A 144,179-nucleotide genomic window follows, 5' to 3' on the forward strand; every position below is an offset into this window, starting at 1 on the left:
GTTTGTTTGAAAATCAAAGTTAAACAGAGGAGAGAGACCTTTCATCTGCTGATTGATTCCCCAAATAGCTACAACGGCCAGGGTTGGGCCAGGCCAATGTCACGAGTTTTTCACTTGAGCTTCTGAATCCTTCACTTGAGTGCAGGAGCCCAGGCACTTGGGAAATCTTTTACTGATTTCCCTGGCACATTGTTAGATGGGAGCTGGATCAGTGGTGGAGCGTCTGAGTCTTGACCAAGCACTCAGTTGAGATGCCAATGCTATAGGCAGAAGCTTTAGCCAATACACCACAGTGCCAGCCCTGGCAAACTGCTTTTAAAGGAAGCAATGTCTGCAAGTATTTTTACCTTCCCCTTGTCTCAATTACCAGTCTTAAGTACACAGAGCAATTGCTGCTTGATGCTGACTTCTGGCAACACCTCAAGTGAGCAGACCCACTATGCCACTGACAGCTTTGGGGATTCAACCTTTCCATTTTCACAATTTCTTTAGTAGGTAACTCTTCCAATCACTATGTTCTTTTTAAAATTGGATATTGATGAAGGAGGCAAATCTAGAAGGTGGATTTCCCATTTTAAACACTGAATCCTATTGCCAAACTCAAAAGATAGTTGTTATGCAAAGCTATTTTTACCAGATATCCTCTTCCGGGATGTCTGTTAAAGATCCAACTGGAATATATTTTCTATACGAAAACATCTGAAGTCATCTTTTCACCTGAGGAAAAGTTAAGTAATTCTCAAAGTGCCTGGATACCATCCATGATTTCTTTATTCTGACGTCTGAGGTCTTTCTGTCCTATCAAGATAGGAAGCTTACAGTCTATGAGGCAGACTTGCCAGGTGAGCACAAAGGAACGATTCAGCTTTCTCATGGGAAAGGTCACTTAAAAGTTCTCCTGGGTGGCCTTGTAATATTCCACAAATACATAAAATGCACTTGTATTTTTAATCACAAAATGTGCTGGAATACTTTTCTGTATCTCCTTGAAGTCTTCTGAATGTAAGCTACAAACCTGGCATGACATGAATTGAACAAATGGTGGCATGTCTGTCACACGGCCAGAGCTGAGCTGTAGGGGTTCCCTCCACTGGCTACTTCTGCAGCTCAGGGGCAGGTTTCCCTGCGGTTCTCTTGTCTCTTCATGGTCACCAGATGGCTGCTGCAAATCTCAAGCTCACATCTTCACACAGGAAAATCTAAAGACAAGAGGAATGAAGGACTTCGTTTCACCTGCTTCATTTGTAACAGGAGGGTGTGCCTCTCAGGATTCCCAGCTCTCATCTCATCGTGTTTCCCTGAGCCAGAACCGCATCACATGCAACCCCTAAATGAATCACTAGTAAAGAATAAGTCAACCAAAACTTGTTAAACTGGTGATAACTTATCACCAGGGATGAGCCTACATTTCCTGAGCCTATTACTATCTAACTCTTAGAATAATTGAGGTTCTATCGGCGCAGAAAAGTAGAGGGAAGGTTGTAGAGCAGACTGCAAGACCAGGTCTTCTCCTCACTTATTGATGTTCACCTATTCTTTAAGAGTATATTCCAGGGCCTAGAGGCATGGCCTAGCGGCTAAAGTCCTCGCCTTAAACATGCCTGGATCCCATATGGGTGCTGGTTCTAATCCCGGCTGCTCCATTTCCCATCCAGCTCCCTGCTTGTGGCCTGGGAAAGCAGTTGAGGATGGCCCAAACCTTTGGGACCCTGCACCCACGTGGGAGACCCAGAAGAGGTTCCTGGTTCCCGGCTTCGGATCGGCACAGCACCGACCATTGTGGTCACTTGTGGAGTGAATCATCGGACGGAAGATCTTCCTCTCTGTCTCTTCTCCTTTCTGTATATCTGACTTTGTAATAAAAATAAATAAATAAATCTTTTTTAAAAAGAGTATATTCCAAAATTTGGATTGAGTATGTATTCATTAAGAAAGCACTGACCAGGCCCAGCATGGTAGCCTAGTGGCCAAAGTCCTCGCCTTGATGTACCGGGATCCCATATGGGCACTAGTTCATATGCCAGCTGCTCCACTTCCCATCTAGCTCCCTGCTTATTGCCTGGGAGAACAGTAAAGCACTGCCTAAAGCCTTGGGACCCTGCACCCACAAGGGAGACCCGGAAAAAGCTCCTGGTTTCAGATCGGCTCAGCTCTGGCAACTGCAGCCACTTGGGGAGTGAACCAGCAAACAGAACATCTTTCTCTCTGTCTCTCCTTCTCTCTATAAATCTGCCTTTCCAATAAAAATAAGTAAATCTTGGGGAAAGAAAGCAAGCACTGGCCTTCAAACTGTTTTGAATATAATGAATACATTCCAGTCTTCAACTCAAAGATCTTATATGTAGAATGAAAAGAAAAGCATGTACACGAAATGAGACAAAAAAAAATAAACAGAGTCAGGGAACAAGAAAATGTAAAATGTGGACTGTATGACACTTTTAAGATTCCAGGATCCAAGCTGAATTAACTTTGATGTTCTGGTCCCACACTGGGGGTTTAGTTAGTGATACAAAGTGTTACTGAGGTGTTTGTCTTTGGGTCATATTTTAAATGAAAACATATAGATGTAAGACCATTATTCTGTGTTTGCAAATGAACTATGCACTTATCCAAGCACACAGGATAATCTTGAATATGAAATGTTAGCAGCAGATGTAGCCCCTGGGTTCCTCGCTGCTGTTCCTGCTACCTGCTCTCATGCCAGCTGTCCACAGCTTGGACTCCACACTGACAAAGTCTTGTTGGGTGATGAATCTTTCTGCTCTGGTATCCAAAGAATCTATAATACCACTTGCAGGGAAATTCAAAGAAAGCAGAGGAAGGTTAAATATGCGTGCATGACTTGTCATTTACTGAGTTCATTGACTAAATACTGTTTGTTTGCTTGCTTATTTGTTTGTTTTACCAAGTACTGTGCTGGTGCTGGAGAATAAGTTATAGGTTCTACTGAAGTAACTCTTGCAGCTGAGTGGGGATCGTGTAACAAAATCACACATGAATAGTCCACAAGTTAGCCATTCCAAATGTTTTTGCTCCCTGAAATATTACCAAATGTGTAAACACATTCTCTTTTTTTTTTTATTAATTACATTGCATTATGTGACAGTTTCATAGGCTCTGGGATTCCCCCAACCCCTCCGCATGCACTTCCCCCATGGTGGATTCTCCCACCTTGTTGCAGTATTACAATTCAAATTCTATCAAGATTCTTTCTTTGCAAACATATACCAAACATAGAGTCCAGCAGCTTATTGTCCAGATAAATTGAACAGTTTCTTGGTGAGACCATCTCTGGTCTGAAGGTAGAGCTGGCAGAATATCATCCCAATCAATTAAGAGTCCCAACATAACATCAACAACAATTTATAACATTATGGAATTTGACATGGTTTTGACTTGGTGAGGATATTGATGCCCAGTTGTTTAGTCAAACAGCAGTTGCATGTTAAAAAAAAATGCAAGTTCTTAGCCACATTCTGTGATTAGCTCATTAATATTTCAATTTTAGTTTATATACAGAACCGGCTGCTATATCCCTTAAAATGGCTATAGGGTACCGTTCAGCTGTCTCGTGTCTATTTTCATTTTGGTATTTAGCCATTTATAGGTAAACACATTTTCTTAAACAATTGTAATACTTTCTGTAAACTATAACTTATAAGCATTATTAGATGCTAGATAATTGAGCACAGGTTATTGCTAAAAATCAGATTTCAAAAACTAATCAGTCTTGGATCTAAAATGCAATCCATTGGCAATTAAAATTTTCTAATGGTATTTCTTGATCTCTGGACTTAAATATATCCTGTTTGTGTATATCTTTTATGAAAAAATTAATCCTGAGGTCAGAGTTTCGATGTAATAGGTTAAGCCTCTATTTGCAACTCTGGCATGCCATATGGACACCAGTTCATGTCTTGGCTGCTCCATTTCTAATTCAGCTTTCTGATTATGGCCTAGTAAAGTAATAGAGTTCAGCTCAAGAACCTTGGACCCCTACATCCACATGGAAGACCCAGAAGAAGTCCCTGGCCACCAAAAGATTCCCTCTCTCCCTTTTTCTCTGTAATTCTTTCAAGTAAATAGCTTTCAAGTAAAAATGAAATAAATCTCTTTAAAATAATCCTTCATTAATGTTTAATAGTCCTTCTTTTCAGGAAAGGTTAACACATTACCTGGAGGCAATTTGCTGTAGGGAATTCAGAAGGAATGTATTTGAAGCTTATAATTTCAAGATAGTTTTGTTATTGATTGACACAACAATAGGAGTGAAATATGATTGAGTCCAATAAACACTAATTTGAGAGGGCATTTAGGGGAGAGATTTTAGAAAGGCTTGGTAATGATTAATTTCATGGATGAACTTGGTGAGGATATTGATGCCCAGTTGTTTAGTCAAACAGCAGTTGCATGTTGCTGTGAAAGAATTTATAAAAATGATTAACATTTACCTTCAGTAATTTCAAGGAAAGAGTATTAGCCTTCGTACTATGTGCATGCCTCACTCACTCAGTTGAAAGACTTTAGAGGCTGGACTGAAGTTTCAGGTTTGCTAGTGGACTGGGCCCAGGAACTCATTCATGTGCTTGAGTCCCAGGTGGGTGGATAAGGTCTCAGGCTAGCACACTGCCATGGCATGCCAATGGACCAACACAGGGGGCCTGTGCATTTGCTTGGGTCCCAGGAGGGTGGACAGGGCTCCAGGCCACCACGCTACCCCATTGGAAGACTGGGCTTAGGAACCCATGTGCTTGTGTGCATGGGGACTATGGCTTGCTCAGGGAAGGGGGTATGGAGGAGGGAGGACTGCTTGGGGAGTATATTATAAGTGCAGAATGACTTCCTTGGGGAATTCCGCTGACCTGGCCACTGCTCTTGCAGGTAAGCAAGAGTGCTGAGACCGAGCAGTTTGGATATGGAAACTGGAGGACCTTTCTGGATCAGACCAGTTCACCCACCCATGTGAGAGACATCAGATGGCTTAATTAACACCAACCACCACTGACCACTGCCAATTGGCACACACAAAAACTATGGCTGGGGGACCTGCCTGGCAGAACTAGACTACAGTACCCAATAGTGAGTGTTAGAACAAGAAATAGGTCACATTAGGCTGGGTCATGACACTGACTGGCACATGAGAGAACTGTGTCTGGAGGCAGATTCTGTGGGGGATATGTGGGCTCATCCCTATGGAACTGCAATGCCTACTTGTTTGCTCAAGAGCTGGGTGTGATGATGTGCCATGGAACTCACCAACACCCTTGGGAACTGCAATTGGGAACAGGCAAGGCTGGTCCAGGCTGCAGCATCTGCAGGTACGCCCAAGAATTGGGAGTGAGGTGGGCTGAGCTGCAACATCGACAAGTACACACAAAGGTTGATCCTGAGGGCATAGTATGACAAACAGGTGCCCACCACCCTGTGGAACACATGAGATTTGGAGGTGGGCCAGGCAAAGCTGGATGGTAGCATCCACCAGAGAGAGTCAGAATGTGTGTGGGCCATAGTTTTTGTGTGTGCCAATTGGCAGTGAAGGTTGGTGAAGGTTGAGACTGGAGGTATGCCAAGTCAGACTGAGCCAAATACCCAGCAGTGTGCCAAAGATCCGTGACTAGAACTTAGTCTGATGGGAAGCTTGGGGAGCTCCCCTGTTAAGATGCAGCCCCAACTGGTAAGGGCAAGAACTAAGGATGGGGGAAATCCAAACCAGGCCAGGCTACATGTAGGTCTGGTCTAAAGGTGGGTAGGTGTCTGCAACACCTACCCCCAAGTGTGAAAGTCAAGATAGGGTATAGGCCAGGTTGAGTTGGGACACAACATCTGCTAGTTCATATTAGGGCCAGGACTGGAAGCTGGCTGTGCTGGGTTAGGCTGCAGCACCCCCAGCAAGAGCTGGGACTGGGGACATGCTAGGCAAACAGGGAGCTGGGACAGGAAGTGGAACTGCCGTTGAACTTATCTGGACAATAAGATGCTGGACTTTATGCTTGATAAATGCTTGCAATGAAAGAATATCAACTGAATTTGAACTGTGGTAATGCAACAAGGTGGAGGAATCCACCATGGCGGGAGGGTTTGGGGAGGAGTGGGGGGAATCCCAGTACCTATAAAACTATGTCCCATAAAGCAATGTAATCAATAAAAAAAAAAACCTGGTGTCTACAAAAGAGGATTCAGAAGTGTGCTAAATGTCTATAACCAAATGTAGGATTCAAACAAAAGGGGTTGGTTACTGGGATATGAGCCAAGACTTTCAAAGAATTTGTATTTCTTGAACTTTCTTTTCATAGAATATTTCAGGAAGTTTATAGCACTAAGTGCCAGACAAAGACATAAGTTTCAAAGATCCAGCTATAGCTGACTCTCACATAAGGACAGGTGCAAAAGCTAGCCCCAAAGGTTATGATACTCAAGTCTCCTCCTCTAGATGGGATTTGGAATCCGTTTTCTGGACATGGGATGCATGAAGAAGCATAACCAATTTCTGTGCCTATTTCAGATCAAACCCTACAATGGCCTACAATAACCTTAACACCTTAAGGACTCTGTATACATTTCCTGAAAAGACCACACTGAATAAAGAGGCATCTTTGGGAAGCCATAACCTGTGCACTCTCTGCCTGTGTGCTCACAATAAATCTTTTTCAGCCTGGCATTCCTTCAGTGAAACTGTTCATTTACCATATTTATCAGCAAAAATCATTGGTTTGGTAATTGGTCCAGTAAAATCAAGAAGACAGCAGCTAAAAACAAAAACAAAACAAAACAAAAAACCAATGAGGCTATTACAGACCAGGATGTCAGGTGGCTGTTGAACTGTTCTGTTGGAAATAATTTTGGTGCCATCTGGCTTCTGGGGACTCTAGAAATCCCTGTAGTGACTTCTTGGGTATATAGAGTCCTTCATGAGCCTGCCTGTGCTGTGTGTTGCAAACCAATAAAACAGAGTTCATATTGTGTTGTTAGTAAACCAAATCAATTGAAACATTTGCAGGTAAATAGCTACTGAAGGTAGATTGTAGGTTTAAGTACTGTTTTATACATCTTATGATTCCCATGCGCCTTTTCACAATCCAAAAACATCAATATGAAAAGCAGCTGCATAAGGCCCGGCAACACACAGATTAGCCTGTAATGAGGTTTGCCTTCCCACAAGGTATTAACAAAGGAATACCCAAGTAAAAAATTGTCTCTTTTACTGCTACCGGAAATCCAGCTCTTGAGAATTGGTTTCTCGCTTTAACGTTTAAACAATATCAAAATCATCACAGGTTTAAACACAAACAACCACACAGGGCCTCCAAAGAAGAGCTTTCATTTTTCTCTTTTTCTAAGTGATGACTCATTCTGCCTTTTGTGACTAATTGAGCACAAGTTTCACAAAGCACAGCACACTTAGGTTTTATTATCTGAGCTGGGAAGAGACCATTTTTCCCAAACAATTTTTCCTGCCAAAGAATAAAAGCTTCCATCAATAGTATATTTTAGAGTCACTTGCTCTTTCTCTATTCCCACACAAATGGGGCCATAGAAACAAAACTCAGCAGAAATTTACAGACATGGGCTCACATACCATTTGACCACTGCTACTGGCACATAACAGAAGCTAGTATCTACAAGGTGGATTATTACTCTTTTTTCTTTTCCTCCCCACCCCTTTCCTTCTGCCATCTCCCAGTGGCCCAATCACACAGCTCTTTTACCTCTTACCTCAACTTCTGAAGCCTGTCCAGCCCACGGACAGGCACAGAAACAGAGAAGTGCATCAGATGATCTAGTTCCAAGTTCAGGGCACAGACACCCACGTTTCTCCTCACTAACTCCTGCAGCTGGGAGAAGAGAACCCAAAACCATGCAGCCTGCTTCCTTCTCAGCCTTTCTGTCTATCCCCTCCATGTTCTTTGGCCAGGAGGGCACAAGACGTCTTATAGCAGAAAGTTGCTTCCTTGCTGAAAACAGCATGGACATCTACAGATCATTAATCTCTGAAGAACAGTTGGCATTTGGGTCCTTCAGTGGTCGGTGTACAGCAGTTGTTCCTTAAATTCCTCCAATTTTTTAAGCTAGACATCCACGTGCCAGTTATTGCCTAATACTGCATAAAACACAAGAAGGAGGCTTGCATTGCGATGAAGTGTTGAAAGCCACAACCTATGACACTGGCATCCCATGTGAGCAAACGAACACCAGTTTGAGTTCCAACTGCTCCACTTCCGATCCAGACCACTGCTCTAAGAACAGCAAAAGATGGCCCCCAAGTTCTTGTGTCCTTTGCACCCATGAAGGGGACCCAGATGAAACTTCTGGCTCCTGGCTTTACTTTGGCCCATCCCTGGTCATTGTGGCTGTTTAAGGAATGAACCAGAGATGATGGTTATCTCTTTCTCCATTGCAAATGAATAAATGGATCTTGAAAAATTTAAATGCAAAAATGAGCAAGAGTAGGGATCCCTTTCCTGAAGAAATTAACAGTCATGTCAATCAGAAAAAGCCAACATTGTCTTTCTTTCGCTCATGTCCTAGATGTCTAGGCGATGATGAGTATAATTTAAAGAGTCAGAACACAAGGTGGAATCAAGAGACACAACTGATCCTTCCTATTCATTTTGTCCACTCCTGGGTATGTGCTGCACCACAGAGCCTAAAGTTGTTGGTTCTTTTTTTTTTTAACATGTGGGAACATTTAACTTTTCTTCTCTAAAATCAGGTATTTCGTGTGGGAGATTGCCCCTGGATCTCTGCTTGCTTGGCCTATGTAAGAGGTCAGAAGGACACATCACATGCCCAGGGAGCCCACTGGCAGTGATCTTGGCACACCAAGACTTCAACTTGACCTGATCATTGGCCATACAGGCAACAGCAGTGGGCTGCACCCCAGTTTCTCTTCCCCCGCCTTGGATGCGCTGTGCTGGGACTTCCATGGTAAGCAACTCTGAGAAGTTGGTGCAGTCCCACATTACCTATCAGCCACATGTGGTATACATGACTTACAGCATACCTGCCATTCAGATGTGATGTAAATGACCTGCAGCATGATTGGAGGGTCGAGAGAGAGAGAGAGATACCTTCTAGACTATTACAACCCCATTGTTGGGTGGGGGGATTGTCCGGAGACACCCTTCTGCCTTTTCCTTTTCTTAGGATATTTAACATTGTGCTCGCTTTACAATAATTGGACATGCTCAGCCAGTCTGTCTCTGGTGATTCTTGCTGAGGAACACCATCACCTCATCCCCTCGGTGGTCACAGGGACAGGCTGTAAACACTCTAATCTGGCGTCAGTTCCAAAAACCAACAAAATAGAACCACGGTCCTATTCCATTATTCCTAGCTGCAGTATCCAGAGTTTTGTGTTTCAGAGACAAGGAAGATGAGTCATTGGGAGCTGGAGAAAGGAGTAGCATCCCTGTTTGCCATCAGGCATGCCTGAAACCCCAGGGTCAAAGGCAGGTGAGGCCACCTGCCAACTTGATAGAGTCCACAATACCCGAGGCAGTGCTCTGACCCTCGGTCCTGGTGCTCCTTTCTTCCCCAAGTGAGGAACTCGCCCAAAGAAATCAGTAATTCAAGACTACTTTTGCTTCCTTTTGAGCTTCGCCCATGTAGAATATTATCAGGAAGGATTTTCTAAGCCAGTTCTGCATTTTAAAGAGCCTATGGAGCTAACCAAAGGCTTTCCAAGCCCTTGGACTGGTAAATTTCCAAGAATCATCTCTGGAGTTGATATCCTCTTGAATTGAACAAAAAGACTGCCTTAACAAGCTCTATCCAGGTCCCTCTGAGCGCTCTCCTCAACTGGGCCCCAACAATGGCCTGGAAAGGCCTAGACAAACACCAACACAGTTTCTTTTTTTTTTTTTAAAGACTCATTTATTTTCATTACAAAGTCAGATAAACAGAGAGGAGGAGAGACAGAGAGGAAGATCTTCCGTCCGATGATTCACTCCACAAGTGACCACAACGGCCGGTGCGCGCCGATCCAATGTCGGAAACCAGGAACCTCTTCTGGGTCTCCCATGTGGGTGCAGGGTCCCAAGGCTTTGGGCCGTCCTCGACTGCTTTCCCAGGCCACAAGCAGGGAGCTGGATGGGAAGTGGAGCTGCCGGGATTAGAACTGGCGCCCATATGGGATCCCGGGGCGTTCAAGGCGAGGACTTTAGCTGCTAGGCCACACTGCCAGGCCCCAACACAGTTTCTAATAGCTCAAGACAGCATCCTTGGGATGATACCTGCCACAGGCAATTTGTTAAAACACACACACACACATAAAACAGGATGACTTGCTAAACAAAAACAGAGCAGACTGTGTATCAAATCTTGATTTCACAGACTTGCTGGAGACCAAGGCCAAATTCTGGGGGCAATAGTGTGCAGGCCGACAGAAGTCTGAGACCATGGTTGAGGCCTGGGGTGACGGCCCACAGTTGGGCAACAATCCAAGCCCACAGGACCACATACTGTAATTATATCCTTGAGGCAGTTACATAGTAACTTTTGTACTAGAGTCACATGGTTCCTTCCTGATCATCAAGCTTCATCTAGTTAACATGAACATGAAATCACAGATATGCAAGTCTGTGCCACATCCGTTCCCATGATCCAACTTCCAAGTATCTCAATACAAGATTGAGGCAGTGAATCGTTTGGGTTGATTTCCCTCCCTTATACAAGTGGGCTTCCCTTGGGCCACTCCACCCTTATCATCCTTATCTTGTTTCTGTCTCATTTCTTATATTCTCAGTTGCATGTCACCACCTTCAGGAACCCTGTCCATTCTATCATAGTAGGCTCTTACCCCGGTGCTCACTTTAGGAAACTCCAGGCTGACTTCACATTTGTTTGTTCCAGATAGCATCTGGAAGCAGCACCCCTGTCTCCTGGCTTCTGTGGTAGGCAGAAACACAACTTCCCTAAGCACCAGTTAGCAAACGTAGGTGGGTTTCATACGGACTAACCCTACCTCCTTCCTGCTTGGCATATTTTTCCACTTCCCTGTATCTACTGAGCCCTGCCCATCATTTATCAAGTCACCTTCAAGTTGAGTTTAGGTGCTGTGGGTTGTTTTCTCTTTGTGCAAGTTATTACTGGTTAAAATCTTGGCCTTGCCAATTCTGCTTTGCTCTGAAAAGGCTAAGAACCACCACTCAAGGTGATGCCATCAAGTGGAGTGAACCTATTCATGATAGGACAAACTACATTGCAATGAAAATCGCACTCAAACCCTTAGTGATTTCGCCAGGAAAGGTATTTGCCATGCATGTAAAGGCAGCAGCTGTCCTCTGGGACACTCATTTGAGAGATCTTGTTCTCTAAGAACTCTGAGCTCCCTGCTCAGGGGTGCAGTTTTAGGGGACCCTGCAGGAACTCCCAAAGCTCTACTCACGATCACTGTCATAACTTGCACCCACCCAAATCTCAGGGGCCAACGCATGCTTCAGGTCTCTAACTTCAGATTGGCTGGGAAGTACAACAGGCTTTATGTCCTCCTATTTAGATAGAGAACTTCCGTGTAACTTTGGCTATAAATCAAAGAAAAATGGGTCTAGTTAATTTAAAGAACCTGAGAGTCCCCTGATACTACCAGTCTCCTTTTAAACTCCTAGAAAAAAGGCAGAATGAATCCTAAATAAATAAATAAATTTTTAAAAACCAGGCCCAGCGGTGGCCTAGCAGCTAAAGTTCTTGCCTTACACACACTGGGATCCAATATTGGCGCTGGTTCTAATCCTGCCAGTCCTACTTCCCATCCAGCTCCCTGCTTGTGGCCTGGGAAAGCAGTCGAGGACAGCCCAGGGCCTTGGGACCCTGCACCTTCATGGGAGACCCAGAGAAGGCTCTTGGCTCCTGACTTTGGATCTGCTTGGCTGTGGCTGTTGAGGCCAGTTGGGCAGTAAATCAATGGAACAAAGATCTTCCTCTCTGTCTCTCTCATGGTACAAGTTCCAAAATAAAAAGAGAAAAAACAAGCCTATACTTTATTTGGAGATTTTATTTGGGGGGGGTTATTACAAATATTTTAATAATATGTATGTTTTGATATTTTAATAATACAGATATTTTATAAATATTAATTCTTCCAACACATGAACATGAGAGGTCTTTCCATTTTATATGCCTGTATGTGTTTTGTTCAGTTTATTTCATTATTGCTTTGTAATTTTTCTTTTTTTTTTTAATAATCTTACTTAGTTGATTAGGGAACAGAGTGTCAAGGGCTACAGGGTGAAAGTGGGTAATACCATTGTTTCCACAGCAATATCATTTTACCCTGTATCTGGGGTCAGGGAAAAAAACAAAGGGAAAAGCCCCACCCAACCTCCCACCCATCCCAGATCCCCAACAGGAGGCGCGCTCTGAGGGTCCTGCTCATACAGTTTTGATAGTTCATCAGTTCTGGATTGCTGCCAATCTCTCAGTTCCAATCGCAATGACCCCTATTCAGAATCCACTGGCTAACAGTCTCTTCATGGTTGGGGTTCTAAGATCAGCAGTTCAGTTGGAGGGATCTCCAAAGAAACTTAGTCTGAGATGATCCCAGGCCTGATTCTTGCGCGAGTTTGCTAGTACAGAGTCCGACACCATCCGTCACACCAATCAGCTTATGCTCATGCTGGTCATTGGGATTGCTGGGTTCGTTCTGTTTCCAGCCCTGTCTTCCTCGTGAACCAATGGGTATTATAGTCCAGTTCGATCCTGCCCACTTTGTACTTGGTCCTCACGGAAACCGATTGGAGCTGCAGCCTAGTTGGGGAGACTCCCATAACCCCCACCAGTTCTGTCCCCTACCTTGGTTCCCATGGTTGCCAGTACACACCGCAGGCTTGTCAAGTCTGTCCCACATCCTGTTTAGCTCTAGCACGTATCGATGGGCATTGGGAGATTTTATTTTATTCTTTTAGTTTGGATAAGCCAGAAAGGCGGAAAGAAAAACTAGTATTTTGGAGATGTTTTTAAAGTGGATAAGACAGAATGTGTTTGTCGGAGGAGCTGGCTTAGATGGTAATGCTGCAAGGTACTCATGCAGTAGGAAACAACAAAAGTCAAATGAATGCGGATAAACATCTCTGAAAAAGTCCAGCAGAATTAGGCCGAAGTGTCTAAGGAGCTTGTTTCTGGATCCCTTTCCAACAGCCAAAGTGCCACCTAGTGCCACGTAAGAGGAATGACAACCCCCAGGTAGAGAGCATCCAGATAGCTTGTCTTCGCTTGCTCCCCTTTCTTCTGTCCAGACTTGACGAAAGAAACATTCCCTGCTGCTCTCATCTCAGAAATGTTTATCAGGAAGTAGCCACGAGACCGTTAAGTCACGGGCACTGAAACATTCAAGAGTCATGGCTCGGTCCGTGAGCTGCAGCTAGTTCCTTACCAATTCAGTTTGAAAGTAGACAGGGATTGATCCTAGAAAGACAAGAACTGTCTTGTAGGGATAGGCGTTGTAGGGTAGCACGTTAAACTGCTGCTTAGGATGCCAGCACCCTGTATCACAGGTCTAAGTCCAGAATACTATGTTTCTTATCAAGCCTCTTGGGAAAGAACCCGGGAAGGTAGTCAATGATCGCCTGAGGTCTGGGACCCTTGCAGCCCACGAGGGAGACCCGCGTGGAATTCCAGGGTCCTACTCTCAGCCGTTGAGACTATTTGAGGGGTGAACCAATGGTTGAAAGATCTCTTCCCCGCCCCCCTCCATTACCTCCCCTTTGAAATAAAACATTTTTACGGGCCCGGCAGCGTGGCCTAGCGGCTAAAGTCCTTGCCTTGAACGCCCCGGGATCCCATATGGGCACCGGTTCTAATCCCGGCCGCTCCACTTCCCATCCAGCTCCCTGCTTGTGGCCTGGGAAAAGCAGTTGAGGACGGCCCAAAGTCTTGGGTTCCTGCACCCTTGTGGGAGACCTGGAGGAAGTTCCAGGTTCCTGGCTTCGGATCGTCGCAGCACCGGCCGTTGTGGTCAATTGGAGAGTGAATCATCAGACGGAAGATCTTCCTCTCTGTCTCTCCTCTCTATATATATCCGCCTTTCCAATAAAAATAATAAATCTTTTTAAAAAATAAATAAAACATTTTTACAAGTTTCCTGAAGAATGCTATTTAAATATGACTTCTCTTTTCTATAAAACTCAAAAAAATTAAAACGTTAAGAAGTTTTAAAAAGTTTTAAAAAGTTAAAAAACGTTAAAAGTACAAAGTTTAAATGTTTAATAAAAGTGCAGGAGAAACACTCGTGATATTCTGCTAGGTGGAAAAACATGAGTTTCAAAGCAACAGAAAACAATTTTGTAAAACATTTAGAAATGCTTATTACTTGTACATACATAAAATTCCAGAAGTTCAGGCACAGTGATTCCCTGTGAACAACAAGATTAAGGGCAATTTTTTCTTTCTCTTTTCTCTGAGTCTGTATCACTTTTTCAGTAAATACAAGCAGAAAATTTGGAGACACTATGTTGTCCTAATTTACATAAATAAAAGCATCACTGATTTTTGCTAAAAATTAAGGCAGAAAACAAACCAAATCATGCATGAAGAAAATATTTGTAAAAATCAAACATAAGGGCCCAGCGTGGTAGCCTAGGGGCTAAAAGTACTCACCTTGCAAGCCAGGATTCCACATGGGCACCGGTTCATCCACACTTCCCACCCAGCTCCTTGATTGTGGCCTGGGAAAGCAGTTGAGGACAGCCCAAGCCTTGGGACCCTGCACCCACATGGGAGACCTGGAAAAGGCTACTGGCTCCTGGCTTTGGATCAGCTCCAGCTCCAGCTCCAGCCGTTGCAGCTAAATGGGGAGTGAATCATCAGACAGAGGATCTTCCTCTCTGCCTCTCATCCTTTCTGTATATCTGACTTTCCAATAAAAAATAAACAAATCTTTTTTTAAAAAATCAAACATAAAAATATGCTGCACATTTCCTGCTCTTAGATCCTTTATCTCATTATAACAGAATTGACCCCAAGATTTCCTTCTCTTTCTCCCATGCCGCAAATTCTGGGGTAAAGTTTCCCATTCAAGTACAAATGACTGGATCAAATCTCAGCAAGAAGTTGTAAAGACTTGGAGTGTCTGAGAAACGCAGCTTCAACAGAAGACATTCACAGCCAACGACATAGAGCAGGCATCTCCTGAAGGCACTAGCCCAAGACCTTCCTAACAAAAGCATCAGCTTTAATTCATTAGAGCTGTGGCACTTTGCATGCCACCTTAAACTTCAGGACATGGTAGCTAGATCAATGCCTTGTCCAATGCTCCTGCTGCAGTTCAAGCTCTGTTTATGTTTCTCCATCAGGTCTCCTGCTGGGCTGAACCTGCTCCAGTTTTACCTGGCCATGGTCCTGAACTCAGGATATACCAGATCAGATTCCTGCCGTGTCAATTTGTAGGCCGTTTGACAAATTCCTTAACCTCCTTAAACCTTTTTCACATTTAGAGCACGGGCAGTCATATTAGTTACATGGCTATACTGAGCCAAATTACACTTAGAAAACACTTACCCAGCAGCAGGTTAGGAGGTGCTATTTTTCACCAGTAGCTGTGCCACCTGGAGATAGTGTTTTGTCTTGCATCATTCCTCACACTAAATAGATTCCCAACAGCTGCTGGTTACATGCTGGCTGTGAGTTCCTCGTCTCTTCCTTTCCCCACTCCTCCACCTACTTCCACCTCAGGTTGTCCGTTTCCCTCACTTTGGCAGCACGTCACTTCACACAGAATGAAATTCTCTATGATGCCAAGCCTTCGGGTTTTGCAAAAAGAAATCAGAGTTGCTCTTCAATATGGAAGTAGCACAGTAACCGTTGCTTTGCGCAGGGAGAACGTTCTGAGCCTTCTAAATGTACAACATGGCACCATCTTCTGCTCCAGCTTCAGGATAGATGAATTCACTCTGGCAAATGGCATTTGGGGCTGGCCCAGCCACACTCTGGTGTTATGTTTCCAGCTTGTGAACTCTCAACTCTGGTATGTCTTTAGGGAAACATTATCACAAATGTCCCAGATATGCACTAACAACTATTTATAGAGAGAATAGGTTCTTTTTTATGCAACATGATATGAGAAATTTTATCAATTTTCCCTTCTGTTAGTGGGTAGAGGAAGTAATTTATTAAAAACGAATCAAAGTATATGAGTTAATTTTAGGGGAAAAGTCCAAAAACTCTACAGGGTTAAATTCAAACTATGAGTAATTGACGAACAATATTTTTTAAAACATTTAACTTTTTTTAAGATTTATTTATTTTTATTGGAAAGGCAGATATACACAGAGGAGGAGGAGAGACAAAGAGGAAGATCTTCTGTCCAATGACTCACTCCCCAAGTGAGCGCAATGGTTGGTGCTGCACCGATCCGAAACCAGGAGCCAGAAACCTCCTCCGGGTCTCCCACGTGGGTGCGGGGTCCCAAGGCTTTGGGCTGTCCTCGACTGCTTTCCCAGGCAGGAACTGGATGGGAAGTGGACCAGCCAGGATACAAAACTGCTGCCAGTATGGGATCCAGGCACAAGGTGAGGATTTTAGCAACTAGGCTCCTGGCTCCTGGCTTTGGACCAGCTCAGCTCTGGCTATTGCACCCACTTGGGGAGTGAACCAGCAGGCAGAGGATCTTTCTTTGTGTATCTCCTTCTCTCTGTAAATCTGCCTTTCCAACAAAAATCAAAATAAATCTTATAAAAAACAAAAGGGAAAAAGCTGATGGTCCAAAGATTTCAAATATCCAAACCGGAAGAGTTTTAGCATACCAGTCTTAATAATGTGTTGACAGAATCATTATCAACAGTATTCAGAAAATCAAAACAAATGTCAAAAATCAGAGAACTAAAAATCAGCAACTTTATTTCAAGTGTCAAAACCTAGTAACAATACATCAATGAACTTGGTATTAATAAACAGAATTTGGGAACATCTTATTAAAGAGAGGACTTGTGAACATTTACATAGAGAAAAGGCAACCACTAGTAAAAAACTATACTTTCTTTAAGAACAGGCCACAGAAACACAGTTACACATTCTTTTCTTTCTTATAGGTAAGGACATGACGTCACTGAAATGGATAAAGGAAGGAGTGAGCTTCCTGACTCTGTGTAGCTATGGACATACGGACAAGTCACTTCACCGAAGATTGACGGGCTGCAGTGTTCCTTACAAGTCACTAGTAGTTGTTTGGTCGGAAAGGTTCTATGAGGCGTACGCTATAGAAGCAATTAACTGAACACAGATTGGTGAGTTTTATTGCTGTGAAGCCCTGAAGGTCTTTAATAAGTGGATGCCCCCCATCAGTGTTTTCCAACTTTACTACCCGGAAAACAGCAATTGTCTCTCCAGAGCATCCCACTGGACTATGCTCCCATAGAACCTTGAGAAATGCTATGCTGAAAGCCTCCTCGGTTCTAGTATCTTACAACTATGGCTGGTGAACTATGAACGATTAACATCAATACAGCCTCAGTTGCTACAGCTGAAATCCATCCTGTAGGCATCCTGAGTCAGATCTTCACACAAAGAACACAAAAACAATGAGAACCAAAACACATCTCATCTTTGAGCTCTGCAACTTCAATAGTAAATGACTCAGCACCCAATTTCAGATTGAAATTTAAGGCAAGTTAAACTTCAGTGAAGTTTATTTTCCTGTTACTTTCCAGGAGCTATTAAAGGCTGTGTCCTGATGGGCTATAATTCATCCAAGCTAAATTGCATATTAATTCACTTATGAGAAGAAGTAGGAGGACAGGGAATGGGGGAGGCAAGAGGTCAGCCCATTATAATTCGGTTAGCTGATCTTGCATCCTTAACTAGATGCGGAGAAGCCTTTCAACTTCATTCCAGTTTGGAAGGAACACTGAGATACATTCCACATACAGCAAAAAGGACTAACAACTGCAGTTACCATTCTATCACTATACACATCCTCTGAAATTTTTTAAATTATTAATATATACTTTCAGGCTTATTTTTTATTTAATTTTTTATTTTAGATGATGTTAACACAGTTTATCAGCGTGGGATGGATCAAGGGTAAGGGAAAAGTGGGTGTGATCATCATTTCCAAATCTTCTATTTCTCCTTCCTGTTTCTTGGGGCTTGTGGGAAATAAGGGGGAAAGCCATACCCAACCACCCAGCCTCCCAACTGCCCTAGTACCCAAGGATGGGGAATGGCTACCCTATATCAACTCAGAATCTGAGTATGGCACACATTCTAAAGATTCTGCCCAGGTGATTTCAGTAGTTCTGAAGTGTTGTTGATCTTGCCGATCCAAGCATGAAGGAACACTTTCAATGTTCATTGGCTGACATAGTTCACCTTAGCATCTCCATTCACCCAGACATTTGCTGTCATCATTTGGCTGAATAGTTATCAATTTGTTTTGCCCTTCTTCCTCTGGGGTGGTAGTGGTACAGATGTCCTCTGCAGGCCTCAGTGGGCTGTCATATCCTTCATGTAGGTCTAGGCCAGCTGTCCACTACACTGTCTATTCCACTGAGGAGGACCAATTCTGGCAGGTGGGCTGAGGACCCAGACCAGGCAACCTGGGCCCCGCTGGATCCCCACCTATGGGACTCATGGACCTGGCACTCACCGGGCAGGTGGTGGTGGTGTATATGACAAAAATGTAGTGTTTGTCAAGAGCTCCTAAGGCCAATTCACAGTTACGACCCATGCACATGTAAGAATTCTGCAAATGCTTTGTTTCGATTTCAGACAGGTTTTCTCGCCTCCTCCTACATCCTATTGTCAGTGCTTTTGGCTTTGAGGAATCAAAGACCATCAAACCCTCAGTTTCCTCAGCTCAGTTAATTCTGAGAGGAGACAGCCTTCCACTCTTAACTTCTGTGTCACCATTTACCCAGCATTCCAAAAACATCCTTCTTTGCCACACAGGTTGTAATCACCTTGTAGTGAATATGTGTGCTCCGTGGTATCCACAGGGAATTGATCCCAAAATGGCTGCAGATCTCAAAACCCATGGAGTTTCCAGTCCCTGATAGGCAATGCATTGTAAGTTAGCGTTTAACCTATGTCCATCACCTGATACTCTTCCAATCAACTCCAGAATGATTAAGATCTGGCAGCTGGCTGGGGAGATTTGTAGTCTAACAGAGCAGACAGACACTGCAAGATTCTGTGTTAGAGAGTGATGTAGAGGCATCCCCAGGAGCTCTGTGCGCACAGAAGATGGTATGTAGATTAGTGCAATTTGTTGAATGGATGAGAATGTAGCAGTGTGGCAGAAATCCTTCCAGGAGGATGGAGGACTCCAATTGTTTCCTCAAAGGGAATGAACATTTCCAAGGTGAAATGAGGCAGGAGGAGCGACATCACCACAGACACAATGGGCTGTACTATTTAGGAGAGGCAGCAGATACTTCAGAAAGACCAGATCATACGTTGTAAGTGGAAAGGAGCAGGAGGAAGCCGGACAGGCAGAGGAAAGCCACGTGAGGTAGAGGTTATTTTTAAAGTCATTTGCTTCTTTCAACGCTAAGGAGATAGAGGCCTGACGTCGCAGGTGCACCCTAACCCACTATAGCACAATGCCAGCCTCTACAGAGAATTTCTGAGACACAATTAATCTATTTTTCAATTCTGAAAAAAAAAAATAAAGACAGTGATTTAAAAAGTACTTAAAACAATAACCTTTCTTTCCTTTGTTTCTGTTCCCATTATTCTAAATATTCATTGAAATGTCATTTCATCCTTTACCAATCTGTTTCTTACTAAATCCGTCCATTTCTATGTCCCATGCATTTGTATATATAACATTGTATCTCTTTTGCCCTTCCTACACCTGGTGAAAGACCCCCGAGATGGGTGTCCTTCCTCTGGAGAGGCCCCTCCCAAGGAACAACGAGATCACTCGTGCGGATGCAAACAGCAAGAGGTTTATTTAGATACACAGGTACCTGGGGCGACAGAGTCTCTCGTAAGACTTGCGCGCCTTCAGGTTGGGGCGGTGGGTTTTTATAGGGTAGGGAGGCAAAAGGCGTGGTACAGAAGCGAGATGCATAGTTACAGGGTTCTGATTGGCGGATTCAAATGAGGCCAGGGTCATTGTGAAGTCAGCTTTTCTTAATACCAGGAAGTCTGATAATAGCTGAGTTGGCGCTGAGTTAGCTCTCTTTCTCAAGGTCTCTTCCCCCTTTTGGGGCCAGATGTTCAACCACAGATATCTTGTTTAGTAAGCTAGCCCTGACTTTGCCCGCCCACAAAGATCCTGTTTTTCTTGGTGAGATTTAAAGCCTTGCAAAATGGCGTTTCTGCGGCTAAAGCGCATGAATTTTGGTGAGGGTCTTTCACTGGGATTTTCAGGGCAGCCAATGATGCAGCCACGAGGACACTGGTTGAGAAGTGCCTGGGTTTGCATCTTGGTTCTGCCTCTAACGCCAACTTTCTGCTGAGGCAGGTCCAGGGAAGCAACACAGTGATGGTTTGGGAACTTGGAAACATGACAGCTATGTGGACTGAGTCATAGACTTCTGGCTATGGCTTGGGCCAGTCCCAAATGATGGCTTGAACCAGCAGATGGAAGGTCTTTCTGTATCTCTGTTTTTCATTGCTTGTGGGTGTCTCTCTCTGCCTTTCCAATACATGTTTAAAGAGATATAAATAGCAGAATGATGGACTGGTGACTGTTGCTGAAGGACTGTACTATAGTAATAAAATGGGGGAAGTCAGTGTGGGGAAAGAGAGAATGGAGAGGGAAATCCCTGAGCCTTGGAATTGTGCCAAGAAAAATAAAAATTAAAAGGGCCCAGCATGACAGTGCAGTGGTTAAAGTCCTCGCCTTGAACATGCCTGGATCCCATATGGGTGCTGGTTCTGATCCCGGCTGCCCCACTTCCTTTCCCATCCAGCTCCCTGCTTGTGGCCTGGGAAAGCAGCCGAGGACAGCCCAAAGCTTTGGGGCCCTGCACCCGCGTGGAAGACCCAGAAGGGGCTCCTGGCTCCTGGTTTCGGATTGGCACAGCACCGACCACTGTGGTCACTTAGGGAGTGAACCATCAGATGGAAGATCTTCCTCTTTGTCTCTCCTCCTCTGTGTATATCTGCCTTTCCATAAAAATAAATAAATCTTTTAAAAATAAATAAGTAACAAATAAAAACTTCAAAAGGAAAAATGAGAATTTTCAGTGTCCGGTGTATAGATTCTCAATACAATGAATTTATGTGGTGCCTTGAATGCTTCTAAGCCTGTATTCACACTTTTGTGAACAAATCCCCTGAAATAATGTTAGTTACACACTTTTCCCGCTAGAGGGAGTGTGAGGTTCTTTCTTTCTGCCTCCAAGGGCGTTATTTGTGTGTAAAGGACAAAAAGCAGTCGTCAGAGATCCGTAACCAGAAATACAGTTGTCAAGAGACCGGTGTCGATGTAGGTTGAATTTAGTATTTTCTTGTTGGCCTTTTCTTCACAAGACTAACCTTTTGTTTGCTAATCCAAGGCAGGACAGAATGAAGGATGGGTAAGAAAAGACAAAAACCTGTGAACAGCAGGGTAGTCAGACGTTCTGTTCATCCAGGGCTGTCGAGCTAACAGTGAGGTGCATTGACCTAGACGTGTCTGTACTCGTTGGTCCCTGGGATTCATTTAATCATGTCCGTCTCATGATACTAACATAACTAACAACAAAGGGAGCTGCTACAATGATCATCTTTCTCTCCAATCATGATAACACCGGAAACATGAATGCATTTGAGAAGGTCACAAAGCTCATCAGCTCCAAACACACATCAGCGTCAGAGCAATCTATAACCGTTTAATAATTATGTTACCTCAACATGAGCTCTAACTTTCAATAATCCTTTAATTCAATACAAATAAATTATCTGGGACAAATCCAGTTATTAAACCACTACTCCAAAAGGAAAAATCACTTTAAAAGATGATAGGGGATATTTTTGTTGTTTGGGTTTTTGCTTTGTGTTTGTCTAAAACAATAGCAAGACTCTGGTTTCACAATTCAACTCCAAAGAAATGATTTGGAAAACTGACTGGAAAGTTTTCAGGAAATCGCGGGATCATGTATCCGAAGAACACCTCGTCCACCTGTCCTAAAGCCTCAGAGTTCCCATCTCCAGGTGCTTTAAGAACTTCCACTGCAGCCATGCGCACATCACAGGCTGCGGAAGGCGTGTGCTTCTCAACAGCACTCCTTGTTTATGTTTGTTTTTTCAAAGATGAGAGAGGGAGAGAGAGAAACTTTGCTCCCATTCACTGGTTCACTCCCCAAATGTCAGAGGTTCGCACCTCTGTCTAGTTCTCCCACGTGGACGGCAGGGCCCCAACCTCCTGAATCAACCCTGTTGCCCTCTCCAGGGAACTAGGCTAGAAACCCCAGTTTCTTTCACCCAGACAAACTGAAAGCGTTCTCCCAAGAGGCATCACTTCACCATGTGCCCAACAACTAAACTTTCAACTTTTTTTTTTTTTAAAGATTTTATTATTATTGGAAAGTCGGATATACAGAAAGGAGGAGAGACAGAGAGGAAGATCTTCCGTCCGATGTTTCACTCCCCAAGTGAGCCGCAACGGGCCGGTGCGCGCCGATCCGATGCCGGGAACCTGGAACCTCTTCCCGGTCTCCCACGCGGGTGCAGGGTCCCAATGCATTGGGCTGTCCTCAACTGCTTTCCCAGGCCACAAGCAGGGAGCTGGATGGGAAGTGGAGCTGCCGGGATTAGAACCGGCGCGCATATGGGATCCCGGCGCGTTCAAGGTGAGGACTTTAGCCGCTAGGCCACGCCACCGGGCCCAAAACTTTCAACTTTTTAAAAGCCAGCAAATTTTCGATTCCAAATAGCGACTCTAAATCACAAAGCATAAATGAAATAGGTGGATTTAAAGGAGTGACTCTTTTCTAAGACTTGCCACAAATACTGCTTCAGCTGCAAGGCACTGAGGAAGTCACTGGCCTCTGGCTTGTTTCCTGCACGCTCAGCCTCGGTTCTTTAGAATCACAAACTCTGTGGCCTGGCAATCATCTCCCTCTAGCGCTTTCTTCACAGACGCACAGTTTCCGGTGCGTCCTTAGTTAATACTTACAGGGATCCGATGACAATAAATGAGCCAACTTAGAAAACGGAACTGAGCTGAATCAATCCCCAGACAAGCCGGCTATCTATCACACAGTTAAAATGCACAACACATCTAATTCTTAAAGCAATCCTCAGCCTGTTGCTTCAGGATTCATCCTGAAAAATGCCAATTACAGTTCATTGTCTGGCTCGATTGTTGGCAGAAACACTGGTCTGACTTCCCTGCAGTGACACACACATTGGCCTCAGCATGCCTTCTTTGACAGAAAACACTCAGACAGCCCCTGGTGCCCTTAGATGCAGACCTCCGAGAAGGGTTTGAGTGCAATAGATCCTTGTGAATTGTTATCACAAGATAGGCATACTTGTCTTTTGAAGTGGATATTACGTAATTGTGAAAATGATGGCCAGAACAAATACACACACACACACAAGGATATATTGATTTATTGAAAGGCAGTCACAGAAAGGTCTGAGTGTTGGAGGAGGAAGGGTTGAATTGAAAAAGACAGAGCTCTTCCAGTCCTTGGGATCATTCTGTAAATGACCACAACAGCCTGGGCTGTTCTAGGCCAAAGCCAGGGGCCAGGAAATCCTTGTAAGAGAGCTTCGTCTCACTCTGGAGCTCATCCTAGGAAGTACCAATCGGAAAGTGGAGAACTGAGGGAGAGTGTGGGATGTGCCTTGTAGTTGAGCTGCCTTAGGGGAGAGGAAGCTGGGGTACTTAAGACCCAGATGTCATCCATAATTGTTTGGGGACTCTCTTCAGGCCTTAGCTCCCTGGTATTTCCAGCTGGTCCCTTAAGTAGACCGAGCACACAGCTGTAGCTAGGAAAAGGCTCACGGGCAAAATGTGAAAGCTATTTGCAACAGAAGCCATCTGCACATAGCAAATGGCAAACGCAAAGGGCACACGGATGGATGACAGCAGTGGTGGCTACACATGCACCTCAGTCAGTGGTGCATTCATTCAAGGGTACAGAAGCATCAGTTCTCACATACAAGTTTCCAGCATGTGCAGAGAGCACTGGCTAATTAGTTGAGTAGATGGGAGCTACTGCACAATGGCAGCCTGCTTTAACCACTGAAAAACATCATGGGAGGGACCTGGTGCGATGGCCAAGTGGCTAGAGTCCTTGCCTTTTGTGCACCAGGATCCCATATGGGCCCCGGTTCTAGTCCCGGCAGCCCCATTTCCCATCCAGCTCCCTGCTTGTGGCCTAGGAAAGCAGTCAAACACAACCCAAAACCTTGGGACCCTGCACCCACATGGGAGACCCGGAGGAAGCTCCAGGTTCCTGACTTCGGGTTGGCTCAGCTCTGGCCATTGTGGCCACTTGCGGAGGGAATCAAAAGACAGAGGATCTTCCTCTCTCTGACTCTCCTCCTCTGTGTGTCTGACTTTCCAATTAAAATAAACCTTTTTTAAAAAGTCGAATTTTACAAAATCGTAGGAGTAGAAAGCGTCTGTCTTCTCCCATTGACAGCAGGCCGTGTGAGGCCCAGGTAGGCTGATGGTAAAAGGAAAGGAAAAATCTCATATGGGTCATCACAGAGAATTCAAACCTGGTGCAAGGAGGAGAAAATGAAAGACAGTGAGTTGTGCCTCTGGTCCAGGTATCACTCTGATGGAAAAAGAAATGAAAAATACACCTACCTTATGTTTAACTTAAAGAGAAAAAAAAAAATCCAAGTCGAAACCAAACAAATTGCCAAATTTTAAATGTTTTTTTATCCTATTTTTTCATACATTCCTCCAAGAGTGAAAAAAGGAATTCTGAAACCCACCAGAAAGTAGCATCAATTAGATCTTTCAAAAGATTATTTTTTCTCTCACAAATGAGGCTAGCTATCAGGATACAACAGTTTGGGGCCGGTTTTATGCGCGCTGAGCTGTGTTGTCGCCTCTAATAGTGGCATCATATACTAGCGTGGATTGCAGTCTTGGCTGCTCCACTTCCAATCTAGTTCTCTGTTGAAATAGTTGAAAAAGAAGCTGAAGATGACGCAAGTCCTTGGATCCCTGTGGTCCACATGGAGACCAACAGGGAGTTCCTGGCCCCGACTTGGATTGAACCAGCCCTGGCCATTGTGCTCATTTAGAGAATGGCCCAAGAAATGAAAGCTCTCTCTCTCTCCCTCAGTTCATCCCTTCTTCCCTGTACATACACATCTCTGTGACTATCATTCAATAAATATTAAATCCGTGTGTGTGTGTGTGTGTGTGTGTGTACAAATTATCTCTTCCTTTTGGCCACCAGTTTCACAGTTATGGAATATCCACTTCATGTCCATGCTCTTCTTCACTAGTCTTCGGTCACAACCCCTTACTCCTAAGGTTTCATTCTAATTCATTCTTCACTTGGCTGAAGTTGGTGGGTTTTGCACAAATGAATTTTAGTAGTAGTCACCCATCAGTTTTGGGTGTCTTTATGCTTTCCTGTACCCTGAAGTGGGAATAATCAGAGCCTTACTCTGCATTTTCCCTCCTTTAGAGCTCGTTTGTAGTCTAGTTGCCTTTACAAAAGGGTACTGGATATTGCTATGAAGTTGGCTGAAACTAGCCTGAAAACTTTCCTGTGTAAATGACCTACTCTCTGCCCAGAAGTTTCCAGAATTTTTGTTTTATTCTAGAAATCTTGCTACTGAGGATAATGTGCCTGTTTTCCTAGCATGTGACGTGAGTACAGATCCATGTGTGTGCCTGGGTGCGTGCATGGGTGTGGACATATACATTCATAGTTGTCATATTCTTTCCTTCCTGGCTGCTGTTACTATAAACAAGGGACCTGTCTCTTTGGGATGTCATCAAATACTTGAGGAAAGCTTTTTTGCATTGTGACAAGTAAAGTCAATGATGGAAAGCTATAATTCCCTGAAGGAACCAGCCTGCCAGGACTTCCACAGCAAGGGTTAGAGAATACAGAAGAAGAAGGCAGGAAGCGTCTTCCTGCTCAACCAACATCCACCATCCTACACCCTGAGTTCAATATCTGACTCCAACTGGTCTCTTGCAGCTTTCCTTGTCTTGTTTGTGACGTAAGATCCGATCTCCTAGAACACATTCTGAAGAACAAGCTCACGTGGGTACCTTGTGTTCAGAGTCTCAGCCTGTTTTGCTTGCTCCTCTCTTGCCTAAAACGTACTCACTAGATCACAATTCGTTCTTTTTTCATTTCTGTAAGGTTGGGTTGCCAGTTCTGAGTAAGAGGAGCCCTTCTATTCATGCTTTTCTTCCAAATTCCATTTCCACTACAGTGTATCTGGAAGACAAACTATGAGGTCCTCCCCCACACCCATCATTCTTGACGCTGTTCACTTAGCAACTTGGCTCCTGAATAGTGGGAGCAAGAGGAACGAGCATCTGTGGTTACTGTGATCTTTCATTGTGTTGCCACTGCAGTCCTTGTGTCTTTCCTTAGCTACCATTTTTTGAGGTTAGAGGCGCTGAGATTTTTCTATTGATCAATATTTATCCTGGACCTTCACTCTTTTTGTCCAATTCATTATTCAAATAAGTATTCTGTAAGGCAGTTTGTTGATTTGTTACTTATTTACAAGGTGAAGAGTTATTTTTATCCCCAAATGATTCTAGCAGTCAAGCCTGGTCGAGGCTAGTCAGGTCTCCCACATGGATGGCAGTGGCCCAAGTACTTGGACCATCATCTACATTAGCAGTAAATTGCACTGCAGCGAGTAGCCAAACTCTTGACCGGCACTCTGATACAGGTTGCAAGCATCCTAAGGGACAGCTCAGCATGCTGCACCACAACCCAGGCCCCTATGCTTGTATCTTAGCATACATACAGCTGGAGCTTATACCCTTCATCTCCCTCGCTGATTCTTGCACTTACAAAGTGTGGGGTCAGTGCTGTGTGTGTTCTTGTGTCCGACAGTGCCCTATTTTCTCCATCTAAGTTATTCGTATCTTCTCCGGAACTCAGTGGGGTTCTTTCTGCCAAGAAGACTATGATCTTCCCTCTGGCCACATTTGAATGGATGAAGGAAGTGCTCAAGTATCTACTCTTTACCTCTGTGTGAGTGCTGTATTCACTGAACCAGTCACCAGAGTTTTCCAGAGTTTTCCAGAGATTCATTCCGCACTGCAGTTTACCATAATAGCTGTTAGAGTAGATATTTATAAAGTCTCTTTTTGTACTGTCATTTCATGGCAACCTTAAGTCAGCCTTAAAGGTAGCCAGTTACTCATTTCTAAATGACAGAAGTTCAGTGCTTATTTCCAAATGCTTGATTCATTTTTTTGAAACCTGGAATCTCATGATATGGGAAGATTATGCAAATAAAAAGAAAATTTAAAAGATAGCAAGGAATTGAAGTCCAGGAGCCAGTTGGCTGTTTTGTGTCTATACACAATGCTATCTCCCCTGAACAAATGATTGCAGAAAAGCAAAATGACGTGAAAGGATCTCTCCAGTTCTATCCCAGAGACAACAGGCAAAGCGTATGTGAACAGCTGAACACACTGAGTTAGAAGGCAAATGTATGCGGTACCTCATAGCAAACCCAAAAACAAAGGACAGTAAATAAATGTTCCCACTAATTCCTCAGATGAAATGCTAGGTTATAAAAGTCAATGAAAACCCAATCCTATGTCAAATGAAGTTCTATGGATCCCGTGTAGGAGTCAGTTTTTGAAAAACATATGCTACATGGAATTATAAATTTATTTTGGTGCAAAATCAGAGATTCAAACACGGATTTTTTTCCAAAAAAAAAAAAAAAAAACACCTCAATTTTCATGAACTTTTTGAAGACTCCTGAGGGTGTGGATTTAAAATTCTTTTTCACCTAAATAAGTTCATTTTTAAATTTCATTTTCTAAGAACTTTTTAAAAAAGATTTATTAATTTATTTGTGAGAGTTACACAGATAGGTAGATGGTGAGACATCTTCTATACCCTATTTTACTCCCCAAACAGTCACAACAGCCAGAACCACCCCGGGTTAGGAGGCAGGGGCTTCGTCTGGATCTCCCACATCGGTGTAGGAACCCAAACACTTGAGCCGTCTGCTGTTGCCATTCCCAGCCCGTAAGTAGGGAGCTGGAGGAAAACTGGAGCAGACAGGACATGAACTATTGTTTGTATGGTTTTATCCACTATACAACAGATTTACCCACTATACAAAAACACCCCTGTAAGAACTTTTCAAAACACCTTGATAAAACCCAGGAGATGTACTTTACACTTGCTGTGTAGATGGGAATTTAATAGATACACATATTTATGTGACTGATTTTTCCTAGGTTTTTGCCATTGTGATCAATTAGAGAATGGCCCAATGAAAGATCTCATTCTCACTTCCCTGCCTCCCCCTACACACACCTGTGTGACTCTGCCTTTCAATAAATAGCAAATTCTGTGTGTGTGTGCGTGTGTGTGTGTACAAATTATCTCTTCCTTTTGGCCACCAGTTTCACAGTTATGGAATATCCACTTCATGTCCATGCTCTTCTTCACTAGTCTTCGGTCACAACCCCTTACTCCTAAGGTTTCATTCTAATTCATTCTTCACTTGGCTGAAGTTGGTGGATTTTGCACAAATGAATTTTAGTAGTAGTCACCCATCAGTTTTGGGTGTCTTTATGCTTTCCTGTACCCTGAAGTGGGAATAATCAGAGCCTTACTCTGCATTTTCCCTCCTTTAGAGCTCCTTTGTAGCCCGATTGCCTACTTAATGAATGCAGTGGTTGCTTCACTTATTTTTTTTTATCTATTTTATTGTATTGTTGTTGACAATCTTTACATAATTAATTACAGTTAAAGAAAGAAAAAGAAAAAAAAATGGTTCAGGCGGTATAGGGACGTGGGTAATACTATTACGTCCATATTGTTCCATCATGTATCTGAGGTAAAGGGGGATATTGAGGGAGAAGCCCCACCCGGTTTCCCGCCCACCCCAAGTCCCGGATGTGGGGCATGCTCTGAGACATGTGCTCGAGTGGTGTTAATAGTTCTCTGGTTATGAATTGCTGCCAGTTTCGCTCGATGAGGTCGTCCACTGCTTGATATGGTCCATTATAAAGTCTCCGTTTGCCCCATATTTCGCTGCCAACATATAGCTGAGATGAATGATTGATCTGCTCTGTCTTCTGTCTTTTCTTGACTAGAGTTCTGAGTCCAGCAGCTCAATTGGGGAGATCTCCAAAGAAACTTTGAGGTATTCCCAGACTAGTTTCTTGTATGTTCTAGCAAGCACAGGGACCGGCACAGTCCATCACCCCAATCAGCTGGTGTTTTCAATTGCTGGGTTGGTTTTGTTTTTGGTCCCGAGTTGCACTGGAACCAATGGGTGTTGCAGTCCAGTCTGGTTCGGCCCTTACATCAACCAGTGGGAGCTGCAGCCTAGTTGGGGCGACCCACAATAACCCCCACCAAGCCCGCCCCCTACCCTGGTTTGCCAGTATGTGTAGCAGAAGACCAGTCTGTCCCCCATCCCATTTGGCTCTTGTACTTGTCAACGGGTATTAAAGCTTAGTTCTATCTAACCAACTCAACTGGTTGAGTTGCTTCACTTCTTTTTGACCTTGAAGAGCTCATCAGTGTGTCTGGTGCTTGCTTTAAACTTTCTAACCTGGAACAGATCATACTAGACACTTGCCCTTCCAGGTGCTTACCTTTTCTTCTGAGATCACAGGACCACTGCTCAGCACAGCTGGATTTTCAAGCCTCAGCAAGCGCTATCCCAAGACACTGACCATGAAGAAGAGTCCATGAGAGAAGCACTTCCCCTGGCCATGAAACCAAAGGGCTTGAACGTAGACTTGGCAAAATTACAAGTGCCAAATACTTCTAATCCACATACAGAATGAACCAGACTGCAAGGCATAGAAAAGTTTGCTCACAGTGACAACATATGTCAAAGCCAGATACATTTTATTTATAAATAACATTTAGATCTAGACACTAATAAGAGGTTCTGAGGATTCCCAGTTCATTGGCACAGATACACAACACAACAAAGATAACACATTGACAGGTTTCTGCCATAGACTGGTTACAGCCAGACATATTAGAAGACATAGTGCCAGATCACTTACAAACTATAAGCATTGGGTTTATTTTTTTTTTATTTGTGGGCATTCCTGAACCATTTGCTTGAATATCTTCATTCCCCCTAACCAAGCTGTGCAATTATATTTTGCCAGTTAAAAGAAGTCAAGTCAACTGATACTATTCTTCAGTTTGCAAGAGATCCACTAAAATTTATTAATGGTTAAACAATATTTAACTCTCAACCCCTTCTGCTTCTTCCGTCATCCCTTCTCTCATAAAATTTATCCCACCTGTCATGGTGGAAACAGTTGAACAGAGTTGATAAGAGATTCTTTTCATCCACCTATTGTCCTTTGTGTCTGCCCTGAGAAGTATTATAGATTCCTACTTTAGAAGTCTATTTTACATATCAGTTACATTTTACAATATTTTGCTTGTTAAAAAAACTACCAAGTTGACATTGATATTCTAAAGCAAAGTTCTTAACACATAGTTCTTAACATATTGTAAAGCCCAGGAAACGGGATTCTAATGACTCGCGACAGATGTACATTATCCACACAGAGGTGGAACACAAAGTCAGCCTGCCACAACAGAGACAACAAGTGTTATTTCTGATATGTATGATACTCATAATTTCAAAAAATCTGATTTATAGAGGAGAAAGCTATAATGTACAAGGTGCCACTGTAAATGCATAACCTGCTGATGATTCAGCATTAATAACGCCCCAGAGTCCTTCCGAGGATGCTCACCTCCAAATCACACCCAATAGATACACATACATCTATATGATTCATGACACAGTCATTTCGGAAAACAGCAGTGCTAGTGGTTCCTTACAAGGCTGGTGAAGAACTGAATCATTGGCAGGTGTGGCATAGGCAGGTCTGCCCACTTTATGTAGCCCTGGGGGTGGGAAAAGAAATCGGTGATCTTCCCAATAGAATTGGGATTAAAGGACTGAGTTCTTTAAAAGCCTAAACTCCTCTGCTTTTAAAATTAACATCAATATGTACCTCGCTAAGATCCTGAAGGACTCAGCCTTATCATTTGCCTTTGCTAAATTGATCTTGGACCTGAACCTACACCATAAAGCCTTCAACTGTGTATCTGAAAGGGACTAAAACATCAACCCCTCACTTTTACAACATCCTTTTTAAAAATAGTGTAAAGAACACAACACCATATTTAACATGTTAGAAATTAAAAAAAAAAACTTCTGGTTAAATTCACAGAAAGAAGATATGAAAGGCAGAGGTAAATTTTAAAAACACTTAGAATCCCAAAAGAAAGGTAGGGTGAGAGAGAAAAAGAAAGAGGAGAAAGAGAGACAGAAGGCAGGAAGGCAGGGGAAGAGGAGAGGAGAGGAGAGGAGAGGAGAGGAGAGGAGAGGAGAGGAGAGGAGAGGAGAGGAGAGGAGAGGAGAGGAGAGGAGAGGAGAGGAGATAGGAGAAAGAAGAGAAAAAAGAATATTACTTTGACATTAATTGTGCTGCAAACTACTTCTGCAACAACAGGGTCATGTTTGGCCCCGTGGGTTTCAGAGGCACTGCATAAATATGATCCAAATCATCTAACACACTTTTTCAAATCTGCTTCTCAGCCAAGGGCAAGTGTGAATTCGTTCTACTGCTAGGTGTCAGTGACACTTTGGTTTGCTTTATTGGCAACGATTTGACGACGCGTCCTATGCTAACAGGAAGGCTGGAAACCAAGCGTGTGCCCAAAGCCAGAGCTACTGTGTTACTCCTTCTCATGCTTCTTGGTTAACTTCCCCATGCCCAGCTGGAAGCGACTCCGGCTGTCGCTGCTTCTGGCTTCCATCCGTTGGCTCTCCTGGGAGACTTGCCGCACAGCCTGTAGGATGGCATTCTGCACAATCTGTCTGCTGGCATTCTGCAGCTTCACTTCTTCCGGCTCATTTCCAGGTTTCTCACCTAGCCAAGAATATGAAAGGCAGGTGAGAAGAAGAGAATTCCAGAAACCATGACACAGAGGGATAAGAGAGAAGATGGTAGGAACACGCTGGGGAGTCCAGTGAACTGCGTGGGAGCTTCTGGAGCACTGCAGCTCTCATCTCCCTTTCTTCTTTCCAACAGAATCTCCGTTTGGCCAGAGCAATGCATGCGCCTTTCATTCCCCACTACCCTGAACTGCTTGCTGGAGATGGTCTGGAAACAGCTCCGGTCCACAATACCTCTTGGAAAACTTTTGGGAAGAGACTGATCTTGCATTGTGGCTGTTTTGTGTTTCCCCTCTTGCACATGGGAAGCAGACACAGTGGCCAAGGTACTGCAGCCTTCTCCCAGTGAGCACAGAGCACAACACCCACATTCTAGACGTGGCTGAGAAGAGCCCAGCTCTGCGGGCATCAGCAGCCCCGCACCATGAGCTCTTTCGCAAGTTGTGAAAACAAATCTCTTTCCTTTCGTCTCATCCATAAGATGTTATCAGCAGCCAAGCATATACCATGTGACTGAAAAAGTTTGTGGAGAAAAGGAATTAAAGATAAGTTTTTTGGGGTGTAAATACCTTTTGGGAAGAGCCTGGGATTCCAGGGATCAACAATTCACTATGTTAGTCCTCAGATGGCCCCCTCCAGGTCCTACCCATGATAGGAGGAAAAATTATATAATATATATATATATATACACACACACACACATACATATATATGCATGCATGTTTATATTATATATATAATATCTGGGAAATTTACATAACACATATACATATGTATGTATATATTAACTATAAAATAGATGTGTATGTATAATTTGTTTAAGGCTACTGAAATTTTGACTTTCTTCTAAGTTTTTTACTTATTTATATTAAGTGAACAAATTTCACATATTTCACAATATGGATTTAGGAACCTAGTGATACATCCCTGTCTCCCTTCCCTACTGCCTGCCTCCCCACCTTTATTTGAAAGAAGCTTAACACTAACTCATCTATGGCAAAATACTCAGTATTCTAACACTTGACTGCAATCCTGAGCATTTTAAATTCCACCTGTGTATATTTGAGGTGATAAATAGAATTGGCATCAATCCTTATTCAGTATGATATCTTCATTTGCTTTTCTCCACTCAAATTTACTACCAGTAGGAAAATGTGTTTAGAACAAATGAGAGACGGTTTTCACCAGGGATGAGACATTAACAACAGAATGTATACACTCATGAGAAAAACATTGCGTGAGAGAATTTTGAGTCATTTTGAAATGTCAGGCAGGTCTTATCTTTTTAAATATGTAATCGGCATTCATTTAACACTGTCACACACCCTCTGAAGTATTCGCTATCTATTGAACATTGGTAAGCCTGCTTAAAACAAAGAACAGCACAGTGAATAAAAAAGCAAGACAAAATGGGCAATAGATAGCAAACTGAGCAGAGAAATCCAGAACATTCACGCATGACATGACCGAAGTTTTATTTTTTTAAATAAAACACACGGAGGAAGTGAGATCTTCCATCCTGATTCACTCCCAGAATGGTGGCGTTTGTCTTTGATGTTCTTGTCGCACTCACTGGAAGGGACGGTGCAAAGAAAAGCACAGGAATCCGACAGGACACAGAGCCAGCCAACAGTCCTTGGGATGCTTCTATTTACTTCCATGCATCTAATTTACTTCAATGTAGTGAGTCATCTAGCCATGGTAGGTGGCCTACTGCCTAGTTGCACATGATACAGATGTCCTATAGCCTAAGCCTAATCAACATTTACAACACTGTTCTTGTGTTCCACAAAAGACATGGTGAACCAATTTAATTAGCTTTAAAGTCTTCAATGCCCAATATAAACACACTGAAGTCAAACGTGTGACGTAATTAATTTTGTCATCAGCATCTTTCACCTCCACTATTTCCCCGTGCAGCCAAAGGGTCCTTGCTTCCCGGAGGGCCCTACGGGAGCCTGGTCTTCAACAGCCAGGCCTAAGCTTTCCTCCACCACTGTTCCTTGCTGCCCCAGGGAGAGATTGAGGGAACTACCTGTGATGTGGTTAACACTTGCACCCCGTTCCTCATTGATAGTCACTATAATTATGCTTCTAACAACCATGAAAGAGTCTCCCCATACAATTTTACATCAACCCATCCCCACAAGACCCTAAGTACCACCTTCTATTCCTTTAATACTGTATTTCCGAAAATACACACCTTTTGGAAAAAGTAATTGTTCCCATCTAGAGGCAAAATCGGGCAGTAATTTTCTCTGGATCACACAAGGCATGTGACAGAGATTGCAACCTAAACTGAGTCTCTATGGCTCACTTCTTTCCACTGGGTCACTAAATATGCAATTGCACAAGTGCCTTTTCGGGTCCCTGCAGAGCTCAGCTGCCAGTACCCACCCTGCCCCCTCAGACGCAGTGCTGCTGCTGCTGATAACCATCAGACATATTTTTATCTTCCCTTCTGATTGCTTAAGACCATAAAGACAGTATCATCATTCATCAATGACTAGCACATGGAACACACAGTACGAGACCTATTTCTGATCCTTTTAATAACAGGCTGACAATCTTTTTCCAGCTCTATAGCTACAGGAATTTTCCATGAAGGACCAGATGTTAGGTCCCACTCCTCTGCACTAGTTGCTAATGAGTTTTCCTGGCCATGATGCTTTGCTATCCAACAAGCCTAGGTGACTTTCCAATAACAGAAAGTCACTACTCCTGAGTTTTTAGCTTGCCACCACCCACCCACCCCCACTAAGCTGTGCCATCCCCCATGCCTCATAACTAAATCAAAAGCAGCATTTTAGGGCCTCCACAGGGAGAATTTGAAGCTCAGAGGCAAGTGGACTTGAAATCCAGAGGTGAAAGGCAGGATTGTTGTGGGTCACATGCGAGTGAGGCCCCACTGTGCCCACCATCCCTGTCAGGTCAGGCTCTGGCCAGAACGAAGCACCGCTGACTGCCTACGATGCTGTTCCGGAACATGGCATGCTACTCCTGAACTATGTGCAGGTGTTTGGGAAAGCGCAAAATGAGGTAAGTCAGAGAGAGATTTGAGCAGCAGTCATGTTCATGGACTATGGAGGGCAACAGACAATGGGGCCAAATGTGTTATTCATTCACCGAGTACAGAGCTCTCACAGCAGGAAGTAGAGATTAAAAGGTGGGACCAAACAGTCACTCATACAGCAGAAGAATTGGATGCACATCAAAGAATCAAGCAACCCAATCATCTCTAGCTGCAGCACCAGCTAGAAGCAGAGCAGGAGAGGAAAGGTTCCAGTCTGGGGGTCAGGCGACTGAAGCAATAAGCAGATATTGAGCAGCCAAGGACAGGGAGTGGGCGCAGAGGGCAGGAGAAAACCAGAGAGGAGGATCAAAGTCCCGTGGAACGTTTCAGATGCGTGTGGCAGCAAGGCCTGAGTAGCAGGAGCCTGATGGAAGAGGGGGACACAGGAGACTGAAGAAGGAGACCAACCAGGGACCCAGGGGACTGCAGACTTCTCGGAGGCTGAAGCAGCCATGTAGCCTCTCCTCTGTGCCATGGGACATAACCGAGGAGGAGAGAGAAATGCAAAATGTGGAGGAGGCCTTGAAAGGCAGAGGGAATTTACAAATGCCGAGGGGGAAAGGAGAGGACAGGGCAGACACACGCTTCCCCAACTGACAGGACCACAGGAAGCTTTCATCCTGTAGATCCACCAAATTACTTTAGACAATAATAGAAATGAGGCTGAATTAGCAGATTATGGCTCCTTGGAGAAGCCATAATGGCTGGTGCCAGTAAAGCTCAAAAAGGAAAGGAAGTGGCCAGTCACACCTAAGAAGGACTCACATTGTAATGCTTTGCCTCCACCCCCAACCCCCAAAAAAGCACAAGTAACTTTGGGAAAAACTAATGACTAGAAAACACCCCAATTTCCAGGTTATCCCAGTTATAAAGATCAGTAAATTCTGGAATACTTTATTGATACAGGGATGGAAAAGTGGATCAAACAGACAATCCATATACAACGTCCCACATAGGGACACTCGTTTATAACAAAAGTGAGGCTGCTACAGAGTGGGAATGAATGGTATTTTCAGTCAACGGAGATGGGTCACATAGCCACTCAATTAGAAAAACAACGAACTTGAACCTTTGACACTTATACATACAAAGTAATAGTTTCGGGTAAGTTATCTATATTTGAGAGTGGTAACACCACCAAAACACAAAGAGTTAGGGCAGTGAATCTGCCCTGCATGATACGGTACAGGTGGGTGCAGGTCGCTAGACTTTCGTCCAGACCCCTGGAAAGCATAGTACCCAGACTTGACCCTACTGAGACCTACAGGCTCTGGGTGGCACTCATGTGTCCATCAGGATGTGTAGACTGCAATAAACACGTGGCTCTGATGAGCAAGGTTGACCGCAGGGAAGCTGGATGTGTGTACGGGCAGCAGCATGGGTGGGAATTCTCTGCACCATGCCCTCTATTTGGGCTATAAACTTAAAACCACACACACGCACTTAGGAGAGACGACAGAAGAGAGTGTGTATGTGTGTGTTTTAAAGGAAAGCAAAACAATCAAGCTTTAAAGAAAAATCTCTTTTGTGATCTGGAAGTAGCCAAACATTTCTAAACCAAGCTCCAAAAGCAACAAGATAAATAAACACATTGGACCATGGGATCTCAGAGTGAACTCAGGGCACATGGACAAGGGTTCTCATCCGAGGAGTTTGAGGCAGGGAACACGTGGTCTTAGAAAACACCACCAAAACCGGCCAATCTGCTTGATACAGAAACTTGGGTTTTCTTCCCTTCACCCCAAAAGACTGCAGACATCAAACGCCTCCCAAGAGCTTTAGGCTTCTGGTAGGCATGGTGGCTAAAGGACATCTGCCACAGAAGGGTTCAGGGTTGGAGATCCAAGCTGATGGGTGGGTTTTGTCCCATTCAAGAACAACATGGGGATAGAAGAGGACCTGAGCAAATGACGCATGGCCGGTGCCATTCACCTTGTGTAAGTGAGTCACTTCCCAGAACGGGCACGGACGCATTACCAGAGACTCCAAGCAAACCCTGCTGGGGGCGGTCCCTGCACTCTGACTCCAGCGATTTGAGCTGAGGCCGCCTGGGAAATATGGAAGTCAGATACGCAGAGAATAGAAAAAGGAAGGAAGGAAGGAAGGAAGGAAGGAAGGAAGGAAGGAAGGCAGGCAGGCAGGCAGGCAGGCAGGCACAGTATGTGACCTCATGCATTGAAGGAGACGGCAGAGCGTCCACTGGAAGGGAAGCAGGGCGACCACAGGAAGCCCGGGAATCCCACACTCTGTTTCCCCAGGCAGGGCCGGGTCCTGCAGGACACACTGCTGCACCCTCGCCCAGTCCAGCAACCCGCCTCTCCAGGCGCTGGGCTCCTCCAGCTTCCGCAGTCTCTGCTGCCCCCAAGTGGCAGCCGCTAGTGTTGCGGCAGACCTAAGGCACCGTAGGCGGGGCGGAGGAGGGGTGATGGGGATGGAGAGGGGTGGAGTTGTTTGTTTCAGCTGAGCAGTCTACCCTGGCTTTTGGAGCGAAAAATTTTTATTAAAACACAGAAAATCACCATAGTCCAAACCCGTACCCCTGGCACAGCCTCCTCCACTATCAACACCCCCACTATCAGATTGGTACAGTTGTTCCAAACCACGGATCTGCACTGATAATCCTTGTTACCCAGAGTTCACACTCTAAGTCATCGGAAAATGCAAGTCTAGAATTTAACGAATCTCTCAAAAGCCATTCCTGTTCCTAGGAGAAAGTGAAGGTATGGCAAAAATCTTAAGGAGGCTAAAGCAGAGAAAGATGACCCAGTAAAATTCTGTCTCCCTTCCCAGAAAGTCACTCCAAATCTTTCAAAAACGATTCCTCTGTAATGTCAAAATTTCTCACCTATCCCCTCCATGTCTCACTGACACAAAGGGGCTGCGAATTCAGTAATGCTGTGCGGTGAATCTGAGCCGTATGGATCGCAGCATCTCTCACATACGTTTGCAAAACTGCAGCCGTTGAGTGTGACCCTGTATTCCCACTGCAGGAGTCTGTGGTCAGCTGTGCCTATCCCGTTCCTTTAAACAACTCCCTGCTGCCCAAGCAGCTGGAGGTCCCAGGAACAGTTCAAGGCAGGGAGGAAGGCAGGCAGGCCAATCTTGTAGTTCAGTAGGTTAAACCGCCACCTGAACTCACATCACATATGTTCAAGTCCAGGTGGCTCCACTCCTGATCCAGCTTCCTGCTAAGTCAGCTATGGCAGAAGTATACGGCCCAAGGGCTTGGATGACCGCAATAGAGGCCCAGGCTCCTGGCTTCAGCTTGACCCAGCCTCAAGTTGCTGTGGCCATTTGGGAAGTGGTCCAGCAGAGAGCAACAGTACCTGGGGGGTGGGGAGGGGTGAGAGAGATAGAGAGAGAGAAGAAACTGTGCCTTTCAAAGAAATTTAAAACATCGGGGTTTTTTGTTTTTTTTTTTTAAGATTTATTTATTTTATTACAAAGTCAGATATACAGAGAGGAGGAGAGACAGAGGAAGATCTTCCAACCGATGATTCACTCCCCAAGTGAGCCGCAACGGGCCGGTGCTGTGTCGATCGGAAGCCAGGAACCTGGAACCTCTTCCAGGTCTCTCAAGCGGGTGCAGTGTCCCAATGCATTGGGCCGTCCTCGACTGCTTTCCCAGGCCACAAGCAGGGAGCTGGATGGGAAGTAGAGCTACCAGGATTAGAACCAGCGCCCATATGGGATCCCAGGGCGTTCAAGGCGAGGACTTTTAGCCGCTAGGCCACGCCGCCAGGCCCTAAAACATGTTTTAAAGGGCAGATAAACTCCTTAAACTCCCAATGATGAATGTGTTCAACCATAATGGGGGTAGGAGGCAGAGAGCCTTCCAAGAACTATCCTCACTCAAATTCTGACTTCCTCAAAGCACGCACCTCATTCGGCCAGGATTGCCTAAGGCAGGCCAAGATTTTCCTTGTCTCCCAAAGGTGCTATGAAGCCTTTGAACAGACAAACCAAGATCAAGCATCGCCTCTTTTTTTTTTTAAAGATTTATTTTATTTTTATTACAAAGTCAGATATACTGAGAGGAGGAGAGATAGAGAGGAAGTGGAGCTGCCGGGATTAGAACCAGCGGCCATATGGGATCAAGGCAAGGACCTTAACCACTAGGCCACGCTGCCAAGCCCCAAGCATCGCCTCTTGACAGATGTTAACGAAGGCCCAGAAGAGTGTTTGGCAGCAGGTGCTTGGGGTCTGCTCCTCCACTCGCTGGAGCCGGGATTGGAGCTTTGCACCGCTGATGTGCGTGGCACCTAAGAGTTGCTGCTTCACCTTCAGGATGAGAAAGTAAAGCAGGGCCCCAGCAGCCAGCCCACAGCACAGGAAGGACTGTCCTCCACAGGAAGTGGAAAAGGCACGAACACATCCCCTCACGCCCATGCTCAGTGCTTTACTCCATGGCAAGTCACTCCCTTGTGTTCAAACCCTCCAAACGGCCTCCTGCTTCCTGCCTGTGTCACACGCAGTCGCTTTTTTATAACATAAACCCAGTGGCCACCATTGTGGAGCAATGGAGCAAGCCACCATTTCCTACGTCAGCATCCCACGTCGCGTGCCCTGGAAACAGTGGTTCATGACTGAAGTCCCTGCCACCCAAGTGGGAAGCTGGGTGGAGCTCCTGGCTCCTGGCTTCAGCCTGGTCAAGCTCCAGTTGTTGTAGCAATTTGGGGGAGTCAACCAGTAGATGGGAGATTCTCTCACTTCCCCTTTCAAACAAATATATAAACAGAAAAACAAATAAAACTTTAAAAAATGTGAAGTCCAATCACCTGCTCAAAACTCTTCTGTGGCCTGCCCCTCCCTGCACTTGGGGATGAAAGCTCAACCTCTCGCCTTGACCTTCAGGGTCTTACAAGACAGCACTTGTCTGCTGCTCCATCTCACACGCTGCCCCTTCCTCGCCGCGGATGCAGAATTTTCTGTGGCTTTGAAGTCAATACATATATCTTACCTGTGAGTGTCTAAGTATCCTGTAGTCACTGCTTGTGAGACCTGGGGCTAGCCAGTTTCCTTGGCTATCAAACGGCTACAATAATAGCTCCTCCTACACTGGTGTGTATTATTCACCCTCTCCCATTGGAGCACCTGCCCCAAGAGACCCACCTGCATCGGTCCGGCTACCAGCACCCCCAGCACCCAATGTTCCCAGGAGAACTCAGCAGGCATCAGTCAATGAGTGGCTGTTGTAGTAGCTTTTCTCTGTCCACTCCCGTCTGTTGGCTGCCCGGGAGGGAACAGCTGAACACACACGGTTGGCCGCAGTGCAAGTCTTCCAGCGAGAAGCAGAAAGCACACTGGCCAGAGAAGGTTAGGAAGCTTAAATGGTTTTGAGCCAACATATAACCAGGCCAATTTGTGGCCTTTTTTTTTTTTTTAACTGCAAGTTCCTCTCCCTTGCCCTCTGCCCTTCTGGTTGGCTGCATTCCGGTAAGAGTCCTTCTCAGCTCCCTCCATGTGGTTCCAAATTCTTTCCAGAACAAAACAGCATGAAAACAAGCTCCATTTAGGTGCAGGGATGATCCCAGGTGATTTTGTTCCTATGAGCAGCGAGGCCAACAGTGTCAAGAAAACACACCTTCAGGTTACCAAACGTGCTGAACCTTGCACACACTGATTGCTATGATGGAATTTCAAAAAGTTCATGGGAAATGGAGTTAAAAGATCAGTGTATTTGGGTGCAAACACAAAAAGGAAATCCATGCAGCTTTTTTCATAATATGCAAGGACAAGTTTGCAGGAAGAGGCATGGTCTTTTCATAGTTAAATAATATAAAATATAAGGTAAAAACATGATTGTTTTTAAAGCAGAGGCATGAGAAGACAAGTCGTCATTGCTTCATCCATGAACTGGACAAGACATGCAAAGCTGCTCTGATAATGCTCTCTCTAGGGGGAAATCTGAGGTCATGTGGTTTTTTTTAAACATCTTTTTTACTCTGTAATCATCAGTCTTGGCTTTTTTTTTTTTTAACTGTGTTGGGGTTAATTAGAAAAATGGAACAGGTGACTAGAAACAGAAACGGAAGTAAAGGCTGGGATCAGGTGTTTTATATCTCTGTTTTTCCCCTGTGATATTTCAAAAGAGAATGTAACTGATGTGTCTGCTAGAATTGAGTGACAAAAAGCCAATGTCACGCGTTTCATTCTGTATCTTGGGAAACCCTGGCTGCAGTGACAACAACTCCAGGGCAAATGTGTTAAGCTCTTGGTCTGAGATGCAGAAAAAGGAATTAACCAAGGCAGTGAGAGAACCGTTCTCTCTGAGGATGCAAATCAGGTTCCCAAATACAAAATCAAATTACATACCAATAATTGCACCCATAGATAGGGCCTTACCAGCCTCTAGTAAGCAATCTATGGTAAATAGAAAATGTTTGTACAAGACTTAATAGCCAGTTAAGATTCAAGAGCATACAGTGATTGTGCTGAATGTATTGTCATGCTTGTTTTATTTATTCAAAGTAAAATATTATTTTAACCCATAATAGTAGATATTACATGTTTCTCTCACCTTCAATCACAAATTCTTCTATCATATTTTTTCAACTATTTATCCATGATCCAAAGCGAGCAGCCTGGAGCTTTTTCTGTAACGGCTATTTGGGCAGTGAATCAGTGGATGGAAGATCTTTCTCTGTCCTTTCGGTAAGTTTGCCTTTCAAATAAAAATAAATAAATCTTTAAAAAAAAAACAAAAGAAGCCATCTGAGAGCCTCCTTATAGTCATACCCTCTCTTTCCAGCTAAAGGTAAATAATCTGCTTGATTTCTCATAATTACTGTCTTGTTTTTCTTTAATGTTTTGCCATCACTTGATACTGTTGCAACATTTCGCTTCATTCTAATTTCTGCCTTTGTTGAATGATCTTGCTATGCACGTTGTCCTCACTGTAGATGTGTAGGAGTTTCTAGAATCTAGAAATAGGAGTAGACTTCTGGGTTATAGATAATCAGCATGCTAAATTTACTAATTCCTAGCATCTTGCTATCCAAAGGAATTGTACAAATTTTTTTTTAAAGATTTATTTATTTTTATTACAAAGTCAGATATACAGAGAGGAGGAGAGAGAGAGAGGAAGATCTTCCATCCGATGATTCACTCCCCAAGTGAGCCGCAACGGACCGGTGCACCGATTCGAAGCCGGGAACCTGGAACCTCCTCCGGGTCTCCCGCACAGGTGCAGGGTCCCAATGCATTGGGCCGTCCTCGACTGCTTTCCCAGGCCACAAGCAGGGAGCTGGATGGGAAGTGGAGCTGCCTGGATTAGAACCGGCGCCCATATGGGATCCCGGGGCTTTCAAGGCGAGGACTTTAGCCGCTAGGCCACGCCGCCGGGCCCGGAATTGTACAAATTTACACAACGACCATTCACACTTCACAGATCCCATGTCACTAAATACTCTGTGTCATATTTTTAAATGTCCCCGTATGACAAGCATGGGGTTCCATCGCTTGGGTGTAATTTTCATTTCCCAGATAATAAATGAGGTTGACTACCTTCAAAGGGATGTATTTATTATGATCATTTTCCCTTTTATAAAGTACCCATTTAGTTTTTTTGCAATTTTTCTATAAATTGCTTTCCTTTTCTTAATGCATCATATATATCAGTGTGTCTCTATTTGCCGTTGCTTCACCAATGTGTTGTGCTCAGAGCCAGCACTGTGGCACAGCAGGTGAAGCCATCCTACTGGTTATGCAGACATCACATACAGGTACCCGTTTGAGTCCCAGCTGTTCCACTTCTAATACAGCTCACAGCTAATGTGCCTAGGAAGGCAGTAGAAGATGGCCCAAGTATTTGGATCCTTGCACCCAGGCGGGCAGCCCAGATAGAGTTCCAGCCAGGTCCAGTCCCAAACACAGCAGATGGAAAATCAATTACTCTCTCCACCCCTCCTCTATTGTAATAAAAGTCTGGGTTTTTTTTTTAAGATTTATTTACTTATTACTGGAAAATCAGATTTATAGACAGAAGGAGAAAGATCTTCCTTCCATTGATTCACTCCCCAAGTGGCCACCATAGCCAGAGGTGAGCCAATTTCAAGTCAGGGGCCAGGAGCTTCCTCCTGATCTCCCACATGAGTGCAGGGTGCCAAGGCTTTGGCCCATCCTCTTCTCCTTTCCCAAGCCACAAGCAGGGAGCTGGAAGGGAAGTGGAGCAGCCAGAAGTAGAACCAGTGTCCATACTGGATAGCCACTAGGCTATTGCACTGTGCTCCTATAGTGTTCTTAATAAGCAGATGATATTTGTTTTGGTGTAGTCAAATAAATAATTTTTTCCCTTTCTGGTTAATCATTTGCCAGCGTCTTTGGTTCCCATCTTGGGCTAACAATCTCTAAGAACTTTACAGTTGTGCTTTTACTTTTAGGACTCTAACCCACCTGGAACTGACGTTTGTGCCTGGTGTGAGGTAAGGATGGAATTTCCTGCCTTTCTACCAGGACAGTGAAATGCCAAGGACTTGTTGTGTGCAGGGAAACTCTGTCCTTCCCCGTTCATCTGCCTTTGCACCCTCCTCATAAACCAAGTGTCTGTAAATTGAAGGCTTGTTCTAATTGTCTGTTCTTTTCTGTTGGACCTTTCACTTACACCCATTCTTCTGCCCTAAATACTGTTGCTTTCTAAGTCTTCATATCTGCAGCCTTTTCCTCTTACTTAATCTGGGATCTTCAAAATCCTATGTAAATATAAATATCAAAATGTTAGGATTAGATGGGAAAAAAAACCTCTCAGGATTTGTGGGATTTACACCCCCAGCCTCACAGATCTTCACGAGGGAGAATTGAATCTTCATATATTTTATTGTTCTGTTTCATGCTTGTCAGTGTAACACTCCATGTATTTAAATCTCCTTTATTTTTTTTTAAACAGTGTTTGCAAATTACAAAAGCATTGCACTTTTTTATTAAATTTATTTCAAAATATACCTTATCACATGACATTTTTAAATTTCTGTGTTGAAGTATTTACATGATATAAATATTTTATATTCATTATTGGTTATAAATTCAAAAACCTGCCAATTTCTCTTATTAATTCTAATAACTAATTTACTAATTCTTCCATAAGCAATGAGAGCATTTCCCAATGACAGCAATTTGCATTTCTTTCAAATCCTTCTGCTTTCTGTTTATTCATTTGCCTATTCATCTTTCTATGCTGTTTGGCACCTACAGTATACGTAGTGACTCCTAGGTATTCCCAACCTCAAGGAAAAAGCTTTTGCCAGCCCAACATGAGTATGCCCCTTGTAGGGCATTCAGTAGGTCCCAGTTGGCATGTAAGGAGTTTCCTTCTTGTTTCTAGTTGGCTAAGAATTTCTTTTCATCATGAATGCTTGTCAAATTTTGTAAGGTATATCCTCATCTCTTCTGAGATAAACTTATTATTCTGTTTTACTGAATGCAGCAATACTGTGAAATACATCTGCCAACTTCCCATGGCAACCACTCTATCATTTTTGTACAAACCCATGCAGCTGAGATACATTATTACTCTATAGATTACTGGACCTGGTTGCTAAATATTGCATGAAAATGCTGTCTCTGTGTGACTGACTGCATTTGGCCTGTAATTCTCTTTCTCCTTGGGCACGCTCATCACGTGAGCTTCTGAATGATGCTCCTCTTTCGATATTCTGTAAGACTTAGTAAGAGCAAACATGTATCTTAGTTGTCCCTAGAATACTTGGAAGAACTCACTGATGAGCTTCCTGGTGAAACCTCTGGGTATGAAGTCTTAGTTTTAGATTGGTTGTTCTTCTGTCACTTGGAGTTAATTGTGCCTTTGTCTTAACATGTCCAGGTAATCTAAAATGGAGTTGAACTTAGGCATTATAATTGTAGGGCATGTGCATCTAACCTGGCATCTTAACTACCAAGTCTAAGACTCATACCTAGTGTTTTGTGTTACAAGGACCTTTCAACCCAAAGAATCCCATGAGTACTTTGTGCTGTGTCAAAAACTCAGATCCTCTCATTCAGAAAATAGTATCCTTTTCCTCTTAGTGCCGTCTGATTGGCTTGGGGGTTTGTGGACAAGATGAGTGTGATTTTTGGCAGAGAGGATAAATGAAATTATGTTGGTGAAGGGAAGGGCATGAGTGAGAGCCATGGGTTGTTTTTAATGTGAGTGTTTATTATTGCGTTAGGAGCAGACACAAGCATTTCATTGTCGCCATTGATGCTGAGCAGACACACGCTCATTAGAGCAGGACTACAGCACAGAAGCAGCAGCAGGAGTAAACACTGCAGAAATGGTGCTCTCCTGCTGCAGCTCGACAAAGGAACCAGCCTCGGCAGGCAGAAGAAAGAAAACAGGAGAAAGTGGGCAGAATTTGGGACTTGTTGGTATTTTTTGTAAATGGGTGATTATAGCAAGAAGCCCAGTTGGAATTAGCAAGGTAGAGTGGCCAGAGGACACAGCACTTAACAAACTGGTGGCTGCCATTGCTATAACGCCCCAGTGTACAGTAATGACTTTGCAACAAGTATAGTGTAGGTGCACGCAGTTCAGGAGAAGGAGGAGGAGGAAGACGGGGAGAAGAAGAGGAAAAAGAAGAGGGAGGGCAGGAAGAGGAGGAGGAAAAGGGAGAAGAAGGAGGAGAAAGAGACGACTAAGCAGGAGGAGGAGGATACGAGAAGGGAAGAGTACAGCAATAGCATTTAGAGTGCTTCAAAGTCTAGGAGAACCTGAGGTAGTGGTGGGGGTGGGGGTGAAGGGAGTGGTATCTGCACCTTCTGTTAGAAAGGAACCACGGAAACCATGAACCCAGAACTGGGAGTAAATCCCATTGTCCTACGCTCTGTGGAAGGATCAGAGGAACCTAGGAACCTGACGTGCAGCTGTTTTGCCCTGAAGTGTTGGACATAACAAAAGAGAGACACAACTCATGGAACTAGCCAAACCATTACTGAGCATCCACTGCATATTGGCCAACATGTTAGGGCTTTGCACATAATCATCTACAGTTCCTGCTTCTTAAAAGATTCAGGGAAGACAAAGGATACAACCCATTCCTATGAGCAAGCCACTAACTCTTTAGCCTTGTCTAACTTACTTTTCAGATCCCATTGGCAATGCCTACCTAGTGACTTTCGTGGGATGGAATGTGAGGATAAAACTTAAATGCTGTACAGAGATGAACATAGTGGCTGTACACCCCAAACGAGACTGCTTGATTTAAGTATTTTGACAACTATCAAGAGTGCCAAATTTTCTTTTTGCAGTTTTCTCTTCAGAAAAAGACCAAAACTAAGCCATACTAAGAGCATACATTAGTCAGCTTTTTGTCACAAAACAAAACACTTGACATCAGCTGACTTTACAAAATGTGAAAGCCTATTTAGCATGTAGTTTGGGTGGTAAAAAGTCCAAACAGCGCATTGCCAGCTCTGGCCAGGGCCCCATGGAAAATGATGGCAGCACACACAGGAGGGACCATGTGAAAGGACCCAGAGGGGGAGGATCCAAGTGGTCTCCTCCGATGGCAGCCTTCTCTTAGATATTAAACAATGGGTCGTAGCAGAGCTAACTCCACCCCTTTCCAAAGTCACATCTGCTCCCTAGCACCTCACACTAGGTACCAACGGTCAGGGACTCGTCAGGTTCCCTGAACTGATCAAGTTTCCAACAACTGAACGCCTGCAGACCCTAATACCATATCAAAACGTGTGGTTACAAGGAAGACTCTTAGGAATTTAGGTATTTAACTACGACTGTAGGTCATTCTGGTCCAGGTTCACCAACAATCAATGCTCGATTTCAACCTATTCCACAGAGAAAAATTAGTGCATATGTGTTTTACAACTGATTGAATTCATCAAAACAGTTCAATAGGCAATTCAGACCCAAGTGCGAGCCTTGTGTTTTCCATTTACCTAATCGGCTGATTAAACAGATTTTCACCATTGATTTCAAATTGTTGCTTCTAAGAAGGTCTCAAATCGAGGCTCACCTCCAGTGTTGTCCTCTGCAAATGTAATTAAGTTTGTCAAAAAAGGGGCAGACTCTTAAGCAGGCAGTGACGTCGCCAGCTAATATGCATACATCCCATGTCAGAGCTCATGAGTTCAACTACTGGTTCCAGTTTTTTAGTAATGCAGACCCTGGGAACTCCAGGAACTGAGCTCCTAACACCCAAGTGTGAGACCTGGAGTAAGTGCCTGGCTCCAAACTTCTGCCAAGCCTAGCTTTGCTGTTATGGGCATTTCAGGAGTAAACCAGCAATGGAAATCTCTGTGTGCGTGATATAAAGAAACATTTTTATTAAAAGGAGATAGTACTGTTTTTATGAAAAAGTTTGAATTATTAAAAGAAAGAAGTGGGAAACACTTAAATTTTACTTTTTAATGCAGCCAAAGGCACTGCTGGCCAAAAATACATTTACATTAGAAGGTCTTAACAATGGACAATTTTCTTACTATCGGTTAGTTTTAAATTCTTTGCATATTAAATTAAAGTGATGCTGACATCTTGGCAGCCTGCAAAAAATTTATTGCAATATTTGGTCTGAGATAATAGAAATGAATTTAAATGGTTTCAAAAAAAAATAAGAAAATGAGTAGCTCACTTGCAAGCCCCATCAAAAGTGAACAGGTAAATTCGAAAATGACAAAAAGCAAATGCTGGCACAAAACGTTATCAATCTGTGTGTTCAGAGAACCGAACAATGTGACTCAATGTCTTTTGGATCCATCTGGTATACTTACATGAACCACATAGTGTACTGGTGAGTTTATTTTAGAAATCCAAAAGTCTAAATATTCCTTTTCAGAAAACTGTCTAATTATAACTACTAGATGAAGAATGACCATAACACATTTGAATATATACCTTAGGTCAATACTATACTTGCCTTCGAAAAACATCATCCAACCACACAGAGAAAACCCAGAGCAAGATGAAAGGGTGGAAAACACACATTCAGGGCCCGCGTTGCAGTGCAGCAGGGAGAGCTACCGTGTGCACTTCCAGCATCCCACGTAATAGTGTTCATTCAAGTCTCAGCTGTTTTACTTCTGAACCAACTCCCTGCTAATTTAACCGGGAAAACAGTGGAGAAAATGGTGCAATAGCTTTGAGCCCTGTTACTCTCTGGGAGACCAGAATGGAGTTCCTGGTTCCCCACTTAGCCTGGCCCTGTTTGTCTATTACAGCCATTTGAGTAGTGAACCAGAGAACAAAAGATCCTCTGTGTGTGTGTGTGTGTGTGTGTGTGTGTGTACTTCTTGAGGTCACTGTGTCTTTCAACTAAATAAATAATTTCTTCAAAAAGTGAACAAATGCATGTAAAAATGAATTTACATAGGATAAATATATTAAGATGACAGTACATGAAAAATATGCTTAGTAGCTATAATTATAAAGTTCATTTACCTTAACATGACAAAGAATCAGAAGACAGAAGACTAAAAAATCCATTTCCTATCATTTAAAATAATATGAACACAATTTAAAGCCACAGAGAGGTTGCAGATATATGGCAACGATGTGTGTCTACCCTTCCAACAGACACTTTTATTTGCTAATTATTAAATAATTTGCTATTATCAAAAAGTGTCTTCAAAAGCAAGAAAAACTGCATTATTTAACTCTTACTTCACTATATCTAACCCAATAAACTTGGTTTTTCCATTGGTCTAGGAAGGTCAAGTTCATGACTAGAAACTCAAAAGAACCAGAGGTCTAATATTCCTCCAGGAATATAAACAACATCTTTCAGACACATCCCTCAGCGGGCCTGAGGGAACAGGTGGGTGAAGGAGATCAGCTCAACCATGTTTCATCACATTTGAAACCATTGAAGCACCGATCTTCCAAGCAGTTTATAGTACATTGCACCCATCCATCCAAAGAGCAACTCCAGGTAGCGAGGAGCTTCAGCCACACGTCTCACATGAACTAAGTGGAATCCTTCACAGATATGCTAAGTGTCTTCAAACAGGAGTTCTGAAGTACAACAGAAGGCAATAATATTAGAACGGCAGGTGCAGCCTTCAGTATCATCACTGCTCTTCCCGAAGCAAGCTCTGCCAACCCACTGTGTTCTTAGGAAGGAGGAACCTTGGTGGTGCTCTTGGGATACTTCCCCACGGCGCACCCCAAGAGTGGCCCACATGCCCGAGACCCACTGATTCCAGCAGAAAGTCGTTTGCAGGTGCTAGTATTCTTGAACCCATAACATATGAAGAGTAAAAGCCTGATTTTGCTTTTACCAGTCATTCAACAATTCTCTCAACATGTCTGATTCAAACTTTACTTTCTGGAAAAACAAAACTCTTCTGAGACTCAATGTATTAAAATATATTGTGCAATTATTGTATGAGAAGTTGTGTTTTCAGAATTTCAGCTTATCTGATCCTAACCAATAAACTAATAAAAATGTAGACAATTTCCAGAAAGATTATAAACATCTATTCTAAACATCTGTTTTCCTAACCACATGACAAATTACCTAAAGTGTCATGTTTCCAACTAGGTATAAGCCTTCTTCCAACTAATTATAGTCATTCTCATCCACAATTGTACTTTGTTCTATTTCTTAAAATCAATTTCCGGGCCTAGCTCAATACTATAGCAGCTAAAGTCCTCACTTTGCATGCAACAGGATTCCAAATGGGCACCGGTTCTAATCCCAGCAGCCCTGCTTTCCATCCAGCTCCCTGCTTGTGGCCTGGGAAAAGCAGTCGAGGACGGCCCAAAGCCTTGGGACCCTGCACCCATTGGGAGACCTGGAGGAAATTCCTGGTTCCTGCCTTCAGATTGGCTCAGCTCCAGCCATTGTGGCCACTTGGGGAGTAAACCAGCAGATGAAAGATCTTCCTCTCTGTCTCTTCTTCTCTCTGTAAATCTGTCTTTCCGATAAAAATAAATAAATCTTTTTAAAGAAACAGTTTTCATTTTTCTCCTCTTTTTGTAAAGCTTTATTTGTTTATGTTAAAGGCAGGGTTACACAGAAAGAGGGAGAAACTAAAAGACTAATGTTTAGCACACTGGTTCACTCCTCCAATGGCTGCAGCACCTGAGGTTGGGCCAGGCCAAAGACAGGAGTCAGGAACCCAGTCTCCCACGTTGGTAGCAGGGGTATATTCCTTGGCTTTTCCAGGTGCATCAGCAAGAGGCTAGAGCAGAAGCGGAACATCAGGAGTCAAAGTGCTATTCAAACGGGCTGACAGCATCACAGGTTGTGGGTTCACATGTACTTCCGCAGCACTGGCAGTTTTTGGACTCTATAATTTCCGTAATTTCAGTTACCCGTTTGAAACTGTTCAATGGAACATTGCAGAAATAAGCATCTTATGAGTTCTCAATTGTGCATTGTCCTTCACAGTGTGATGAAATCACAAACCCATCCCACTGGGGACAGGAGTCACACCTTTGCCCGGTCATCTTCATGGTGTAGGGTACCACTGATGAGATACTTAGCGGCCGCCTTTGTTATCACATCAGCTGTGTCAATAAGGCATTACATGTGTTCATCTAATCCATACAGTGCTTCATAAAGGCCCCAAAGTGCAACAACAGTGATGCCAGGAACTCATACACACCAGAGAATAGCTGTAAAATACTTTCTTGAAATGATAGCGCACCAAGAAATGTCACAAGGGTCAATCTTGTGATGCAGTGAGTTGAGCACCGTAGTGTTTCCTAGTAACACACCTGGGTAAGCAGGGCAAGATCGCCGGGCACTTGGGCTCCTGCCACCCACTTGTGACACATCGTGGGAAATGGAATTCCTGGCTTCTGGTTTTGGCCTGGCCCAGACCTGGCTGTTATAGTCATTTGTAGGGTGAACCAATGGCTATAAGATCTGTCTCTTGGTGTATCTCTCCCTCACTCTATCACTCTGCCTTTCAAATAAATAAATAAATAAATCTTAAAATGAGAAATTCTAACAGAAAGACCATAGTCACATGATGAGTGTTGTATCATGATTGTTCTATTTCATACCTAGCTATTGTTCTTATTCTCCTGCTGAGCCTAGTGTACAAAGGAAACTTTATAGCATCCACTGCAAGTCTTGTAATACGTTCCCTGCAGAGAAAAGGGGGACTACCATATTATATTACTAATTACTTACTTTTTAAAGTAAAATGTTCAAGTCTCATAGCTGTGCATTTGTTTTTTCTTTTCTGTTTTGTCACCAAAAAAAAAAAAAAAAGCATAGCACTTTTATTTTCAGAATTAACAACTTTGACTCTTCGTGTACTAAGGCCACCAGCATTTCCCCTTTAATTTTGCCCTAAGAATCACAGAAGACATTTTGTTATGCTCATTCTTCTTTTCTCCTCTGCTTCAGGCACATAGAACCACCATCAAGGGCTATTTCAAGGAACAAGGCACCCTCTTATGTCCCAAGGCAGAAAACTGGATTTTCAGAACCCGTGTGATACTGCTACATTCTTCCTGGCATAAGCACTCCATTTAAATCACATCTCACTAATAACAGGCACAAAAGATGAAATGTGTTGATGAAAGTCGATTCCAGACATGACAGTCTGTTGAATAAGGGGACAAAAGAGGCCGTGACCTGTGTTAGTTCTTGGTTCTTACTTCACTGTTGCTGAAAATGAAATCTGCAATGGTTTTCTTAGCGTGATTTAAGGGTGAAAGAATGTTCATCACAGTAGGCGCTTGGAATCACTCCAAATTACAGTTCACAAAAACATGTGGGCATCTGCTTCCTTTTGAATCAGCTAGAAATACATCTTTAAACATATTTCTGCTCCCAACATCACATCTTCCTTAGCATTTTTCCACCAGCAACAACATACAGCATGTGGTTAACTCAGGTGAGCAATGTTACACCAGCATCTATAGGTATGCTCATTGTTAAAGAATGGTCTCCCTTCTCACAGTACAATTAAGAAAAGCAGGGCAGTCTTTGAGCCTAGTGGCTGAGATGCCAGCTGAGACACCTGAATCCTACATGGCAGTATCTGGATCCAGTTCTGTTCCCAGCATCCTACTAGTGCAGCCCCTGAAAGGCAGCAGTGATCTGGCTTCCTGATGCCCACACAGATGACTGGGATTGACCTTCCAGCTCCTGCACTGAGCACCCCAGGTCAGTGTTAGCATCTACGGGATGTTAATCCATAGACGGAGCACTTTGTCACTGTCTCACTCTTTCTGTTTCCCTCAAAGAAATACATTTTAAAAAGAGAAATTTAACTAAATTATAAATGAAGGACATTGTACGTGATCTTCTACTCCTTATAATAAAACAGTTTTGAAATGATATAATTAAAGCAGTGAGATGCTTAGCACCAAAACAGACAGATGGGTAAATGGAATAGGTTTGAAATGCTGGAATTTGACACGTGGCAATGATGCAGCTCAAAGAAGAGCAAGGTACTGAGAAAATCAGATAATGGGGCTTTTTTAAAGGGCTATTTCTAACTCCAGATTTGAGGGATGGATAAATTGTGAAAATGCAATCCCACACACAATATCATAGAGCCAACCTTGAACCAGTCCCTGGTGATGAAGATGACATCATTGACCCAAGCCAGACTCATCAGCATCTGTGTCACGTGATCAAACCAGAACATTGAGAATCAAGGAGGTGCCACGGTTTAAGTCCTGGGCAGCATCTGCCCATTGATGTTGCTGACTTCACAGAAACAACTAACTTAATACCAACAGTGATGCAACATGGGGTAAACTTTTATACAGTGTTAAGAACAGCGGAGAGAATCAAGATGGCGGAATAGGGTAAGGACACTTTTAAACGGACAGAGAAACATTCAATCAGGATGAGGCAGAGGGGGCACATTCCAGGAAATAGGAGAGGACAAAACAACAGCAGAGGGGTACTTGGAGACTGACAGACACAGGAAAGCAGCAGACACAACAGTGTGGTGTTGCGGTGACTGATAGTCCAGTGGCATTCAGCTAACAGCGATTTGAACTCCACCAGCAGCCAGAACTCCACCAGCAACCAGGTGGGAAGGGACTTTCACTGGCAGCTTGGGAGGGAAACCCAGACAAAGAACTGTCCGTCCTGCTGGTCTGTTTGATTTGACCAGGAGCAGAGACAGAGCAGCAGATCCCAGATGGGCAGTGTGAGAACAGGGTAGATTTCACAGCCCAGTTAGCCCCCTAGAGCTGAATTGGGCACCATTTTGCATAAGGAGGCATAGGCAAGGGAAAGGACTGAGCATACGCTGAGCTGAGAGTGAACTCATTTCTGACTCAGTGAACTGCAACAACGTGACATTCTACAGGTTCCACCCAAGACAGGTATGGGTAGCCCTCAGACCTGATGGCCAGCAAATCAAGAACTCTAGCAGTGGTACATCAGGCGCCATTTTGTACACTGTGGCAATAGCTTTAGGACTGCAGGGGACAACAGTGAGCTGCGCATGTGCTAAGCTCGCGAAAACGCACTGAGTTCCGTGGGTTGCACTGGTCCCGCAGGAAAATAATACTGACTGTGGCAAAATACAGATCAAAATAGGTCCATGTGGCACCCAGAGCTAATGTCCAACAGGTTCCAGCAAGATCAGCGCCACCAACAACCTAACTAGATAGGACACCTGGTGTCTCTCCAATCCTGGGACCTGCTCCAACCGGAAGTGGGAGAAAGTTTGCAGAGACAACAGTGCAGTCTCAGCCGGGTATCACAGGAGATGGAGAGTGGTGAGCCAGGAGCTGGCGCTGTGGAGACCATGGTGGAAATCTGACATAAGAACCCAGACCTAACTCGCTGGAGGTTGTGCCACAAGTGGCTGTAAGCAAAAAGTTGTGTACCAACCACAATAAGTAAAATCGCATGGTAGACCTGTGGGTGACACAGCTTGGAAACTTGCCCCAAGGAGAACACTATGCTAACCAGAAGTACAATGACCAAGAGCAAAAGAAGAGACAAAGGCACAATGAATATTACTGAAAACTCCCCTGCAAAGGAGCAAAACCCTATGCCAACCTCAGAGTTAACTGAGGAAGACATCGAGAAAATGGGGCACACAGAATTCAGAAAACTCATTTTAAAGCTTCTGATCAACAATAAGAAGCACGTGCAAGAGTTCAAAGAATTTAAGGAAGCAATAAAGCAAATCAAAGCTGATATATCAGAAATTAAGAATACAGTAGAGCAAATTAATAGTACAGTGGAGAGTCTCCTAAATAGAATGAAGCAAGCAGAAGAAAGAATCTCAGAATTGGAAGGTATTTCCTGTCACCAGGGGGAAGCAAACAAAAAGCTGGAAGCAGAGCTGGATCAGGCCAAAAAAAGCATTCAAGGATTGAAAGATATTATTAAGAGGCCAAATCTAAGAGTTATGGGAGTCCCAGAAGGTGCAGAAAGAGAAACTGAGTTTGCAAATGTATTTAATGAAATAATAAAGGAAAATTTCCCTAATCTAGAGAAAGAATTGGGAAACAAGATCCAGGAGGGGCACAGAATTCCCAACAGGCTTGATCAAAAGCTATCTTCACCAAGACACATGACCATCAAACTCTCTTCAATTGAATATAAGGAAAAGAACTTTAAATGTGCACGTAAAAAAATGAATTTACATATAAAGGAATGCCAATTAAGCTCACAGGAGATCTCTCACAGGAAACTCTACAGGCCAGAAGAGAATGCAGTGACATATCCAGATTCTAAAAGAAAAAAATTGTCGGCCTAGGATAACATATCCAGCAAACCTTTCTTTTGTCTTTGAAAATGAAATAAAATTCTTCCACACTAAAGAAAAGTTAAAAGAATTTGCCTCTTCCAAACCTGCCCTACAAATGATACTTCAAGATGTTCTCTTGACAGAGAAGAGGAATAGCACCTACCAAAACCAAAGGCAAATGCGAAGAACATCCCAGTAAAATGACAACAGAAGACTAAACCAACGAACAGCCCATTCCTAAAATGACAGGACCAAAGTATCATTCATACATATAAAACCCTGAAAGTAAAATGGCTTAAGCTCAATCAAACGTCATAGATTAGTAGACTGGATTAAAAAAGAAAACCCATCTATTTATTGTCTAGAAGAGACACACTTCACCAACAAAAATCAGCGGAAACTATATCACATGGGTTTTGTTGTTTTCTGTGTTTTCATCTCTTCAAAACACTTTCTTCTGATTAAATCATTCAATGACTCGTAGATCATGCAGTGGCATCATTTTTTCAAGAAGGTTCTTGATTTTCATTTCTTCAGCTACATGTTAGTCATTTAGTAGCAAATTATTTAACTTCATGGTGTTGTTAATTTCTTTTTCTCGCTGGTGTTGATTTTATTGTGTGGTTTTTCATTTAAGGGAATGTATAGTAGCTGTGTAATGGAGACTATCGTATCTAGTAACATGTCATTTAACTTCAAGGCATTGCAAATTTCTATTTTTCTTTCTATTGTTGATTTTGTATTATGACTTTTCATTTAAGGCGATGTACAGTAGCTGTGAAATGGAGACTAACATTCAGATGTGAGGATACAATGTAGTATGCATTTCTACTTTCAGTCAAAGATGGACTTGACAATAGGATGCTGTACTCTCTGCCATTGTCCATGCCCGCAATGATGAACAATTGACTGTGTATGAAGAACTGTAAGTTAGTAATGATATAGAGGAACTAGGTGGGGGAGGGAATTGGAGAGAGGATGAGGGAAATGCCAGGAGCCTATGGAACTATATCATAAAATGATAATCATAATAATAAAATGTAAAAAAAGTTAAAAAAAGAATAGGCAAAAATCATATCCCTGACCTTTATTTTCCAGTAATCCCCAGTTTTCACCATTATCCTTGATGCCAGAATTCACACCCTGTTTATCTCCCCATCTAGTCTTTCTTTAAATTTTCCCTCATCCAGCAGGTTCTATGCTAGTTTTCACAACAAAATTATTGTGCTGTCCTACCACTTCTGCAACTCCCATTTCTAGTCAACCTTCATTGAACATTTCGCTGTCTTCCTGCCGCAGTTATGCAGTTATAGTGAGCTGTCTCATTTATTCTTCTGACCAACCTTGTGAACTAATAAGGCTTTTCCTAGAAGCAGGCAGGAGAGGACTAACTCTGAAGAAAACTGTCATTTCCTTTCTCTGTTCCAGAAGCCAAGAGAACACAACCAGCTCCTTCTGCGTTTCAGTTACCAACAGATTTTTTTTCACTTTTTCTCACTCTTAAAAACCTGTTACCAGAGTGGGCACTGCGACACAGCAGGTTAAAACACTGCATATGATGCCAGCATCCCATATTGGAGGACCTTTTCAAGTACCAACTACCCCATGGACGATCCATCTGCTAATGCACATGGAAGGCAGCAGATGGTGACCCAAGTCCTTGTGACCTGCCACCTCTCGGGGACACCTTAATGGCACTGCTGACTGCTGGTTTCAGCCTGGCCCAGTCCCAGCCATCATGGATATTTGGGAAGTGAACCAGTCTATGAAAGTTCTCTCTCTCCCCCTCTCTCTGCCACTTCATCTTTGAAATAAAGCAGATTTTGGGGTCTGGCGCGATAGCACAGTGGGATCCCATATGGGCGCCGTTTCTAATCCCGGCAGCCCCACTTCCCCTCCAGCTCCCTGCTTGTGGCCTGGGAAAGCAGTCAAGGACGGCCCAAAGCCTTGACACCCTGCACCCGCGTGGGAGACCTGGAAGAGGTCCTGGCTCCTGGCTTCGGATTGGCTCAGCTCCAGCCATTGCAGCTGCTTGGGGAGTGAACCATCGGACAGAAGATCTTCCACTCTGTCTCTCCTTCTCTCTGTATATCTGCCTTTCCAATAATAATAAATAAGTCTTTTAAAAAAAAAGAAATAAAGTAGATTTTTAAAATGTAAAGCATCTATTACCAAAAAGGTTAACAGTGTGTGATGTTATCTGCTCAGATCTTGATATGAATGACAATCTGCAGACAGGGTTGGATGAGACAAAGAGGAGGCTGACTTGTGGGAAACCAGCAGAGCAAAGAGAAATGATGAAGAGAAACATAACCACCTGATTTTGCTGCGGCTCAAACGTCATCTTTCTCTTTTCATTGATTCATTTATACAGGTTCTTGCTTATAACTCTTTTTTCTGAGTTTCTGATCAACATAGAACACTTAAGCATGTTTTTTTTGGGTGCAGAGCAACATGCAGACCAGGGACATAGTGCCAACTGATCGAACAAGACATCAGCACTCCCATTTCCTTATCTTTTCATGTCTAAAGTCTACGTTCACCTCTTTTCTAGAACTTTTCTTACTAACAAAACAGCCAAAGGAGTCACTGTAGATTAGCACTGACATTATCTCCCACCTGCCTGAAGGTAAGGTTAGGTAGATTTCTGTAAGGGCTGGAAGGAAGCAGCAGCTCAGAAAGGTAGACTTTGCATGAACATCATTGCTGATCCAATTTCAAACCCAAGCTTCCAAACTCCCAAACTCCTACCATGCCTCCTCAGCACCACGCTGTCTCCACACCTCCATAGCTCATGCTGTGGAAAACCGCTACTTTGTCATGAAACCAATCATCACTTTTTCCTTCTTTGTTAGTTCTATCTCCAAACCTAGACTAACTAACAATGGAGCATTTGGGTGACAAGGAAAATGAGCAAGAGCATCTCCGATTTAGGAGACAGATCTTTAAAAAGGTAGAAATGGGGAATCTACATAACAGATCCAAGGGATGTGGGCTAGCATAGCTCATCAGGAACAACGGTCCACAGTGTGCCTATAGGGAGCCGTTTACTTACAGAATTGGCTCTTGTGACAGTGGGGCTGGCAAGTGCAAACAGAACCCCAGAGAGTGTTGAGGTCCTCAGGAAGATCAAACGCACACCTAAGACCAAGACAGACATCACCCCTCAGACAAGACCCTCTGCTCCAACAAGTCCCGTACAGCTCAGCTTCAGTAACTCGGTGTCCAAGAACATGAATTGGAATCTATTAGCCATCTAAGGACTACTGTGTAATGTAACACAGTTACATGGGTCACTATGACATTACCACTATCGACTCACATGGCAGTGCTGATCTCCTGTTAGGTTTCTCTTGAGTTTATCTGAATTATCTTAGGAAGTCTAGACAAGCCAAAAAGCAAGAAAGACATTTTCAGGGCACAGCGCGATAGCGTTAGTGGTTAAAGTCCTCACCTTGAACACGCTGGGATCCCATATGGGCGCCGGTTCTAATCCTGGCAGCTCCACTTCTCATCCAGCTCCCTGCTTATGGCCTGGGAAAGCAGTTGAGGACGGCCCAAACCTTTGGGACCCTGCACCCACGTGGGAGACCCGGAAGACGCTCCTGGCTTTGGATTGGCTCAGCTCTAGCCGTTGCAGCTGCTTTGGGAGTGAACCATCAGATGGAAGATCTTCCTCTTTGTCTCTCCTCTTCTCTGTATATCTGCCTTTCCAATAAAAATAAAATTTTAAAAAAAGGAAAGACATTTTCTCCACATTGACATATCTCTGAGCAGAAAAAAAGATGAAGTTGTACAATCAACTAAATATATAATTCTCTAGGAAAGAAATGAGTGCTCACAGATTACAATCTATTTGTATTGACCAAACGCCATTATAAGCATAGTATGCCAGGCGGTAGGGACTGTCCACATGTGGCCTCTCAGTCCTACACTGGCTTCTAGTCTTCATAACCATAAGCATGAGAATGTTACATGGTGTGCAATCACACCTGTCAGTAAGCCCAGCATGCTTTACACACAAGTTAAAAAACCTGCTGATCTTAACAAAAATATTGCCATTATGTGGGGAAAAAAAATGGAGCACTAACAACTTGGCAGAAATACATCCAATCCCTGAACCCATAAAATAACAAAGCAAAGACAAAACACCAACCTTGTGATGGACACTTGGCACAGCAGTTAAAATGCCATGTGAAATACCCATATTTCCAAATTGAAGTACCTGTTCAGCTCATGGTTTCAGCTCTTTACTACAGCTTCCTGCTAATACTGACCCTGGCAGGTGATGGGTAATGACTCAAGGACTTGGACTTCTGCCACCCGTGGAAGGGGAGACCCAGATACAGTGCCTGGCTCCAGGCTTAAATCTGCTTCAGTCCCAGTTTGTTGAAGGACATTTGGGGAGTGAAGTCGTAGATGGCACATTTCTCTCTCTCTCTCTCTCTCTCTCTCTCTCTCTCTCTATCTATCTATCTCTATCTCTATCTCCTTCCTCCCAGATCTTTAAATAAATAAAATTATTAAAACTTACAACTGAACACAAAATATATTCCAACTTAACAGAAAATTCTGTTTCTTCTATACTCTGGTCTATCTTCAGATTAGGTTCCCAGGGTCTCTGGAGACAGAGCATTCATTACTTGCCTTAATCAATTATTCAGAGGTCTATTTCTGTGATTGTCAATGCTGTAAGTTTCCATACTGAATGATGTGACTTATAATAACCGTGACTTTGGACTCATGGCCCAGTCTTCTTTCCTGGGATGGTTGAGCAAGTTAAACTCTGGGCTTCAAGTCCTTTGTATTAAAGGCCAGGTCTTGCAACCTTAGAATTCTAAGTTAATCAAGTTGTGCAGTTCCCTAACATATTTAAATGCTTACTAATAACAACAGCATCCCCTTATTTCCAGCTGAATATGTGCTGTTTCACATACGCATGGACTTAATGAATTCTCACAACAGCCATAGTAAGAAGATTGTGTTTTCCAAAATTGGTCACAGAAAGTTTCCTGCCACCCCATGTTCTTCCAACACCTTCATCAAGAAAGCTCTGTCTCTCTCTCTCATAGCCTTACACTTGTCCTCACTTCATGAAATATAGTAGGAGGGACCTGAGAGTGCTTCCAAGGACAGGCTCTAAATGGCAGTGGCTGCCTTTTCCTCCCTGGCATGCTTACCTGAACCCACTGCCATGTTGCAACAAGATTCAGGCCACAGACAGGGGCTGCCTCCAATGGCACCCAGCTAAGAGCCACACTAATCATGACCGTTAAGCAGAGTCTGCAGAATGAGCCTTCCACCAGCCCTTAGCATTCAGATCACCCCAGACAAGGCCACGTGCAGCATGCCAAATCATCCCTGCCAAGCGCCAAATCTAAGATACCGACCAAAATGAATACGGTCGTGTTAACATTCCATTAATTTCATGGTATTTGCTAAGTAAGAGCAGGTAATTAGAACAAGGCTGACAGAATTTTATCTTCAATTGACACATGATAAAACTGATGCCAACAAAATCTATAGACCCTAAACACTACAGTAACTTCCGCTTTACAATTATGAAAAGAATGATAGTTTTTATTCATAATCATATTTATTCTTTGCAATATTTTAAGTCTATCTTCACATAATTTCTGTAGAACTAAGTAGTTTCCTCTAGCAAATCATGCGATTAAAATAATTAATAACATCAAAAAAAAAAGAAAAACTTGCATCAGAAAAGAGTTCGTTTCTCTTTTTCTTTTTTTTTTTTTTTTAAGATGCATTTATTTTCATTGGAAAGGCAGATTTACAGAGAGAAACAGAAAGGAAGATCTTCCATCGACTGGTTCACTCTCCCAAGCGGACGTAACAGCCAGAGCTGAGTCCATCTGAAGCCAGGGGTCAGGAGCTTCCTCCGGGTCTCCCACATGAGTGCAGGTCCCAAGGCTTTGGGCCATCCTCAACTGCTTTCCCAGGCCATAAGTAGGGAGCTAGGTGGGAAGTGAAGCAGCTGGGACACAAACTAGCAGCTAAATGGGATCCCAGTACTTACAAGGTGAGGATTTAGTCACTGAACCATTGCACCAGGTCCGAGTTTGTTTCTTGACCTCTCCAATTTATGCTTACCAAGAATATAAGAAACTGAAATTTTACTGCTCTGAGAAGCAATTTCCAAGAATTCTGGCTCCATTCATTTATAAAATGTTTATGGCACTCCCTCTGAGGATCATATTAACACAAAAGATCAGGGTGTTAGCAATAAAGAAATGAATTATCATGGAAGAAAATAGATGTGGTAACTAAACTGTACACATTTTGTTTTAAAGTTTATAGCATACGTGATTATGTAGAAGCAAGATAAACGACTTGGTGAGAAATTTCATTGAAAAGCTGTCTGCATGGTGGTCATGGACACAGCAGCTGGGATGCTGCCTGGAACACCAACATTGCATAGCACAGAGCCTGTTAATGCTGGGAGGTAGGAAATGATGGCCACATATTGCAGACATGCTGTCCATGTGGGAGACCTGGCTTAAGTTCTAGGCTCTCAATTTCAGTCTGACCTAAATCTAATCCTTGTGGGTGTTCACACAGTGAACCAGAGGATAGACAATACGTCTTCGCCTTTCTTTGCTTTAAAAAAATAAAATGAAAACAAGCAAATATATGAAACTGAACAATAAATACTGAAATACAGTTTGTAGGAAATGTTTCATTTCACCACTGGGTAAAGTTATTCAGTCATGAAAATCTCACACTTACTATCATAATGTGCATAACAAAGAGCTTAATACATCACTTTAACTCCCTTTAACCATAAAAATGCTCCAATTCTTTCTTTCCCAGGAGAGAAATTGCTTTTCCTGACCTTGACAAGGCTGCATCATGCACACACATTTCCTTGAGACTAAAGAAAAACAACAACTGAAGAGCTTGTAGTAGAATTAAGCAAATTTTAAAAAACACCAGGTCATAGGGGCATTACTGGAGAAAGAGAGAGAGAGAGAGAGTTGGGTTATATCTTGTAGCTTTCCAAATTTCTGTGTGTATATGTTTTTTCCAAATCACTGATTCAAGAAACTGAATTTTCCTCTATGTACATGAAAGCAGAAGAGCCATCGGCGACTTGAATTCTCAACAAAGGCAGCTGGCATCTCCTTTGGGAGTCAGAACAGAAAGTAGAAGTTGAGTTTTGTGATATTCTAGTTGGAACAAGACGACGTCCTTCAGAAGAGAACGCATAGTTCAGACCATTGTTTTCTTGGCTCTGTGCCTTAACACGCGAAGCCCCTCCTCCAACTCCAGGGCGTGAGTCATGTCTGTTGGGCAGTAGCCCAGGTCTGGCACAAAATGTTTGCCTAATAAATAATTAATTCATATGCGCCAAGCTCTGTTACAGATGCTGATAATTCAGAGGAAAGACTCAAAAGAATAAACTTGACCTCTAGGAGTGCAGAAGGACAATGGGGACAGTGACCGCGATCACCCTGATAGTGGTGAGGGCAGCATTCACTGCAAGAACACATCTGTTCCTTCTGTCCCCACCCCCCTCCCTTTGACAGATGGGCCCCTGGCCTTTTTCTATGCATGAATAGAGACCTAGTTTGAAATTGCAGGCCAAATACATGGTAGGGGAGCGGAGGAAAGGGGCTTAACTCTGGAGAACCTGGCATCTTTGCATCCTTTATGACACATTAAGACAAAAATCAGGATGTTCCAAGCACTGGCCCTGAAGCTCTTCCCCTGCAATCCTTCCACACTTGGTCTTTGCTTCTTACTCAATGAGAGACAATGCTTGTCAAGGTTCACTTTCAAGGGACAGTGACTGTGGGAGCCCCGAGGTCCGCTCCCCACAGACAGGAGCAATACATGTTTCCTAATCAATGTGATCATCCAGCCTCATGTGTAGCATTTACATTATGCTAGAGTACTTCCAAAATTTCAAGAAAAAGGTAATTAAAACAAGTTTATTTTCATATCAAATGTTTTGAACTCCATGTAGACCTTTCTCTGTGTTTTCCATATCGGGCTTTTTATATTAGAATTGATTTAAAGTTCATGGAAGGTTTACACAGGCCATATGCAAATTCTGTATCATTCCTCATATGGGAATTGAGTAGTCATGGATATTGGTGTCCACAGAAATTCCTGAATCCAACCTCCTGCAGACACTGAGGGATGTTTATACAAGGTAAGAGTACTGTATCTACAACCGAGTGGAACCTTTCTATTAGAACCATATATGTAGGGCCTGGTGCGATAGCATAGTGGTTAAAGTCCTCGCCTTGCACACGCCGGGATCCCATATGGGCGCCAGTTCTAATCCCAGCAGCCCCACTTCCCATCCAGCTCCCTGCTTGTGGCCTGGGAAAGCAGTTGAGGACGGCTCAAAGCCTTGGGACCCTGCACCCACGTGGGAGACCCGGAAGAAGTTCCTGGCTCCTGGCTTCAGATTGGCTCAGTTCCAGCCATTGCGGCCGCTTTGGGAGTGAACCATCGGATGGAAGATCTTCCTCTCTGTCTCTCCTCCTCTCTGTATATCTGACTTTCCAATAAAAATAAATAATTTTTTTAAAAAAAGAACCACATATATATAGAAAACAGGAAAAAAATAAAGCAGCTCTAAGAAACATGAATGGCTGAGTGGCCTTATCTTCCCCACTCTTACTGCTTCTTGGTATTATCCTACCACTTGTGCTGAAAACAATGACCTAGAAGGAAAGTAAAAATCAAGGGAAGCCCATGAGCTGTTTTCATGTCAGTAGTACCTGACTCACCAGTAAACTGGGTCAAACATGTTGGTAGAACCTATTCAAGCTAAGAAGTTGAATAAAAACATTTTAACAAGTTTTGGGCAACATTTTCCTATTCTGATCATAAATACATACATGTGTAGAAACCATGACTCTGAATTTGTACAACAGTACCGATTCAGTAGGTGAATTATGCAGTTATCTCTCATACCCTGCCATAGTCAACCAGCCCTGGGTAAAAATATTCAGAAAAAAAAAACCGCATCTGTATTAAACATGTGCCTTCCACTTCTTGTCCTTATTCCCCGAACAGTTCAGTATAACACCTATTAAACACAACACTTACGTTGTATTAGGTATATTTAAAAGGTCACAGGGAGCCTAAAGGAAAACTGAGGTGGTAATACAGTTACCTCAGTTCTTCTGTGTTTGCAGTCAGCAATAAGGTGCCCTTCTAAAATGTGGGACAAGAAATATTGTCCTATTTCTCCATTGGCCCCTGAGTATTATCTGAAAGAACACTAATAAGGACTCACAATGTCAGTGAAGAGGATGTAGAGTCTACAATGCCTGGGAATACCCCAAGCACAAATCTCCTAGGCGCTACCTTTCTGTGTCGAGTAAAGTGATGCCTTACTCCGTCCGCAACTGTCACTCCTCAGCTATCTAGAGTTACACTGATGAGCAAACAGCAAAGCAAGAAAGATACTGTCCTCAAGGTCCCCAACGTACAATTACCCTCTGTGCTTCCAACTTCTGTCCCCACCTCCCGGCCTAACCACAATAGGACTCATCTAAGAATATACAAGCCCTTTGTGCTGTGATTAGGCATGTGTGATTGCTCTGGTCATTGAATGACTGAAATTTCACCATAAAGAAGTGATGCAAGATCACTGACAGTATCTAAAGAGTGACAGTCCTGGGTGGCCATCTGATGCAGCAGTTGAGACACCACATGGCATAAAGGAGTATCTGGGTTGGATTCATAGTTCCAACCCTTGACTCCAGTTTCCTATTAATGCAGACCCTGGAAACTAGCAATAATGGCTAAATATTTGTATCTGTGCTACCCATATTGGGGACTTGGGTTGAATTTCCACTTTAGCCTGGCCCAGATCCAACCATTTGGAGAACTTGTAGTGTGAACCAGCAAATGGGATCTCTCTCTCTTTGTCTCTCTCTCTCTGTCTCAAATACATACAAACACATAAAAATTCAGAGTGCCAGTGGTCACAGAAGAGGTGCTTCTCAGACCAGGACACACTCTGAACACAAGGATCTCATGTGGGCAGCAGGGTCAAAATCATCTCTTACTTTCACATTAACGGGAACACTGGGAGATAAAAGTAAAGGCAAACAATTGTCCACTCATCAATGGCAATTTGTCCTTGCAAATGCACTGCTGTGTACCTCAATAGCTGATGCATCGACACACAGCAAGTAGGTGTGCAGAGACTCAGCCAAGTTGCCTGCCAGTTGTGTTTGCTCTTTGCCGTCAGATCATTGTCTCTCCAATCAACTGCACAAACTGCTTTGTAGAAATACTTATGTTCAGGTCACACCCCTAGCAAAACTCAACTATACTAGTATGGGTTGGACCAGAGCTCTCCAAGCGATTATCATGTGTAGCCAACACTGAGAACTCTTGGCCATAGAACAGATAGTAATGTGATGAGCCAGAGCAGGGACCAGGAAGTAAAACGTCTATGATCAGATCAAAGTCCCAATCGTTATAAAGAGATCTGCAAATTTTCACTTGATATTCCCCTAGTGCTTAATAAAAGTCTACATCAGTAATATAAATGAAAGCTAAGACTTGCCTATTCATACTTGAATCAACGCTAAAGGGAGGCTGCCACACCTTCACCCCACACAAGTGGGAGGAATGGCCTTGAACAGAAGATAGATTTCGGGGACCAGAATCGGGGAAGCGATCAAACACATGCGCTCATGTCACAAAGTGTTTTCTCAGTTTTGTAACATATTCCTTCATCTTTTTTGTCATTTAAAATCAGTACAGATGATTTCTTTATGAGGTGCACTCATTGGCTGCTAGGGCTTGAATGCGGTGTGTGCCTGAAGGTTTCACATGCTGAAAACTTGCTCCTGGTGAGCTAATGGCGACATGACAGGATCCTTAGCAGGTGGAATCAAATGGAAACCCTTAAGCCACTGAGAATGCTTGAAGGATCTCAGTCATCCTCTGACTTCCTGCTTGGTGATGTCATCTCTCTCTCACCCATGTGTTCTCACTATGAATGCATGGCTTAAAGAAGACCAGCAGTGAATATTGGCTGAATAAACCAATCAACTTATCTAAAGTGTTTATATCCTAACCCCACTCACCTTCTTACCTTACCAGGCATCCCCAACTCCATTCCCATCAAAACAGGTGCTTTCTTTTTCCCAAGGTCAGATGCATGTGACCTCCACTGAGATTCCTCCCCCTGCCATGAAGAGGGGTCCTACTTATTCGTTTTACTGAGTTCCATTCTGCCGTCCCACAGATCCATTCAATTTGGGGGCACGATAAGGAGTAGCAAGATAGGGGATGATTTAAAAGCTATCCTTCTTGACAAGATATTTTTAGAGTAACATAACTATTATTTATTGACTTGGGTAGCTTGGCCTGATCATGTGACAAATGATCCATCCTGAAGCATGAGTCAGACTGCAATTAAGGCTATGTGGAACATCATTCTAAATTCTCTCATTAGCAGCGATTAAACCATCATCTATGTATCACAATAAATGCATAATTCTATTTTTTATTCCCACAAAAATGTAAAGCAGAAAGGCACACAAGGTACACAAGAACAAGAAATAAATTCCAAGGGGCCCAACATCAACTGCTTCACAAGGTGTGGATCCCACAGAGGCCTCCTGGCTTGGCGCCACATAGACCCTCGCTCTTGTCCTGAGCAGACACCGCAGGTATGTCATGTGTGTGTACTTGTTCCGAAGCAGAAACACTCACTCCCAGTTGGCTGATTTAAGAGCCCAGGAGAAGGCGTTGCACTTTGTCTTCCCTATGTAGAAACGACATCACCTAGACTTCTGGAATTGAAGCAACACCTTAGCCACAAGTTACAGAGAGATCATCCTTGGCACTGGCTTAATCATCCCTTCCTGAGAATGATGCATTGGACACACCTGGCACATGATACGTCTCCTTACACTCATCTCCTCTGTTCAGTGAAGTCTTTGCTAAGAACTAAAGTGTGAAATCTCTCAGGAGGTGATGGATGGTCACATAAAACACAATTTGAAAAGAGGCATGGTAGCTACATTAACTTTCTCCAAGTGGAATGGCAAGCTGGTGTTTTCAGCTTTCAAAAGAAAGCACCAGCTCAGCTCCAGTCACTGCGGCCTCTTGGGGCGTGAATCAATGGACAGATCGTCCCCTCTATCTCTTCTCCTCTCTGTATATCTGATTGTACAATAAAAATAAGTATCAAAGAAAGAAAGCACCAACCTGTCTCCTAAGTTGCAAATTCTTGACTTTTCTCTCCAAGAGAATGTATGTAAGGCCAAACAATAGTATCTGAGAATGGAGGTGGTATGATGTAAGGAAACAGAACAGGAACTTAGATCTCAAAATATTAATAAAAAGAATTATTAATAAAAGAATTAATTATATTAATATTAATAAGAAATATTAATATTAATAAAAAGAATTCAACGTAGTGAATGTGAAAAAATCCCACAAGATGTAAAGCTACTTTGATTAAATGCCCAGATAAGAAAAGATGATATATTACACCTGCATCAAAAAATCATCACCCAGTGTTCTGTTTTCATCCTCATACCTAAGGGTATTCAGTTTTTAAATTTAGACAAGATCAGAATTATTCAGATCAGCAAGATGGCCATCTGTTTTCAAGCATGCAGCTGCAAGGCTTCCAACAGCAACTTTCCATGATTCATAACTTATTCATCCCAGGATGCCGTCAGACCCCTGCTTTGCCATCAGTTCAGCTTGTCTTCGCATTCTGCTTTAATGTTGCAGAGTCTCCGCCCAGGTAGCAGAGCGATCCCATAACTCAGTCTTCTCTTACACAATGAAGCCACTGATGGCCCGATGTTGAGATTACACACATGCACACGCGTGCAAGAAAGATATTATTAGTCATTTCCCCTTAAAACAGCATAAAGTCAATCATAGCCATTACTCAGTCTACCTTGGGCCAAGTGCTTCATCTTCATCTGTACTGCTGGATTGGAATTCTATTTGTAAAAGGCATCTTATAAACCGCTATTTCACAAATGAGTGAATCAGTAAGTTTAAGTACTTAAGCCAGTGTCACTAAGTGAGAAAATGGCACAACTGACTTGTTTAAACCAGGACCTGTCTGTCTCCAAACCTAAGCTTCCTCAGCAATCAACTCTGCTTCATTTTCACATTATTACATAATAGCTGAGCTATTCTCATAACTACTATACAGAAGGAGAGACTACATTCTATCTGTTACTTTTAATTTTTTCAAGGCCAAGAAAGATTTTACACACAGCACTCAGTTAAGGGGCTGTATGAACTTATTGACTCTCCTTATTCTGCAGGACAACTTCTGACAATCCCGGAAAAAATTGTTTCATACAAATTATTTGTTTCTTATTTACTTAATAACTGTGTTGCACAAAGAAAATAAATGGGGCTGGGTCCAGTGCAGTAGCCTAGTGTCTAAAATTCTCACCTAGCACGCATCAGGATCCCATATGGGAGCTGGATCTCGTTTCCAAGTGGTCCCACTTCCCATCCAGCTCCCTGCTTGTGGCCTGGGAAAACAGTCAAGGATGCTCCAAAGCCTTGAGACCCTGCACCCACATGGGAGACCCAGAGGAGGCTCCTGGCTCATTGCTTTGGATCAGCGTAGCTCCAGCCTTTGCAGCCACTTGGGTAGTGAATCAATGGAGAGAAGATCTTTCTCTCTGAGCTTCCTTTCTGTATATCTGCCTTTCCAATAAAAATAAACAAATCTTAAAAAAAATAAAATAAAATAAATAAATAGGGCCAATTTCATGTCTTGGTTCTCCAACTTTAAGTTGGCCAGGCATCTGGGCCTTAATGTTACCATCTATGAAACGAAATAAGGACAACTTTTGCTACAGTGACTTATAGAAGGCAATTGAATGGCGTAGAAAGATATCAACATACTATGTAAACACAACAAAAAACAGAAACTTTCTGCTTAAAAAGGAAGCAGAGACCAGGGTGGTGACACCATTGCATCATTTTGTGGCCCACAATGTCTACATCTCCCCATCGAAAGTGCCAGTCCCAGTCCAGACTGCTCCTCTTCCCACCCAGCTCCAACTGCCTGCTAATGCACCTAGGAAAACAGTGGCAGATGACCTAAGGACTTGGGCCCCTTCTATTCATGTAGCTGACCCAGATGAAATGCCAGGCTCTTAGCTCCCATTGTTGCGGCCATTTATCTGTGGGAGGCGGCATGTGAATCTGTGGATGGAAGATCGGTCTCTCTCTGAGTCTCTCCTTTTCCTGTCACTATGCTTTTCAAACAAATACAAAAAAAAAAAATGGAGATGTAGTCACAGAACTAAAGGATTGGAAATTATATGCAAAATGTTAGTAATGCAATAAGGTGGGTTCTTTTAGATTAGTGATACTTTATAAACCTTAACAAGAGAATTTTTCAAATTAAGAAATCTAATTTTGAGTGATAATGAGGAGCCAGAAAATATAAATAAGCATAGAAGAAATACATATAAATAGTCGATTCTCAATTTAAATATAAGTCACCTTTACAATTCTGTGGGGATAGGGTAATTGTTTGGCACAGCTGTCAACATCCCACTTAGGGGCCCAGCACGATGGCTTAGTGGCTAAATCTTCGCCTTCCACACACCAGGATCACCATGTCCTGGCAGCTCCACTTCCCTTCCAGCTCCTTGCTTATGGCCTGGGAAAGTACTGAAGGATGGCCCAATGCCTTGGGAACCTGCATCCAGGTGGGAGACTTGGAAGAACCCCCTGGCTCCTGGCTTTGGGTAAGCTCAGTCAGGCCATTGTGGACACTTGGGGAGTGAACCAACAGATGGAAGATCTTCCTCTCTGTCTCTCTCTCTCTCTGTAAATCTTCCATTCCAATATAAATACATGCATACATACACACAGCAAGCCACTTGGGATACGCCCTTCTCATATTGGAGTTCCAAGATCCACATCGCAGCTCCACTTGTGATTCTCACCTCCTGAGAGACGCGGGTGTTTTGTCCCTCTACCCACATGGGGAGCCTGGATTGAGCTCCAGGCTCCTTCCTGGCTTCGGATCGTCCCGGTCTGAGTTCCAGCCATATCAGTCATTTGGGGAGTGAATCAGTAGGTTGAAGATTCTCTGTCTCTCTCTCTCTCAAGCTAATAAAAAAGCAAAATTTCAATAAGAAATTTACAGAGATTAGAGTTTGACATAGCAATTAAGCCTCTGCTTGGGACACAGTTCTCTTATCATCATGCCTGAAGTCAAGTACCCACTAACACACATCCTGAGGCAGGGAGAGGGGTTGATGATAACAACTCAGACAGTTACGTCCCTGTCACCCATCTGGGGATCCATATTAGATTCTCAGCTCCTAGCTTTGAACTGCTGCTGGCTTGGGTGTTACATGCATTTGAGGAATGAACCAGTAATTGGAAGATATTTTCTCCTTGCCTCTAGCCATTCAACAAAACAAAATAAATAAGTTAATTTTTAAAAATTTAGGACCTGGCATTGTGGCACAAGAGTTAAGCCACCATCTGTGATGGACACTGGTTTGAGTCTTGGCTGATCCACTTTCTATCCAGCTCCTTACTGATGTGCCTGGGAAAGCAGTAGAATAGGGCCTCAAGTAGTTGGTCCTTTGCACCCACATGGGAGGCCCAACTGAACTCCTGGCTCTAGGTTTCAGCTTGGCCCAGCCCTGGCCATTGTAGCATATGCATGGAAAATCTCTCTCACTCTCTCTCTTTCTCTCTTTCAAATGAATAAGTGAAGAGAAGAATAAATTCCACTTTAGATTATTGTTCGCAGAGGAATACATGGTTATGCGCCTATGAGTGCCTAACTCAGTAGTTTTGTCAACTGATCAATACACCCAGCTGTTTTGTGTATGTTTCTGCTTAAAGACATCTAACTCCATTTATAGTGTTGATTTATTATTGAACTCACAGCCAATAGAACTGTCACTCATACCTGAACAGAGCGTATGCAACACTGACATTTCATCCGTATGGCACCTTACAACCTTTTGTGCTTGAGAGTGCTAGACAGGATCCAAGTCCAACATGTTGGGCCCACTTTAAATAGAGAACTTGCCAATGAAAAACACATAAATGTGAACATCATGGAGCTCACATATCACAAAGCACACACATCCGTGTTACAGGAGTTGAAACGAAGAGAAAGGCATTACTCTCAAGCAACGCCATGTGTCCCGGGCGACTCAAATGCCTTGCCACCCTGACCATGCCTGAGAATGACAACACGGACTTGTAAGTCACACGAATTTCAACAAGTGGTAGAAGAGCAAATATGGAAGCTGCAAGTAAAGCAGATCTAATTTATCATGCAAACACTAATCAAAAGAAAGCTGGATTTATGATCAATCAAAACAGACTGCAGAACAGACCAGAAATGAGGAAGCAGACTAATGATGAAGAGTCAACTACAGTTGCTAAGACTGCACAGTAGACGGCATACCCAGAGGAACATATGGCATATGGCAGTCCACTGCACAGGATGTCTAGTACAAGGCAGAGGATGGAGGGCAGAACAATTTGAACAACTCTCTCAGCCAAGCGTTGACAGCAAGTACTTGGACAAATGAAGACTCTTTTGGTGGATTATGCCAACCAATGGTTCTTAGAAGGATTTCCTCATCCTTAGAGCAACAAAACCAACAGTATTTCAGAACTCTCAAAACCACTTGAGTAGAACCCTCAGAGCATGCTCCACATCGGGCACTTGGGGACGATATCAGGTGACCATTCCTCGTCTCTGGATACTGATGCTGTGAGGATGCTGAGTGCAGCTTACCCTTTTCTCTCCCCACTTTTCTCCCAGATGTAGTAATAAGAAAAAGAAACACGGAAACAATGGTCTCACCCATTTTTCCCTAATCCTCGATCCCCCCCACCCTAATCATTGATCCACATGGGCATGCATTCTTCTCAACTATGTAAACATCATCAAAATCAAATCTTTCCGTAAAAAAAGAAGAGTAATTACAAGAAGATACAACAATCTTTAACTTATATGCTCCCAATAAAATAAATTCCAAATGCATACAGCAAAAAAGTGAAAAATCAAAAGCAATACGGCAAAATCCACAATTTTACAGTAAGGGCTTCAGCAAACCTCTTTGATTGCTCTATCGAATCAATAGGCAGCATAGACTAAATGAACAATACCCTCAACCAACTGTATCAATATAACAGTCATATGACACTCCACCCAAGAAGAGTAAAAAATACATTGTTTTAAGATACATGTGAAGTAATCATCTAAATATAGCATATTCCACATCACACGCAATCCTTTACCTTTTTTTTTCTAACTTCTCATTTTTTTCTTTTCAATCTCTGTTCCATAGGCACAGGGATTCTCCCTTCCACCCTCTATTACCCTCAAAATACTGTTTCCCCATATTCCTGCAGTGCAGTCCCTCAGCGACAGTCACATCAAACATTCTGCTGCTTCAGTGTCTCATGGCATTGTAGGCACAGACAATGATGCAAAGTCTAGTATTCTGTTGTCAAGGTATATTTAACAATTTCATTGGGAATCCAATGTAGCCAGACATAAAAACATGTAAGCAAACTATTTGAATTACCATAATGTAAATCCAGCAAGTTGTTGCTTGGGGGCTAAACTGCTGGTTTCCCAGCTTATTCATGTCCTAAGGCACAAATTGCCTTGTTTTGTTTTATTTGGTTTGGTTTGGTTTGGTTTGGTTTGGTTTGGTTTGGTTTCTCAACTTCTTTTGCAGAGCAGGAAGACCAGGTCAGGCCAGATCTAATCTCACCACCTGGGCACTTCCAGGTGTATCAAGACTAAACAGAGAGGAAATGTAAGGCTGTCACACTTGTTACATGACACAAGAGACCTGAAGCTCCTTCGTGATTCCACCACATGATCACTCTAGTCCATGTAGCCTCTTTCCCTGAACATCAACATCCAGTAGGACAACAGACACAGAGTTCTGCTACTCTCCCAGGTATCGGCAGACTGAACACTCTCTCAACCTTGTCCTCACTATTTTAGTTTGGTTTGGCACTGGGGATAGGGCTATTCTTTTGGAAACAAAATTGCAAACTTCTAGAAAAAAACATGACAGAAAATATTTCATGACCTTAGGCAAAAATTACACCACATGAAAATCAAAACTTTTTCTCTGAAAAAAAAAGTGTTGGGCTCGGCAGTGTGGCCTAGTGGCTAAGGTCCTCGCCTTGATCCCATATGGCCGCTGGTTCTAATCCCGGCAGCCCCACTTCCTCTCTGTCTCTCCTCCTCTCAGTATATCTGACTTTGTAATAAAAATAAAATAAATCTTTAAAAAAAAAAGTGTTAAAAATCCAAAAGTCAAGCCATGAGGCAGATGTGCAGATGTTTGATTTAGTCCGTATGATATCTATGTCCCATATTAGAATACCTGAGTCCAAAACCTGACTCTGACTTCTGACTCCAACTTCCTGCTAATGTAGCTCCTGGGAGGTAGCCTTGGTTAAAAGCAGTTAGGACCCTACCATCTACACCGAAGACTTGGCTTCAACCTTGAGTTCCTGGCTCTTGGCTTCAACCTTGCCCTTCTCTAGTACTGTATGTTGTGGGAACTGCAGGACAAGCAACATGGGAACTTTCTCTCTCTCTCTCTCTCTCTCTCTCTCTCGTGTGTGTGTGTGTGTGTTTCTCTTTTTTTAAGGTTTATGTATTTTTATTGGAAAGGAAGATTTCCAGAGGGAGGGAGAGACAGAGAGAAACATCTGTCTGCTGGTTCATTTCCCAGATAACTGCAATGCCCGGAGCTGAGCTGATCTGATGCCAGGAGCCAGGCGCTTCTTCCAGGACTCCCACATGGGTGCAAGTTCCAAGGCTTTGGGTCGTCCTCCACTGCTTTCCCAGCCCACAAGCGAGGAACTGGATTGAAAGTGAAGCAGCTAGGACATGAACTGGCACCCATATGGAATCCTGGCACTTGCAAGGGGCAGATTAGCCAACTGAGACATCACCCTGAGCCTTGCATGTGTGTTTCTGTCTCATTGTCTCTCAAATAAATAAACACTTTATAAGTCTAGCCACAAAGTGGAAGAAGATACTTGCTAGTTACATCTTACAACAGACTATATCCAGAATGCCTAAGAACTCCAAAACTCAACATTAAGAAAGCAAGCATCATTTCAGAACCTGGTCAAAAAGATTCAACAAGATTTCTTAAAGATAATTTATACATGGCAAATATTTTTCAAAATCATTGGTCTTTAGGGAAATACGAATTAAAACCACAGTGAATACAATTATACTATCCACAAGAATGAGAAGGATTCAGACTGGCTAAAACTCAAACTTTGGTGGTGGTTATGCACAAATGGTGCAGCTTTTTAGTGTTTCCATTTACCAAGTACAGGTAAATGCTCTAGACAAGTGAAAATCTATGATCATACACATATATGGAAACATCCAACTATTTCTAATCACCAGAAAATGGAAACAATCTAAATGTCTTTCAATAGAGGAAGGAATAAGCAACTTTGTTACATGTAGTGAACAGAATGTTAGTAATAAAATGTAATGAAGTCTCCATACATGCAATTCATTATGCAGGGTGAGAGAAGCCTATCTCAAAAGGTCCCACACTGTATGCCAAGGCCTGAATAAGTATGTGTTCCTCAAAACTCATACAGTGGAACTCCACTGCCCAAAGATGATGGTATTAGGAAGTCAGGCCTTAGAAGGTGATCAGATACAGACAGAGATTGCATGAGTAAGGTCAGTGTCCATGCAGTCTTGGAGAGCTCTCACCCTTGCCCTACGTGAGGGCAGAGTCACGTAGTTATCTGTGGAGAAGCAGTCCGATCCCAGACGAAGAAGCCATCAGCACCTTGAGCTGGGATGTTCCAGACTCCAGGACTGTCAGAAATAACCTATTGCTTCAATCACTAAACCTATGATATTTTATTATAGCAGCGACAATGGACTAAAACTCTGTGTGGTTTCATTTACAGGACATTCTGGGAAGGTAAATCTACAGGGACTTAAAATAGACCAGTGGTCATCAGAGTTTAGGAGTAGGAGGAAGGATTTGACCACAAAGGGATAAGACAAGAAAAAACTAGTTCAATAAAACGATTTTGTGGCCATTATGGAAAGCTACACATCTACTAAAATGCATAGAATCAATCACCAAGAAATTCAGTTTTATCCTATGTAAATTTTTAAATAATAAATGAATAAAAGCTTTTAAAAAGTCTATGCTAACAGAAAAGAGTATATTGAGTTGGCAGATGGCAACCTTTATTGTTAAAACAGTCTGCTATATAATTTATTGATTTATAAGCCTCTGAGGAATTGGTAAGAGGTTTATACAAATGAATAAATGTCACACCTATCTTGCAATAAATATTTTCTTAAACCTCTTTGGCAGCTTTCTTGAGCAATATTGGTACTAAGAGTAAGCTGATCAAGCAACGAGCTGACTCACTGCTTACAATTATATCAGTGTTATACCTCTATGATATATTGTTACCATACCTCTTCTAATTTATGTGCCAAAAAAAAAAAATCTTTTTGCTGACAGGCCAACTGACTTGAAATCAATCCAAACAAATTCAAAAGGTGAGGCCCATCCTCCTAAGAGTGAACACGCATCCCTGAAATACACAGGAACAACTGGGGGGAGGAAGAACGGTCCAGGCATAAGGCAGCATCTGTCCTCACTTCCACCTCACACCAGATACCTTACTAGCTTTTCCTTGAAGAAACAGCAACTGATCTGATTGTTCAGTCTGCATTCCTTCGGGTGGACCAATGGTCCTGACAACATATTTGAGCTTATAGCAGGCACACTTCCTTCTCTTCCTAGAATTAGGCCCAAAAACGTCTTGACATGGTCATGAATATTTTTTCACCTCCATTACCAGTGACCACTGATCTTTCTTCTTTCTTCTACTTTAACTGTGTATATAGATGCTATGAATGATTTGTTATTCCCCCACGAACCAATAGTGTCATATGGGAAGTCCAGCCATCTCTTTTCACATCTCTTTTTCTTCCTACTTGGAAGTTTTCGCTGTAGTCAGACTAAATAACCAGGGGAAGTTTTAATACTCTAAATGGGAGCAAAAATAGTGGTGCACATTGCTTGTATCATTCTCTCCTACAACCCTGAAACAATGCTCAAAAAACTTCTCAGTTGGTTCTAAACTTTGCAAACTTCAATCTGGGAGAATGGAATAAAGACAAATAAAGAGATTTAGGAAAAGAAAGCAGGGGCCCTGCACAATGGCTCAACAGGCTAATCCTCCCCTTGCAGGAGCTGGGATTCCATATGGCAAAACAGTTCATGTCTCAGCTGCTTTACTACCCATCCAGTTCCCTGATTGTGGCCTGGAAAAGTAGTAGAAGATGCCCCAAAGCCTTGGGATGCTGCACCAATGTGGGAGACCTAAAAAAAGCTCTTGGTTCCTTGCTTCAGATCAGCTCAGTTCTTGCTGTTGCAGCCACTTGAGGAGTGAATCAGCAGATGGACAATCTTACTGACTTTTCTCTCTATCTCTCCTTCTTTCTGCAAAATCTGCCCTTGTAATATAAATAAATAAATCTAAAAAGAAAGAAGGAAGGAAGGAAGGAAAGAAGGAAGGAAGGAAGGGAGGAAGGAAGGAAGGAAGGAAGGAAAGGAAGTAGCCATTCTTACTTATAGCCTAAGCCCTGTGTCCTAGGTTGGATTGTTTAAAGATTTATCTATTTAGATAAGGGAGAGCTATAGAAAGAAATGAAGAGACAGAGATCGTCCACTAGTTCATTCCCAGGACAGTTCAAAAGTGGAGCTTCATGACCTGCCACACTACAACACTGGCCCCCATCCTAGTTTAGATGAGCCTCTACTTAGAAGTATAAAGCATTTAAAGGGAAATAACATATTTATTCTTTAAGATTTGCTTGTTTTTTTTATTTGAAAGGCAGATAAAATTTACAGAGAGAGAAGGAGAAACAGAAAGAGGTTTTATATCTGCTGGTTGATTCCTCAAATGGCTGCAACAGCCAGAGCTGAGCTGATCCAAAGTTGGAAGCCAAGCACTTCCTCTGGGTTTCTCATGTGGGCACAGGGTCCCAAGGACTTGGCCCATCCTTTGCTGCTTTCCCTGGCCACAAGCAGGGAGCTGGATCAGAAGCGGAGAATATGAACTGGCACCCATATGGAATGCTGCTGCCACAGAACAGAGGATTGGCCTGCTGAACCATGGTGTCAGCCATACATATTTATTCTTTATCACCAAAACACTCCCTTGGAGGGAAGAAGTAATTCCATCATCAAAAATGAGTAAGGGGCTGGCACATGGCAACAAATTAATCTTTCACTTAGGATTTCAGCATTCCCTATCAGTGCAATGCTGGTTCGATTCCTTGCTGCTGCTGTTTCCAATTCAGCTCTCTGCTAATATTCCTGGGCACGCAGAAAATGATGATTCAAGCACTTGGGCCCCGACCACCCACATCGTAGACACAGATGGAGTTCTGAGTTCCTGGTTTCAGCCTGGTCCTGACTTGGAAATTGCAGTTATTCAGGGAGCAAATTGGCAGAGAGAAGATATTTTTCTTCCTCCTTTTCTTCTTCTTCCTCTTCTCTCTCTTTCTCACTCTCTCCACCTTTCAAATAACTAAATATAATAAAGTATTCACAGTTGAAATGTATACATTTTTAAAATCCATAAACTATAAAGTCTATTACTCACTAAAATGAGAAAGAGACAGAATTTAATTGTGCAAGCTGAGAAAAAACTCAACGATCCTGACTGACATAATCCAACATAATCTATTCCACATAATCCATAAACTAAGTGGAGCAAGAAAATTCCTGGATTATTTTATGCTACTTAATAAGAATGTATCATAGTTAGAATGCCCAAAGCCCCACAGCAATTCCATTACACTTTTGTACCAAACTTGCTTTATGAATCTGTCACTTTTAACCTTGTCTACGAGGCAATCAGAACCATTCACAAACAAGACCATCCCCTAAGACAAGTCCAGGACTATATGTTAGGGTTCTTGCTTCTCTTTGCTAAAATACAAAACCCTACCATGTGTCTTAAGTGCACAGTACCCACTGAGCCAACTTTATATATAAATCACTGTTAAGTTGTTGATATGCTCACCTTGCTTTCTCTAACACCCTTTTACTAATTCTGAAGTGATCTTCACCCATGCCCATTCCTGGGTGTTTGGTTAACTTAAAGGAAAGCAGTGGAAGAACATAGCCATGGACTGGCACAAAACATCTGGACACCCCGATTATAGGGATTTACAAGAGCACTATGCTAGAAATGTAGTTGTAATACTAAGACTGGCAGGTCAGGAGAGAGCTCATTGTTCTGGTTTTCTTTCCCAGCAGTAGGGACGCCTGCATCAGGAACAGGATTGGGAACCGAGGAGATAAGTTGACGTGATGTTTGATGTTTTACCACCTATTCTTGTTTCCCAGACTGCTTATCTTTCAAGGGAAACTTGGAATTGAGGAAATGATCAACATGCTCCCCCACAGATTTCAGTACCTGTCCTACCCAAGTCCAATCAGGCTGTCTCTGACAGTTACGAATTACTTCTACCTTTCCCACAGAGAAAAACTTTAGAACAAAACTCGAAAGTAAAATGGAACAGCCCTATTCCAGGATGGGCTGCCAAACCAAATCAGTCCATTCCAGGAATTCCCTACTGTTCATCCCACTATCCCTAGCCCGCCATCACACTTCACAAAATGTCCAGTTGACAACACCCAGCACCCCTAACTGTGGAGTACACCATTCCACCGCCATCCCACCTATTCCCCCAAAGAGCAGAATGGTCTCTGCCTGTAGTGTAACCCCTGACTTTGAACTCAAAACCAGCTACCCTCGCCTTGTTGGAAAACAAGCCTGTGAAAAACGGAAGAGTCCGATTCTGAGGTTGGAAAACTCATGCTGGCAAAGCTTTCTGGAAGCAGCCATCTGGGTGATGAAATGGAAACGTTCGTCCTTATCTCACAGGTAATGTGAAGGTCAAAGGCACTTAACTAAAAGTACTAACTGGTTTATACATGCAACAAATTGTGCTTTTCCGGCTTCACTGCGCACTCCTCTAAGAGGCTCCTTGGATAAACCTCAAAGAAGACAGAAACTCATCCCTACGTTTTTGTTGGGAAAAACTCATCCCTATCGTTTAGCTCGTTTGGAAAGGCAGAGGGGAGATGAATACGGACTTCCTCATCCCAAGCCTTGTTAATCGGATTTTTTGAAGTAGAGAATTATTTTTTCCCTTGAAGAAATGCGTTAGACCTTTATTCCCCAGCTGTTGGGAGGCCCCAGGTCACAGCAAATGAAAAACAACCTTTCAAGTTAAAAACTCACGAAGAATCTAGAGTTTTTTGTCCCTGTGCTTTCCATTTTTCACAACAGTTTTGGGAGAGAGGGAGAGAGGGAGAGAGGGGGAGAGAGACTCGTTTTATCCCTGGAGACCTCCCTGCTTCTTTGACTCAGCGGCACGTCCCACATCCGCGCTCCAGCAGGGGTAAGCCGGCCAAGTGCAGACAAATTGACTTTTCACCAACTTGTAGCCATGCACAGCAGACACAGAAACAAGGTCCTTCACTACCTGCTCCACAAAGACACTGCAACCATCAGTGGCGCCGCAGTAGCAGCCTCTGTGCCGCAGGAGTTTCAAATCTGATTCCGAAAGGCGAATCGCCCATTCTGACCTCCGTCCCAACTCCCACTTTCCTTGTCTTCGTTCACTTTACCGGCTTCTCCTCGGGGGGTCCTGAAGACCCGAGGTCAAGTTGCTACCTCTGAGGGAGGGAAGGGAGGGAAGGGATGGGAGGCGGGGACATCAGCAGTGATGGAAAAACCCACCTAAGTCACCCGAAGCCCTCTACCCTCCGCCCCACCTCTCGCTCCTATAGGTGCCCGTGCTGCTGGCGGAGGTCCCAATGCTGACGCTGCTGGCACGCCAATGGAGTGTGGCAGAACAGGCTGGAAAAAGAGCGACGGGACAGTGGTGAGCGGGGCTAAAGGTAGTCCGAGGATAGATGGGACAGATCCCAGGAGAGGAGAGGAGACGCGTCCTTGCATTCTGACAGCAACTCCCAGAAGCGCATATGGACCAGGAGCTAGGAACCTCTTTGCCTTACCCTCTTCCCCTCTTTGCCCCGCTCCTTGCCTGGACAGCTAGTTGAAAAAACAAAGTGTACCTGGCGCAAACACCATGATTTCCTCCAGCCGCTACGCCCCCACAGGAAGACGCACAGACGGACGGCGGGAGGAAGGTCCGGGCGCAACGCGTTCCTGGAGCGGGCGGGCGTGCAGGGCGCGGACGGGCCGCTCAGCACCTCGGACAGCGCCCTCCGCGCGGTCCCGGGAGCGCAGCTCCGGTAGCAGCGGCGCGCTCCACCTCCACAATGCACTGCTGCGCCGGCGGCGGGAGGACACCAGCTCCCCGCTCAGGTCATCCCTCATTCCGGTGGCCAACCCAGCGCACACTGCTGCTTGGAAAGCAAAGCGCTTCTATCGCTTCCACGGGAGGAAGAAGGACGGAAGAGGGAGAGAGGTAATTGCCCGGCTTCCCGGTAGGGGGACAGCTAATTATCTGTAATTACCTGCTGTCGCTCGCCCTGGTGGACGTTGGGCTGACATTTAGGATGAACTTGTCCTTTTTTCTCTCTCTCTCTCTCTCTCTTGAGGAGCTTTACTTTGAGTTCTCGAATTGGACAGAGTCTGAATGGAGGGGTAGGGACGCCAAGTTAGTGGGTTCTTGGGGTCCCAGCCCCCTGCTAACGAACGTCAGGAAGAGAGCAGGAGGGAAGGACAGGATGACAATGGAACGTGCACGGAGGGCGCCGCTCTCAGGCTGTTTCTCAGACTGCAAATTGTGGTCTGAAAGCTCCTAAGCGTGGAGGAGCTCAAGGTCATCACCTTAGAGACACAGCGCCAGCCAAAGACAAGGCATGTTGTAGAGGCAGGGCTTACCCGCAAGCAAGGGCACACCTCTGAAATGTTGAGCCCAGAACAGCCCGGGACCAATCAAGAAGTCTCAGTGCTTCTGGCATTCCACACACACACACACACACACACACACACACACACACACACTTCTACCCTGAAGCTACTGGGACAGGACCTCCCTCACTTCATGCTCCTGATATATTGCTCACTGGGGGCATCTACTCACCAAAGAAATGCAGGTACAGTGTGCACAGCTCACGCTGGATGTCACACAGCTTGCCACAAGCTCATATGGGTTCCAGTCCCCAGGGCTAAAGCTAGGCAGGACCAGCAGCTTGAAATGTCAGTTGTTGAGGTGTTATCTCCTCTTTTGCAACTGCCAAGAGTTCTCTAAGAACAGATGAGCAGGATCATCTCCATTGTGTTATGGGGTTTCCTCACTTGTAGCTCTCCCTGGAAAATATAGCCATTCTGAAAATACTATATTTCCTAATAATGTGGTTGATGGCCATAGATTCTATACTCTTTTGACAAATACATGAGAAAACATCCAAATAGCTTTGTTTGTGGCACTGGTTTTTTTCCAAAGTCCTCTGATAGACTTAAAATGCAAACAGTTTTACAGCTCTTGGAGGCATGGGGGTTGCCCCAACACAACAGTCAGCACAGCTCATAGTACCTGGTGCCACCCCAGCTCCAACACAGGGGACCTACCCCAAGAGCAGTGAGACACAAGGAGCCTGATCAACAGAAAAAACGGCATGTGAGTTGGGGTGCAGTCCCCTGGCCTCCCCAGGTTACACCAAAAGCAGGAAACAAGGACATGTCATTTGGTTGTTTTTGTTTTTTATTTTTGATGATACAGTTCCATTCCCCTCCCACCATCCCTCTGCCCCTCCCCCTCAAACTGATCTCCCCTGTATTATTACACTAGTATAGTCCCTTCAACAACAGTCACAAGTCGATTATTCTTCTATTTATGTGTATCCATACTGTTTCTGTTTCATCACTGGGGGACTGAAAAAAATTGAGTCAAAGGCTTCTTTTTTTCTAGCATCTTCCAAAGGAGCTTTTTCACAACCACTATTTGTAATGGGTTTTATTTTCTTATTGCATAATTAACTGCCCAGTATTAAGTTCAAGATAAAACAATAAGACTTAAGAATAACAACAAAAGACTTGCAAATGAGCCATTAGTAACAATGCAACCTTTTGCACCACAATGCCTGTGCTGAGAGAATTTTCTGTCTTTGACCTATTGAGTCACATAACCACTTTTGCCACCTGAAGCTAATCAAATAACATGAGGAACTCAGGGGCCACTTTCAACAGTTCTTTTATGTCTACTACCATCTTGGCTTCTGTGCCTCTTGGTTGTCTAGAAGAACCCACTTGGGTTCCTTTCTTACCTACACTGAAAATAACAAGTGTTGGTCCAAGTCCCAGCTACTCTACTTCCAACCCAACTTCCTGCTGCTAATGTCCCTGGGAAGGCAGCAGATTGGTTCCTGCCACCCATATCAGATGGATTTCCTGGCTCCTGGTTTTTGTCTGGCCCATTCCTAGGTGTTGCAGCCATTTAGGTGAGTGGATGGAAAGTTTCTTCTTTCTTTGTCTATCTCTGTCTTTCCAGCCGTCTCTGTGTATGTGTGTGTGAGTGCATGCATCTGTGTGTGTATGTTGCTGTCTTTCAAATAAGTGAATGAATCTTGATCCCATTATCAGCTCTTCTCTATCCTTCTTCCTGTCACCATCTCATTTTCTTTACTCACCTCCACATCAGGAAGATGCTGATTCTCAATCCAGCTTTTATCTTGAGCCATCCTTCACTGCTTTCCCAGGCATATTAGCAGGCAGCTGGATTTTAAGTGGAGCAGTTAGAACTTGAATCGATACTTTAATGATGTGCTGGCTTCTCAAGCAGTAGTTTAACCCACTGTGCAACAATACTGGCTCCAAAATCTTTATATTTTTATATAAATGATCAATGTATTAACAGAAGTTTGATAGGAAACTGATATTTTATTCTACCCTAGTAAAATCAGATTTTTTGATAGACTATTTTTCCAGTGTTTCCCCACAACAGAAGCTTAAGTTTTCAAAATAATTTTAGCCTGTCCCTGCTAAAATACCAACAGTCAGGGAAATCCACTCTATTGAAACCACCCAGTGAATGTGACGATAACCATCTACCAGTGAGGCAACCACCACCACAGTCATTTCCAGTCAATGATGAGAACAGTAAGAGGAAGCAAAAAAGTGAGTAAGGTGGAATGAATGTCGCAATGTTCCTGCTCTGGAGCTGAGTTTCTCACACTAGGTACTCCTCTTTCAAGGAGTACTGCAGAAGATTCCGGGGGAACTGGAAGGCATAGGGGTGCCATTTCTCAGGGTTTAATCCTGCCAGCAGGTCCTGAGATCACCAAGGGTGAAGCGAGGTGTTCTGCCATAAGAACCACTGGAGATAAACTGGTGGAATGTCCATTTATTCAGCACAAATTCCAGAGTTTTAAAGGTTAAGGAAGGGGAGGGCAGGAAGGCAGCCTCTGGAAGTACCCCCACCTACCAAAGACACTGTAATTGGCTAGAAGGTACGTCTATTCCCCTTGACCTTCCAGTCATGTCAGATGTCACATTCTGTTCTAGATGCAGGGCTGGAAGCTGTGCCTCAGGTAGACTGCAAGCCACGCCTACTAGGTAGCAGGCAGAGAACCAGGGGGCGATTGCCCACAACCTAGCAGAGTCAATGATTATACTTGGACATTTTGGATAATTTTTTTATACAAGCATGAACATGGATATACAAAGCATCATCAGAAAGTTCATAGAACTATGAATTATTAAAAAAAAAAAACGATGCTTGGGATGCAAAAATCTTGCACCAAAATAAATTTATGTATTAATTCCATTTTCCACAAACTTTGCAATGTCTGTATGTTGTGAAGCACAGTGTGAACTCATGTGATATACATACACTCGATTAAAGTCTCCAAAGAAATTATCATAGACAAATGAAGGCTATAAATCTTATACTTCCTAATATTCATTTAGGGCTTTAACAAAAAATTGGTGAAATCTATTGTGAAACATTACTGCTCCAATTATTTTCAGCCCAACCTTGATTCTAGCTATACTCTTATTCCTCCTAGTTCATATTCATTTTAAGTACCTTATTTAATTAATTAAATGTTAAAATAGTGTCTAGCATCTCTAGGGGCAGTTGAAACAAATTGGAAAGAGACGTAATTGTTTCCAAAATGTCCTGGATGGTAGAGTTCAAATGATTGCAGCAAAAGCTGCTGAAAGTTATTGAATTGGGAATAAGAAGGGTCACAGAATACAGGCAAAAAAATATTAACAAATGAGAGAATGTAAAAGAGACATGGAAATGAAAATTGAGGGAGAAGATATTGGGAAACTAATGTGTGCAGGCAGTCTGTAAAGATTTAGAGACTGAGGGGAGATGTGCTGAGAGAGGGAAATGGCAGAAACGGAAAGAAAGCAAGACCTAAGATGGAATAAACTACAAGGGGAACAGAAAATAATGACTCGTTGTTTTTAAAAAATAGAAAACATTAAATAATTTTGCAGGCTTGAAGAATATAAAATAATGCATCTGTAGATGTGCATTTTATGAAGCAGCTTGTGAGTCCTGCAGGCTCCTGTAAGAGGGAATGGGGGGCCAGGTGGAGAGGCCTAGTGGCTGAAGTCCTCACCTTGAACGTGCCAGGATCCCATATGGTCACTAGTTCTAATCCCGGTGGCCCCCGATTCCCATCCAGCTCCCTGCTTGTGGCCTGGGAAAGCAGTCAAGGACAGCCCAAAGCCTTGGAACCCTGCACCCACGTGGGAGACCTGGAAGAGCTCCTGGCTCCTGGCTTTGGATCAGCATAGTACTGGCCATTGTGGTCACTTGGGGAGTGAATCATCGGATGGAATCTCTTCCTCTCTGTCTCTCCTCCTCTTTGTGTATCTGAGTTTGTAAAAAAAGAATAAATCTTTAAAAAAAAAAAAAGAAGGAATAGGAAATAACCGTATTTCTTGGAAAGAAATACTCAACCAAATGTCCTTATTGGGAAGTACATTAGAACAGTTAAAATGCTGAATTATGTTTATATAAAATGAATAGTTTCCAGAAAAAATGCACACATCTTCCTCCCAAAGAACAATGTACCCATGTTCATTTTCGTAGAAAAGAATTTCTCAAATCATCAAATAAAATTATTATTTCTACTGGATGGCAGAGAATGGGAAAGTCATTTGAGAACAACATTCCTGTTAAAGCCATCTGGGTGCTTAATAAAGTTCAGCATAAAACATTCCATTCACTTTCAAAAATGTGAATAGGTATTATAAAATGTATTTAATAAATTCTGATTGTATAATTCTATAACTTTGCATATAGGCTCTGTACTAAGCCAAGTTCAGGAAAGAATAATGGAGAAAGAGCAAGAGGAAAAATACAAAGAGAAGATGTAAAGAGAAAAATTATGAGTTGAAAAATGGAAGGGAACATGCCAGTGGGATGGCTCGATGGATAAATCCTCATCTTGCAAGTCCTGGGATTCCATATGGGCGCCCATTCATATCCCAGCTGCTCTACTTCCCATTCAGCTCCCCGATTGTGGCCTGAGAAAGTAATAGAGGATGGCCTTAAGTCTTAGAACTCTGCACCTGCATGCGAAACCCAGAAGTTCCTGGCTCCTGGCTTCAGATCAGCTCAGCTCAGCCACTGTAGCCAATTGGGGAATCAACCAGTCGATGGAAGATCTTTCTTTCTCTGTCTCTCCTCTCTGTAAATCTGCCTTTCCAATAAAAATGAATAATTCTTTAAGAAGAAAGAAAGGAAGGGAGAGAGGGAGGATGGGTGGGCAGGAAGGGGAAGAAGGGAGGGAGAGAGAAGGAGGGAGGGAGGGAGGGAGGAAGGAAAGAAAATGGGAAGGAGAAAAGGTAAATATCAAAGAGATAAAAATAGATAAGGAAAAGGAAGAAGGGAACACCTAAGGGAAAAATGTGCAAAAGTAAGGAAAAATATGACGGTGTGACACTCAGTAAAGATTGTTTAAAAAGGGAAGAAAAAAGATAAAGTTGCCAAATGACAAATCTTTTTTGAAAAGCATAGTAACAGAGAAAGGGGGCAGGTCAGGCAGAGATTTCCATTCACGGGTTCACTCCAGCCAACCCTGGAGTAGGCCACAACTAGGGTGCAGGAACTCCGTCTTGGCCCTTCACACAATGGCATCATCTGCCGCCTCCCGGGCACATTATCCGGACACTGGGCTTAAAACAGAGCGCAGAAGTGCAGCCAGGCACTTTGCCATCAAGCAGCAACTTAACCTGCTGTGGCACAAGGCTCACCCCACAAACTAATTTTTTTAAGTACTACAAAGAAAACAATCTAATTGCCAAACAAACTTGTCAAAGCTTACGAACAAGTCAAAAGATGGGCATTTACATATTGATGAAATTCTAGTAACTCGATCCCTTGGTATGATGAGGAACAAGGTGAAAACATATAATTTAACTCCATAAATGGGAGAATGTAAGGATCTGAGCATGTGCACAGGAACTCTGGCCCATGTGACACCAAAGGTTAGTCCTAGGTTAGGGTGGTCCCTGGTGTGCAATCTCTGCCCAGAAATCGACCGGGGTGGGCAGCTGCTATCAGGGGAAACTACAGACAAAATCTGATTCGTGGGCAAACAGAGCTTAAGCAATGTCGGATGCAGCAATTTTTTGCAGACGACAGGAAATCCACTCTTTCCATGTGGGAGCTTCTGGCATTTGATCTTTGTGGCTTCTGCAACTGTCTTGAACAACTGGACTGTAGTTCCAGGTTGTGTTAAACTTTAAGCCTCTTTTTACTGGTGTAATTTCATCTTACAGGCCTTTTGTTATCAATGTCTACAGTAACAATCTGCTCTGACATGGAATGCCAGCACTGCAATCAGCGACTTAATCAATGCACCACTAGTCCCTCTCCAAAGCCCCTGAGTTTAGACTTAAGCTCTGAAAAGACACAAAGCAGAAATCCTAGATTACCTATTTGATACACTGAATGGTTACTCAAAGGTGTCTGAAATCACCCAATAATCAATCATTTTGATTGATTTACACACAAATTTTAACATAAAATGATAAGATTAATAATATTGTTATGCAGACATGATAAAAATTAAACTTTTCAATCTCTTGGACTGTGTAGTTTGTAAAACTCTACCAATAACCCTAATATTTTTGAGAGCTTGCTTAGCAGGATAACATAGCAGTTCTGGTTGCCAGAATGTTCTTCCTTCCACCCCGCTCACAGCTGCTGCTCCCTCATCTGAGTCAGTTTGAGTATGATTCCTCAGAGGGGATCTTCCTGTTCTCCACCTTGGTAGATTCAAAGGCTCCTGTGCCATTCGTTTTTCATTATTGTTGTTGTTGCTATAATGAAATATATGAATCAGACTACTTCAGAAAAAAAGAGGTTTGTTTGGCTTATACTTCCAAAGGCTGAGATTGCAAGATCAGGTGGCCCCATTGGTTTGACTTCCTATGAGAGTCTAACAGGGTATGGGACATGGGTGGGAGCAGATGTAAGATAGATCACCTTTCCAGACAGGAAGCCCATGGGAGCTTGGGACCCCAACACAGAGCACCTGGTGACCTAAGGACCTCCCATTAGGGCCCAGCAATGAAAAGTCCACCTCAATTAGCATCATCACCCTGGACAAGTTTCCAACACATAAACCCCTGGAGAGCAAACTCAGATGATAGACAAGCAGTGACACCCTCCCGAATGCCCTTCCTCATCCCACCACACTATTCCTTGTCTATCAAAGTCATGTATTTATTTCCTTTATGCTAATTTCCTTGATTTGCATGTAAAGTTATTTGGTTTCCAGTTTAACATCTTCCTTACAGTGCAACATTTTTATCTTCTTAAGGGCAGAAACGTTGCCTGTTTGGGTAGCACAGTGCCCATGGCAGGCATAGTGATCTAGCAAACACTTAACAACACATGCTGGATGATGACTGCAAGCTCTATGATAAATTCTTTGCCTAAATTTGTATTATTTAATTCTCACGATGGTATGAAGCATTGTCATTCTCATTGAGGCATACATGGATCAAGTTGTTTTGTAAACCTTGCATTGTGTTTAAGAGGTAGACACAGAATTTAAAAACAAGTAAGAAAAAGAAAGAGGGGGACAGGTATGCCTGGTGGCAGAACAGGCTCTCTGGCCTCCTGTACAACACTTTGTCTTTGAGAAATGCACAAGACAATGGTTGGCATCAATTCAGTATGAGGGAAAATGATCCATGAATTTATCATCAGTGGGCAACAAGATGTGTGACAAAAATAACTTCTACTTCATTTCTGTAGGAAAAATGCGAAAACTTTTGGCCCAAGAATGTAGAGGAATTTGTTGGTGACAGGGTAGAAGTTTTGGAACTTCATTTTTAAGATTTTAGAACTTGTTTCTATCTGCCAAGAAGTTCCATGGAATGAAGACAAGATGAGGCAATTTTTGACTTAGGCATTTGTCATAATAGCCTTAAAATACAAGTTGTTAAACACTGGTTTGTTATTATCACCCTACTGCAAAAGCCATACTGTCCCAATCCCAAACCTAACACCTTCCAGATCCTGAGCCTCCTGTATGAGGTAACAGGAGGGATGAGGTAAGGGAAACTACAGATGTGCATTATTCAAAACTAAATTGTCTTCTTCCCATTTTTATATTCTACTGTGTACTTGCTATCAGCATCTTCATTTAAGCTAGAAGGCCTAAAAATGACCTTGAACTTTGCTGACATTGCTTTCAAAGTATCATATTCACCAGGTGCTCTCCATTTCTCTCACTCCCCCTCCAAACTCACATGCTGTCTTGCTGAACTGTATCAACAGTATTATAACTGATTTCATGCCGTCATTTTCATCTGCTTATTCAAGGCATCTTATGTATACACATTTCTTTCACAGGTCTTCAGGAGGTCCTTTACATAGTATCATCAGGGGAAGCTACATTGACAAAAGGAAATCCTAGAGAAGATTGGGAGTTCAACAAAGACGTAAACTTGGGAATCACCAGTAGAAAAGCCATGAAACTGAAGAACAAATGAAATGAGATTAGGATGGATGAGTTCTATAAGCTGAGAACTGACGCATTCCAAGAAGTTAGAAAAGATGAGAAGAAACAGCCACTGAAGTCCCTGAACACCCCTGGCCTCACTATCTCCACCCCTTCCCAACTTCTCCCGGAGGAGGAGTCCTGTGTTGGATGGGTAACATGATAATGGATGCTTTCACTCCTTCCCTCTTTGCCTTTAGGGAGCTGGCGGCCTGCAGAAAGTCTTTGTTTCACTTTTCTTTCCCTCGGGCTAACTTCCTAGATTCAGTTGTAGAAGCCTGCGATAGTCTGCTGCCTGTGACTAGTAAGTCCGCCTCCTTCTGGAATTCAGTTTTTTTTTTAAGATTTATTTATTTTATTACAAAGTCAGATATACAGAGAGGAGGAGAGACAGAGAGGAAGATCTTCCGTCCGATGATTCACTCCCCAAGGGACCGCAATGCCCTGTGCGCGCCGATCCGAAGCCAGGAACCAGGAACCTCTTCCAGGTCTCCCACGCGGGTGCAGGGTCCCAAGGCTTTGGGCCATCCCCGACTGCTTTCCCAGGTCACAAGCAGGGAGCTGGATGGGAAGTGGAGCTGCCGGGATTAGAACCGGCGCCCATATGGGATCCCGGGGCTTTCAAGGTGAGGACTTTAGCTGCTAGGCCACGCCGCCAGGCCCTGGAATTCAGTTCTAGAAACCCCTTTGCCTGCAGCCCTCAGCCACATTTGCCAACAGCAGAGTCACCATAAGATGATGACATTTTAATTCATATCTGCCTGACTCCTTCACTTTATCTCCTGATTGTATTAGGTCTTATTAGAAACGATTCCCAGACCATTTAGGATCTCTGTCAACCAATTTTCTTTGATATTTTTTTCAAAATAACAAGTCTGCAAAGAGCTCCCTCTTGGAGACAGGTGTTTGGTGCAGTAATTAGGATACCACTTGGGATACCTGCATCCCATGTTGGTATGCCTGGCTTCAAATCCAGCTCCCCTCCTGGCCCCAGCTTCCTGCGTATGCATGCCTGGGAGGCAGCAGGTGATGGTTCAGCTGAAACCCTGCTATCCCCATGGCAGACCTTGTTGGAGTTTGGCCCAGCCCTGGCAGTTGCAAGCATTTGGGGCATCAGAGGACACAGCATGCCTCTCTCTCTCTCTCCCCCACCCCATGTGTCTCTCAAATAGAAAGAAAAAAATCTTTACAAAAGAAAAAAAAATACAGGGCATTCATTTTCCATCAATTAATAATGTAAAATTGACTGCATTGATACTATTAAATTTCCAGAAATCTCAGTCCTTTTTTATTGAACTATGTATTTGTTTATTCTTTGAGTCATGGAAACTGATACAGACAAGCGGCCAAGCCAACAGAACTCCTGTTCAGTGTTTTACTCCACAAACGTTCGCAATAACTCAGGACCTCAAGCCAGGTCTCCCCTGAGTGACAGGAACCCAGGCACTTGGGCAACCACAACGTGTTTTTTCCAGGATCTGCAATAGCAGGAAGCTGTGACTGTGAGTCAAAGCCAAGGATCAGATCCAAGCAGGCAGATATGGGACGCAGGCTTCCTAATAAGCATCGCCATTGCTGGCTCAGTGTCTGCCCCTCTCAGTTCTTTAGGGCTGGACTCAGTGTCTGGCACCACTACTTACAAAAGTATCTTGAGGGCCCAGCGCGGTGGCTTGGCGGCTAAAGTCCTTGCCTTGAGCACGCCGGGGTCCCATGTGGGTGCCAGTCCTAATCCCGGCAGCCCCACTTCCCATCCAGCTCCCTGCTTGTGGCCTGAGAAGGCAGGCGAGGACAGCCTGAGGCCTTGGGACCCTGCACCCGCGTGGGAGACCCGGAAGAGGTTCCTGGTTCCCAGCTTCAGATCAGCACAGCACCAGCCGTTACACTCACTTGGAGAGTGAATCATCTGGCGGAAGATCTTCCTCTCTGTCTCTTCTCCTCTCTGTATATCTGACTTTGTAGTGGAAATATATAAATATTTTTAAAAAAGTATCTTGAAGTTGATGCAGTTTATGTTAAGCAACAAATAAAGCTTATATTTTTATCTTTTCATTCTATTTTTTTTTTCATGAACTTTCTCAAGTTCCCTCATATCAGGAATCAAGCACTGTTCTAAAAACTGATACAGCATCAAACAGAGCAAAGTTCCTGTTTTCACAGAGTTTGCATTCTAGTTAAGGGGAGATAAAACAAAGACAGGCACTAAAGCATGTTGTGTTTTACGAATGCTATGGGGAAAAGCTAAGCAGACAAAGGGAACAGAAAGTGCTCACAGTTTGACACTTTGAACGGTGTGATCAAATAAGGCTTCACTGAGGAGGTGACATTGATTAAAGACCTGACAATGGTGAGGAAGCAATCAGAGCGGGAACCTGAGTAGAAGGAACAAGAAGAAAAATGCCTTGTTGAGGGCACAGGAGCAGTGGCACGGTGCAGATGAGGCTGAGAGTGCAGGGAGAGAGCATGCAGGAGGATCTGAGCAAGTAAACCAAAGTCTGTGTCGTCAGGGTCCTTGTTGGCAACTGGGAGGATTTTGACCCGGACAAACCTGGAGGCCGTCAGAGGATGCTCAAACCAAAGAATGACATGATCCAATCTACAATCTTGAAGTGCCATTTTGGGTGCAGAGTTGAAAACGGACCAATAGGGGAGGGAAAGCATGAAAGGATTAATCTTTTTGTCAACTTAGTAAGATTAAGGAACACCTTGAGGACTAGTAAAGTGTCTTTGACAGGGTTTCCACAGGTAATTGACCTGCGAGCCCATGCACTAGATGGGCAAGAGTCACCCCAATGTGGGTGGGCATCAACCAGGCTCAAACAGAATAAAAAAAGGCATCAAAAAAGCCAATCTCTCTCTCGCTCTCTCTCTCGCTCTCTCACTCTCGCTCTTGCTCTCTCTTTCTCCTTCCCTCTTTCTGTCCTTCCCTCCCTCCTTCTTTCCCCTAGAGGTAAAACAGTCAAAAGTGCAGAAGAAAAGAAATTTATCGATGTTTTCCTCTCTCCCTCTGGAGCTGAAACAGTCTTCTCCTGTCCTTGAACTTCAGGCTCTCCAGCCTTTAAATTCCAAAATTCACACCAGAAGCGCCAGCTTCCCAGGCCTCCTGCCAAGGACTCTATTACACAGTTGTCATCCCTGGTTCTGAGGTCTTCAGACCTGGACTGAGGCATGGTACCAATTTCCCAGAGTGTGCAGCCTGTAGCAAGCTTGTCATAAAATATTGCAGCCTCCAGAACTTCCTGAGCCACTTCTCCAGAAAAAAGTCTCCCTCGTAGGTGCATGGAGATGTGTATGTATCTACCTATATCTGAATTTAGATCAACTCATTGATCTGAACACTAGATCTAATGTTTACTTATTAGTTCTGTGTCACAAGAATATCTTTACTCACACAACACAGAGGCAAGGAGACCAACCAGTAGGCTGCAGCAATAATGGTAGTTTATGCCAGAGCATTAGCAGTTAAAGTAGTGAAAGCAGTCATATTTTGTTGATTAGGTAAAGGAATTTTTATAACCAGGGTACCTGAAAAGACAAAAGATATCAGAAAGTCATAAGTTTGAATCACATATTCGACATTCAAGAGGAACTCTCAAGCGCCTAGTTGTGTATGCAAGTCTAGATAAAGTTCAGGGAGAAATCAATGAGGAAGATAAAAAAAAAATGATTTCGGTCCTAAGTATTGTACTAAATCCTTGAAACTGGATTCAATCAATTTGTACGGAGTGAAGACAGACGAGTCAACTGAGAGATGAGGTCTGGATCCTCAGGATTAACAAGGCAGCAAGGTGGGGAAGAACCAGCGAATCAGACGAAGAGGGGGATCCGCAGGAACAGAAGTCAAACCAGAAGAGGACAATGCCTGAAAACTCAGAGAGGAAAGTTTCAAGAAGGAAAGAGTGATGACCTCTAACAACTGCTCCTCAGAGGTCCATTAACAGGAGTATTGGAAAAGGGCCCATGGCTCACAGCAGCTGTAATGCATTCATAAGTAATGGGGTCATTATGAAAGCTGACTGCAGTGATGCAAGAGAACTACAGATAACTTGGAGACACTGTTAAGGGAAGGAAAGAAACGTGGAAATAACCAAAGAGAAAAATTAGGTCAAGAGGAAAGTTTTGGAGCAGTAGGATAATGAGGCAAGGGAGGAGAGAATTTTTTGAACATTTCCTTTGTCCTTGATAATTTCATCCTAAGAGACAATGAGAAAATATGCCAAGAGGTTAGCTTTGCTATGAGTGATATTAATTCATGTGTAGTAACAGGACAAAAGGCAAATGCAGGGATCCAGATACTGTTGAACAGGTAGATGTGGTGGTGAGAGTTTGTGGAACTTATCTTCTAATTGCTTCTGTCTCTCGGCGCAGTGACCAGCCTAGAGTAAGGATGGGGAAGGAGAGACTGAGGCATAGTCGGTGTGAAACACTCATCTGATCAATGGGAAGAATTTTTTTATCATGAGTACCTGTGAAAGCCAGCAGGACTTCCAGGCACCATTCTAGACAACTGAGGTTAGCCATATTATAAACAGAGCTCATTCAGAATGGTTTTAAGTTCTCCAGCTTGAAGGCACAGGAGGAGAAAACGGAGAGTGTAGGGTGGTGGTTCTTCCAAAAAATAGAATGAAGCGCAAGAGAAGGTCAGGGACGTGAAGCAAAGGAATGATCATAATGATGACGTGGAAGGAATAAGAACTGACTCAGGAGAGTGATGAGGGCGGAAGAGGAGCGAGGATCAGTCAACTTGGGGGAGGCCAGTGGTGCTGCTGGAGTGAGGGGTACTAGAGGAAAGGAACTAGAAGCCTGAAAACTGAAAGTAACAGGCAGGCTAGAATTGAGACTGAGAAGGTTTATAGTTGTCATGAGTGACAAACTGAGCACATGCAAGACCATAATTCACTTCCCATGCTCCCGATCTCAGCAAACGGAATTGTGGAAACCATTTTTAACCACATACGATGCATCGTTATCTCTTGTCCACTTAACAAGAGGTGGTGATGTAGGAAACTTTAAATAGCTAAATCCAGCTACTTTCTTTCTCTCTCTCTCTCTTTTTACTTGCTATACTGCTAAAACAAGCTACCATCATCTCCTGTTTGGACAACTGCAATACCCTTTTAACTGACCTCCCAATACAGCCTGTAACCCCAATCAGTCCTCACGATAGCCAGGGTGATATTTTCAAAGCAGATGATTAATCATGTTTTCCATCAATTAAAGTTTCAATCATTTTCCATTATTCTTGACACAAAGATCAGAATTTGGAACATGGCTTACAGCCCAACAAGACTAGCTAGTCTCTTCCTGTTTCTCCAGCTTCATCTGATGCTACGTTCCTCTAAATCTTTGTGCCTAAGACATACGGGTCTTTTTACATCTTCAAGTATGTTCACTCCTACAACCCATACTGCTTACTGCCCTTTCCCAAACCATCCATTTCTTTTCTTCTACCTGATTAACGCCTTCCTCTCCTTCAGCTCTCAGGTTACGTAGGCCCTGTCCTAAAGGACCACTGCTGTGACTCCACTACCCAGCCTGGTGCTACGGCTCGAATATGGCTTGTTCCGCTCATCTCAGAACTTGACCTGAAAGGACGTTTGGAAATTGATCAGGTGAAATTACATCATTACAGGAGGAGCCCCCATGTCCAAATCCTGATTTATAAGGAAGACAGTGATCAGATATACACAGACAGAAGTACACACTCCTTGTCTCCTGCTGTGTGATGTTATGTGCCATGTCAAGACTCTGCCAGCAAAGAAAGTCATCCCCCGTGAGTGACCTGGCCACTGGGGGAACCTGCAGGAGCCTGCATTATAGCATATAGACTTTCAGCCTCAAAAACATATACAAACTAAACTTCTATTCTTTATAAAGTAGTCTACTTCAGGTATTTCTATATAATAATGAAAACCTGCTTAACATAGTTGGAATCCTTCATCATGGCCACCCTACTTTTCTCCCATGCATTGCACCCCACTCTACTTTGCCCTCCATGGACCATGAGCTCCTTGGCATCAGTAACTGGCTTTATTCATCACATTCCTAGTGCCCAGGGCAATCCTGGCACATCAGTAACAAGTCATAATTTTGTATAAGTAAAGTATATCACTTGCATGTATATGTTTAATGCTTTTATTCTAAAGGAACCTCTTGCTACATTTCAAACTTGTCAGCCTCATCATCATACATAGAGAGAGAGAGAGAAAGGGAGAGAGAGAGGATATCTATCTGCTGGTTCAGTCCCTAGATAGGCACAATGGCCAGGGCTAAGCCAGACTGAAGCCAGGAGCCAGAAGCTTCATCCAGGTCTCCCACAGAGGTGGCCGGGGACCAAACCCTTGAGTCATCCTCTACTGTTTTTCCTAAACCATCATCAGGGAGCTGGTTCAAACATGGAACAGCTGGAACACAAACCCCAGTGTAATATAGGATGCCCATATTACAAGCGGTGACTTTAGCTACCATGTCACAATGCCATCTCTGCTATCATTAATTTTATCTCATGTGTCCTAATGCTTATTTTACTTGGCTCAGTAACTATTTAGTATATACCAGGCATAGATTTAGAAACTAGTAGGGATAGTCTCATTTAATTTATGTATCATCCAATATGGCAAACAAACACATATATACCAAAAATTAAATTGATTCATCCAATGCTTATTGAACACTTAAAGTGTCAGAATTTCTAAGCTGTACAAAGTGAACTGTTGTGAGCCTTATACTGGTAAAAATGTGCCCTACTGAGGTATCTTAGTCTGTTTTTCCTTTCCATAAATTAATACCAAAGAGTGAATAATTTGTAAAGATCAAAAATTTATTAAGCTTTCAGGTGCGAAGACTCAGAAGTTCACAATTAGAGGGTCATAGCTAATGACACTTTTGCTGATGATGTCTTGTGGCAACCTTGATCAGATTTTCCATCATATCTTTTTTTAAATTTTTATTGGAAAGTCAGACATATAGAGAGGAGAGACAGAGAGAAAGCAGCTGAGCAGATCCAAAGCCAGGAGACCTCCTTCGGGTCTCCCACGCGGGTGCAAGGTTCCAAGACTTTGGGCCATCCTCGACTGCTTTCCCAGACCACAAGCAGAAAGCTGGATGAGAACTGGAGCAGCTGGGACATGATGTGATGCCCATATGGAATCCCAGCACGTGCAAGGAGAGGACTTTAGCCACTAGGCTACCACACTGGGCCCTTTCCATTATCTTCTTACAAAATCACCACCTCACTGGATTAACACCCAACCTATATGGGTCTTGCTTAACTAAAAGACTCCCCAATGTCTTCATCTCTGAATACCACAGATGGATTCAGTTTCCAAGTTCACAACTGGATATCATTTTCAACATGAATAGCTTAGCAAGAGGTATAAAGCACCATTGAGGAAGAAGCAATTAATTCTTCTTCTCACTAGGTAAAATTCTGGGACCGGAATCTGAAGGTCTTTGATGCCTTTCTATTGAATTTAAGCATTTAAGCATTAAAAAGACATCACTTCCTATGCATTATGGAAATACACTGGCAGTGTGAAAGATGGATTTTATTGATCACAGTCAAGAGTGTTACTTTTGCAAATGACTATGACATCTGAGGAGGAACTTGTCACAGTGCAGAATTTTTAAAAAAAAAAAAGGTCAGGAAGAATAGAAAGAACAGGACATTTAAGGGACAAAATTAACTTACTAAGTTTGATGGATAAAAGCCAATGGAAACTCAAATATGAAGAGGATTTTAGTTTGAAAGCAAAGACGGGTTATGGAAGATATGCTGCATTCCTATGAAAACTACTCCTCCTTACTTCTGCGTCAGATTACACAGCCTCATAGAGTACATACATATCCTTGCAGTTAGTTTGGCAGTGTTACCTAATGACGACTGAACCGAAGGGATGTGAGTGGAAATGTCTCCCCTAGTCCGTCCACTCTCTTCTCCAATCAGCTGGACAGCAGTATACAAGGTGACAAATATGACGTGCTATCAGCCTGGCCACTGAAAGGAAAGCCCATCCCTCCTTCGCACTGCCTGGCCTTGGCATTAGTAAAGAAATGAGCATCCAGTATGTTAAGCCACTGAAGTTCTGTGGTTTATTCAGCAGCGTGTGTTAATGCAAGAGCTGTGGGAATATATTTCCCTATTGTTTTATGCCAGGCTCTTGCCCATGTGTGAGTTAAGAATTCAAAGCAGAAACAATATTGAGAACAGGAATTATTTAAAGTGATAGAGTGAGCATACATTCAGGCATGAGTTCAGGCAATCCCACAAAGAAACTGCTCCGAGAGGGTGGTGGGTGGAAGGGCATGTAAGTGCTGGAAGGTCTGGTCCTGATGGAGACAATATAGGGGAAGGGATGGAGGTAGAAAGATGAAGGCCTGAGTTGGGAGAATATCAGCATTTAAGAGAAAGCAGAACAAAGACGGGTCAAAATTAAAAGAACGTTGGTCCCAAAAATGTTCACGACTTACATTTCATGCAATAAACCATAAGAGTCGTGGGATTCTGTCTTCCTAAGGATCGCGTATCCTTCACTGTCAAACATGTAGTCATGCAAGTCATATGACTGCCCCTCTCTGCGATAAAAAAAAATTGAACTCGTTAATGCCTTGCTTCTCACACTGAACATGCTACAATTTAATAAGCCACATTTAACAGTTAAAATACCAAAATCATCTACAGGAAGTTTTGAAACATGAACTGATGAATTTCCTGGCAACATTTTATGATCTCTTTGGTAGATATATTGGCTTACTTATACCACCAACCATCTACTTCTTAAAGATACACACACACCCAAAAGTAACAATTAGAGAAAAATCTTCCACCTCTGTCTCCCCACAAAGCCAGGGCTGGCCCAGGAGGAAGTCAGAAGCCAGGAACTCCATCTGGGTATGCCATGTGACAGGGGCCCAAGCACTAGGGTTTTCTTTCACTGCCTTTCCCAGGCCACTAGCGGGAAATTGGGATTGTTAGTGGAGTCACTAGGAAACAAACAACATTAGCAGGAAATTGGACTGTAAGTGGAGCAAGTAGGAAACAAACAATGCCCAGGTGAGATGCTGGCATCCCAGGCACCAGCTGTTCTTGCTGTAGCACAACACTGGTCACAACTTTCTGCTTCTGAGCCCTTTCACTGGCACGTGTATTATTCATTGGAAGCCTCCTAATGAATTTGTAAGATGGGGCTCCAGACATGCTGATGAACTACTGCAAGGGGCCATTACCCGAGTCTGAGGCTCACATCTTGACAAAGCACATTTCACGAAGCAGACTCACTGTCTCCCAAGGATATGTGCGAGAAAAATGTTGTCATTTTAAAATGCTACTTTAATCCCACAGGCAGTTCACTCATCAAACACTCATGGCTTGTAAGTCTCACAAGTCTTTTTAATGTGACATCAAGGGGCATCTTGCTTCCTGATTCACAATTTGAGTCACCAATAAATGATTCCCTAAACAGCAAGCAAGTGATAAACGGTGCATTCCGGACAACAAAAACAACTATTTATTTGATAGTTTCTCCATCCTTTGTCACAACTGCTGTTAGCAGTTTCAAATATATTCTCAATAACTTGCTCCTCACAAATAGGGGGCAGGCGACTTGCTTTCACAGCTAAAGAAAGTAACTATTTCTAAATCTTCTGGTCTAAATAGCTTTCTGAAAGAATCATGAGTCAAATAAAAGCCAACATTCAGAGTTCTCACAAATGCCCTCTTTCTAAAATCTTCAAATATTAGTCTATAATGATCTAACTTACACATGTTTAATTGTATGGATCCACTTGGCAGCACGATGATGATCAATTGTTTGGTAAACCCTTTTCTGTTTGTCCTCATACAGGGATTTTTTTTTTTAGGCACAATTTAGCTTTACGATCAGCTTGATTTTAAGATTTATTTACTTACTTTGAAAGTCAGTTACAGAAAAACCAGTCATTTACTGGTTCACTCCTCAGGTGGCTGCCAACAGCTACAACCGGGACAGGCTAAAGCCAAAACCTGGAAGCTTCATCTGGGTCCCCTAGGAGGGTGGCAGGTTACACTTGGGCCAACTTCTGTTGCCTAGGCCATTAGCAGGGAACTGGATCACAAGTTGTGCATCCAGAATGCAAACCAGCATTAAAGGAGTAACGTTGACCCCTAAAATCAGTTGAGTTTCAATAAAACACAATGGGGTGGGACTGGTGTGGTGGCATAACCAGTTAATCCTCCTCTGTGGCATCAGTACCTCATATGGTGCCAGTTTTCGTGTCTGGCTACTCCACTGCTGACCCAGCTCTCTGCTTATGGCCTGAGAAAGCAGCAAAGAATGGCCCAAGCCCTTGATACCTTGCATCCATGTGGAAGACCCAGAAGATGCTCCTGGCTCCCAGCTCCAGATCAGCTCAGCCCTGGCCACTGAAGCCATCTGAGGAGTGAACCAGAGGATGGAAGACTTTCTCTCTCTTCTCTTGGTAAATTTGCCTTTCAAATAAAAATGAACAAATCTTTAAAGAAAATACATAAAAGGGTGAGCGTCATGAAAATCTGCTGAAGGCTTTGAGTATAAAGCCCAAGGTTCCCATCCCCCATCCTGCCCCCCAAATAGTTGTACTTCCACCTTGTACCATAGAAAGTCTGCCTGTTCTATGTCTTTGAACTCGTCTGCAACGTCAACTCTTAGTGACCTCCCGGGCTGCCATCTTGTCCAACAGACTCTGGACTTGCCAGCTGAGCTGTCAGTATCACAAGGATACCCTTCCTCCCAGCCCCACTCCCCGCATGTATAGATTATCTCCATCCTATTAGTTCTGCTTCCCTGGAGAACACTGACCAGTGCATTCCTTGTTTATTAATTTCTAAACTTCTTCAATCAAGGGTATATTTCCTGAATATATTTCCACAAGAAAGTATTTTTAATTGTTTACTACCAAAAACATTCTAAGTGCCAGGATCACATTTTTTTGTTGCTATACCACCTTGTGAAGATGTTTGCAAAGGCTCAGGAGAAAATACACTGAATGATAGTAATTCATTGTTCTAGACATGAGCAATGTTATAATGGAGCATATTGAGTTTATTAATAAAGAACTATGTACTATGAAAACCTGGAAGAGGTAGGGAAAAGAATGCTTGGGAGGCACTGCATAGCAGTAAATGTCTATATGGCAAAAGAAGAATGATCTGAAATCAATACCTTGTATTTGCCTGCAAGAACTGCTGTAACAAAACATCACAGACTTGCAGAGTGGGAGGACACTGGTCATGTTTCAGAACGCCCCAGCTATTCTGCTTTCCATCCCCTTTGCTGCCAGTGAACACGCAGGGAGGCAGGAGGTGACGGCCGTGCCATCTGTGTGAGAGACCTGGATTGAATTCTGGGCTCCTGGCTTCAGCCTGGCCCAGCCCTACCTGTGGTAGACATCTGAGGAGTGAACTAACAGATCTAAGATCAATCTCTCTCTTTTTTTCCTCTTTTTGCCTTCTTCTCTCCTTCCATCTTCAAATAAACACAGAAACAAATAGCAGCAGAACATCACATACTGGATGGCTCCAACAAGAAAAATTTTAGTCTTGAGGCTAGTCCAACATCAAAGTGCCATCAAGGTTGGTCTGGGTGAGGCCCTGGCTTGCTTACAGCTACCTTCTCAATATTCTTCCATGGAAGACCTCTCTGACGGCTCGTTCTCATCTTGCAAGGACATTAATTCTACCGTATTAGTTCTCCATCCTTATGGTCTCATTTAAACGTAATTACTTCCCTAATTGTCTTCAAATGCAATCACATTGGGAATTAGGGATAGAATTTGGGGAAGGGGGGATAATTCAATCTATAAGACACTTTAATGAATTAAGAGGGAAATAACAAGCTAAAGCCAAAAGAGTATGGCACAGAGAAATGAAACAAAGATAAGAAAAATAATGGAATAAAACAAAAGGTTTTTTTCCTTACAAAAAAAACCGGCATGACTGACAAACTTCAGTTATATTTTTTAAAAAATTAGAATCACATTTGTAAAAATAGAGAAGTTGTAAATTCCCAAAATTAGAAATGAAAATGCAATTCTTTACTCCTTTATATTCAAAAAGGAAAACTGAAAACAGGCACACTCACTCAAAAACAAATACAGGTAGCATTATTCACAATAGACAAAAGGTGGAAACAATACAGGTACGCACGGACGGAGTAGATACACAACGGTATACCCTTAGAGTGGAAATTCCTCAGCCATGGAAAGGCTAAAGCAGCGACACACGCTACATGGTTCACACCCTGAGAGCATGTGAAGTAGAAGCCAAAAACAAAGAGCTTCAGAGTGTATGATTCCTTTGAAATAAAATATCCAGAAGAAAATCCATCCATACAAACACAAACTCCTGCTACCAGGAGGAGGGAGGAAAGCAGTGCATGTGCCCAATAGCTACCAGAGTTCTTCGAGGAGTGATAAAAATTCACAACACTATGAGTGCACAATTTTCATTTAAAAAAATCCAAGGATAGTGGCCAGCATTGAAGCAGAACAGATCTGTATCCATTAGAGGCACAATTCAAGTCCTGGCTGCTGCACTTCTGACCCAGCTTCCTGCGGCTGTGCAGCAGAAGACGGCATAGTGCCTGGGCCCCTGCATCCACCGGGGAGACCCGGCGGAACCTACTGGCTCCTGGCTTCGGACCAACACAGTCCCAGCTATTGCAGCCACTTGGGGAGTGAACCAGCAAATAGAAGATTCTCTCTGTGACTAGGCCTCTCTTTTTTCAACTCTGCCTTAAAAATAAAAGGTTAGGGACAGGGTTAGAGTTTATGCTTAGGGTTAGGTTTCTTCTTTTTTTTTAATCCAAGGATAGTTGAGACACTGAAGGAGAAGAGTGAGATAGCAAAGGGTCCTGTATTTGATAGAAAAACATACTTAAAGCTCTACAAATCAAGACATTTGGGGACATTCAGGAGAACAGAAACACGACAGCACAGACAGCAAATCAGACTCCGTCAGGGTCACATACATAGAAACTTGACAAATGAAAACAAGGCCAGAGCAACCAGGAGACTATTTTTTAAATATTGTTACGAAAAAAAACTCATTGGTTAAAAATGTTTAAAACTTAGATCTCAGTATCACAGCATCTAATTCCCAATGGAAGGCAAAATCTACCTAAATAATAAGCAATAACTCAACATATATCACTAAAGAAAAGTCACTTACGCACAAATGAACATTGCAAGGAAAATACACAAATATCAAAACTGGGATATGATCTTATCTATTCGTAATTACCTTAAATGACAATGGATAAAAATGTCCATTTAAAAGACACAGAATTCCCGGATGTGTTGAATAGGGTTCAACTATAGGATCCTTACAAGAAACTTCATTTCTGACAACACACATAGACTGAATGTGAAAGGGTGGAATAAGATATTCCACACAATTGAAACCCTAAAGAAACTGCCGCACACCAAAGGAAAAATCAATATAAAGTGATGATTTCCAACAGAAACATCAAAGGAACTTAACAACAAAAAAGAAAAAAAGTCCTACCTAAATCAGCATCAGATCTAAACAGAATTTTCTCGAAGGAAGACGTACCATCAACTAACAGGTTAATTAAAACAATAAGGGCTCGACAACACTAATCATTAGGTCACTAAATGGAAATCACAAACATCACCAAAAACAAAAAAGCTAACAGGTGTCGGCGAGGGAGTGGAGAAAGCAGACCCAGGCAGCACTGCTTACAGCTGCCCAGAACTGGACAATTTGAGTGTGCACCCGCTGATGGACACGTAATGTGCGGCCAGGCACACCGTGGAGTACTACTCAACTGTAAAAAGGATGGATTGTCACTTACAGCAACATGGATGGAGTTGGCATTCTGTGTCAGGGAAACAAGCCAACCACAGTAAGGCAGATCCACCTGATCTCTTTCACTTCTGGAGTCTAAAAGAAAAATGCGGTCTCATTAAAGTTACAGACATGGCGGTGGTAACCAGCGGCTGAGGCGTGCAGCAGGGAGAAACGGGGGGAAGGCTGACTGGCAGGTCCCAGCTGGCTGCTGAGCAAGTAAGAAGCTCCAGGGTTACACTGCACAACACACTGACTACTGATACTGTACATTTCTCCATTTGAAAAAGTAAAACCACTGAAGATACCATTTTGGATATTTCCATTACAAAGAAACATTAAATGCTTGAAAGTATAACATGCATACATTAACTGCATATTATACTGTCACATAGTACCTCAAAAACATGCATAATTTTACAGATAAAGCATCAATTGAAGATTTTCAGGATAAGATATTAATGCCAAGAATAGCTTTTGAAAGCCAGAAGAGATAATCATTATCACAAATCTCAAGTTAGTGGATAACAGTGAAAAGACAGGCTAGGGGAATAAAACACAAAGTCTTAATATGCTACTGATTCAGGAATATGTTCTTTATAATATGTATTATTGCTTAATTACTGCTCAATAACACTTAGTTATTGAACACTACACATTGCCTGACAATGTGATGTTTCAAAAAAAAGACACCTTATTTTATAACTATATGCAAAAGAATCCACACACATCTGGCTCCTATTTGCTAACAGCGGGTCATTCCAAGGGTTTTGAACACAATTGTCCAGTGCTGCATGTTGGCCATTTCTGTTCTTTCATATTGAACACAACAGAAAAGTTGATATTGGCTTTGAAACACTATAAAACATTTTGATACTTTCTGAAGCTCTGGGCAAATCCCATAAATCACACTGAGTAAATGGATTTCTTTTTTTTTCTTTTCTTTTTGGAGAGTTAGCTAAAATGGCATGCCTTCTCTTTCCTCAACAAGTAATTTCTAGCTTACATGGTACAGGCAGAAGTGACATGGTCTTCACTTTATTCCTGAAATCACAAATGCAGTCAGGCATAAAAAAGGGTATGTCTATTTTGATGACATGTTAATTCTTTTTTAAGGTACATACATTTCAAATTAATACCAAAATGTATCCAGGCTTAGTATGTTGCTCTGGAAAATGCTGTCATGCTATAAATGACCCAGTTTCATTAGATAAACCTATTTACTAATAAAATGTCATCTCCATCGCAAAACACCAAAAACTTAAAAGCCAGAATCAAAACCTACCTTATCCATGTAAATGACAAATAAAATCCTCAAGCCGAAAGGATTCGTTCTCAACCCAAAGGTAAAATTCCTGCTTTATAAATTTTATTAGCGATAAAGAGATAGTATTTCAAGTCCTTGTTTCCTGAAACGCACAGCAGAATCCCCTTCTTAAATTTTGCACCCACACACAGATGCAAGTGTCTGTGCCCCCAAGCTCTGAACACTGCAAGCCTGGCCACAGTGAACTGCCTGGCTGCTGGAAGAGCCCGTCCACTCTCTAGGCACCACCTGCTTGTGGAACGGCTGAGTGTGGTTGGCTGGGAACTCAAGGTTGACTTTCATAGTCAGAAGGAAGTGTCCACAGCCAGTACCTGCTGACTAGGACAGCCTTGGCCCGGCATCCTCCAGGCACAGCCATATGGCTAGGGGAAAAAAAAAAAAACTAGAAGCTGCACACAGCCACCTATCCTGGGCCTCTCCTGTGTCCCCAGCACTCAGTGACATAGTTACACCATCAACACACCACCGGATAAAGAAAATGTGCTACACACACACTACAGAAAAATCAGCTTTAAAAAAAAAAAAACAGATGAAATCTCTTGTAACAAAATGGATGCAATTAGAAACCGTCAATTAAATAATTCTGTTTCCAAAAGTCCAATATGTTTTCTCTGAAATGTAGCCCCGATGCAGTGGCTCCATTAGCTAATCCTCCACCTTCAAGCGACAGGATTGCATATGGGTGCCAGTTCGTGTCCTGGCTGCTCCACTTCCCATCCAGCTCCCTGCTTGTGGAGGACGGCCCAAAGCCTTGGGACCCTGCACCCGCGTGGGAGACCCGGTAGAGTCTCTCCTGACTCCTGGCTTAGGATCGGCTCAAATCGGTTCTGCTCCAGTCACTGTGGCAATCTGCGGAGTGAACCAGGGGACAGAAGATCTGTCTCTCCTTCTCTATAAATGTGCCTTTCCAATTAAAAATAAATCTTTTTTTTTAAAAAAAGAAGTTTATCGGACCAGAAATGGTCTCCCCAAGAAACTGTTCAACCCATCTGGACAATAAGTAGCTGGACTCTATGCTTGGTATATGTTTGCAAGGAAAGAATCTTGATTGAATTTGAACTGTAATACTGCATCAAGGTGGAGGAATCCACCAGGGGGGAGGGGCGTGGGGAGGAGTGGGGGGATTCCCAGAGCCTATGAAACTGTCACATAATGCAAAATAATTCATAAAAAAAAAATAAGTTTAAACCTGTATAGGGATGAAATATATGGTCCCTATATGGGACATGATGGCCGTACTGAGTACGTGTTTATACTCACGTGGAATTGTGGCCTTACCATTCGTTGAATATTAGGATTAGTAGCGATCTAAGGCCATGAATATAGAGTGGACAGAAACTATGTCTTTGCAAAACTGGATCAAAAGAGAACGAGAAAGGGAAGGGCAGGGCAGGGGGTGGGGGTTGGCGGGAAGCAGGGGAGGGAAGTGCGGTTGTCTTCTGGAACTGTGTCTGTGGGATGCATCAAATCTCAAAAAGAGATAAAGCCCCCTCTCCCATGTGCCCACTGCCAGGGACCCCTGTAAATCGCCGTCTCTCCGGGAGGATCCTGCCTAGGTTCCCCCGGCTCTGCAGCCTGAGCACATGTGTTTATTCCTGAGCAAAAACAGCTTATAGCGAGGGAGGGAAAAAAAACCGCCCGGACTTCACAGCCCCGGGAAGACGGAGAGGATGCAAGGCAGATGGCAGGTTAAGTGGCAGGTTCTATCAGGGAGGAAAGCCCCGGGAATCGCCTCCCGGGAGACGTGAGGCCTCGAGGAAAACCGGGCCAGCACCGGGACTGCGGAACACGCGCCACAGCCGCAGGGACCCAAAGAAACCTCAGAAAACCTGAAACACGCCATCGCTGGGGCGCGCGCGGCCCCTTTAAGCACCGGCACATCCAGCCCCGCACCGTGAGCCTCCTGGAAGTGACGCACGGCCGCGGGGCGCCAGGTTCTTCCGCCATGACGCCAGGTTCTTCCGCCGAGCCCGGCCCGCGCTCCTCGGCCCAGGCTTCCCGCTCTCGCTCCCCTCACCCGCTCCGCGGCCGCCCTGCTCGGCTCAACACTCGCCCTCCCGGCCCCCGGTCCCGCGGCAGCCTTCCCCGCTGCCGCTCTGGCCTTGAAGCAATGGCTTCCGGGGCCTCCAAGTGCGTCGGCGCGAGGTCCGCCCTCAGCAAGCCGACACGCACTTCCGGAGGCGTCACCGCCTTCGGGGCAGGGACACTTCCGGGCGGTGGCCAGGCGGGGAATGGACGCGTTGGCAGTCATGATGCAGGACCTCCTGAGCCAGAACCATGCGCTGCGCAGGGAGAACGACGAGCTCATGGATCAGGTGCGGCGGCTGCTGTGTGAGAAGGCCAACCTGCTGGCCCAGGTGCGCCCGCCCGCCTGCCCCGTGGCTTTCCCGGAGGCGTTTGACGGCGACTCGGCGCGGCTGGACGAGTTCCTGATCCAGGCGGCGTCTTACATGAACTACTTCGAGGCCCGGTTCCCCAACGACACGCTCAAGGTGGCGTTCCTCATCAGCCGCTTCACGGGGCCGGCCGAGAGGTGGGTGGTCCCCTACATCGAGAGGGAGAGCCCCGTGCTGATGCAGTACGCCGAATTCGTGGAGGCGCTGCGGCTGACCTTCGGTGGGCGTCGGTAGGCCCGTCCCCAGTGCACCTGCCGAGGCCCAGCCACCGCCCCGGGGCCGCCCGGTGACCCCTGCCCGCCAGGGCTCCGCAGCACCGCACCCCTGCCCCTCCGACAGAGAGGAAGGCTGACTGCTTCCCACTGCCCGTGCACTTGTGCAGAGAGCTCGGCGCCAGCATGCAGTGTGCCCCGAACTTCTTGGTCTGAAGCATTTCATGTCCGTTGTAAGCACGGCCGTTTGAAGAAATCCAGGCCTGGCCACTACCTGGGGGGAAAAAACAGTTCTTGAAATGTCACTGTCTGGATCAGTCGCTGTGTGCCTTAACGCATTATTTGGTGCTACAGAAACAGCAGAGATGGAGAAGATAGGGAGCTGAACTCCCTGGCGTTCTCAAATCATTGACGTCTGCTAAACATGCTTTTCGTACGTAAAGGCTGCGTATCTGATCGTGGTTTCACAGCTTTCCTTTCAGGGTCACGCTTTGTGCTAAAAATGTATACGCAGCTCAGAGAAGAGACAGAAAACCTAGGAGTGGTGGCTCAGCATTAGCGCAAGGTGCTGTTCACAGTTGTGTGTCGCTCGTGGCGGAAGCTAATAATGGGGATGGCGCTGGTCTGGTGCTCTGCCTCCCTGGCTTTATTCTATGTTAGTGGAGGAATGTTAGCTGTGTGATGACTTTGTTCTCCTATGTTAGCTATGTGAGTAGAATCACTATACCTTACGCTGCACTCTGTATTCTCTCATTAAAAGCACTTCTTGATCATTAAAGCTTGGTTCATAATCCTGTATTTTTCTTATGGAACCTGATGAACATAACAGGTTGGAGGATGAGTCTGCGGTGTCTTCTGCAGGGGTTTCCTGAGGGCTTCTCCAGGAGAAAGGGTTTAGCCTCGTGTGGAAGACCCAGTGTGCTTTATCAGTGTGCTGGGATGGGACTCCTCCAGCTTCCAGCCAGCACAGCTCCTGGGAGGCAGTGGGGGTGGCTGCAGTGACTGCGAGGCTGGATTGAATGTTGGCATGCAGCTTTGGCCTGGGTGATTGCAGACAGCGGGGGAGTCAGTCAGGGCATGGGAGTTCTCCACCTCTCAGAGAGAGAGAAAAAGCCTCCAGAGAGGCAATCTCTAACTGCTGTTTCTAAAATATGGTTGGGCTTATCATTGTGCTGGTCAGTACAGACTCACTAAACTACCTTCTTGAATTCTTGGGAATTTTCATGTTAAGGTGGAGGAACCCTTTACATACCTAACCATCACAGAAAAAGAATGCCAGTTGCGTTTTTCAAAGATGTAGTTAAAAACAAACTTTTTGCTTTCATTTTGCATGAAGTTTGGATGCCAACTGCCACTCCACCCTTGACCTCATGTGCTGTGCTTGGAGTAATGTTCTAACAAAATACACTGCGGCTTGGCCCAGCTCACTGGTAACTGCATGCAGGAATTTTTTCCCACAGTAAAATTTGTAGGGAACTAGCATCAAACATAAATTTGATCAACTTCATAAAAGTGCATAGTAGGTAGAATTACAACAGCTTCCTAATGAAAGGTTTCAACACTCAGCAGGTCCATTCAGGACAGCATGGTCATATCACACCTAATTCCCCAGGATTGTCTTTTAAATCACATATCACCGAAAGGAAATACTGATAAATAACAAAGCTTGCTTAAGGACTACAGGAGGATTTCTAAGAGGATTGTTGACAATCACAAATGCTGTTCAGTGCTTTCCTTCAAGCCCAGGTGACACTCGGTTTTTCTGGATGGATTCCCTGGCCCCTCTACCTATACCCGTACTGGTTGGGTGTCCGAAGCTTGGGAGGTCCTGGCAGGGGCTAGCCCCCGCTGTGAAGGAGCAGCAGGAGACCCCAGCTGCTCTCAGTAACTCAGGCAACCAAAGAACTCGCTGCCTTCTCCCTCTGTGGCTGTTTGAATCAACAATTTGTGGCATGAAATACAATTTCAAGTGACTCCAATTTGCACTGAAATTGATGAAACACTGGTAAGTAATCAGGTCCCCAGTAGAGAACCAGGAAAAATGTCAGGGAGAAACTGTATAATCATCTAGTTTAACTTAACTTCAGCTTTCTTGGCTTAACTTGATTTGGTAATTAGTGATTTTCCAGATAATTAGGAACTCTGCATATTACAAGGTAAACTCTAGAGCTACATGAGCCAAGTTTTTTTAAAATAACTATCTTGGTTTTCTTCCTCTCCTATGGAACTTGTTGATTTTGACTAGTGGGTAAAGCTAGACTTACCTTAAAATATATACACACACACACACATAGTTTTATTTCTTTGAGAGGAAGCGAGAGCTCTTCCATGCACTGGTTCACTCCCCCACATGACTGTGGCAGCCAGGGCTGGGACAAGGCGAGGCCAAGAACCTGGAGCTTCATCTGGGTTCTCTGCATGGGTGTAGGGACCCGGGCACTGGAGCCTTGTTCTGCTGCTTTCACAGGTGCAGATTGCAAATGGAGCAGCCAAGACTCAGGCCAGTGCCCCTAAGGGAAATTGGCATCACAACCCACAGCCCAGTACACCACAATGCAAGCCCTTAGCTAACATCTACTTTAGATATCTTAATTTCCGGACAATTAACGATAACAGGCAAAGCAGATGACCACATATATACATTTTAGATAACCTCTATTTCTCCTGAAATTCAGTGTTTGCCTTCCCCAGAACCTTGTCACAGGACCTGCTGTAAACAACCCTCTACAATGGTTTTCAAATTTTAGTCACCAGGAGTACCTCCTGAGGAGCTCATTGAAAAATTGAACTTGTTAGGACCCATCCCCAGAGGTTTTGACTGAGCCCTGAATTTGGATCTGAGCATCTGCAAATAACCAAAGTGTGTGGATGATTCTAGTGGTGTTTATGTACAAGTCAATACAAATCAGAAGGAAAATCATTTAATCATTTACTGTAGAAAACTTTGATTGCAAGCTCTTGCTGGGCTTCTTTGAGATGTGTGCCAATCTCTCCAAAACCTTATTTAGCCTCTTTTCAATTTTATGCCCAGGAATGTTCTTCCAAAGACCTGGGAGCCCTCTATCTGCACTTGAATCATTAAGGACCCGGTTTCCAAGAAAGAGAAGCCTGCAGCAACTGGATCCAAACTGCATACCAATCTCCTGTCAAAGATGGGAGGAACTGATCTTTGTTGGAGAAAGGCAATTAACAAACACATGATTGCCTAGGTTACCAGGTGAATTTAGAATAAACACAATGGTGCTGTCAATCCTCTGAGAACTCCTCCCCTTGGAGAGAGGAATGTAACAACTTGCACCTGCTTAGCTATAACAAAGGGTGAGATTCTGTTTTGGCAGTCCAGTGGATTCTCTGTTATGTGCAACACATTCTAGTTTAATTCTTAATTAAAAATCAAAGAAAGAAAAAACCCTTTCTAACGTGTGAAGAGATTTTTAGATTGGGAAGAGCGACACGCGGAGATCGACTGCAAAATAAACCTAAATACCAACGTGTAAGTTTGTCCGTAGAATTTACCTTGCTGCTTTTGATGTGTCTTTCTAGCCTGTTGGAGTGTCTTTGAATCATTACATCTTTGAATTTAGATTCTGTCATCCTCCACATTTTTTTTATCATCTTAAAAAATAGATGGATTTGCTTTCTGTTTTCCAATTCCATGGTAAGTTCTTGAAAGAGGCCATAAAGCCACTGCAACATGTAATGCTTATGTCGATGGTTATTGGACAGCCATGTGTCATGTAATGTGTTAGATACTAACAGTATAACTATGGACAAGACAGTTCTCATGCTCAGGCAGTTTACAGTTGAGAAAGCAGAAATGACATTATAATACAGGACAGCAATCAGGAGGTAGGCAGGATGTGCCCTGATGGCACCAAGGGCACAATTAGCCTAGACCTGGGAGGGTGGGAGGTTGTTTTTAGGCCCATTTGTTGAGGAGCTCAAGTTCCCACACCTCTTGCCCATGTTCCCTTATCTCTGTGTTCCATATCTCTGTATAGTAACCAGTGTTGTGGTATCTGAAAGGTCCACCTACTGGACTTCCTGCTCACACACCTGTTATATAACAGCGCAGCTCCAGGCCACTTCCATCCGTAACTCCATATCAACAACTGGGGACACGGCGAGATGCGGTTTCCTGTGTGTGGATGTGGACACGTATGTGGTTGGCTGTAGGTGTATCGGACACATGCAGCTGCCTGTGGGTGGGTGGGTGGGTGTAGATGTGGGCCTGACTGCCTCTATGGACACAAAAGGGGGTATCTCCTGTGGCCCCACTACTGTCGGGGCCAGTGGCTATGTGTGCATTTCTTACTGCCACCCTGAGTAAAGGAGACAGAAACCTACCAATGACTCCAAGCTGTTCTCTGACTTGCCGAAGTGCAAATCTGCTGGTCAGTTTCCAAAACTGATACCTCAAGCGATGGGTAGAAATGAGGTGAAAGGGGAAGAAACATCAGCTCAGGCAAAGTAAAGCATTTGCAAAATAAAAAAACAAAAACCCAGAGATATGAAAATATGATATGTTTAAGGAACAGCAAATACAAATGGCTCCTTATTTACAGTGGTGAGTGACTCTTTTTTTTGGCTTTAAAATGACAAGAAAATGATATTCATTCACTGGAAATTGTATGTTGGATTTGATCTTTTCCCAAGCTGCATTACATGAAAAGATCTCTTAGGATGTTGGAAGCAGCAGTGCGCCTCAGCACCCATCAGTCTCATGGTTTCAAGGAGGGGGATGGTCAGTTCTCCTCAGTGTGCTGTTGCTAAGCAAGAATGTTTGGTAGCTTAGAAACGTTAAGTGCATTTTCAACTTAAATATTCTCATTTATGGCTTTATCGCTATATCACACATTGTAATTGGAGGAGGCATTTGTGATTCATTGTAGCTGGACAGAGGGATATGGGAATGATTAGAGGTGGAGCTGAAGACTAGACAGAGGCCATATTGCTTTGCTTAGATACAATTTAAACCAGCTACAAACCCATCTAATTACACCACCACCCCGATCATGTTTCCTCATTTTCTGTGTGTAGCTCGTAACATGACTGAATTACTTAAAATTGAAGATGCAGCAAGCAACCAACTGTCCAATCTCCCATGTCAGTAATTCTACAGAAACAAATGAGGTTAGCTTTATAGGCATGCATTTTCATTACATTTATGCTGTCTCCTGGTAATCACCCCTTTGTATCAAATGCTCACAAATCATCTCTACAGTAATGGACTCCAAAAATGTCTTAAGTTTTTTATCAAGCATGCTGGTGTCAGAGTCTCAGGAAATCTCTTATTTCTAGCAAAATTTTGTAGATTTATTTTTTGTTTTACTTTCATTGTTAATACTTTATTTGCAATTTATATTACACTGTAACAGTTTCTACCAGTAGGTCTGCATTGAATTCTTCTTGGGCTTACGATAGAAATTCATTATTTCCAGATGTTTCAAATCCTCTTCATTAATCCTGGACTTGAATTCCTCCAATAAAACATAATTGTTCTGTTGTCCGTTGCAAAGCTTGATGGAGCTTTGTTGATGAAGCTATCAACATGTTAAAAGAATACTGCTCAGACTATCTGTTAAATGGTACACTATGCCTATTCCTTCATCATTGAAAGACACATTTAGCTATTTATCACAAGTCCTAGTTCATTTAAATTCAATTCAAACCCAAAGTTAATAAAGGGAGGAAAAAGGGGCTTATAGATCGGAAGAGAAAGGTATCTACCTGGGCTGTACATCCCAAGAAAACTCAGCTATGAGAATGCCCAAGAGTAATAAACACAGCACAAGAGTGATGGAATTCTAGAGCCTAGGAGAGAGGATTAGGGTGTTCCAGAGAGGCAGAGCTGAGAGAGAGGTTGATTTAATATAGCAGTTGGTCTATATGATGATGAGGGCCCACAGTCTGCCACCTGCCAGCAGGAGAACCAGGAAAGCTGGTGGGATACCCCTAGGCCAGAGGAGATGCATGTCCTAGCTCCCTTGCCAAGAGACAATTCGTCCTTGGTCTGCCTGTTGTCCCTTTTGACTGATTCCCACCTTCATTAGTTAAAAAGATCCTCTTTACTCAGTCCGATGACTCAAATGCTAATCATTTCCAGAAACACGCTCAAAGACACAACCAGAAAGGTCTTAGCAACTATCTGAGTATCTCTTAAGAGGACCCAGAAAATTAACCATCTCAGAGAGAAATAGCCAAAGGTGTTGGAAATTATACAGACAACTAGTTTTCTACCACAATATGTTCTCTAATTTACGCTTTAGCGATAGAACACCTGGTTTTCAGCTGGGCACATGATTGACTTCAATAAAAAGGTTAAACTTTCCAATTATCCTCGCAACTGGGTATAACCATGTGACAAAGTTCTAAGTGATAAGATATAAACAGTAGTGTGCTGTGGCAATGTCAGATAGGATACCTTTCTATTAAAGGCAGTAGGAACATGCCTTTGCTCCGTTTCTCCCTTCCCCTAGACTGTTGCTAGAAATACAGAAGCACTGCCTATAATCCTAGCAACCATCTTGGATCAGGAAAATGGGAGTCAGTCCTCAGAGTTGGACTCAAAAGCGGTGCTGCCATCATGTCATGGCAGCCCTGGACTACCTATTCAACCACTGCTGCTATGCCTCTGTGTGTGTGTGTGTGTGTGTGTGTGTGTGTGTGTGTGAGAGGGGGAGGATGAACAAGACACAGAATGTGTGTGTCTGTGTGTGGTGAGTCAGAAATTCCACTCCAGTTAATAGAAAAGATGGTACCTTGGACTGGGAAGGTTGGAGGTTCAGCTTCATAATCAGGAGTTATGAAGCTAGTGATTTTTATTACGTACTGGCAAAACAAAAGGTCATATTTACATCTGTTACGTCTCGGAAGGCAAATGTTGAGAATGAAACATTGGGAAAACAGTAAAATCCAAAACATTCATTTTTTTTGTAGCTCACTTGCCAACCTTAAAACAATCTAGAATAAGTAAGTCTGAGGACAGAGTTGGAAGGAAACATAGCTAAGTCAAGGAAGTATTATGGCCTGCAGTCTAATTTGGCTAGAAGTACAATATCTAAGCCTTGGACAATTAAAGAATACAAGTGCTCCTTTATCCCAATCTGAAGTCATTATAAGCACCAACTGAAAGGAGTGTGTGTGTGTGTGTGTGTGCGCACATGTGTGTGTTCGGACTCTACAAACCAATAGTTTAAAGGAACAGGTACTAATTAAGCTCAAGAATCTGCAGGTCAGCTCAGTGTTTTTACTGACTGCTCTTGGCTAGCCTCACTTGCATCCATAGTCAGCTGCTGCGTGGAGTCCCTCATCTGGACAGCCATTCCCCTAGTCTAGGTTGACCCTCACCGAGACAAGTGGACTAACAGGTTCTCCTGCACTGGCTTGTTCTTCAGCAAGCTAGCCAGGAAATCCATGTTTGAGCAGAGAAACAAAATAGCAAGAGTAACATGCAACTACTTTCACAAAGCTTCTTGTCATGCTTATTATTGTCCCATTGCCCAAAAAAAGTCTTGTGGCCAAACTCAAGGTCAACAAATAGAGCAGAATTAGCAATGTGCAGAGCCCACATGTGTGTATTACTAAAAGTTCAAGAATTTGGCAAGCTGATTGTTAAATTTAGCCATCTAACTTACAGTCAAGTGTTATTTTAAAACAAAGCAAATGATCAAAAGTCAACTTCCTGGTTATATTGCTACATTCTACTATTATCTATTCTCTTAAGGCTATTTTTGTCAACTGCATCCAGTAGGAGCGGGACACAATGCTTCAGTGTGTGGTAATGGGACTTTGAAATGAGCTATTGTGGGAGTGCTTATGTCTGGAAAGCTGCAGATCAAGGGCTGGTTTTTGTTGTTGTTGATTACCTATCTTAGGAAAGCGGCAGGGGAGTACACAGCCTGTTACTGACGATGCCTGCATCCCACATTGCCTTTCCAGTTCCAATTACTCACTCCAACTTTCTGCTGAATGCAGCTCCTGGGAGGCAGTGGTGATGGCTCAGCTAGTTGGATTGCTGCATTCCCTGGGGAAGATCTAGACTGAGATTCTGAGTTCATTTCTCTCTCTTTCACTCTCTTGCTTGCTCCATCCCTTCCCCTTCAGCCTCTCCAATGCATTTTTTAAAATGTTTACTTATTTTTATTTGAAAGGCAAATTTACACAAAGAGAGAGGTCTTCCATCCTCTGGTTCACTCCCCGAATGGTCACAACTGCTGGAGCTGAGAAGATCCGAAGCCAGGAGCCAGAAGCCTCCTCTGGATCTCTGGTGCAGGTGCAGGGCCCCAAGGCTCTGGTTCATCTTCCACTTATTCCCCAGGTCACAAGCAGGAAACCAGATTGGAAATGGAGCAGCCAGGGCTCCAACTAGCACTCACATGGGATGCCAGTGCTGGAGGGCGAGGATTACCCAGCTCCTCTCAAACACAATAAAAAAAAATATTAACACTTGAAAAATAGTGATAGGAAAAATGTTAATACAAATGAAATCCAAAAGTGTATTGTGTCTGTGACCAGTACATAGTAAGTCGAAATTAATAGGAAAATACTTATTCTGTATTGAAAAGCTAATATCTATTTAGCCATAGTGTCTATTCATTGATAAACACTAAAATGTCAACTTAATCCTTTAATTTTAATAACTCATGATGAAAGTATAAATCAAATTCATATCAGAAGTACATTCGTTCATAAAAGAGCAGAAGTCAAAGAAAGCTCTTGTCTGATTCAATCAGGTATATATATGGTATTGTGTATTTAATTTTCATTGCTTACCAATTATTTGCAACATTTCAGTAAGATGAATGATATAAATATATGAGAGATGTTCAAAAAGTTCATAGAAATGTGTAATCTGAAAAAACTAGGCATGGATTTCAAAATTATTTCATACCAAAATGAGTATCTCTCAATTATATTTTTCTGTGAGCTTTTTAACAACCCTTACATAAGTATATGTATATATGCATATATCAAATATTCATTTACTTATATTGAAAGGCAAATCTTGCAAAGACAAAAAGAGAGAGAGAGAGATTTTCCATTTGCTGGCTCATTCCCTCAAATGGCCACAATGGCCAGAGATGAGCTGATCTGAAGCCAGGAGCTTCTCCCACATCTCCCACATGGACTCAGGGACCAAGAACTTGGGCCATCCTCTGCTGCTTTCCCAGGCCATAAGCAGGATGCTGTATTGGAAGTGAAGTAGCCAGCACTAGAACTGGCACCCATATGGGATGCTGGTACTGCAGAAGAATTAGCTTGCTGTGCCACCACACCAGGACTTACCAGTACACCACTGGGCAAACTGTTTGAGAGCAGGGGTGGAAGGATATCCCATCTCCAGGAAAGACTGAGTTTGTCTTTATGTTTTTTGAAGGACTCCAACTAACAAAACGGTGCCTGTTCACACTGAGGGTATAATTTCTTCACTCAGTCCACAGACACACACACTAATTTCTTCTGGAAACACTTTCACAGACACACCAAGAAATGATGTCAAAAAATATTCCCAGAGGCCAGTACAGTGACATAGCAAGTTAAGCCTCTGCCTGTTGTGTTGACATCCCTTATGGGCACCGGTACAAGTCCTAGCGGCTCCATTTCCAATCCAGCTCCCTGCTAATGTGTCTGGGAAAGCAGTGGAGGATGGTTCAAGCCTTGAGCCACTGCACCCATGTGGGAGACCTGGAAGAAGCTCCTGACTTCCAGCTTCAGATTGGTCTGGCTGTGGCCATTGCAGTCTTTTGGGGAGTGAACCAATGGACGGAAAAGCTCTCTCTCCCTCTCTCTTTCTATTTCTCCCCCCCCCCAACTCTTTCAAGCAAAATACGTAAATCTTCAAGAAACTATTTCCAGACATGCTTGATCTTCACTTTGACCTAGGAATGGCATTGGCATATCCATGATTTCATACCGTGTATGTCTCACATTTCTCCCACTTGACTTACGGATGAAGCTATCCCTTCACCTGTATCAAAAAGGCACAGAAGTTCTGCAGTTGTGTTGAAAATGAGAATAGGGTCAGTTTATGGTAATATATCCCCCATCTGAAAGATTTGAAAATATAACCTGGGGGACAGGTGTTTGGTTTAGTGGGGACTCTTGCATGCCGTATTTGAATGATTGTGTACAAATGTCGGTTATGCTTCTGATTCCAGCTTCCTGCAGATGGGCATCTTATGACAAAATGGGTAACGACCCAACTACTTGAATCCCTGCCGTCAACATGGGAGGCCTGGACTGAGTTCTGGACCTGCTGTTGTGGTCATTTGGGGAGTGAACTTGCAGATGAAAGATCTCTTTCTTTTGTCCTCTCTTTCTTTCATTTGAATTAGTGAAAATAATACATTAAAATAAAAAGAAACTGCTTGGGATGCGTAGGATCCCTAGATGAGATTCCCAGCCACAGCCCTGCTTGCAGCTTCCTGGTAATGTACACACTAGGAAGACGAAGGCAAGGAATCAGGTATTTAGATCCCTGTCATCCAGCTTGGAGGCCTGGCTTGGGCTGATGGCTGCTGGCCTGACCCAAGCCAAGCCCTGGCTGCTGCAGGCATGTGGGGAATAAAACAGTGAATGGAAACTCTATATCTGCTTCTCTATCAAAATAAATTTCTAAATAAAAAACTTTAAAAAGCTTATTAAAAACTCACTGACATTTTAAATTTAAGCAAGTCCAAAAAGAGCAAGATAATTGAGAAAGACAAAAAAATTGAAGAAATTATATGACACTTGGCTAATGAGAATGTTTACAATAAATAATGTAAATGCATAGGTTATTAGTCTTAAGACTCATGAATACTGAGAAAGAGCATAATGAGAAATAATTCTTAAATGTTCACCAGTAACAAATAAAAATGCAGTTAGCTCATTGCAACAGGGGCAGGGGCAGGGGCAGGAAGGTCCCGGACTTTGGAAGGGGAGGCTGCAGATGCTGTGCCGGGGTTTCCACAGGGGAGTTAGGGCCAGGCTTGAAGCTCTGGAGCTCTTTGGGACAAGGAGGTGACCCTGTCACCAAGCCAGGTGACCTGCTCCAGGACTTTAAGACCATGTCCTTGGAGACCTATGTCTTTCTCTGCCCAAGCCCAGGGTCGTTGACTTTTCCAGAGGACATCCCCCAAGGTTTCAAACATCATGCCAGTGCAACCACAGACTCACAGTGGTCAGCAGAGCAGGTTCAAGGCATTTATTGTCACTGGGGACCATAATGGCCATGTTGTTAATTGCTCCAAAGAGGCAGTCAGAGCCATGTTAGGGACCATGATCCTGGCCCACCTTCTCATTGTGCCCATGCAGAGAGGCTCTTGGGGGAGCGAGATCCACCAAGCCCCACACCCTGACTAGATGCTCTGTGCCGGGGCACCTCATCCCAACTCTCAGAGGCACTCAGGTTCTTTCCCCAAGCTTCTTACCACCACTGGCCTTGATGACTGGCACGCCTCCACTGGGGGCAGCACTGCCATCCTGGGTACCTTTGCCAAGGCCGCCTTTGATGTCATCTCCAAGCCTTACAATGGTGAGACGCCCAACTCTGATAGAAGACTGTGTTTGCCAAGTCTTCCCACCAAAAACTCACTGACTCTTGAATACACCCTCAACAGAGCGCCTGTGCAAAGGACCCAGGCCTCAATGAAAGAAAAGAGGGCAGAGAGAAACAGAAAGAGTGAGACAAGGGAGAGAAAGAGAGGAGGGAGAGAGAAAAAAGAGGGAAAAAGAATGAAAGGAAGGGAGGCAGAAGAAAGCCAGGTGGAGATAAGCATACTAATGAATTAACTATTACTTTTTTGTTGATTTTTTAAAAATTCATTCAATTTTATTGGAAAGTCAGATATACATAGAGGAGGAGAGACAGAGAGGAAGATCTTCCGACCGATAATTCACTCTCCAAGTGACCGCAACGGGAAGCCAGGAGCCAGGGTGCAGGGTCCTAAGGCTTTGGGCTGTCCCCGACTGCTTTCCCAGGCCACAGGCAGGGAGCTGGATGGGAAGTGGAGCTGCCAAGATTAGAACTGGCACCCACATGGGATCCTGGCGTGTTCAAGGTGAGGCCTTTAGACACTAGGCCACGCAGCCAGGCCCATACTTTTTTGTTGATTTTTTAAAGATGTGTTTATTTATTTTATTTTATTGGCAGGGCACAGTAACAGAGAGATACAGAGAGAGATCTACCAGCCAATGGTTCACTCCCAAAATGGCTACAATGGTGGGAGCAGGACTGGTCCAAAGACAGGAGCCAGGAGCTTCTTCTGGGTCTCTCATATGGATGTAGTGCCAAAGCCCTGTGGCCAATCTCTGCTGCTTTACTAGGCTACAGGAAAGGAACTGGATTAGAGGTGGAGCAGCTGGAACTTGAACCATTGCCCAGATGGGATGCTGGTGCCACAGGAGGCTGCTCAACTTGCTATACCACAGCCAAGACATGAACCAGTATCCTTATGGGATCCCAGTGCATGTACGGCAAGGACTTTAGTCACTAGGCTACCGTGCTGGGCCCATAACAAAGCATTTGCAAATCACAGACTTCATATTGATTCCTAAAAATATATTTTTAAATGTGTATTTATTGAGACAGAGAGATACAGAAGAACAGACAGAGTGACTCCTCAGATGCCTGCCATGGACAAGGGCAGGCCAAGCAGAAGCCAGGAACCAGGCGCTCCATCCAGAACTTTCATGTAGACGGTAAGAACCCAGCTACTTGAGTCATCACTGCTACCTCTCTGACTAGCAGGAAATCAGAGAGAAGACCCAGAGCCAGGTATCAAACCCAGGGATTCCAATGTAGAACACAGGAATTCTGCCTGGCATCTGAGCCACTAGGCCTCATGCTCACCTCCATTGAACAGATTTGTGCTGAGGGTCATTGTGCAAAAGCTAAGGAGCAAGTGCGTGCTAGGGACGCTCAGAGTAGTCACCTCTAATTTCTTCTTGTTTTGCAGTAGTGGTTATCTTGCCTTGTGAAATCATCGTTTTTGGCTAAATAAGTACTAAATTATAATTTTAATTATAACTAGATTTTTTTTAATCCTTCTAGACTTACTTTTTGAGATCAAGGGCCAGTCTTACGAATGTTGCATCATCCATAGCACTTCCAGCTCATAACCCTGCTCCTTCGTCTGATGGTTGATTGTTCAACTAAGAGAAAGGGATAAGGTGGGAAGGATAAAACAAAGATAAAACACAACATGTGAATGGATGTCTATGTTAGAGAAGGAAACTCATAGCTTTTACATTAGTTCTTAGCAATTCCATACCAGTTAAAGATTTAAAATTTTTTTATTTGAAAGGCAGAATTACATAAGGGGGAGACTGAGAAAGAGAGATCTTCCATCTGTAGTTCCCTCCTCAAGTGGTCACAATGGCCAGAGTTAGATCAGACCAAATCCATATTTCCCACAAGGGACCCAAGCACTTGGGCCATCTTTTGTTGCCTTCCCAGAAACACTAGCAGGAGGTTGGATTAGCAGCAGAAGAGCTGGGACTTGAACTGGAGCCCACATGGGAGGCTGGTGCTGTAGGTGATGGCTTAACCCATTATGCCATAACATCTGCCTCTCCACCCTACTTTATGTGACAGTATTTCTCATATCCATGTGTTATATAAACCCCTCTTTAGAGCTTATTTAAAAAGTTCTTACCACTTCATGATGCTGATTTCAAGACATACACAAATTAAGCCAATTCTAGCTCCTTATGCTTTTAACACAAAATTAAATGGCAAGTTAGATACAACCCAAATTCCAAAACCAACAAAATTTAAGTGAACAACATGGGTTAAAATTGAATTATGAAGTGCTCTGCAGAAACTAAATCACTCCTCTCAATATGAATATGTTACTGATGATAAATGACACTTTACATTCACTGCCTGATGCCTGTAGCTCACTGCAGGTTCATGCTAATGGACTATATTCAAGAATATAAACATATTTCTGCATTTTAATTGAATTTTGCCAACCAAGACTTGGTTACATTCTTCTATCCACCCTTCCCAGGGGATTGCACCAGTTGTACTTTTTAATTTAAGTATAATAGCTATTTTATAAATATAAAAAACTGTGGGAACAAATAGACATATTGTTTCTACTTTAAATGTCGGGGAAGGGGACCCCAGATCACAGCAATCTGAACAGCTAGTCAAGCTCCAAGGTGCCTTCACAAGTCCTGAGGGTGCCCAAATGAGAAACCACCACGCCTCCTTTCGATTAATGAGAAAAGTCACGTTGAAGAAAGCTGGCAGGCGATGCCCACATCACTGCCTCCCCAGTTCCAAGTATCCTAGTGTAGACAGAGAAGTCTTCCACATAGACCCCAGTTCTAGGCCCACTGTGATAAAATTTGAGGTGGTACAGGATCCATGCCTCCAAATCAGTCTGGAGGATCTGGGCCCACCATAGCCAGGCAACTTCCAGCATCTGTCCCCCAGTCAACCACAGAAAGCAAATCAAGACTCCTGCTGCTGCATTATAAGGCAGAAGAAGTGGCTTAGGACCTGGCCTTAAAACTCTGAGTTGTCTGCCACCATGTGACCAGCACCTGAGAAAAGTCCAAGAGCTTCTACAATTAAACAAGTACTCATAGATGGAGTACCCACAGATGGGCAGAGAACTATGCCACAGAGGAATGATTCATTTCAGCATGCCTTCCTGCCAGCCTCCAGGAGCCTAGCAGACACGCCCAAGACTTAGTAGGGCCGATGGACCCAGTCTGATGCAGTCTAGGTGACCAAAATGCTGCCTTTATCGCCCTCCTACACCTTGGTTGTACAGCAAGGAGCCACAAGACTGTCTTGGAGCTCAATACCAGGCTAATAAAGCCTAAAACCTGGCTGAACCCACCAGTCTCTGTCCCTCAGCCATGCCTATATCTGCATAGACTTGCCCCAGTATCAGAGACCTGCATCCTGGTGGGACAGGTTTGTTGTGGTATATTATCACTGACAACCATACACATCCTGAGTACCTGGCATGTGCCCTTAAGATTGAAATGGTGAAGCTGCAATGTGACCTATATAGGACCTGCTAGAGCACTTGAAAGGCTGCCTCTAGCAGTCCTCTTCCCACCTCAAGAACACAGTTAGAGACTCAGTGCCAGGCTCGAGTTGATCCCCAAACCTTGGTCCCCAAGCCATCGCTTGCATACAAACCTTCTAGACCTGATTTAGTGATAACTAGAGTTCATGGCCCCCGTTCCTCAGTCTGCTATCCAAAGCAGTATCACCAGTGGCTGGTGGGACAGCATCAGTTGGTGAGCCCACCTTAGCAGTAGCCCATAGCCAGGTGAACTCTGGCCCCAGTCTAAGGCTTTGCTGCTCTAGGTAGGCTGTGGGTGTGACCTTGTACCATGACATTGGTGGCCACAGGACTAGACAACTGGACCTACCACAGTCTCAGAAAGAAGAATAAACTACCCTTTTGGGGGCGTTTTCCCAGTTCATTCTGAACAGCATACTAATTACAAATTTGGAACAAATCTAAATCTGGTATTTGGAGGCTGAAACAGTGAAAATACACCAGTAATAGATTTGGAGAAAACCTCAACTTAGCGTGCCTCCTAGCTCTAAAATATCGGTGTCCACAGGCTCACAGACAGCACACTGCTTAGCATTTTTGAAAAGCAGAGCCACAGAGTAAACCACATGACTACACTTTTCCTTCAACTCACAGACAACCTGTGCACAGACAAGCATCATGGACATCTAGGGAAATGTGTTTCACCTAATGCAAAAAACGTTTGAGAAATCAAACATCGAGGAGTTGAAATTTTCAAACTTGGATGAAGATTTCAAAATAACTGAAGGAATCTCAACAAAGTTCAAGACAGCACAGAGGGATTATGCACCTCTCTAACAGAGACACCTGATAAAGGCATGGAATTGATTAAAGTAAAACAAACAAATCTTTTAACTAAAAAGTACACTAGTGAAATTGGAGCCCAGTGGCTAAAGGCCTCACCTTGCATACGCCAGGATCCCATATGGGCACTGGTTCGTGTCTCGGATGTCCCACTTCCCATCCAGCACCCTGCTTGTGGCCTGGGAAAGCAGTAGAGGATGGTCTAAAGCTTTGGGACCCTGCACCCATTTAGGAGACCCAGAAGAAGTTCCTGGCTCCTGGCTGTGTATCAGCTCAGCTCTGGCCATTGCGGACACTTGGGGAGGGATTCGGTGGAAGGGAAATCTTTCTCTCTGTCTCTTCTTCTCTCTGAAAATCTAACTTTACAATAAAAATAAATAAATAAATCTTAAACACGTTTTAAAGTACACTAATAGAATTAAAAACACAATAGAAAGCATTAAGAACAAAATAGATAAAATGAAAGATGGAATCAGTAAGTTAAAAGATAGGCTATTGGAAAATGTAGTTTGAGGACAAAAACCCAAAAACTGATCAAGAGGAACGAAGAAAGCTTTCAGGAACTCTGAGACAGTATGAGAAGATTTATTGATGTTGAAGGGGGCCTTGAGAAAGCCAAAGAGGTAGAAAACATTTTTAAAGAGATAATAACAAAAAAATTTCCAAGCCTAGAGAAAGCTGCAACTTTCTAGCTATGGGAAGCTCAGAGGTCACCAACAGGATTAACTCAGTCAAGTCTGCGGATGACACTTATTTTCAAGACAAAGAGAAGATTCTCGAAGCTGCAGGAAAAAAAAGATAGACAAAGAAGCCCCATAAAGGAGCCCCAGTTTTGCTTTCACAGTACTGTATCCAGCAAAGTACCCTTCCAATATGAGACAAGGATAACATATACTCCCAGACCACAAAACAGAAACCAGCCAGAAGATGTGTCACCACTAGAGACCTGAAGAAGTGAAGTGAAAGAAATGGTCAGAAGGTAGAAAATGCAAATATGATGTATACCCACGTATATCTTTTAGGCGGGGATTAAAAAGCAAAGCAGTTGATAGTGATGACTATATGAAAAGGTTAAGAGAGGTAATATAGCAAAAAGTAGAATTTCAAAGTGCAGGGGAGAAATGGAGTGCAAGTTATTTCTTATTCTTAGGATCAATGTTAAGTTATTATCATTTCAAAGTAGTAAATAGTTTTTTCTAAATTTGATGGTAGCCACAAAGCAAAAGCCTACAGCGGACTTAACAGAAGTAATAAAGATAGCAAAACACATTAGTATATAAAAATTACTTAGCCACAAAAGAAGGTTGCATGAGAGGGAGAAATAAAGAAAAAACAACATAATAAAACTGGAAAATAAGTGTCAAAATGGCAGTAGTAGGCTCTTACCTACTAATGGTTACCTTAAATGTAGATAGTTTAAAATTTCCCATTAAAATAAAAGAACGAGTGGATCAAAAGCAGAACCCAACCATATGCTGCTTTAAGAAAAACTTCAATTCCGAAGATTTGCATGAGCTGAAAGTGAAAATATGGACTAAGACATTCCATGAAATAGCATCCAGAAGAAAGCTGGCATTAGCCATGTTGCTCTCAGGTAAAATGGATTTTAAATTAAAAAAAAATATTAAAAGGAGGTAAAGGGCCCGGCGGCGTGGCCTAGCGCTAAAGTCCTCGCCTTGAACGCCCCGGGATCCCATATGGCGCCGGTTCTAATCCCGGCAGCTCCACTTCCCATCCAGCTCCCTGCTTGTGGCCTGGGAAAGCAGTTGAGGACGGCCCAAAGCTTTGGGACCCTGCACCCGCGTGGGAGACCCGGAAGAGGTTCCAGGTTCCCGGCATCGGATCGGCGCGCACCGACTGTTGCGGCTCACTTGGGGAGTGAATCATCGGATGGAAGATCTTCCTCTCTCTCTCCTCCTCTCTGTATATCCAGCTTTCCAATAATAATAAAAAAAAAAAGGAGGTAAAGAAGGTCATTATAGAATGATAAAGTTCTCAGTTCAGCAAGAAGAAATAATAATTTTAAATATACATGCACCCAGTATTTGAGCACTTTGAAGGTGGGGAACAAGAAGATGATATTCCCAGGCACTTTTTCCTTCTGCCTCTTTCTCTAGCAGTTCTGAAACCAGACACTAGATAAGAGTCCTCCCTGAAATAGGAAATGTGTGGTGATTGATTGGTCTTTGCTCCTACTGCTACCAGGGTGGTGGGGTGATCTCAAAAACATGCACTCTGGAATTTGTTGTATTCCAGGAGAGGAGAAGGGCAGGGAGGGAAAAGGAGAGGAGAGGCGAGGCAAGGCGAGGCGAGGCGAGGAGACACAAGCATGACATGATCTCACTTATATTTGAAGTAAAAGAAAATGAAGGACGATCACAGAAAGCAAGCGTAGGCTTGTTGCTGAGGCTGAGGAGCCAAGGGGCAAGGGTTCACCAGCACATGCTAAGTGATAACTAGACAGCACTAAGAAATTCTAGGATTTTGTAGTACAGCAGGATTCCTGCACAAAATGTGGATTCATTTTTTTAATATATTTTTATTTTGAATTTTGAATTGTGTGGCAAATTTTGTATAGGCTGGATTTCCCCCCCCCAACTCCCACACCCCCATCAGATTTTTCCCATTATGTTACAATAGTGTAGTCCTTCATAAGGAATCATAATTCTATCAGTCTCTTATTTAAGTGTACCCCAACATTGTTGGTACAGACAATGTCAGACAGTCCAGCATCCCATTGTCTACACATGTCCAACAGTTTCATTGGGAATCTGTCTTTTGTCTGGAAGCAGGGATGCATGTTGCATTATTCCCCCATGTCTGTATATGATAGACCCCAGTACTCCATCACTATACATTACCATAAATAAGAAGCCATGAAATAAGGTCAACAACTGGTATGAGTTAGAATAGCCACAACAACAAATTACAGCACCATGAAAAAAAAGTGCCACTGAGTAACCAACACATGAGTGACAAAAAGGAAACACAGAAGTCTCTTGGGAAAAATGATGTCTTTGTATAATTCATGAACCTGTGATGAATTCGACTAGAGAAAATAGATTACTTGGAATGAACCAAACTGAAATAAAAAACATCAAAACACATGGGATACAGCCAAAGTTTGCTTTTTTGGCAGAATGTGAGTTTTAAAAAAAGTTTTCATTGCCTGTTTTTATCTACCTGAAGAGCAGGGCAATTCAGAGAGGAGGAGAGAGAGGGATTTTGTGTCTACTGGTTCACTACTTAAACGCAAAGTTGCAGGAAAAATTTGGAACTCCACTCGGGTTTCTAGCAGCAGCTTAGCGTTTCATACCACAGCCCCCACTCCCCAGGGTAATGTTAATGCACCGTATGTGTAACAACAACCAGGAGATAGGCTTCTGAAAGCTTTCATCATAATGAAATGTTATGTGTTTGGGAAGATATAAGGACTCAAGTTGGACGTAATAAAATGAATATGTGTGTCAAAGCATCATGCGTGATTCCAAAAATATGTGCAATTTTATGTCTGCTAAAAATATTTTAAAATCTGGGGCCCGGCGCTGTGGCCTAGCTGCTAAAGTCCTTGCCTTGAACGGGCTGGGATCCTATACCTGCACTGGTGCTAATCCCGGCAGCTCCGCTTCCCATCCAACTCCCTGCTTGTGGCCTGGGAAAGTAGTCGAGGACGGCTCAATGCCTTGGGTTCCTGCACCTGCGTGGGAGACCTGGAGGTAGTGGGAAAGCCAAGAACTGAATGAGCACTCCAGTGCAGGATATTGATGTCTCAAGCAATGGCTTAACCTGCTTCACCACCTTGCTGGCTCCTTCTATTTTTAAAGAAATGGTAAAATGAGTAAGGATTATATAAGCAACTGGTTATGGGGGCCAGTGTGATAGCTCAACTGGTTAATCCTCTGCCTGCGAGTACCAGCATCCCATTTGGACACCTGTTATTGTCCTGGCTGCCCCACATCACATCTAGCTCCATTTAAAGCCCAGGAAAATAGCCTTTGGACCAAAACCAACGTGGGAGACCTGGAAGAAATTCCTGGTTCCTGGCTTCAGATAGGCTCAGGTCCAGCCATTGTAGCCATTTGCAGAGTGAACCAGTGGATGAAAGATCTTTCCCTGTGTTTCTCCTTCTTGTAAATATGCCTTTTGAGTAAAAATAAATAGATCTTTAAAGAAAAAAAAAAAAACAGGAAATCAGTTATGGTGATCGAGTCACAGGTCCCACAGCCAAAGCTTGGATTCTATCAAAACACATGTGCACTAATGACTTGTATTCAAGAGTTTGTACTTTATCAAGCTTTTGTATTAGAGAGATGAAACTTTTACTTGTTCAATGAGTTGCAAGAAAACAACTCATATATTAAATCTAATTTCATCTTTCACTTATTATTTCATGACAATGCAAGTAATGCTACTTCTTAGTATTTATGTGCTATGAGATTTATCCTCTCCAAAATTCATGTTGAAAATTGACCCCCTTCCCAAAAAATATTCAGGTGATATAAACATTCAGGGAGTAAGTCAGACCTCTATGAGATGAGCCTGCGAAGGCTCCTGATCATCATTGGGATCAAAGTCCTACAAAATTCCATGCAGGACTTACTTGTTCGTTCTTTCCTACTTTCTTCCATGTGAAGACCCAGCAAGAAGGCCCACTCCAGACCAAATCTCCACAGTCTGGCCTTGCCTTGAACAGATTCCAAAACTGAGAACTACATTTCTTCTTCTTAGGAATTGGTCAATTTTTTATATTCAGTTATGGTAGCAAAAATGGACTACGTCACAATACAACCTTAAATACAGGAAAACACAGAATCTGCAAGTAATTAGCAGATATTTCTTCTTTAAAAGTGATCTTCTGGGCCCAGCGCTGTGACCTAGTGGCTAAAGTCCTCGCCTTGAACCCGCTGGGATCCCATATGGGCGCAGGTTCTAATCCCGGCAGCTCCACTGGATTCTTCAACGACCTCATCGTGCTTGGAGTGGCGAGACTGGCAGTGATTCATAACTGGTGAACTATCAAAACCACTTGAGCAAGACCCTCAGAGCATGCCCTGCATCCGGGACCTGTGGTGGGTGGGAGACTGGGTGGGACTTCTCCCTCAATATCCTCCTTTACCTCAGATACATGAAGGAAACAATATGGAAATAATAGTCTTACGCACTTTCCTATAGCCCTTGGACCTTTTTACCCTAATTAACTATGTAAAGATTGTCCAAAATATAATTAAAAAAATGGAAAAAGTTTAAAAAAAGTTTTTGTACCACATTCAACTGATTTTTAACTTGATTTTCCCATATACTTTCTGAAGTATCCTGTGTTTTGGAAGACAGGTCTACAGGAAATAATTAAAAGGAATATATCATCATGTCCAGCTTACTTTCACAAACTTCTAGAGTAAGTCAGGAAAAGATACACAATAGACTGACAAAGGAAGACTTTTATTTTCTGAAAAAAGGATTAAATTCTTACTGGTCTGTTTAGTACTGGTCTCTTCAGTACTCTTTAGTACTAAAACTGATGTTTTCTTGCACCTCCAGAAAGAATTATTCTTTACCAAATGTACTATAGGGGAAGAGCGGTTTATATTTGCCAGCACCCATAAGGCTCTGAGTTGGCACAGACTCCTGGACCAACCGGGAAACTAATAAGGGAAAGGAAAAGAAAAGTTCAAGAACATGTAAGTTTCATATTTATGTGGGAGACACACACTGAATGAGTAATTCTCAAAGACATGGCTTCGAATATTAACTTATGTGGCATATTCCGTAGAGAGCAGTACATTTTTAGAGAAACAACAGGACAAAGGAAGAGGACTTTGAGCTCCCAGTTTGCAGCAACAGCAAGTTAGTGAAAAAGAAAGAAATGGCAGCTGAAATGTAGTTACTAATGCTGGTGAATAGCTCCTCCCGCTGGCACCCTTTCGAGGTTGAGTCCAGGGCCGTCCGTTTTCAGTGGTAACCTTTGATTCCCTGGTGAAGAAGGTCAGGAGAGGGCAGGATATCTACCGTCTAAATTTATGTATGTGAGAGCCAGGTGTGGTAGTGTAGTGGCTCAAGTCCTCGCCTTGCATCCGCCAGGATCCTAATCGGGCGCCGGTCCATGTCCCATTATTGCCGCTTTCCTTCCAGCTCCCTGCTTGTGGCCTGGGAAAGCAGTCGAGGACGGCCCAGATCCTTGAGACCCTACTCCTATGTGGGAGACCAAGAAGAAGCTCCTGACTCCTGGCTTTGGATCAGCTCAGTTTCGGCCACTGCGGCCACTTGGGGAGTGAACCAGCGGATGGAAGATCTTTCCCTCTGTCTTTCCTTCTCGCTGTAAATCTGACTTTCCAATAAAAACAAATCTTTAAAAATAAATATTTAGGAAAACAGAAGGAGTGCAGAGAGCCATGTGGATCTGCTTCTTAACTGTCTACATCTCAACAGTTCTTGGTGGGGAACATGCTGATCTCCCACAATGTTCACAAATGTTCATGTGACTATGCACTAATGCTAAATATTTAAGAAGGTTATATGACATGGTGGGAAAAGTGTAAATGACATAATCTTCCTGAATAGCAACTTGACAGTTGGTAACAAAGTCTATAATGTCCGGTATTTATTTAAAGATTTTTAAAAAAAATATATTTGAAAGGCTGAGCAACAGGAAGCAGGGGGTGGTGGTTAGAAGGCTCGGTCTTCTATTAGTGAAGCGCCTCTTTCCTCCCGCAGTGCCTGTAACAGCCAGCTAAGCCAGGGGCTGCAAACTCCAGGCTGGTCTCCCAAGTGGGTGGCAGGGACCCAAGCACCTGAGCTGACATCTGCTGCCTTCCCAAGCACATCATGACAAAGCTATTTGGAACCAGAGCAGCTGGGACTTGAAAACCCATGATCCTACATAGGATGCCAGTATCACCAGGGACAGTGGAAAGCTTAATCCACTGCACCACAACACCAGTCATTCCCGTATGTTTTGACATGAGTCTACCTTCTAATATCTACTCCAAGGGAATATATGTGTCCTATGCACAGATGTGAAAGGATGTCTATCATAGTGGTGCTTTTTTACACATGAAATTTAAAAAGCAAAAAGAGATGGAGCTTGCACAGTGGCATAGTGGGCTGATCCTCCACCTACAGCACCAGCATCCCCTGTGGGCACTGGTTCCAGTTCTGGTTGCTCCACTTCCCATCCAGCTCCCAGCGAAAGCCTTCGGAAAGTAGTAAAGGAGAGCCTGCAGCCCTGCACCCCTGTACTCATTTGGGGACCTGAAGGAGCCTCCCGGCTCCTGACTTCCCACTGGCTCAGCTCTTGCCATTGCGGCCGTTTAGGAGTGAGTCAGTGGGTAGAGGGACTCTCCTCTATCTCTCCCTGTGTATGTGTGTAACTCTTTTGTGTAAAAGTAAAATAAATTATGATTATACCCAAATAATTAAATTCTATATAGAAGTAAAAATCATACTTTACAAGAAGACTATTACTGAAAAATATTGCTTATATGCTGGTTAATGAAAGAAGCATGATAAAAAAGGACGCACACCACAGCCCTGGGGTAATCGACATGTACTCATATACATTCATATGTGTTCACAGGCACAATGAGAACACTTCAACAACTCATGGAAAATGGAAAGAAAACATCTATCTTAGAATAAAAACTTTTGAAATCTATGCATAATTTTTTCATAACATAAGTTTCGATTACTTTCTTAAAGTAATGGAAATTAACAAATGAAAACCTGGAGCTCACACGCCAACAGTTAACAGTAATTTACACAAGTCTAGCATGATCCAGGGAATATTTTGAGGATAAAAGTCAACTGAATTCCAGTTATGATGGAGTCTGTTTGCAGTGAAGAAATATAAACTTGCACATTGGCAAAGTAAACTATATTACTTGGCAGTCAGTTCAGTAGGTGCTGAACGGCCTACTCAGAGGGAGACTGCGTTGCTGTTGTACCAAATGGCCAAGGATGGCTTCACTGGTTAGGTAACATTTGGGAGGTGACCTAAGGCAGCCCAGGGAATGTGATGGTACATTGGATTCTCCATTTTCAGAAGATGCCTCCAGCTGTTATGGTTAGACTGGAGAAAATGAGGCAAAGGAGAAGCAGGGATCCCAGTGGGAGACCTTGGCAACATCCTGGCAAGGGACAAGGGTATCTTAGAAACAGGGTGATTGGATCCCTGGATACATTTTGAAGCCTTGGTCAACAGGAAGTTATTGGTGGTTTGCATGTGAAAAGGGTATGGCATGCCAAAAAAAAGGGTATAGTCTATATCCTCAAAACCCAAGAAGACACTTGTCACTTACTGAGGCAGGAAAGAGTGAAAAGAGCAGGTGTGAGTCAGGCCAAGAATGTGGTTTTGATGTTATATTGGAGACTTTTATAGATAATCAATGTAGAGATCATATGGAGAGGCCTAAAATACATGTGGGAAGAAATGAATTAAAACATGTTTATTTTGGTGCAAAAAAAGTCTTTCAATCCATCTACAGTTTTTGATAACTCATTTTTATGAACATTTTGATAGCCCCCTCATACACATGGGTTTCAAATTTTTATATCAAAATAAATTTATCTCTTACCGTTTTCTACAGATATCTTTAAATATCCTGGAATATGATCTAGTATGTGGCAGAACTTCTCTCCAAGAGCTTTTTTTAAGTTCTCCCTCGCGTTAGTCTGAATTAGGAGCTGTCCGGTTGGGCAATCCCAGCTCCCACGGAGGCACACCACCCATGTGGAGTGCAGTGACCCAGGAGACCTTTCTCGCTTTCTAGATTCTGAGCTCTGGAGGCAAGGATTTTTCACCTGAATTCCCCATACCAGTCCTAGAACCTGACTCAAACAGTCACAGAATGAGTGTATTGACTGGGGGCGCTTAAAAAGCAGGGAGAAGGGCAGGGGCTGGCAATGCGGCCCAGGGAATTAGGCCGCCTTCAGTGGCAGCGCTATCCCGTACCAGCACAGGTGGCAGTCCTGGCTGCTCCACTTCCAGCCCAACTCCCTGATGGCATGTAGGAGCACCTGCATTACATCAAGTGTGACTTGGATGCTTTTGCCAAACTGTGACAGTTCGTGGGTTGTCATCCACATGAAGGGTCCCATGAACTTGAGAGCTAACACCAGCCTGTGAACAGCTTCTGCTACTATCGGCATATACTGAAGACCTGAGATGTCATGATGATCTTTAAGTCCCATTTGGAATTAGAAGGCAGGAAGATTTCACCTAATCGCATTAAAAAAAAAAAAAAAAAAGCTGGAGGTATTAATCCAATTAGACAATTATGGAACGAGACAATGTTACCCTTTTTTTAAAACAAGGAAATGACTCAGCAAGATCAAATCAATTAATCTGAGTTCATACAGCAAGCTGAAGACCGCAGCACACAGAAATCTTGGCATTTTAGTTTATCACTGACTGACAGAAAATAACAATAAGATGAATAGTGTATGTCACATGGAGGAACTTAACCACAGATTATTTTTTATTTATTATCCTTTGTGAGATGAATGAGCAGATATGTACAAAGTGTTAACCCCTTGCTCTGGGGCACTCAGTTAACAGTGGAGCCAGATTTACTTCCAAGGGCAGTCTGAATCCAGAGCCCACAACTTAAATCATTATATTGGATTTGGGTCTCAATAAAAACATTTTCAAATTTGTCTATAGAAAAAAAAAATCTAGTTTTAAAGATCTCAGAAGCAGAGTTTCGGTGTCTCAGTAAGAACTTGGCTGTTGTAGAGCAATGGTAGAAATGGATACTAGAAGGTATCTAACAGGCAGTCCAGATAAAAATACAAGAACTTTGCAGATTAAAATTCAGCCTTTCAAAGAAATGTTAATCTTTTCTATTGTGAAGATACCAGGAAACTTTAGAAAGAGCCAAATATTTTGTGTAAACTCAATATAGCCCATACATCCTAAGTAATTCTACTTTGGGCTGCTTGTAATTTAAGGCCCAGAGTCAAAGAACCTAGGTTTCTACCTATTTTACTTTGTCCATGAAATGAGAACTACATACCCCATAACAGTGTGGAGTTACAAAACCATGCAAACTGAGGGGTATCCTGCAGATACCAGACAGGAATCAATTAGAATACAGTCTTAGTTTCACACTTTCACCAAAATCAAAAATTGCTTTCTGGAGGGCTGCGGGAGAGGACGTCTAGCTCGGATCCCGAACCCAGTCCGCCATGTGCCCATGGCTCATGGCGGGCTGGGCCCGGACATGCCTGGGTGCGGCCTGCTTCCTTCTGGGGTGAGTACGCCAAGGGGGGAGGCCTCCGTGACTGGGCATGTCCGGGACCCACCCAACACCCTCATTGGGTGGTGGGTGAACGGGATTGGGGAGGGGCGCAACCTCGGGCCTGCAGGATTTAACCTCCGGCTGCCAGAGGCGAGCCGAGGGCTGCGGGAGAGGACGTCTAGCTCGGATCCCGAACCCAGTCCGCCATGTGCCCATGGCTCATGGCGGGCTGGGCCCGGACATGCCTGGGTGCGGCCTGCTTCCTTCTGGGGTGAGTACGCCAAGGGGGGAGGCCTCCGTGACTGGGCATGTCCGGGACCCACCCAACACCCTCATTGGGTGGTGGGTGAACGGGATTGGGGAGGGGCACAACCTCGGGCCTGCAGGATTTAACCTCCGGCTGCCAGAGGCGAGCCGAGGGCTGCGGGAGAGGACGTCTAGCTCGGATCCCGAACCCAGTCCGCCATGTGCCCATGGCTCATGGCGGGCTGGGCCCGGACATGCCTGGGTGCGGCCTGCTTCCTTCTGGGGTGAGTACGCCAAGGGGGGAGGCCTCCGTGACTGGGCATGTCCGGGACCCACCCAACACCCTCATTGGGTGGTGGGTGAACGGGATTGGGGAGGGGCACAACCTCGGGCCTGCAGGATTTAACCTCCGGCTGCCAGAGGCGAGCCGAGGGCTGCGGGAGAGGACGTCTAGCTCGGATCCCGAACCCAGTCCGCCATGTGCCCATGGCTCATGGCGGGCTGGGCCCGGACATGCCTGGGTGCGGCCTGCTTCCTTCTGGGGTGAGTACGCCAAGGGGGGAGGCCTCCGTGACTGGGCATGTCCGGGACCCACCCAACACCCTCATTGGGTGGTGGGTGAACGGGATTGGGGAGGGGCACAACCTCGGGCCTGCAGGATTTAACCTCCGGCTGCCAGAGGCGAGCCGAGGGCTGCGGGAGAGGACGTCTAGCTCGGATCCCGAACCCAGTCCGCCATGTGCCCATGGCTCATGGCGGGCTGGGCCCGGGCGGCCAGTGCGCCATTTGGCGCCAGGCACAGCCTGCTGGCCGCCCGGCCGGGGAGCTCTGGGGTATTGGACATCTGAATCGCTGCTGAGATAGCTCTAGAGTGACCCCACTGTTTCTGGGATCTGAGTCAATCCTAAAGATTCCCAATGCCAGTAACTCTTCCTTTGAAGAACTTCCAATCCCTTAATAATGCTGAGCTTTGAACACCTATCAAGTAAAAGATAAGCTCCGGCTTGTGTAGCAGGCTGGCACCTAATGGTCCTCGGAGCAACCACGTGCAGGTGCGTGATTTACAGCTAGGAACGGTCCCAATCTGGGATGCCACAGCTGGGATGAGGTTCCCACCAAGGGGTGTATGTGCTGGAATGGGGTCTGCGTTCTATCTAGGAAACAGTTGCAGTCACCCGAGGCACTAGTGTGGGCTGGGGTTGGATGCACCAGGCCGGTTCAGATCCCAGCACCATCTGGTGTTATGGAGAAACAGGGTAGACGTGGGACTGACTAGGCTGGGTCTCAATCCCCTTCTGAGCCATGTGTGAGCTGTATGTGGGTATGGACGAGCCATGGCTGGGCTGAAACATCCAACAACAAGAGTCAGAATGGGGTGAAAGCCAGCCAGGAAAAGCCACTGTTCCTGCTAGGACAGGAGGTGAACTGAGTAGGGTTGGCTCAAGAACCCCCTGGCAAGCGCAAAATCTGGCATTGGGAGGGGTTCTGATGGAGGAGCCTGGGCAACTCCTCTGGCAGGACACAGTCCCTGCAGGTAAGCGCGAGAAGCATGATTGGAAACAGCCCAGAATAGGCCATGGAAAGTTTCCCACTGGCATGCATTCGGCATGGGTCAGGAGCAGGCCAGGCTGAATCAGTTCATGTCATCCTCTGGCAAATCCAATCACCAGAACAGAGTGTGGAATGGGCCGGGTTTGGTTGCGACAAAACCAGTACACATTCTGGAACGCCAGGGCGTGGTTGCCTGTACTGGATATGAATGCAGCACCCATCCAGCACACGTGAGATCCAGGAAGGGAGGGGCAGAGCTGGCGGGGGGGGGTTAAGGGGCTGGTCCCCTCGCTGGACAACCACTCCCACTGGAGAGTGTTGGCTGGGATAGAGACAGACACGACTAAGCAAGGCTACAACACCTGTGCGCTGCATGTGGACAAGATCAGGGCCACAGCATCAGCTGGCAGAAGCTGGCACTGGGGACTAATTCTGTCGAGTCAAATCACAGGACCACCTAAAGAGTGCATAAACCGGGACAGAGAGACCTGGGAGGGAAAAAGTGGGTTCCCCCTTCTTGGGTCACTATTCCCGTGGGAGGGCATGAAAACTAGGACGGGGGCTGGGATGGCTAGACAGAGGCACTCAACAACATCTGTGAGGGCTGGATGGTTGAGTCGATTAGATAGAACTAAGCTTTAATACCCATTGACAAGTACCAGAGCCAAATGGGATGGGGGACAGACTGATCTTCTGCTACACAAATTGGAAAACCAGGGTAGGGGGCAGGCTTGGTGGGGGTTATTGTGGGTCGCCCCGACTAGGCTGCAGCTCCCACTGGTTGATGTAAGGGCCGAACCAGACTGGACTGCAACACCCATTGGTTCCAGTGCAACTCGGGACTGAAAACAGAACCAACACAGCAATTGCAACCACCAGCTGATCAGGGTGATGGACTGTGCCGGGCCCTGTGCTTGCTAGAACATACAAGAATCTGGTCTGGGAATACCTCAAAGTATCTTTGGAGATCTCCCCACTTGAACTGCTGGACTCAGAATTCTAACCAAGAAAAGACAGAAGACAGAATAGGACAATCATTCATCTCAGCTACATGTTGGCAGCGAAATATGGGACAAATGGAGACTTCATGATGGACCATATCAATCAGTGGACCACCTCATCGAGCGAAACTGGCAGTGACTCATAACTGGAGAACTATTAACTCCACTTGAGCACATATCTCAGAGCATGCCCCACATCCGGGACTTGTGGTGGGCGGGAAACCGGGTGGGGCTTCTCCCTCAATATCCCCTTTTACCTCAGATACATGATGGAAACAATATGGACATAAGAGCATTGCCCACCTCCCTATCCCCCTGAACCTTTTTTTTTTTTTTTTTTTTCTTCTCTTTCTTGATTTTGCTTCAACTATAGTTAACTATGTAAAGATTGTCAACAACAATACAATAAAATGGATTATAAAAAAAAAAAAAAAATTGCTTTCTGTTCATTATCAACGTATCACTTTTAAAAATCCCTATAGTCACATAGCTACAGAATTAAATTTTGGAAAACAGTGAATAACTATATAGCACCTCAAACTAATTTACCCTTACCAGTTTTCTTTCTTCACTTCCCAACCCCATGTTTCATCACAAGATATCCTGATCATTAACTATTAATTCCAGTTGATCCAGTAGCTTTCCAATCTGATTACTATTTCCTGGTTTGTATTGGCTGGAAAATTACAGAAACAACTAAATAACCAAGCATGATCAGATTCAAGAAAACAGCACTTGCACACCCTTCATTTAATCACATTTCGACTGAAAACAAAAATGACTCCATTCCAAAGTTACATTTAGTAGCTAAAATGCTTTCCCAGAACTCCACCAAAACGACATGAGAGGCAGCCTTGGGAGACCTCAACAGGCAGAACGCCACCCCCACTTCCCAGATTCCCTTTAGACACGTGCTCGCGGTCCAACTGCCAGCCCACTACTTGGTGGTGTACGTCAATGCTGCCTGATCCTGTGCTTTGCCTTTGCAGGGCTACTGCTGAGCACTGCTCAGGGCACTTCCCCTTGGACAGCTCAGCAGTCCCCTTGTTGCTCCTCTAATTTCCTATGCATTAGTATCTCCCTTGATGGCAAGACATATTACTATGAAGAAATATCCTGTTTCTAATCACCACTCTCTCCCATGAGGGAAAATTTAATAAATATCTGTTTTCTTACTAAACATTCAAAAAAGCCATTTTAGTATGTTTATTTTATTACCACTAAACCTCGTGACAGTCTTAAAACTGCACGTTCCATGGGTTTAAAACTATATGTCAGAGATTTAAAGACAATCTTTCTTGCACATTTGTGATCAATCTTTGTACATTTTGTAAAACTTGATAAATGTCCTGTCCTGGAACGGCATCAGTGCTGTTCCCATCACAACCCCAGCATCTACTCCAATGCCTGCTACAGCTTCTACAAGACACTCAATTAGCAGAACCATCTCTGAACTCTTTCAAGTACCAAAATATGCCAAAGTTCTGGAAATGCCTTACACACAATGGGTAATAATTGCAGTTCACCTACATACATTTTCCTACTTTAAGTTAACTTGAAGTTACTTGTAATAGCTAACATTAAGCAAAGCTATGGATGCTACACTGATCAGGGAGTAACATAAAAATGCATACATATTTAGATACCATCTTAGGGGGCATCCTTTCCACTCACAAGTGGCTGACTCCACAGTCTGTGGATGTGGGGAGTGGCTATTTTGGTTGACAAACTTTAAGGTGATTTTACAGAGAGAACCTGTGCATAATGAATAAAAAGAACCTGCCAAGAGCAGAGTGTTTCTGTCAGCTGTTGTGCTGGAGCTAACAGGAAAATGAAAATTCTTGGGTGATAATCTAAGCCCTTTCAAGAAGGAAGCAACAGATCATGCTGGAAATGACACAACCAGAAAAAGGGAAAGGTTGAGTGTAGCCTGAAACACATGCCATTATAAAAGCATGATATTAAAAAACTCTGCTTTAAATGCATGCTTTCATAGACAAAAGCAACAATTTCAACAATCAGAATCCTGGCCCTGTCATCTGAGGATCCCAAAGCAAAGCAGCAAGGCTCATGGAGGGCCAGCGTTTACACAGGCCTCCCTGAGCCACAGACACGGGGGCAGCGTTTACACAGGCCTCTCCCTGACCCACGGACACGGGGGCCAGCGTTTGCTCAGGCCCCCGCTCCCTGGCCCACAGACACGGGGGAGCGGTCAGCGTTTACACAGGCCTCCGCTCCCTGACCCACGGACACGGGGGAGCGGTCAGCGTTTACACAGGCCTCCGCTCCCTGGCCCACGGACACGGGAAAGGGGCAGTGTTTACACAGGCCCCCGCTCCCTGGCCCACGGACACGGGAAAGGGGCAGTGTTTACACAGGCCTCCGCTCCCTGGCCCACGGACACGGGAAAGGGGCAGTGTTTACACAGGCCTCCGCTCCCTGGCCCACGGACACGGGAAAGGGGCAGCGTTTACACAGGCCTCTGCTCCCTGGCCCACGGACACGGGAAAGGGGCAGCGTTCACACAGGCCTCCACTTCCTGACCTACAAACACAGGATGATGGGCAAGCACAAAGCTGCGAAGGAGTTGACACTGTAGAAAGGCCCGCGTGTGTAGATTATGCACACATTTTCAGTTGGACTTTACCTGAGGTCTACGGCCAGCAGTTCAACTGACTGATGTTAGACAAGGCAGAACCTCAGGTTTCTGGGTCTTCACCACCGGGGATGCTCTTGACGGTGTGCCTAAAGGTGATGAGGGCTGGGCTCAGTGCTGGGTGTGGCTAACACAACCAATCCTCACAAGCAGACTCTGAGGTAGAAATGTCCATCACTGTAATAGTGATGACACCAAGCAAGGCCAAGCAGTCAAGATCTGGTCTACACCAAATCATGAACTGAGATGAAGAACCAGGTCTCCCCTAGACCACAACTCCTCCTGAAGAGATTTAAATGATTATAGGTAAGTCAGCTAACTCTGAAATAGAAAATGAAAACTCAACTGCTGGGCCAGTACAGTGGCTCAAGTGCTAATCTTCCACCTCTAACCGTATGAGCCCATTTGTGTCCTGGCTGCTCCACTTCCCATCCAGCTCCCTGCTTACGGCATGGAAAAGCAGGGGAGGATGGACCAAGTTCTTGGGACCCTGCACCCGTGTGGGAGGCCCAGATCTTGGTTCTGCAAAGGCTCAGCTCTGGCTACTATAGCCATCTGGGGAGTGAGCCAGTGGGTAGAAGATCTGTCAATCTACCTTTCCAGTGGGAATTCAAAAAAAGAAACCACAACTGCTGAAACCTGTCATCATCCAAGCAAATTGTATCTAGGGGCCCTTGAGATGATGGAATGGGTGAAAAGTTGATGGACAAATCCAATTTTTGTTAATAAACAAAAATGCATGCACAAGACCTTAGTGCCCCAAGGGGCACACATGTTGTCAGCCAGGCCCAATGTAGACCTTACACGGCATCCTCAATGCTGTTTCAGCAGGCCACCCTACACACACTACTGAAGTGCCAAACAGATGCAGGTGTGTCCTTATTTAGAACAGCTCCCAGTGGGAGAAAGGTCCTAGTTAGAGTGGTTATGCACACGTCGGGACAAACTTCGGAGGGCAAAGGGAACAAGTTCCTTACCCTCCTTTCTGGAAGCCCTGGCACCAGCTGGCACAACTCAGAGCTCTTCCCTACCGCCCCATGTACTAGGTCTCTTATGCTTTCCCTGGCAGACACCGATGCTTACTCTGAGAACTTTAATCATCAACTACAGGAAAACAAACGCTAGGTGCCAAGTAACTGAGTTAGATTATCTTATACAACATCAACCCTTTCATTGGAACTACACACATCTGCATCATTTTCCCTCCTCTCTATCTTTTCCCCTACAAGTGGCAGTGTTCTCTTGATGGTCTCTGGTTTCAAACAATCAAAGAATTAACGAGTGAAGATTAACTGGAGGCACACTGCCTTACACTTAGATTTCCTCAAAGTTTCTTCCTCTACTGAAGCCAAAACAGGGCCAGGTAATCAGGAACATCTCTTTATGCACAAGCAGGACCAAGTCAGTGAGGAGGAACTAATGTGGACAGTTACAACAGCCTTCTCTGTCCTGCTGCAGTTACAGAGGAAGGTCTTTCCACATCAAGCCGCACGGTGCTAGAAGCAGTTTTGGAGAATCCCACATGATGGCTTCATTCTCCAGGGGATGACCAAGCCAGCCAGATGCTGGAGAGTGTTATTGGCCAGTACTAGCAAGTGGCCTGTCACCAACAACCAAAACAAGATGATGTACCATGACACACACATGAACCCAGTACCAGCGGTGGACAACGTTAACACAAAGGCCATCTGTTATGCAAACTAAACCAAATGACAAATGCTTGGCTAATACAGATAAAGTGCTGAGAACTAAGCTTTGGGGACTAGGAGCAAGTACCACTGTGACTATGTAGTTTCAGTGGGGGGGTTAATACTATGTGCTTATAATCCAGCAGATCCATGATGAAGAGAGTAGAGGAACATTTCGTAGAAACCTGGATGTCTTCAAGGTTGCTATGAAAAAAACGAAACCAGGAATGATAGAAGTATATTTTCTTTTATATACAAAAATGAAGGCCCAAAATATGGTTTCTTGAAGTAGCTATTGACAAGATGTGAAATTTCTGCTTTGCTTTGGTTAAAACAGCCCAGGTACCAGCAACGACTTCCCTTTCTACTAACAGCACAGACACACAGTGACATGGCTACTTTTAGTACAGAACAACTTTCAAGAGAAAATTAAGTTAATTTTAAACTAAGTAAAATGTCATACCAATAAATAATTTTTTTTAAAAAAAAGGTAGCATCTTTGTCCTACAGTCTTGGGCATAACAGGTACACCAATTTAAAAAATAAAGCTTCTCTCACAATAGTAATTACAGGTGTTAATGCAACAAGCAATGAAAGGAAATTAATGTATGAAAAAGAATACTAGCAACCAAAATGAATTTTAGAAGTTGACATTTTCTACAACTGTACATCCTCTAAAATAATTGACCAATACCTTCTTACAGAACATAATTCAAATGATTATTGGCATTTCAATATAGTCCAAGAGAAATAGTTAAAAGAATATTAGGTATACCAAATCTGGAGCAGAACTTATAATTCTGATCCATGGCTATGAAAAGGCAATCAACTTCAGTTTGAAACTGTAACCAGTGATGAAATATACTTCAGAAACATAAACATTTGGTCTGACAATCTCTAGTATTGGTTAAAGAAAAGTCAGAAGTTCATTGCTAGTGGAAATGATCTCAATCCAATGTGCAAAAAAAGTGCAGCTGTCTACTCTTATCTGAAATACATAAAACCAACAATACTATGTACACCTTTTAAAAAAGATTCTGAATTTATTAATTTAAGCATATTGCATCTCTGTTACTGGTCATCCGTGTGCTGCAGAGCCCAGCGCGACCTTCTGTGACACACACAAGTGCACCTGGAGAGCACATCCATTCATGTCCTGCTTATGATCACAGATACAAACCCAACTGCAAAACGAAAACATTACTTGGCTCTAGGAAACCTTGCACATGTAAAAACATTGTTTCCGAGAGCCTTTTCTGGTCCATTCCACACATTCCTGCTGTGGCACACTGGCTAGGAACTCAGCCCAAGACCAGCAGCGACATGGTGGCCTGTTCAGCCTCCGGCACGTGTGACTACAGCTTTCAGGGTAGATGTGGGGCAAATCAACACGGATGAAACAACACTTCGGCAAAGCAACTCTTATTTGTCCACGAGAACAGTTAAAAGAAAATAAACATAAAAACCAGTGATAGAAAATCAACAAGCCAAATACAAATCATATTATCATTCTGCATTTCCAGAACTTGTTTTCGGACCTGCGCAGTATTCCTGGTGAACCACGTACCAACCTTTTCTGTGTCTATATCAAGTACTTTCATTAAGTTATTAAAATTGCTGTCTTGATCCCAAGTCACATATCACTCTAATGATTAGGAAATCAACTTACTCAAATATTACTCTGTGCAGTGCACTCACCGGCTTGGCAAGTACAGAGGGATTAAAAATACAACAAAGTCTCTCACTTCCAAACCGGAGACATAGGAGTCCTCAAAATCATCAAACAGGGAGAGACGAGGGCAGGGGGATTACTGGCAACATGAATACTAGACACAAAACAGGACATTGAAAATTGTTCGGTCAGAACCTAGGAACATAACTTCCCAGAAAAGTTTTGAAAAGATCTACCCAAACACCGCCCGAAGTCCAGCGAGTCCAATGCTCCGCTTGCGTTCACGAGAGCCCGGCAACCGGCGCTCACCCATTCCCACGGCGGCCACCTCCGTCTGCACACTCCCCTGGGCTGGGCCACCTGCCCTGCCACCTCTAGCTGCAGGCGATCGTCTCCAGCTGCTGCTCCGCCTCGGCAGCCATGGCCGCGGCCTGCAACTGTTCTGTCTCGCTCTGCATGGCGCTGGGCGTCACCTGCTTCCTCTCACTGTGCATGTTGTTCTCGTGCCTTTTGAGATCCGAAGCCTTGGCGAAGGCCTTGGTGCACGAGCCGCACACAAACGGCTTCTCCCCCCTGTGCCGTCGCTCGTGGTCCTTGAGGTGGGACTTGTGTTTGAAGGCTTTGTCACACATGTGACACGCGAATGGCCGCTCGTTGCTGTGAACCCGCTCGTGCTTCTTCAAGTCCGGGGCGCGGATAAAAGACTTGCCGCACACCTCACAGCTGTAGGGCTTGTAGCCCGTGTGGATTTTCAAGTGTTCCTTCAGGTGGGCCTGCGTGGTGAAACCCTTGGTGCACATCTCACAGACGAAGGGCCTGTCGGCCGTGTGTAGCTTCTCATGCTTCCTCAACCTGCCCTCGTCAGAAAACGTCTTTCCACACGCCTGGCAGGCGATCTGCTCCCGGTGGTGGCCGTAGAGCAGATACTCAAACTTCATGTCGCTGGCCGCTGTGGTCCAGCCTGGGGTCTGTTCGTCTTTCACCTCGCTCATCCCATCATTAAAGGTTAAGGCTTGAGGGGTCTGGGACCCCAAGTCTTTGGATTCCGGGGTCTCCATGGACTCTACTTCCTGGCCGTAGCAGTTGACTTTGCGAACTTCCTCACTGCCCAGCTCTTTCAGGATCGCCTCCTGCACCCGCAGCGTCGTGGTGGGTGACTTGCCGTCCTCCTGACTCGGGGGGGTGCCTTCTACTGTGTCGTCGGAAGGACTGTCATCCTGGTCCCCAATCTCCTCCACGTCGTCGTCCTGGGTGTCGGCAGCGTCCCCGATGGGGCGATTTATCTTGAGGCAGTACTTACTCTTGGACTGGCCGTTGTTTTCGTCTGGACTGGACACGTCACGCTTCTGAGAACACAGTTTATCCAAAAACCGGATCCCAAGAATCTGACCTGAGGACATCATCAGGTTGACATCTTCTTTTTTTACGGAAATCTTGGCCGTATACATGTAGTTCAGGACTTCTTCGAAGATGTCAGAACGCAGGAAATCTATTTCTATCACTGAAGAGCTATCAACCTCAAGCTTCTTGAACAGCTTTTTAAAGTAGGTGCTGCAGGCGGCAAGAACACATCTGTGTGCTCGAAATTTTACATCCTCAACCACGATGGCAATGTCGCAAAACTCTCCCTCCAGGCGCTGTTCGTTTAGTGTTTTCAGGAACAGAGTTTTGTGATCATCGTCATTATATTTAATGGTTTCAGACATACTGATGAAAAACTCCTACGAGAAATGGGTTCAGAAAGTTTAGTAGTCACGGATAATACCACCCTATAAAGAAAACAATGGCAGATCTCCATTTCCTGATCAATGTCTGGAGCCAATTGAGAAAATCGATGTGAAAAGTGATCCAACGACACATACAAAAAGAGGGATCCCAGCCACGGGATGCTTCTCTCTATCAACTGCTTCTTACAGTAATAGCAACTTCTACAGACACTGATCAAAGTGCTTCACCTGCCTGCTTAATCTAACATGCTAATGATCCAATGAGGCGGCCATCTGATGCATGTACTTTCTACTCATCTATCTGTTTATATATTTGAAAGAGCGACTGGGTGAGACACTCCCCCGTGCATGAGGTCACACATGGCCACAATAGCCAGTGCTGGACCAGGCTGGAGCCAGGAGGCAGGAACTCCTGGTCCCCGCGCCTGTGGACCATCGTCCGCAGCCTTCAGACACACTAGCAGGAGCCTGGACACAGAGCACCTGCGATGGGCACTCTCACATGGATGACTGCGTCACAGGCAGCAGCTTAACCGGCAGGGCTACAGCCACCACCACTTCCGAGACAAAGTCAGAAATCTGCCCAAGATTCTACTGCTGCGGAGTGCACAGGTGGGATCCCAACGCGGCAACACAGCTCCAAAACTCATGGTGCCCAACAACTAGTCAGCACAAGGAAGTGCCACGAGCAGTCACCCAGCTTCAGGGTTTAGGAAACAGGCTGCTGGCACTGCACCTCCACTGTCTGTTCCATCCACTCTAATTGAATGCATGGGGAAGAACTAGTTGGCACTCTGTCGTCCTTCCCTGACAGCGGACACAGATCGCTTTCATACAACGACAGCAGACATCATTGCTAAACCATTCCACCGCAGTGCTCTATTGATAGTTGTCTTCTTGTTTTTCTGCGGAGGTCTGGGGCCACTCTGCAGGAGAGTCAGGGTTTAATCTAAGAGAATCAGGTGCCCTCTGGGGACACAGCGATGAGCAGCTTCCTGCTTCCAGCAGGGTGATCTATC

The 144,179-nt window shown here is 43.8% G+C and overlaps 3 protein-coding genes across 6 annotated transcripts in view; 1 reads left to right on the forward strand and 2 right to left on the reverse strand.

Moving 5' to 3' along the window:
- Positions 1-31,470: 31,470 nt before the first annotated feature.
- Positions 31,471-97,335, reverse strand: AKAIN1 (A-kinase anchor inhibitor 1). Its single transcript, XM_058676984.1, has 2 exons — positions 97,240-97,335; positions 31,471-31,990 (listed from the first exon to the last, which is right to left on the reverse strand). The coding sequence occupies exons 1-2, from the start codon at positions 97,328-97,330 to the stop codon at positions 31,797-31,799; spliced, it is 285 nt and encodes a 94-aa protein (XP_058532967.1). The 5' UTR covers positions 97,331-97,335; the 3' UTR covers positions 31,471-31,796.
- Positions 97,336-105,871: 8,536 nt separating this feature from the next.
- On the forward strand, positions 105,872-107,310 carry LOC101520726 (protein LDOC1-like). Its single transcript, XM_058676874.1, has one exon. It carries the CDS (start codon positions 106,151-106,153, stop codon positions 106,547-106,549), a length of 399 nt encoding a protein of 132 aa, XP_058532857.1. The 5' UTR covers positions 105,872-106,150; the 3' UTR covers positions 106,550-107,310.
- Positions 107,311-140,782: 33,472 nt separating this feature from the next.
- Positions 140,783-144,179, reverse strand: part of ZBTB14 (zinc finger and BTB domain containing 14) — a 6,433-nt gene continuing 3,036 nt past the window's right edge. For all 4 annotated transcript variants that reach the window (XM_058676897.1, XM_058676896.1, XM_058676898.1 and 1 more), the window contains one exon: positions 140,783-143,154. In XM_058676897.1, coding sequence (XP_058532880.1) covers positions 141,808-143,154 — 1,347 coding nt within the window. In that variant the 3' untranslated portion in view covers positions 140,783-141,807. The remainder of the gene's footprint in view (positions 143,155-144,179) is intronic.

This window comes from Ochotona princeps, chromosome 18 (genome assembly GCF_030435755.1).
Source record: "Ochotona princeps isolate mOchPri1 chromosome 18, mOchPri1.hap1, whole genome shotgun sequence".
NCBI lineage: Eukaryota > Metazoa > Chordata > Mammalia > Lagomorpha > Ochotonidae > Ochotona > Ochotona princeps.

Bases quoted from the DNA above. Each gene is read 5' to 3' on its own strand.
- AKAIN1 (XM_058676984.1), bottom strand. From the start codon at position 97,330: ATGACTTGCATGACTACATGTTTGACAGTGAAGGATACGCGATCCTTA. The intron at 31,991-97,239 runs GTAAGTCGTGAA...ATTCTTGGCTAG, and splicing joins TATGGTTTATTGCATGAAAT to GTGAGAAACCTGGAAATGAG.
- LOC101520726 (XM_058676874.1), top strand. From the start codon at position 106,151: ATGGACGCGTTGGCAGTCATGATGCAGGACCTCCTGAGCCAGAACCAT.